The sequence below is a fragment of the Pisolithus orientalis genome (genome assembly GCF_024613125.1).
Source record: "Pisolithus orientalis strain OTSU chromosome Unknown F5J12scaffold_22, whole genome shotgun sequence".
NCBI lineage: Eukaryota > Fungi > Basidiomycota > Agaricomycetes > Boletales > Pisolithaceae > Pisolithus > Pisolithus orientalis.
In genome coordinates, this window is record NW_026260803.1 from 39,153 (window position 1) to 163,348 (window position 124,196).

Sequence of the window (124,196 nt, forward strand, 5' to 3'; positions counted from 1 at the left end):
GCAGAGTGCTTGCTGCAGAGGCATACTCAGTGAGGGGAACAGTCTCCCCCTCAAGGAAGGCCGAGTTGTTGTCTGAAATTCGTGCAATGAAGAGGGAATGTTGGGAGCGCAGCCTAAATGCCATCTGCGAAGAATTGATGGTCACAGTAAAGCCCTTGTTGCGACAGAGATATAAGACAGATAATAGATTATTTCGAAGGTCTGGCACATGCAGGACATTGCTAAATTCCACAGGGCGACGCTTTCTACCTCCCACCACAGGCTCAAACACTACAGACCCAACCCCAGCTGAGTAGATCAACTTATTGTCTGCCAGCTTGATAGGAACGCGTTTTTGGCTGTAATTTCGCAGCCAATGGCGATGGGGTGTCATATGAGCAGTGGCCCCCGAGTCTGCGATCCAAAGGACGTCAGCATCGAGCTGCAGAGGGCAGAGGAGGGAAGAGGGGTCAGGGAAGCGAAGACTTGCATTTCCTGCGAATTCCACAGCTTGGGAAGCGCTCTGATTTTGCAAGGAGGTAGAGGGCGATGAGCCAGAGGCCTGGGGCGAAGGGGACGAAGCAGATGCTTGATTTGCGGTTTTTGGAGTCTTCTTTTCCTTCCTGTTCTTCTGAGAGCGATAGTAGGCTTTAGATTTCGCAATGTTAGGGCATTTGTGGATGCAGTGCCCTGAATATTCGCAGAACGAGCAAACCGAGGAAGCTAGGCACCTGCAATCGCCAGAGGAGGTTAAAAGCGCAGTCTCTGATGTACTGGCATCAGGGCGACGCCTGCGCTGCGATTCTTCAGCCAAGAATGCCTCTTTTAGTTTCTCTTTGTCCAGAGAGTGGAATAGGAGTAAGGAGGACGCAAAATGCGCATATTCTTCGCCTAGAGAGCGAACCATAGCCATGCAGACAAGTTCATTGTCCAAGTCCTTGATGGAGTAGGGGGTAGAGGGATCCCTAGGGCGCAATTCCTGGATTTTGGACATGGAATCTTCGATTCTAGCGATTAGGGAGGTCAGGGACTCATCTGGGGCCTTCCTGATCGAAAAGAAGTCATCCCAGGCATTAAAACGAGCTCCAGGGCGCTGCTGGAGGTGGATGGAGGCCAGGGTGTTCCAGATCTGTACAGGATCATCCTGCACAGCATCTACATGGGTCCTCTGCTCACTAGAAAGCGCCAGGTAGAGTTCTCCAGCTGCCCTGTCCGCTCTAAGGTCCCATTTGGCCTGAGCTTCGACTTTGGAGTCATCAGGGCGCTTTTCCAGACCACTAACAATGGTCCAGAGCCCTTTTGTGCGCAGGAAAGCCTTCATTTCGCCTTTCCAGGTCGAGTAGTTGGAGGCAGTGAGTTTTGCGACAGAGGGCGACGAGTTGGCATGGTCCTCAGCCATGGTGGCGAATTTCGAGTCGAAAGGAGAAGGATGGGGTGGATGGGGTGAGTCTGGAAGCTGGGAGCTCAAAGAGTGAGCTGTAGCGCACGAGTGTGTGGTTCTTTTGGGTCGAGGTTTTGCGCAGAGGTGGATTACGTGGCGACCAACGAGTGCTGAGAATCCTAGAGCGCGGGGCTCATAACCTGTTAAGATATCCACAAACTGAGGCCACTTGTGCCCAGTGTAAGAGACTATTATTCAAGGGAATACTACATAAGACATACCTTGTGCCCAGTGTAAGAGACTGAAGAAAACTTCACTGGGCACACAACAGTAAGTGCGCAAAAATGATAAACAAATGTAAACAATAAACAAAAGCAAACCAAGGACACTTAGAGCGAAGCTAAGTGTCCACTACATGTCTGTAGGGTTAGATAGAAATAACACAGAAGATAAATGCAGTCCTGAGGTGCACAGGCACCTAATATGAACACTCTCTTCATTGCGCGAATTTCGGACAACAACTCTGCACTCCTGGAGGGTGACACTGTTCCCCTCACTCAGTATGCCTCAGCAGCAACTACCCTACCTCTGGACCTTGACCTATGGCACAGGAGACTTGCCCACCACCATCTAGCAGGTGTTAAATCGCTCCTACAGCGAAAACTGGTGACTGGAATGGCCATAGACTCAAAGTCTACACCTGACCCTGTCTGTGAACCTTGCCTGGCTGGCAAGATGCATGCCAATCCCTTCCCTACCTCGTCCTGGCGCGCTTCACGACCTCTAGAACTTGTCCACAGTGATGTACACCATGTGGGCCACCAAACCTTCTCTGGCTACAAATATTGGGTCACTTTCATCGATGATTTCTCTCGCTTTCGCTTTGTTTTGCCTCTAAAAGCGAAGTCTGATGTCTTTGAGGCCTTCAAAACCTTCAAAGCCTTTGCTGAGAACCAGACAGAGCGAAAAATCAAGATTTTGCGCGATGACAAAGGAGGGGAGTATATGAGCAAGGCCTTTGCTGATTTTACCACCCAATGCGGTATCCTGCGCCAGCACACAGTCAGAAATCGACCCCAGCAGAATGGAGTTGCAGAGCGAGCCAACAGACTGCTTTCTGAGCGAATTACAGCCATGTTGGACGAGTCTGGGCTGCTCAAGGCCTTCTGGGGCGAGTGCCTTGCCTCCCTGGTGCATGTGTGGAACAGGTGTCCTACTGAAGCGGTTCAGAATGCAACCCCATATCAGCTATGGCATGGGAGAAAGCCAGATGTCTCCCATCTTCGAGTTTGGGGCTGTACAGCCTATGTGCACATCCAGAAGGACAAGAGGCAACCCCTAGATCCCCACATGGAAAAATGCGTGTTTATTGGTTATCCTGAGGGCTACAAGGGGTGGAAATTCTATAACCCTACCACAAAGCGCACCCTGATCTCTGAGAGGGCTGATTTCGATGAGAGGAACTTCCCTCTATCCACTCGCCCCTCTACACCATCCCTGGACACCCCAGAACCACCCAAGGTGCCCCAAGCCGCCTCACCAGCTCCAAATTGCACCCACTACCACTCCATTCCAGATCTGGACTCTGAAAGCGAGTCTGATGACACACTGGATCAAGGGGGTGATATTGAGCCAATAGGAGCTGATCCAAATCCCATTCAGCCTCAGCTTCCTCCCCCTGAACCTCCTGCACCTCCTCTTCGCACTCCATCGCCTGTACCACCCCCTCGTGTGCCTAGCCCTGTTGGAATAGGTGCCAGACTTCCCAGGAGGCACAGACAGAAGCCTAGAGAGTGGTGGAAGCTCTCTCCTGCGCAATTGGATGATGTGGAGGACATGGAAGACAGTGATGATGAACTGGCTATGTCTGCATCCCTTCCTGATGAGCCACTCACATTTGCAGAGGCAATGCGACGTCCCGATGCTGAAAAATGGCGAGAAGCAGCTCTGGAGGAATTGGCTGCGCACCAAAGCAATGGGACATGGAAACTTGTCCCTAGGCCTCCTGGGAGCAAAATTATTGGCTCCAAGTGGGTATTCAAGGTGAAGCGCAATGCTGATGGATCCATAGAGCGCTACAAGGCTCGATTGGTTGCCAAGGGCTATAATCAGCGCCCTGGTTTCGACTATCTCGAAGTATTTGCTCCTACAGCTCGCCTTGCATCCATCAGAGTTATCCTGGCCATTGCAGCCCTCCAGGACCTTCATCTTCGCTCTGTTGATGTCTCCCATGCATATCTGAATGGGGAGATGGACTGTGAAGTTTATATGGCACAACCAGAGGGATTTGTGGAGGGAGATGCCAGGTCTGAGGTGTGTCTTCTCCAAAAAGCGATTTATGGCAGCAAGCAGGGTGGAAACCGGTGGAACAAGAAGATGCGCTCTGTACTGGAGTCCCTTGGCTTCAGACAGACCTATTCTGATGCCAGCATCTACATCTACTCCCAAGATGATGTCACCATCATTTTACCTGTCTTTGTCGATGATATGACCCTTGCCTCGCGCTCTGCAGAGGCCATTGACTCCTTTGTCTCAAAACTGAGCCAACACTTCAAAATTCGCGATTTGGGGCCTACCACTCAGCTGTTGGGCATTAAAATTGACAGAGACCGCCCCAATCGCTCGATTTCCCTCTCCCAGCGCCAGTACTGCCTCGATGTCTTGGAGCGATTTGGAATGGCTAACTGTAAGCCCATCTCCACTCCAATGGAGCCCAATCTTCGCCTATCTCGCCAGCAATCACCCCAGAGCCCTGAGGAAGCTCAAACCATGCGCAAAGTCCCATATCTTTCTGCTGTGGGTGCCCTGATGTATCTGGCAACCACAACTCGCCCAGATATTGCATATACTGTTGGAGTTCTAGCCAGGTTCAATTCTAACCCTGGCTGGGCTCACTGGCTTGCTGTTAAACACTTATTGCGCTATCTGAAGGGCACTCTGGATTATGCCATCACTTATTCCCCAGATTCTTCGACTGCTGAGCTATTTACCACCTTCTCTGATGCAGATCATGGTGGGTGCAGGGATTCTGGTCGCTCCACAGGTGGTTATGTGGTCAAGATGGGTACTGGAGCTGTTTCCTGGTCATCCAAGCTGCAGGGAGTCGTCGCCTTATCAACCACTGAGGCAGAGTACATGGCAGCTGTCCAAGCTGGCAAGGAGATCAAGTGGATGCGAAACCTACTCCAGGAAATCGGTTTTTCACTCCCTAAGCCTTCTGTTCTCCTCATGGACAACCAATCTGCGATCTCTGTTGCAAAGAACCCTGAACACCATGGAAGGATGAAGCAACTTGATCTCTGCTACTACTGGCTAAGAGATGCGGTGCAGGAGAGTCTTATCTCACCTGTTTTCATTCCTACCACCTCCCAGGCTGCAGATCTCCTCACCAAAGCATTGCCTCGTCCCAAGGTCATTGAATTCTGCAAGATGCTAGGACTTGGTGCATCAGGGGGAAGTACTTGACTTCAGAGTTGCACAATCAGGGGGAAGTGTTCATATGTGGTGCCTGTGCACCTCATTTCGCAGTTTGTCCTTTATTATGTTCTGTTCTCACTCTACAGACTTGCAGTGGGCACTTAGCTTCGCTCTAAGTGTCCTTGGTTTACATTTGTTTATTATTTACATCTGTTTATCATTTTTGCGCACTTACTGCTCTGTGCCCAGTGATATTTTCTTCAGTCTCTTACACTGGGCACAAGGTATGTTTCCTGTAGTATTTACTTAAATATTAGTCTCTTACACTGGGCACAAGGCCTTAAGACTGGGTGATTTTATCAGTGATTTCAGAGAGTAAATTTCGAAGCCACTTGATCTCCTTGCCTGCCTGGACAGCTGCTATGTATTCTGCCTCAGTGGTAGATAGAGCAATGATGTGTTGAAGCTTGGAACACCAGGAGATTGCACCAGTACCCATCTTGACAATGTTCATATTAGGTGCCTGTGCACCTCAGGACTGCATTTATCTTCTGTGTTATTTCTATCTAACCCTACAGACATGTAGTGGACACTTAGCTTCGCTCTAAGTGTCCTTGGTTTGCTTTTGTTTATTGTTTACATTTGTTTATCATTTTTGCGCACTTACTGTTGTGTGCCCAGTGAAGTTTTCTTCAGTCTCTTACACTGGGCACAAGGTATGTCTTATGTAGTATTCCCTTGAATAACAGTCTCTTACACTGGGCACAAGTGGCCTCAGTTTGTGGTTATCTCAACAGACAACATAACCACCTGTAGAGCGACCAGTATCCTTGCAGCCACCATGATCTGCATCAGAAAAGGTGGTGAAGGGCTCAGAGGTTGAAGGATCAGGAGAATAGGTCAGGGAATAGTCCAGAGTACCCTTGATATAGCGCATTAGGTGCTTCACAGCCTGCCAATGAGCCCAGCCAGGATTGGAGTTGAATCTGGCCAGAACTCCAACAGTATAGGCCATGTCTGGGCAGGGAGTGGTGGCAAGGTACATCAGAGCACCTACGGCAGAGAGATAGGTGTTAAGATAGCCACAGACTGAGGCCACTGGTGCCCAGTGTAAGAGACTGTTATTGAGTAAAGTAATACAGGACTGTGCCTGGTGCCCAGTGTAAGAGACTGAAGAAAATTTCACTGGGCACAGAGCAGTAAGTGCGCAAAAATGATAAACAACTGTAAATAATAAATAAAAGCAAACCAAGGACACTTAGAGCGAAGCTAAGTGTCCACTACATGTCAGTAGGGTTAGACAGAGATAAAACAAAGGGCAAATGCAGTCTGAGGTGCACAGGCACCTAATATGAACAATAGGGTACTTGGCGCATTTGCTCGATTTCTGAGGCATCCTGGGGAGACTGGGAGCGAGAGAGGCGAAGATTTGGCTCCATGGGTGTAGATAGTGGCTTGCAGTCAGCCATGCCAAACCTTTCCAGTAAATCCAGGCAGTACTGGCGCTGGGAGAGCGAAATTGAGCGATTGGGGCGATCTCTGTCAATTTTGATGCCCAGGAGTTGGGTAGTAGATCCTAGATCTTGCAGTTTGAAGTGCTGGCTGAGTTGGGAGATGAAGGAGTCTATGGCAGCTTCAGAAGACGAAGCAAGAGTCATATCATCCATAAAAACAGGCAAGATGATGGAGACACCATCCTTGGAGTATGTCTTCACCTTCTGGGCAGTCTGGCACCTATGCCAACAGGACTAGGAGGTCTTGAGGGTGGTGCAGGCGATGGAGTGTGAGGAGGTGGCACATCATGAGCTGGTTGAGCAGGGAGAGGCTGGATAGGCACTGGATCAGCTGCTGGAGGCTGCAGAGGCTCTATCTCCCCCCCATGATGCAGGGAATCTCCAGAGTCGCTTTCTGAGTCAGAATCTGGGTGAGGGTGGTAGTAAGATGGTTTGGAAGCTGGAGGTGCAGGTGGAGGTTGATTGGGTGGGTTTGAAGCGTCCAGAGAAGGTAAGGAAGGGCGCTTGGACAGGGGGAAGTACCTTTCATCAAAGTCAGCCCTTTCTGAGATTATGGTGCACTTGGAGGTGGGATTGTAGAATTTCCAGCCCTTGTACCCTTCTGGATAGCCAATAAAGACACATTTCTCTGTGTGGGACTCCAGAGGGCACCTCTTGTCTTTCTGGACATGTACATAGGCAGTACAGCCCCACACTCGAAGATGGGAGACATCTGGCTTCCTTCCATGCCATAGCTCATATGGGGTCGCATTTTGGAGAGATTCAGTGGGGCACCTGTTCCAGACATGGACCAGGGCAGCTAGGCACTCACCCCAGAATGCCTTGGAGAGCCCAGACTCGTCCAGCATTGCAGTGATGCGCTCAGATAGCACCCTATTTGCTCTCTCTGCAACTCCATTCTGCTGGGGGCGATTCCTGACAGTGTGCTGGCGCAAAATGCCACATTTTGATGTGAAATCTTCAAAGGCCCTGCTCATATACTCCCCTCCTTTGTCATTGCGCAAAATCTTGATTTTTCGCTCAGATTGGTTCTCTGCAAATGCCTTGAACCTCTGGAAGGCATCAAAGACTTCAGATTTGGCCTTGAGAGGCAGGACAAAGCGAAAACGTGAATAGTCATCGATGAAAGTGACCCAATATCGATATCCTGAGAAGGAGAGATGGCCTACATCATGCACATCGCTGTGGACGAGTTCCAGAGGCCTGGTTGCACGCCAAGTGGAGCTAGGAAAGGGATTTGCATGCATCTTGCCAGCCAGACATGGTTCACAGATGGGATCAGGGGAGGATTTTGAGTCTAGGGTCATGCCAGTGACCAAATTTCGCTCTAGAAGGGATTTAACACCAGCCACATGGTGGTGGGCAAGCCTTCTGTGCCAGAGGTCCAGGTCTAGAGGGCAGGTGGTTGCAGCAGAGGCATATTCAGTGATGGGGAGTGTCTCCCCCTCCAGGAAAGCACTATTGTTGTCCGTAATTCTTGCAATGAAGAGGACAGGCCCAGGGGGGCGTCTAAAGGATATCTGTGAAGAATTGATGCTGGCAGAGAAGCCCCTGTTGCGACAGAGATATAAGACAGAGAGCAGGTTGTTGCGCAGGTCAGGGACATGCAGGACATTGGTGATCTCCACAGGGCGACGCTTCTGGCCTCTGACTACAGGCACAAACACCACAGACCCAACTCCAGCAGAGTATACCAATTTGTTGTCTGCCAGTCTCACAGGGACACATTTGGGGGTGTAATTGCGCAGCCAGTGGCGATGAGGGGTCATGTGTGCAGTGGCACCAGTATCTGCATTCCAGTGGACATCTGCATCGAGTTGGAGAGGGTAGAGAGGCGAGGAGGGATCTGTGGAGCGAAAACTTGCATTTCCAGCAAACTCAGCAATTGGGGGCAAGTTTTGGCTGTGTATACATCGCCTATGCATAGATATGGGCTGTTGGAGCGAATTGGAAGGTATGGGGGCTTGACTTGTAGCACTGGGAGGCTCCTGGAGATGCATAGTAGCCAGGGTTGACCAAATGAGGTCTGGGTGATCCTCAACAGGTTCAATGAGGGTTCTGAAGCGACCAGAGATGGCTAGATACAGTGCTCCAGCTGCTTGGTTCGCTCTGAGGTCCCATTGGAGGCACAGATTGCTTTCAGAGACAGGAGGGCGCTTTTCAGTACCACTGACAATGGTCCACAGTCCTTTAGAGCGCAGGAAGGCCTTCATTTCGCTGTTCCAGGCAGCATAGTTGGAGGCAGTGAGCTGGGTAATGGAGAGGGCAGCAGTGGTGATGTCTTCACTCATGTTGGCAAGACACAGATGCAGTGGGTGAGTTCTGGGGCTACTGGCGACAAATATAGGGCTAGAGGGCGAGGGATAGGTCCAGGAAGTATGGGAAGTTGCGCAGAGGTGGATGACGTGGCAAATGACGTGTCCAGAGAGTCCTAAGGCGCGGGGCTCATAACCTGTTAAGATATCCCAATACTCAGCACTCTATGTGCACAGAGTCAGTAACTGAATTGTTGTCTATGTAGTTTTACACACCTATGTGCACAGAGTCAGTAACTAAAGAACAAGATACTCTGTGCACAGTAAAAATGCGAACACTGAACAAACAAAGAACAACTGAAGAAAATAAGTGCACATATCATTAATATGGAAGGTGGGGAACCTGGCAATTAGTCTGAGGTGCACAGGCACTAATAGCAACAAGTTGACAATGATGATGGTAGATAGACCCTTCTGAATGAGCCTCAACTGCCAAGTATATGAATGATGACAGATAGACCCTTTTGTGGAGTCTCAACTGTCAATGATGAATTATGCACTGAGATAAGCTGAACTGACTGACTGGAATGCTTCTGGATTGCTTCAGTTGTAGCTAAGTACATGGGGGTTTACAGTGGCTCACACAATTGTCCCAATGTTTGGATGTTTTTCATTAATCATGGTGTAGTGAGTGAACTATCATCATTGAATCCAAGATGTTGGTGGATGGATCAAAGCAGTTGGTTATGGCTCTCTGATGAGCCATATTACATAATATTTGACTAGGAACTGATGTCAGAATACCCAAATGAAAATGAGAGCTCATTGGGACAATTATGTAACTTTGTGATATACTGGGGATGTAGTCCTTGGGAACACATATGAAACATGGTGAGATGCTCACCAATGCTTATGTAATGTATCACATGGTCTACTGAATGATTTGTCAACAAACAAACAATGCCAAATAGTGATTTTGCACCACTACATGGCCAAATGTAGCTAACAGTTACCTAACATTTGATGAAAATTATATATTTAATTGGAACTTGGCCTTGAAATAGACATTTCCCAGCCAATTCGTGAATGTTAGGCCAAGTATCTGTTTTAGAAAAATTCTCTTGGGCTGTTTTATCCCAAGTTTTTGAATGTCAATTTTAGGTTGCTCAGGGGTCAGTGGTGCTGCAGATTTCTATCACCATGATCCTTATGCTTGTATTCTACATTAATGAAGTAGCACACAGTCAAATTGATATAATACTTAACCTTCTATCAATATTAAAGTAACATCAAGTCTAGATCTACTGTACCTGTAGTACTTGTAAATCAGACATCAACACCAGTATTAATGCAAACTTGTGATTTGCTCAGAGGTAGGGAGTGAATTTTCACAAGGACAACAAATGGCAATCAATTGCTACCCTACAGGCACTCAAGAGTGTACATGATTGTGAACCATGTCTGGCTGGCAAGATGCATGCAAATCCCTTTCCTAGCTCGACTTGGTGTGCAACCAGGCCTCTGGAACTCGTCCACAGCGATGTGCATGATGTAGGCCATCTCTCCTTCTCAGGATATCGATATTGGGTCACTTTCATCGATGACTATTCGCATTTTCACTTTGTCCTGCCTCTCAAGGCCAAATCTGAAGTCTTTGATGCCTTCCAGAGGTTCAAGGCATTTGCAGAGAACCAATCTGAGTGAAAAATCAAGATTTTGCGTGATGACAAAGGAGGGGAGTATTTGAGCAGGGCCTTTGAAGAGTTCACATCAAAATGCGGCATTTTGCGCCAGCACACTGTCAGGAATCGCCCCCAGCAGAATGGAGTTGCAGAGAGAGCAAATAGGGTGCTATCTGAGCGAATCACTGCAATGCTGGACGAGTCTGGGCTTTCCAAGGCCTTCTGGGGTGAGTGCCTAGCTGCCCTGGTCCATGTCTGGAACAGGTGCCCCACTGAATCTCTCCAAAATGCGACCCCATATGAGCTATGGCATGGAAGGAAGCCAGATGTCTCCCATCTTCGAGTGTGGGGCTGTACTGCCTATGTACATGTCCAGAAAGACAAGAGGTGCCCTCTGGAGTCCCACACAGAGAAATGTGTCTTTATTGGCTATCCAGAAGGGTACAAGGGCTGGAAATTCTACAATCCCACCTCCAAGTGCACCATAATCTCAGAAAGGGCTGACTTTGATGAAAGGTACTTCCCCCTGTCCAAGCGCCCTTCCTTACCTTCTCTGGACGCTTCAAACCCACCCAATCAACCTCCACCTGCACCTCCAGCTTCCAAACCATCTTACTACCACCCTCACCCAGATTCTGACTCAGAAAGCGACTCTGGAGATTCCCTGCATCATGGGGGGGAGATAGAGCCTCTGCAGCCTCCAGCAGCTGATCCAGTGCCTATCCAGCCTCTCCCTGCTCAACCAGCTCATGATGTGCCACCTCCTCACACTCCATCGCCTGCACCACCCTCAAGACCTCCTAGTCCTGTTGGCATAGGTGCCAGACTGCCCAGAAGGTGAAGACATACTCCAAGGATGGTGTCTCCATCATCTTGCCTGTTTTTATGGATGATATGACTCTTGCTTCGTCTTCTGAAGCTGCCATAGACTCCTTCATCTCCCAACTCAGCCAGCACTTCAAACTGCAAGATCTAGGATCTACTACCCAACTCCTGGGCATCAAAATTGACAGAGATCGCCCCAATCGCTCAATTTCGCTCTCCCAGCGCCAGTACTGCCTGGATTTACTGGAAAGGTTTGGCATGGCTGACTGCAAGCCACTATCTACACCCATGGAGCCAAATCTTCGCCTCTCTCGCTCCCAGTCTCCCCAGGATGCCTCAGAAATCGAGCAAATGCGCCAAGTACCCTATCTCTCTGCCGTAGGTGCTCTGATGTACCTTGCCACCACTACCTGCCCAGACATTGCCTATACTGTTGGAGTTCTGGCCAGATTCAACTCCAATCCTGGCTGGGCTCATTGGCAGGCTGTAAAGCACCTAATGCGCTATATCAAGGGTACTCTGGACTATTGCTGGTCAGAGGTATGGGTGAGAGTGTGGGCAAGTTGGGAGCAACTGGCGCAGGAAGGGAAGGTTTGGAAGGGCGAGCAGCTAGAGGGAAATACCTCTTGTCAAAATCAGCCCTTTCCAAGATGATGGTGTGCTTGGAGGTGGGATTATAGAGTTTACACCCTTTGTAGCCTTCAGGATATCCAATAAACATGCATTTCTCCACATGAGACTCCAGGGGGCACCTTTTGTCTTTCTGGACATGCACATAGGCAGTGCAGCCCCAGACTCGAAGGTGGGAGAGGTCTGGCTTGTGTCCATGCCATAGCTCATATGGGGTCGCATTTGGGACAGCCTCAGTGGGGCACCTGTTCCATACATGGACCAGGGAGGCAAGGCACTCACCCCAGAAGGCTTTGGGGAGTCCAGACTCATCCAGCATCACAGTAATTTGCTCTGAAAGCACCCTATTAGCTCATTCAGCAACTCCATTCTGCTGAGGGCAATTCCTGACAGTGTGCAGTGCAAGATACTGCACTGGGTGGTGAAGTCAATGAAGGACTTGCTCATATACTCCCCTCCTTTATCATTGCACAAAATCTTGATTTTTCATTCTCTCTGGTTCTCTGCAAAGGCCTTGAAGGTCTTAATGGCTTCGAAGACCTCTGATTTAGCTTTGATAGGCAAAATGAAGTGATAGTGCAAATAATCATCAATGAATGTGACCCAGTATTTGAATCCAGAGAAGGAGGGATGCCCTACAGAGTGTACATCAGTGTGGACAAGTTCTAGGGGTCTGGAGGCACAATTGGAGGAGCTGGGGAAAGGATTGGCATGCATCTTGCCAGCCAGGCATGGTTCACAGTTGGGATCAGGGGTAGATTTCGACTCAATGTGTTCATATTAGGTGCCTGTGCACCTCAGACCGCCTTTTCCCTTTATTTTATCTCTGTCTAACCCTACAGACATGTAGTGGACACTTAGCTTCACTCTAAGTGTCCTTGGTTTGCTTTTATTTATTATTTACAGTTGTTTATCATTTTTGCGCACTTACTGCTCTGTGCCCAGTGAAATTTTCTTCAGTCTCTTACACTGGGCACCAGGTACAGTCCTGTATTACTTTACTCAATAACAGTCTCTTACACTGGGCACCAGTGGCCTCAGTTTGTGGTTATCTTAACACAATGACCATCCCAGTGGCCAGATTTCGGTTTAACAGTGATTTAATGCCTGCCAGATGATGGTGAGTGAGCCTTCTGTGCCAGAGATCAAGATCCAGTGGCAGAGTGGTCGCTGCAGAGGCATATTGAGTGATGGGCATGGTCTCCCCCTCCCGGAAGGCCGAGTTTCGCTCCGAAATTCATGCAACGAAGAGGGTATAGCGAGGCTGCTGCCTAAATGCGATCTGCGAAGAATTGATGCTCATAGTGAAGCCCTTATTGCGACAGAGATATAAAATAGATAGTAGATTATTGCACAGGTCAGGGACATGCAGGACATTTGTAAACTCAACATGACGACACTTCTGACCCCCCACTACAGGATGGAAGACTACTGACCCAACTCCAGCTGAATAGACAATTTTATTGTCTGCTAACTTCACAGGAATGCATTTTTGGCTGTAATTTTGCAGCCAATGGTGATGAGGTGTCATATGAGCAGTGGCACCTGTGTCTGCGATCCAAGAAGTGTCAGCATCAAGCTGGAGAGGGCAGAGAAGCGAGGAGGGGTCAGAGGAATGAAGACTTGCATTTCCTGCAAATTCCACTGCTTGTGAGGCACTCTCCTTCAGCAAGGAGGTAGAAGGCAAGCTGCTTGTAGCTTGGGTCGACTGGGATGGGCTGGAGGCCTGGTTTGTGGTGTTGGGAGGCTTTTTGTTGCGCTGGCACTTTTGGGAGAGGTAGAAGGACTTTGCTTTTGCCAGGTTGTGGCATTTATGGACACAGTGTCCTAGAAATTCACAAAATGAGCATGGGGATGAGGTGGAGCACCTGCAATTGCTCAAAGAGCTGAATAGTGCGGTCTCTGATGTAGGGGTGTCAGGGCATCGTTTTTGCTGCAATTCCTCAGCCAGGAACACTTCTTTGAGTTTTTCTTTGTCCAGGGATTGGAAGAGGAGTAAAGAGGACGCAAAATGGGAGTATTCTTCGCCCAAGGAATGAACCATAGCCATACAGACTAGCTCATCATCCAAGTCCTTGATGGTATAAGCACCAGAGGTGTCTTTGGGGCACAATTCCTGGATTTTAGACATAGAGTCTTCAATCCTAGCAATCCGAGAACTCAGGGACTCATCTGGTTGCTTTCTGATGGAGAAGAAGTCGTCCCAGGCATTGAATCGAGCACCAGGGCACTGTTGGAGGTGAATAGAGGCAAGGGTTGACCAGATTTGGACAGGATCATCCTGAACAGCCTCCACATGGGTCCTCTGTTTGCTAGAAAGTGCCAAATAAAGCTCTCCAGCTGCTCTGTCAGCTCTGAGGTCCCATTTAGAGCAAGCTTCAGTTTTGGACTCATCTGGGCGCTTTTCTGTGCCATTAACAATGGTCCAGAGGCCTTTAGTGCACAGGAAGGCCTTCATTTCACCTTTCCAGGTGGTGTAGTTGGAAGAGGTGAGTTTTGTGACTGAGAGTGATGAGTGGGAGTGTTCTTCAGTCATGGTAGCAAATATAGGGTGAAGGGAGCAATTGGGAGGTGGATGGGGTGAGTCTGGAGGGTGAGAGGGTGAAGAAAATTCGATAAAGGGTGAGAATGTGGTCTGAGGCAGTCGAAATTTTGTGCAGAGGTGGATGATGTGGTGAATGGTGTGTTGGGAAAGTCCTAGAGCATGGGGCTCATAACCTGTTCATATAACCACAGCTTCAGGCCACTGGTGCCCAGTGTAAGAGACTTAAAATTGAGTACAATACTACAGACAACATACCTGGTGCCCAGTGTAAGAGACTGAAGGAAAACTCCACTGGGCACACAGTAGTAAGTACGCAAAAATGATAAACAAAGATAAACAATAAACAGAAACAAACCAAGGACACTTAGAGCAAAGCCAAGTGTCCAATGCTAGTTGTAGGGTTAATAGGAAACATAACAAAGTAAGAAATGCGAACTCTGAGGTGCACAGGCACCTAATGTGAACACTATGAACCCTGGAGAGAATCTATGATGGTAATCCTCTGCAAACTAGGCAAACCAGACTACATGACACCAAAAGCCTACAGACCAATAGTGTTACTAAACACCACAGCAAAGCTACTATTGGCCATAGTAGCTGAACATACCTTGTTCATATTAGAAGAGCACCAGCTCCTCCCGACCACTCATGTTGGTGGTAGACCAGGCCAATCAACTGAAGACTCACTACTACTACTTGAAACCATGATATGACATGCATGGTGCCAGAAACAAGTAGTGTCCATGCTATTCTTAGACATCGAAGGAGCCCTCCCAAATGTGGTCACAGACTGATTGCTACACAACATGAGAAAAAGATGCCTCCCCCTCAAGATAGTACATTACACTGAGTGACTACTAACAGGCAGGAAGACAAAACTTCAGTTTGACAACTATGAATCTGAATGGTTCACCATCAAGAACAGCATTGGTCAAGGTGACCCTCTATCAATGATACTATACATCATATACAGCTCTGACTTAGTAGACACAGCCAAGGGTAAAAAAGAACTGATGCTCACTTTCATTGACAACATGGCACTCATTGCCATTGGCAAAATGTTTGATGAAACCCATGCCACATTACTGGACATGATGGAAAGGGAAGACAGAGGATACAACTGGTCCAGCAAACACAACTCAAGATTTGAAACAAGCAAGTTTGCACTAATGGATTTCATGCTCAATAGAACCAAGCTGAGACCTCCACTGATAATAAGAGGCACTCAAATTGCCCCATCACCAACTCACAAATTTCTAGGTGTCATACTTGATCATGAACTAAGATGGAAAATGCATGCAGCACAAGCTACAGTGGCTCACAAAATTGTCCCAATGTTTGCATGTTGTTCATTAATCATGATATAGAAAGTGAACTATCATAATTGAGTCCAAGGTGTTGGTGGAAGGATCAAAGCAGCTGGTCATGTCTCTCTGATGAGCCATATTACATAATATTTGGATAGAAACTGATGACAGAATACCAAAATGAAAATGAGAGCTCATTGGGACAATTTTGTAACTTTGTCATATACATGGGTTGGAGTCCTCAGGAACACATATAAAACATGGTGAGGTGCTCACCAATGATTACATAATGTATCACATGGTCTACTGAATGATTCATCAACAAACAAACAATGCCAAATGGTGATTTTGCACCACTAAGCCTCTTTGCTGTAACACAAGTCAAGAAATCACCATTCTGGCTCATCATGGACATTCTCTCAGGGCAACCTCAGCAAATGCTGCTGTACACTATAGTATAATAAATAGAATATGCTATCAGCACCATTGATCTCTTCAGAAACCTGGCAGTCATCTCCTGTGCTGTTTCCCACCAATGCCCCATGCAGTCCTGGAACTAATCAGTACTGTGAGAGCTGAGAATGATGTGGAGGTCCAATCTTGCATTCATCCTATCATAAACAAACCAATTGTCCATTAACTAGTGCATTTCTGTGAAGGGGAAACTGGTATGGAGGTCAGGGTGAAGCTAAACCCTCCCTCACTCCAGGTACCATGGGAGGGATATGCTACTGAGCTACCAGGTTGCACTTTCCTGGCCTTCTATCTGGCACTGGATATTTCCTTTAGTCTTATATGATCAAATTACTCCTTCCCAGTGATCCCCAGTTCAGCTCAGAGTACAGTCTGGCCAACCCTCCCATGATACTGGGAGTGCCCAGCAGGGTTGTGCTTCACCTGAGCCTTCAGGCAGGCTTTTCTTCAGCAGTGATGTAGTAATTAGTGGGTGATTGGTTTGTTTATGATAGGATGAATGCAAGATTGGACCTCCACATCATTCTCAGCTCTCACAGTACTGATTAGTTCCAGGACTGCATGGGGCATTGGTGGGAAACAGCACAGGAGATGACTGCCAGGTTTCTGAAGAGATCAATGGTGCTGATAGCATATTCTATTTATTATACTATAGTGTACAGCAGCATTTGCTGAGGTTGCCCTGAGAGAATGTCCATGATGAGCCAGAATGGTGATTTCTTGACTTGTGTTACAGCAAAGAGGCTTAGTGGTGCAAAATCACCATTTGGCATTGTTTGTTTGTTGATGAATCATTCAGTAGACCATGTGATACATTATGTAATCATTGGTGAGCACCTCACCATGTTTTATATGTGTTCCTGAGGACTCCAACCCATGTATATGACAAAGTTACAAAATTGTCCCAATGAGCTCTCATTTTCATTTTGGTATTCTGTCATCAGTTTCTATCCAAATATTATGTAATATGGCTCATCAGAGAGACATGACCAGCTGCTTTGATCCTTCCACCAACACCTTGGACTCAATTATGATAGTTCACTTTCTATATCATGATTAATGAACAACATGCAAACATTGGGACAATTTTGTGAGCCACTGTATGTACTTGTTGATGTGCTGGTTATCTTTCATATGTAAATGGTCAAGCTGACTCTTGGTGTCAGCAACTGGCTCATGAGGGCCAAGGGTGGTTTGTAACTCTAGGTTGAACTCCCTCCAGGAGTCCATCCAGAGAGGCCAGTCATCAGGATCCTCAACACTGAGCAAGTCTAGCTCAAACCATTCTAAGGCCATGCCTTTAAGGTAGGATTGCATGAAGATGACTTTGGCATGGTTGGTCCTGAAAGCCCAAGGCTGGTCTTGGAAGTTTAACTTGCACTGAATGAAGAAGGCATGAAGCTTCTTGGGGTCAGTACCATTGAAGGTATTGGGCTCTAGTCTCTAGTGTGACCTCTGGAAGAGCTGAAAACGCCATCCAGGCCACACATATAATAAGTGCTCCCCTTTCCTCTCCTGTCACATCCAAAACTGTTTTCAGTGTGCTCAATTCTGCATCCCTGAAAGGGGCCACTCTCATCTGGCAAGCATAGCCAACAGGGACCTGCCTTTGCTCTTAAGCACCAAATCTTGACCTTGGAGGACTGGAATAGGGTCATCTGGTCACTTGGACCCAAGATCAATAGCTTTGGGTCAGATAGGAAGGAAATTTGTGTTGAAAATGGTAGGAAAGGATAATGTTCCTGCTTGACTACAGCCATCAGGGATGCAGAATTGAGCACACTGAAAACAGTTTTGGATGTGACAGGAAAGGAAAGGGGAGCACTTATTATATGTGTGGCCTGGATGGCATTTTCAGCTCTTCCAGAGGTCACACTAGAGACTATTCTCCTTCTGCTAGTAGAAGAAAGCTGGTGAGGATGTCCTAGTTTGATGTTTTCCTTGTCTAGCTGGGGCTCTTTGATGACCCTGGCCACAGTACAACTCCCCAGACCAGTTTTATAGGAGGTTTGATCAGCAGCAAGGCCAGGTTCACAAAGAAGATGGTGTTTGCTCTAGAAGAGGCAAAAATGCATTTCATGGTGAAGTAGGGTCAACTGAGTGGGACCCAAGCCTTTTTTATGGCTCAGGATTATGTAGATTACATAATCAGGCAAGGTTGAAGCAAAACATCCCTCAGAAGTTGTCCAAATTCTTATGTTATTTACCAAATAATGACTGACAACATCATGCTCAAAAGTGTCCCAATGGCATGTCATTTTAAATTGGTTGTATCTCAGTGCCATAGCAACCAAATTATATGAACTAGCCCTTGTTGTCAAGGCAACACTTTGTGCTATTTTTGGTCCTGCAGGAGTTTGAACTGATTCCTACTGGCTCTCTCATAAATTGCAAATCCTTCCAAAGTCACCCAACATTGGGACACTTTTTTGAGCCACTGTACTACATGATGTGAAGGGTCACTACAGGAGTGGTATGCAGAACTGGAACAAGCACAACAAGATACAGACCTAAGGGTAGTGGTACTGGAAGAGAAGCTTAGCCTGGACAGCTGTGCATTCAAGATGATCTTTTCAGTTTTGATTCAAACATGTTCTACTGTGATCTACAGGTACATAGGAAAAAGTGTAACTCCCAAGAGGTTTTTTGTGGTTGAGTGTTATCTTCCAAATTGACAGCTATCTTTCATACTTAGTTGACTGTTTGAGTTCAGGCTCATTGAACTTCCTAATGTTGAATATTCATAAGCATTGTATTGTGAAAGGAAAAATGAGAATATAACAAGAGCACTATGGCTCTGTGTGTGACTCTGCATTGCCCATATGTGTCAAGTCTGGGATGTCTGGGTTCAAGGCTGGACCAGAGATTGAAGCAGGTGTGTGAGGCTGATGGGTCAGGACCAGAGTTGAGGCAGAGTTACAGAGGGTGGGCTGGTTGGACTTAGCCACTGATGGTGCAGCACTATTCCCTTGCATTGGTTGCAGTCTGAGTCTGAGGCCAAGACAGGGATTTCAGATGAGACTTAGTTGATTTCAGACTGGAGAGATACAGGCTGAGTAACTACAGGTTTATCTACTAGAGACAAACTATAGTACAGAGACTGGTAATGCCAGTCTTGCAAGGATTGCTAAGACAATTTGTAAGAACAGTACTAGTAAGACATGACTAAGGTGACCAGAGACTGGGGCAGAGACAAGGGCAGACTGGGGATGAAGCTGGGTTGAGCTCAACTGAAATGAAATGCACTGCAAAGCAGTGCTGACCACAGTAGACCAACTGGAGGTAGGTGTTTGGTGAGGCCAAGGCCAAGTCTGGCTGGGGTCAAGACATGGTTATAACAGTATCCCCCTCTTAGAGGTTGAACCCATCAGACCCCTGCAAGAGTGGTAGGCTGAGTCCAAACTTCAGCTGAGTTTGAAAATTTTGATACTTGTGGCCAGCTAAGCCTTTTGTGTCTTTCCTTTTCATTCCATGTACCTACCCTGTAAACCCTTCTGTTTCTGCTACACCATTTAGCTAGCAGGTACTGTACAGGAGAAGGAGCCTTTTTAGCCCACTTGGAATTTGATTGGAAAAATCTCTGCATAACATGACATCTAAAAGACATCTTGTGACAATTTTGATGACTCTTACCCCTCAACCCTCTCCTACTCACCTCCTCTTGCTCTTGTGCTGGTCTAGGTTCCCTCAGGACAACCCTAGGCAGACTCATCAACTTGCCTACAGCCTATTAGTATTTTAGCTGGGAGAGATCCTGCTCCCCACATCTTTTGGAGCCCATCATGAGGGAACCTTAGTTCTGGCTCTAGAGCTTTAACTCCCTCCCCTTCTCTATCCTGGATCTCAATGTTCTTGTCAAACCACTAAGCAAACTTTCCATCTCATTCCCCCAGTCATCAGGCTCTGATGAACAAAACAGACTAGTCCTGTTCCTCTTTGTGCCACAAAATACACCTGTTCCACCCTTATCTACCCTTGTTGAAATGCTGTATTTCCCAGGAGCACTTAAACTGGACAACAGTGTTGCCCTGCCTGTGCAACCCCAAGACCCTCTCCTGATGCAAACCACCTCAGGTGAGCTGCTAGGACCTGATGAGCCACTTGTCACAATAAAGGCACCACAGTCCTCACTCTCCTTGCTTGCCTTGCTTCAGTCATCGTCATGCCCACTCTCACCCAAGGTTGCACATCCCTTACCATCACTAGAGAATCCATTGTCCCATTTCCCACACCTTGTACTGCACCCCCTCCCCCAGTCAGGAACTACCACATATACTACCAACATGCCACTCAGACCACAGATGTCCTTGGGAAGGAAGGAGATGCCCCTCTGTAACACAGCCAAAGCACCATCCTTCTTGGGGGAACCATGTGACCTCCTATATTTCCTGGAGGACATCAAGCAACTATGTGAAGATGTGGGCTACTATGCCAACCAAGATAAAATCTGTTGAACCCTCTGCTACCTGAGTCATACTGACAAAGAGCTCTGGGTGACCTTGAATGCAGTGACAAAAGGAGATTGGGAAGGGTTCATAGAAGAACTCAAAACTTACTATCCCAGCATGGATTATGACAGTCATTGATGCACCATGTTGGAATTGGACAAGATCATCCAAAGGTATGCATTGTGGCCAATGAATACATGAGGGAAGCTGGGAGAGTACTTCAGAGAATTCCAGCACATTGCAACATTCTTAGGGAGGAGGAATCACCTTTCTGAGAGAGAAAGGGACACCAAATTTTTACAGGGTTTCCATATGGACTTTAGGAACATCCTCCTACAGTGGTTGTCACTCCTTCATCCTCAACACTACATGGACAAGCCTTGGGCATTCAAGGAGGTCTATGAGGAAGCCACCTTCCTTCTGAGTAGTGGAATGGCACTAGCATTGCCCATGGCCTTTCAACATCCTGCAGTATTCCACTGTCAAGCCCCTATGATTAATGAAGCACATCCTTGTGAGCCTGCTTGCTTGCTCTATGAGCCTTGTTGCTGACTGGACTGCTTGTTCTGCAGCAAGGATGGGCACCTGACCCCAGACTGCCCCTATGTCCACAAATACATTAAAGTTGGAAAGTGTAAACTGGTGGGAAACCAGGTCTTCCTCCCAGATGGAAAGGATGTACCTTGGGGAACACCAGGAAGGAACTTTAAACAGAAAATCAACATGTGGCACTCGATGCAAGAGGCAGTCCTTGCCTTGATCAACACCTATGGAGAGGTGTCTTCTGCAGGGATGTCAACCTTGCCCTTCACCTGCAATTCCCCTCCCCACATGACCTCTTCCTATGTTCTTTGAACAGTCAATGGATCCCCTCAATCTTGCATCAGGATTGTCCTCTACCTGCTTGATGATGATATAGGAATACACAGATCAAGGACAAGGATGACTGCACTGCCTATGCCTGTGCATATGCTCAGCTAGAGCAGGTGAAATCAAACATCAAAGGCAAGAAGTCTGTCCACTTCAACAGAGTCAACATACCCAAGTGAGCAAGCTCCTTGAGCAAAATACCTACTGCTCCATCTGCTACCCTTAGAGTTATGATGGAAAAATCCACCATGTCAAATGGTAAAGAACCCCAGTATAGGTTTACTAGCAGTTTCAACAATCCCACTGCAATCAAAAGGATTCTGAATGGTATGTTTGACACAAAGCTCAAAGTGTCCTACTGCAACTTGCTAGCACTGAGCCTGGAGCTCTGTAAGCAGGTGAAGGAGCTGGCCACAGCAAAGCAAGTTCCTGCCACCACCATCAAAAACCATTGCACTCAGTTCTGAGCCATCAGAATCGCTCGCATATGAGCAGTACATGGTAATAGAGGAAGAGGGGAAGATGGTCAGGGCTGAGTCAATGCTGCTAAGGGCAGTGGATGGGGTCATGAAGATAAACTGAATGTTGAGTGCATCTTCAACAATGGCTGCCAGGTGATAGCTCTTAGGAAGGAGCTGTGGCAGGCTATCAGTACTCTGCTGCTGCCAGACTGCATGACAGTACTTGAAGCAGCAAACAAGTTGCACACATGTACCTTGGGGATTATGGAAGATGCCAAGCTCATGATCAGACTGTTAGAGGTCTTCCTACAGATACAAGTTGTCAAGAATGTCCCTTTTGACCTACTGCTCAGCTGCCCATTCTATTGCCACTTAAGTTCAGTTACACATGACTTCCTGAATGATGAGCAGTCTGTTGAACTTCATGACCCCAACACCAGTCAAATGGTCCTTGTTCCCACCCACCCTAGAGAACACCTCCATGCTGAACTGAGGTTTGTAGACCCTGTATCATGACCATGTCTAGACCACCCTAGACCAGCTCTACTGAAGTCTCAACCAGTCTCACCCAACCCTTGCCCTGGTCCCAGCCTTAACCCTTCAACCTAGAAACATGTTAGCTCATGAGGCACTGAAAGGCAGTGCCCAATCAAGTTGTCTGCTCAGTTGGTACCAGACCACTGTAATACCCAGCTCAGCCACCAGTCCTGCCCTGGTTCCCAGTAAATCCTTTGTTCATACCTTTGCTTGATAATATTCTTTGTAACATCTTACTTACCAATCTGTTTACCAATCACCACTGTACCAGTGCTATGTTACACTTACTTTACCTTTAGTATTTAAGCTGTAGGAACATCTGTGTAGCCTCAGTCTTAAATCAATCTAGTCTCATCAAACCCAGTCTCCTCTGTCTTCTGCCTCTCAACTGGACTGCAGCCCATGCAAGGGAATAGCACTGCTACATCAGTTGCTAAGTACAATAGTCCAAACCTCTAGTACCCTCATCTTCCCCTCTGACCCCTGACCAGACTCCAGACTGGCCTTGGACTGGTGACAAACTTAACAGTATTTCAGACTCCCACTTGTGTGGGTCATTACTGTTCTATCCAAACCCCAACAACACATCTTTGGCATGCCTACCCAGACTAGAACTCAAGCAGCACAGCTACATGCTACCACCAATCCAGAATCTGCCTCAGCTGTTGGCTTGTGCTGTGCTGCTGCCCTGGTGTCCTTAGGGACAGCCAGAAGGTTGCCTGGTGAAGTCAATAACTTCAGGGGCTTCTCAGCCCACAAGTCTACCACTCCCACTTCTAATTGACCTCCCACACCCACTAATGATCTGGATGATGAACTGGACCCAGATGAACCAGATGACTTCAATCCTGGTGGTGATGACCCTGGTGATGATGGGCTGGGAGATGATGTTAAGATAACCACAGACTGAGGCCACTTGTGCCCAGTGTAAGAGACTAATATTCAAGGGAATACTACATGAGACATACCTTGTGCCCAGTGTAAGAGACTGAAGAAAATTTCACTGGGCACACAACAGTAAGTGCACAAAATGATAAACAAATGTAAACAATAAACAAATGCAAACCAAGGACACTTAGAGCGAAGCTAAGTGTCCACTACATGTCTGTAGGGTTAGATAGAAATAACACAGAGGAGAAATGCAGTCCTGAGGTGCACAGGCACCTAATATGAACAGATGACCCAGATAATGACAAGGAAGATCCCCTCCCAGAAGATGATGTCAAGCCTGGTGTAACCATGCTTGACAACCTTGCTAAAGCCATTGAGCTTCTTGCACACAATGCTCATACCAGCTCTGAATCATCCTCCAGAACCAAATTGCATGAACCAGACACCCTCAATGGGACAGACCCAAAGGAGCTTCATACTTTTCTTATCCAATGTGAACTTAACTTCTGGGACTGGCCCCAGGCCTTTTGAAGTGATCAAGCCAAGGTCACTTTCACACAGTCATTCCTGAAAGGGATGGCTCTTGAGTGGTTTGAACCAGACCTACTTGGGATTGAAGACCCAGAGGACTGGCCCTACTGGATGGACTCATGGAAAGAGTTTGTCATGGAACTTCAAACCACCTGGACCCCACAACCCAAGAAAGCTGGGAAGGCTACAGCTCACACTGCAGCCACCTCTGAGGCAACACTGGCCTCAACCTCAGGCTCTGCCCCTGAGCCAAAAAAATAGGTAGCAGCCCTCAGGACTCTGCACAGACTGAGAGCTGCATTGACTCTGGCTGTGCACTCACAGAGGCTCATCTCAACACATCTGCTCTTTCCAATCCCAATTCATTAACTCCCCATGTTTCTATTGTCAGTCACAGTTTGCCCCAGTTCTGTACTCTAGTGGACTCCAGTTCCACACATAGTTTTATAGATAATGAATTTGTTAATCAACACTCATTTACCCCTTACTCTGTGTCCCCTATCCAACTCCAGCTCTTTGATGGGTCATCAAGTTTTGTTATCACCTGAGCAGTAGATCTCTTGGTTCAATTTGTGACCAGTAATGTCACCCCAGTAACCCTGTTTTTAGCCCCATTGGGTTCTGAATGTAAGATAGTCCTTGGAAATGACTGGCTCACCTGCTACAATCCACCAATTGATTGGGTACTGAGCAGTCTAACATTCTGGACATCTACAGGAGGAATGCCAACCCCATCGACAACCCCTGCCACACTGGTCTTCCCAATCCTGGTCTACCTGACCAACCCAGCCCTGGCCCTGCACCATCTGTACCATCTGTCAACTCACTGGTTCACACCCCCCTGAAGGCTCCCCCTATCACCCTGATCAATGCAGCTGCATATGTACATGCTTGCAAGCTAGAGGGATCCACCCAATTCCAGCTTCATCTACACCCACTGGTCCTGGTCCTGGCCCAGTCTGCCTCTACTGGCCCTCCACTGGACTTGGTGGGCCTACTAAAGAACTACCATGACTTCACTGACATCTTTAGCAAAGCCAAGGCATCTACTCTCCCCCCACACCAGGAGTATGACCTTAAGATTGAACTGGAAGAGAGTACTACACCACCCATTGGAACTATCTACTCACTATCCCTGGTCAAGCTGCAAGCTCTCTGGATGTACATTGACAAAAACCTGACTACCAGTTTCATCCAGCCCACTTCTTCCCCCTATGCTGCACCAGTCCTCTTCATAAAGAAGAAGGACAGTTCACTCCAGTTATGTGTTGACTTCTGGGGCCTTAACAAACTCACCAAGAAGGACTGGTATCCCTTACCACTAATATCTGATCTCCTTGACTCTCCTAGCCACACCAAAATATACACTAAAGTCAACCTAAGGCATGCATACCACCTCATCCAGATTGCACCTGGTGATGAGTGGAAAACAGCCTTCAGAATGCACTATGGATCATATGAGTGGTTGGTGATGCCTTTCAGTCTTACCAATGCCCTGGCTGCCTTCCAACAGTTTTTCAACTCAATCTTTGCAGATATGCTAGATGTCTGCATTGTTGTCTACCTCAATGACATCCTGATCTACTCCAGAGATGAGTCTTCACACAAGCAGTATGTCTGGAAAGTTCTTTGCCAGCTCTGGTTGCATGGCCTATATGCTAAACTGGAGAAGTGCAAGTTCCACTCAGACTCTGCAGAATATCTGGGCTACCACTTGTCCCTGACCAGCCTTACCATATCCTCAGAAAAAGTCAAAGCCATCTGTGACTGGCCTGAGCCCCAGAAGGTAAAAGACATCCAGTCCATCCTGGGCTTTGCCAATCTTTATTGCCAGTTCATTTTTAACTACTTGGACATAGTGGTACCTCTAACCCAGTTGACACACAAAGGTGCTCCCTGGAACTTCTCTGAGGAGTGCCACCAGTCTTTCAACAAACTAAAGCAGGCCTTCACCACTGCCCCAGTCCTCACTTACTTTTCCCTAGATGCTCCTATTACTGTCAAGACTGATGCATCTGACTATGCCATAGTTGGTATTTTGTCCATCACTGGTGGTGATGGCTAAATCTGGCTGGTTGCATTCTACTCTCACACCTTAACAGCCCTGGAGTTAAACTATGACACCCATGATAAGGAATTACTCACAATCTTCAAGGCATTCTGGACATGGCAGCATTACCTGGAAGGATCTGCTATACTGGTTGACATTGTCACCAATCATAAGAACCTGGAGTACTTCTCCACTTCAATGGTACTGACCCAGTGCCAGGCACACTGGTCTGAGTGTCTATCACAGTTCAATATGGTTATCTGGTTCAGACCTGGTAAACTTGGTGCTAAGCCTGATGCCCTAACTAGACAATGGGACATCTACCCCAAAGAGGGGGATAGTGACTATGCCCAGGTCAACTTGAGTACCTGGTCCTGCATGCTGTTGCACTGATGGATGTGGAGAAACTTCACAATGATATCCTCTCAGCTTTACCCTCAGACCTGGTCACCCAAGTCCAGTCCTCAGATACATCAGATTCCTGGTGGTCAGTTGATGACACTGGCTTCCTCTGCCTAGATGGAAGAATCTATGTACCAGACTCTAATGACCTTCATCTTCATGTCTTGAGGTTCAAGCATGATCATCCCTTGTCTGGCCACTTCAGCCAAAATAGAACCTTGGAACTCATCCAGTGTGAATACACTTGGTGTGGCCTAAGGACATTTGCCAAGGACTATGTTTGGTCCTGCACTACCTGTGCCTGGGCCAAGGTACCCTGCCACTGGCCTTACAGCCTACTCAAGCAACTCCCTGTGCCAAAGAAGCCATGGAATTCCATCTCAATGGATTTCATAGAGCAACTCCCAGCCTCAACCAGCTTTACTACCACCCTTGTCATGGTTGACTGGCTTTCAAAGCAAGCCATCTTCATACCTACTCATGACACCATCACAACCCCTGAGCTCACCAAGCTCTTCCTCATGCACATATTCTCCAAGCATGGTGTACCAGCCCATGTAACTTCAGACTGGGGATCAGAGTTCATATCCCACTTCTTCCAGTCTCTTGGTAAGGCTCTAGACATGTGACTACATTTCACCTCCAGGTATCACCCAGAGGGGGATGGTCAGACAGAGTGCACCAGTCAGACCCTTGAACAATATCTCCAGGTCTACTGTAACTATCAACAGGATAACTGGGCTGAGTTACTACCATTAGCTTGCTTACAACAATGCACCCAGTGCTATGACTGGGTTATCACCCTTCTTCACTAATAAGGGTTACCCCCCTAATATCTCAGTCTTCCCTGAGTGCAACCTCACATCCAACCAGGCTCATGATTATGCAGTTGACTTAGACTCTCTGCACCAATACCTTTGTGAATAAATGGCTCTTGCCTGGAAATGTTACCAGGGGCTGGTGGATGCTAAGCACATGCCAGCCCCAGACTTCAAAGTGGGCAATAATGTCTATGTAAAAGCCAAGTACTTCTTGTTGACCTGGCCCTCCAAGAAGCTGAGTGAGAAGAACCTTGGGCCCTATCCCATAATAGCCCAGGCTGGCTCTCACTCATTTACCCTGCACTTACCAGACTCCATGTATGCTGTACACCCAGTCTTCCACATATCCCAACTTGAACTGGCCATCCCAAATACCACCAACCAGACTCAACCTCCACCCCCACCAGTAGATGTTGATGGTGACTTAGAATTTGAGGTAGCAGAAATACTCAATTCAAAGGTTCACTGGAACAGAGAATGTTGGTTGCAGTACCTGGTCCAGTGGACCAGTTATGAGGGAACTGACAAAGAAACTACTTGGGTACTAGCAACAGAGCTGGATAACACCTCAGAACTTGTCCAGGAGTATCATGACCAGTACCTGGACAAACCCAGTCCTTTCAAGAAATAATCAAGAACCAGTCTCAAGTTTCTTTTCTCCTTATCTGTTTCACCTATCTTGTAGTTACTATGTACATTTATTCCAGAAAATTCACAGGTAGGTGGTGTGTGTGAACTGCAAATTTTGAGTCAGCCACCCAGCCACAGTGGCCACCTTCGACAGCAGGGATGGCTGTTTGGAGTGTCTGACTGCTCATGATGGCACCAGCATTGTCAATCATGCAGGATGGTGTCAGGACACAGAAGCAAAACATTTGGCAGTTAGCAGTTAGTGGAAAATGGAATTACATTCTGAACAGGAGCCAAGCAGAGGGTTGCACAACCTTGACATCAATGTTGCTTAGACCCCCTAGCCTTGGCAGACCACAGTCATGGTTCATAGCATAGTATAATATTAGTACAGTATGTGTACTGCCTACTGTACTTATCAAATATGATGACCCAGTGGCTTGAAGCACTCAAATTCCTGTGTGGAGATTGTGATCACTCAGCACTCAGTGTTCAGCACTACTCAGTGTCCAGCATGTCCAATGTTCATTTAGTCATCATTCCTGCCTGGTGTTGGACTTGCAGGGTTGCATGGGCATCATTGATTGACTTGGCACCAGTGATGTCATGTCTACAGTGTTGATTCCACTGCTCAGCACTCAGACCTCTGTTTATGATATTTTCCACTGCTCAGTGCTCAAACCTCCATTTATGATATTTTCATGAGAGCATTGCAGCAGACCCTACAACTCCAAGTCTGTTTTTATGGTGACCATCAACTTGCCACAGTATAGATGGGGCCATCCAGCTGGAAGAAATAGCAGGAAAGTAGACCACTAGTTCACACACAGTGCATATACAATATGCATTCATCAGTTATGCATGTACCTGCATGGTGGTGCAAATTGCCTAAACACATACTTACAAAACACCTCACCCAGGACCCTGCCACCATAATACTGTAATTCCTACTGGGCCATCGTGAGTACATGGGATCCAGGCCTTCATGAGCTTCAATGCATCCCATCAACTGGTTTGCTAATTTCACTGGTTCAAAACTGAAAACAGAGACAGCCTGGATGCAAATGTGTGTACTCATTTTCCATCACAAAGTCACTTTATAGGACTTTACAATTGCTTTCCAGCACTTTGCAGCTTGAACCAGTCTGCAGCCTTGAGGCCTATTGGGCCTGGGGCACTAACATAATTGCTTAGGGCAGGTTAGTGGGGTGCATGGCAGCAGGAGCCCTTGCCTGCCTTCACCCTCCATCTTTGACACTCAGCACTCAATGCTCTTCAATCACTGCTGTTGGTAAGTACATGTCAGCAAGCCTATCCCAAGGTTTCACCTAGTTGACAGATCACTATTGCTTGAAGGTTGATTCAGTTCCATTGGATGGGTCTGGTGAGCAGCCCATTGGCCATTCCCTTCACTGGGCAGTTTGGCACCAGATGTCATGTCTACACAGCCATCCTCGAGCTGATTGTTGGCCCCCTTCAAGATTTTCAGGATCAGAAGGTTCAACTTGGCTTCAAGACTGTCCTTGCATGTACTGATCATTTGGTGAGTCGCATTGTCAACTTCTGCCCTTCCCCTTCCACTCATAAATTTTGAAACACAGATCTTGTGCATTAAGTGTGCCTATTCTCCTGATGCCATCCACCATGATGTTAAACTGGCAAGTAGACTACACTGACCTATTTGTCAGCTGAGTGCTTCCCTATGTCAACTGGTATTCTACATTGTTGCACCCCTTTACCTCCCAACAAGTCTTTCATCACATTCCAAACCCATGCAGGCACTTGAACTGTGGCCAGTGAGTCACATTTTTTTCTCTGCTGTTTGTTGGCCTGGCCATGTTAACTGTAATTAGCTAGATCTTGCTCCTGTGGTGAGGCAATGTGCACTTGGCAAGCTTGCTACTGAGAACTTTGGCATGTGGGGTGATGGAGCAGGCACCCAGTTGCTCACTGTGGGCTTTAATGCCAGGTTAGTGGCCTGCTTCATATAGTCCCTTTTGTCCCTCACAAACCCCACTAGTGTGTGGATGCATTCATTGCTTAATGTGTTTTCATGGTGCCAAGCCAGCACAGGATGATCACATGAAATACAAATGACTTTCCATTGCCTTTCTTCCATCTCTCAGATGCCACTCCACCCATACTTCATTTTTGATGGGCCAGACTGCCCTCATCTCAAGAGGGGAAAAGACATTGTGTGCACATGCTATCTGCCCCTCCTCATGCAGCACTTTCAAGAGCTGCTGACAGCATTTGGTTTCAATTGGCACATGGTGAGTCATTGGTTGTACATGTCACTGGGTGCTAACAAAGCTCACAAGGCTCTGGGAGAGGCAGAGGTGGAACTCACCTGCCTCCAGTCATGCACCCTCATCAATGTTGTGGCAATGCTGTACAACAATGTGCTGCTGTTTGGTATGACTTGCATCATTCACAGATAGGTCAGTTCCAACATGGAGATGTGGTCATTTAGCTTACCACAAATAGTGGCATCCCACCATCTGGCAAGTATGAAGACATGCAACTCTACTCATCAGATGCCTTACAAAATTGCACCAGCCTCAAGTGGGGTGACCTCCTCCTTGTCACACTGATGAGTAGTGTAGATAGTGAGGTAAGTGCCATATCCAGCTCCCTGAAGATGCTGCCCATCCTCATTCAATTCATTAGACAGGTTGCCAGTGGTGCAGCACAGATGTTGCCCACCAATTGGTTAACTATGGCTTTGGAAAGACCCTCTTTGAAGCCACAATCATGCTTCAGTTCATGGAGTTTATGGAGTTCATTGCCAGGTGGCATGACAATGTCTGCGAGGTGCTATGAGTGGATCCTCAACACCTCCTCAGATGTAGGCACCACATGCTTCCCCATATCATTGTGGAGGAATGTATTGAGTTCCCTGACCCCACCATCTTAGTGATGTATCTGTTACCTCTCACCTCATGGTCAGAGGGTTGCCATCCCCCCATTGCCATTATGAGGTCTTGTCAGCCTGATCTCACATCACTAGCAGAGTTCTGTTCACAGTGCCTTTGCTGGTTGCCAGATACCATCCAGTCCTGATTGATGGGTGTTTGCACCAGTGCTACTATGTTCACACTTCTGCAGGTGAGTCTTACAATTGTGCTGAATCCACCTACCCCACCTCATCACTTACTGTCTACAGCTGCCAGGAAATGTTGACAGCAAGTGGCTCCAACATGGCCTTTGGGTCCTGAGCCATTCTGATAAGTCATACAAGCTCTCTGTGCTGAGTTTACCACTTGAAACACCAGTGGACAAAGATCCATTGCCTGCCTATGAGATAGAGATGCTGGCAGTCATGTTAGAATACTCAAGGCCTGATTTGGTGGAGTTGACAGTTAACCCTCTTCATGAAACTGGAGTTATTGACCTGGTAGGTGGTGTGGATGCAACATGTCTTGAAGCTGGAGCCACTGGTCTCATGGATAAGGACTAGCCATTTGCCTAGCATACATTTCTATAGCATTGTATTGGTTTGTGAGTGGTGCAATTATCATGTCTGTGCAAGTCTACTGTACCTTGCTCACTTCCCTGCCTACTGTTGTGCTTGCTCCATGCCACTCCCAGTCTGCCTGCCCAAGCAAATGTGACATATCAGGTTCCATCCTCCAGATCCAATGATGACTGCCTGCCTTCACATTGCTCCTGCTGCCTCGGTTTGCATTGTTGCCCAGATCATTATGAACTCAATCACACTCACTGTGGTCTCCTGGGCAATTCTGTAGGTTTGACTCATTATACATACTGACTTTTACCCAAAGAGAGGCATATTCATCGGCTTCACACATCTGAAAGGCAAAAAGAAAAAGATAATGCAGCTCATTCCCAAGGCTGGGTACTACAAATTTTGGGAAGGATCTGATGGACCAGAGATTAGCATTCAGGTGGGCATTGTTTTCAGTGAGTGTGAGTGCACTGTCTCTAACAATTATGTATGTTTATTGCCCCATCATCTTCCAGCTCTCAGGTTCATTGGAAATCCTGGAAACCCTATAATATCAATGTTTCACCAATGTCTGTCTGTGTCAGGTGGCAGAGTGTAGGAGGAAAGTGTGTACCATTTGGCAGGAGGCCTTCTTCCATGCCACAGCTAGTTGAGAAGGTCTCATTGACATCACTGTCAAAATGGTGGAAACAGGGGATGTCTAATGACATCCACTATGATGGTACAGTGTGCAATTCATTGGGTGACCTCATCCAGCTTACATACAGAGAGGATAGGATGCATGGTGTGTTCATCACATGCCAAAGGATCAACATGTTCAGGCTCAGTGGCAGGGAGTTGGAGCAGTTATCCTGACCCTACCTCCACCACTCCCAAAAACTCCACATTTGTTGAATCCTTCTTCACCATCCCAGATGATGAGGGGAGCATCAAGATGAAGATGGAGTGGGTTTTGGAGACTGATGGTGTGAACTTGAAGGCAGTGATCTGTGTTCTGGGTGTCGACTTTATTCACCTAGGTTGTTATGAACTCAGTCATGCTCACTGAGATCTCCTAGGTAACTGTCCTTACCTTGCTTGCCTTCTGTACCTGACCAACTTTCTGCACTTTGTATGGTGTGCCCAAAGGACACCCTGTCATCTTCCCACTCTCCAGTTTGCTGGAAACCTGGTAATGTGAGTAACCAGTCTTCTCAGTCACATGCATCTCCCTCTCTCCCCACTCCAGCATTTTCCATCTCATCCATTTCACCCTCCCTGCATACTATATCCAGGGACCATCCACAATGCACCTACCTCATTCCCCATGACTGCCAGCTCCACAATGTACACAAATTGAGATGTGCTGCAGGTCAGTGAGATAGAATTTTGAAAGTGTGGTTGAACATGAATAAATGTACTTATCCCTGCTTGTGAATGGCCACCACAGGATCCAAAGGTTTGTGTATCAATGTCTCACAGATGTCCATCTGTGTTGGGCAGCAGAGTGGAGAAGGAAAGCATATACCATTCAGTTTCTACCCATCAGATGTCACCTCACTTTTCCAAGGATGACTTCAGCCCAGAGGTGAGGGGATTCATGGAGAACTCAGACATGCACAGTCTGACCACTGCAGGGGTACTTTTTCCATGCCACAGCTGGTCAAGAAGATCTAATCAATACTGCTGTCAAGATGGCAAGACAAACTATATCCAATGACATCTCATCAACATGCTGGAGGACATCATATCCCCCTCCCTGGCTTTCTCTGCACCCCCCCCCCCCCATGCCTGTTGGCATCAAATATCTGTCAGCAAAAATTGTATCCACATTGTCTTCACTAGAGTACTCCTGGATGGAGGACATACACACCTCTGTCAGCCAAAATCATATCTGCATTGTCTTCACCAGGGTACTCCCCAATGGAGCACATATGCACCTCTGTCAGCCAAAATCATGTCTGCATCATCTTTGCCAAGGTACTCCTCAATGAAGCACATACATACATCTGTCAGCCAAAATCATATCTGCATCATCTTCAAACACTTTCGCCTCATGCAGGATCATCACCAGTTGTGGTCACTCATTTTCCCTCATGCAGATAGCCTGACTCCCACTGCATGCCTGTCAATTTGCACTGTATCATTCAAAGTGCTGCTTGGATCTTCCACATCAACCATTGCAAGTCTAGTGACCTCGAACCAACCTACACTGTTGACACAGTCCACCAACTTCACAGAGAGGTTAGCAGGGAAGTGCAGGAGAATGCTTTACTGACCTTCCACATGCATGTTGTAGGAATAGGTAATAGATGTTACCTAGAATTAGTAATTGTCAGTGATGGGCAAGATTTGTGCTTGACCCAAAAGGGAGGTTCTTGCTGGAGAAAAGAAGTGTAATAAAAAGGTAAAAAATGCGAACTGAAAAGAATACTTAGCTCTGTTTGTCCAATACCTCTTGCCAGTCCTCCTGGCCCTTTGGGTACTCCCCAAAGTAATAATTCTAACTTCAAAAACTCACCAAAATGAAAGACAAAATCACCCTACTACTGAGGGCCTCTGACATGAATTGCTTCCCTGGTAAACTGAACTTGCACAAACACAGCATGCATACTTAGTCAGCAATTTGGCTGCTTGCCACTAAGTCCAGTGGTACAAACACAAAAACAATAGCAAGAAATAAAACACAAGTCCCCCAACCCCTATTTTCTTCTGACCAAGACAAATTCTCCTAGGGAACTCAAACTCGTTCCCTACAATGTACAAGCCACACTCACTACCTGCCACATATTGGAAGAGTTCCACCTCAACTGTGAAGTGTTTGAGTGGGTGTCCTGGGTGAGATTGAGGCAAAGTTCAACCATACTCTCATTAACCCTGGAGGGATGTGTGGTACTCTTGCTGCCCAGTCTATTGGTGAACCAGCTACTCAAATGACTCTTAATGCCTTCCACTACACTGTTGTATTCAGCAAAAATGCTACTCTAGGTGTCCCCCATTTGAAAGAAATCATCAATGTTGCCACCAACATCAAAATGCTTTCAATTTCTAATCTGATATGGCCCAGGACAGGATGTCAGCAAAGAATGTGCAGCAGGCACTTCAGGTAACCATTTTTCATAAGCATTTAGGCTGAATAGTTTCTCCAAACCATCCAAATAGCCTCCCAGACCAAGGTCTGCCCAGGGACATCTGGTCATGTCCCAGGGCTATGCAGATTTTTAGGCCCTGGGACAGATGGGATTTCCCACATAGCCATCCATTCAAATGCAATTATTTGGGATGTCCCAAGACTGCCTTGGGTGACTGGGGTCCCTACTCCTGAAAGTGCAGCTTATATTAGCATTGAAATAGCTGCAGAAATCCTAGCCCCCTTGCTCCTCTGACAGATTTAATCCACAAAGTATCCTTTGACCTATACATCCCCTCCCATCCCACCATGCACAGTAGTATACAATAGTACTTTTCATGTACATCTTTGCAATGTGATTCTGCTGTATTGGGACATCTCACTAGTTGCCAGGGAGATGACCCACCTGGGCCTCCACATTTGCCTTGAAAATTGCAATAATAGATTCAATCAATTTGTGTCTATACCTCATGCAATTTGTACTGTATGAAGGAAGAAGTGAATGGTTTTTGAACACTTGTGTAACAAGCCAATATCTCAAAGTCCCCCACATAGAACATGGGGTTGGTCACCTTTGCAACACCATCTGCAGAGGGCAGAATGTCCCAGATGAGCCTCTGAGGTCATCATGGGGCATTGTGCTGGTCTGCAAAGGTAACTTAGGAGGATGTGCCATCATAGCCCTCTGAGGCTGGGATGGGACATCCCACTGACTTTCACAAGGGGACTTGGGATGTCCCACAGCAGCCTCCAAGGCTGCCTTGGGACATCCCACCCTCCCCTTTTCCAACCAGTGGGATGTCCCACAACAGCCTCTAAGGCTACATTGGGATGTCCCACCCTCCCCTTTGCCAACCAGTGGGATGTCCCACAACAGCCTCCAAGCCTACATTGGGACATCCCACCCTCCCTGCTGCCAACCAGTGGGATGTCCCCCAACAGCCTCTAAGCCTACATTGGGACATCCCACCCTCCCCTTTGCCAACCAGTGGGATGTCCCACAACAGCCTCTAAGGCTATATTGGGACATCCCACCCTCCCCTCTGGCAACCAGAGGGATGTCCCAACACACCCTCTAAGGTGTTGAAGTAGTAATCTGCATTAATCCTACAAGCACCATAGAGAATCCAATGCAAGGTAGCTCCATGGTCAGAGCAGCTGCTTGACACTGAGAGGGTCCTGGCACAATGCCAGCTCTGGTCACATTTTCATCAGGTTATGAGCTGCAGCTGGAACCCATGCATGCTCAGTACAATGGGTCATGCAGCATCCTTGGTAAGTCCAGATCATGTGAGTTACATGGACACAAGGTGGCTGATAGTAAGGCCTCCTGGAAACACAGCAGTAAATCCTGATCCATCACATGACACAAGGTCAAAAGGCAATCAGACCATTTGCATGACCCTAGGGGGTGTGCACTGTTTTTACACTCCAAAAGTGGCTAGATGAAGGGACTACATTGGAGATGGTGCATTCTGTGCATTAACTTCATGGAGATATGTTCCCACAGTGCTAGTCTAAGCCCCCAAGCTACTGACACTAGTACCCAGACCATATGGCTCAGTGGTTGCAGCACATGATCTTATTGGTCACATGTAGGCACAAACCTGTGTCACATGACTGAAGTTACCTCATGTTCGACACTGTGAACCTGGCATGTGACTAAACCACCCCTGAATGCATGCTGTTCCAGAGTGTGGCTGTGCTACAACATCAATCATGTTATTACTCATTCATTCCTCAATGTAATGGTCTGTATTTCGGTATGTGAACCAGTCTACATAGTATCTACATCATGTCCAAAGATCAACCAATCAAAATCTCTGGTGTCTGGGTTATACAAGGATTGAAAAAAGCCAGAAAACATTACACCATGCATCCCTCACTGGGTGCATGCCATATTTAATACCTCAACTGGATTCCCCATGTCTACATCCATCTATCTCCAAAATTTCAGGGCAGTCCATTGGGAATTGAGTGAACAGGAAGCCAATTACACATCCCAGATGCATGGGAAAACCCCAAAAAGCACAAATAAAATAGTGGAGATTGCCAAAACATATCAAAAACATTTCATTGCTTACTCCCCAGTGGGGCCATGACTACCAGAATTGAGGTGTGACATGCTTGGGCATTCCCCATCAGATTGGCACCATGTGCCCTGGAGTAGCATCCCCTCAAAGTGATGGAAATGCGAAATGGTCCAATGGTACACTTTGTAATGCTCATCACAAAGCTATAAATCACTACTAGACTTGGTGTTCAGATGTGCCCATTTGCATTTCTGAGGCTTTGGCCCCACTGGGGAGTAAGCAATGAAATGTTTTTGATATGTTTTGGCAATCTCCACTATTTTATTTGTGCTTTTTGGGGTTTTCCCATGCATCTGGGATGTGTAATTGGCTTCCTGTTCACTCAATTCCCAATGGACTGCCCTGGAAATTTTGGAGATAGATGGATGTAGACATGGGGAATCCAGTTGAGGTATTAAATATGGCATGCACCCAGTGAGGGATGCATGGTGTGATGTTTTCTGGCTTTTTTCAATCCTTGTATAACCCAGACACCAGAGATTTTGATTGGTTGATCTTTGGACATGATGTAGATACTATGTAGACTGGTTCACATACCGAAATACAGACCATTACATTGAGGAATGAATGAGTAATAACATGATTGATGTTGTAGCACAGCCACACTCTGGAACAGCATGCATTCAGGGGTGGTTTAGTCATGTGCCAGGTTCACAGTGTCGAACATGAGGTAACTTCAGTCATGTGACACAGGTTCATGCCTAGCATGTGACCAATAAGATTGTGTGACCTGCATCTCCAGCCACTTGAGGCAACTGATCACATGATCTCTAGTCACGTGACTGAACAACCATCCTGCTCCGTGACTGTTCATCACATGACCAGGCTAGCACCACATTTGGACCACACCAGCGCACATGACCATTACATAACCAGCCACATGATCGCTGCTCATGACCTTGCATCATGTGATCCTTTGTCATGTGACTTGACCACTACCACTCAATGCTACACTTTTCATAGTCAATGGTAGTCAAAAATGCGCACTACCAAAGTGTAGCATAGCCTACACATAGGTAGTAGCTCTCAAGACTCTGCACAGACTGAGAGCTGCATTGACTCCAGCTGTGCATTCATGGAGGCTCATCTCAATGTGTCCACTCTTTCCAATCCAAATTCATTAACTCCCCATGTTTCTATTGTCAGTCACAGTTTGCCCTGGCTTTGTACACTAGTGGACTCCAGTTCCACACATTGCTTCACAGATAAAGAATTTGTTAATCAACACTCTTTTGCCCCTTACCCTGTGTCCCCTATCCAACTCCAGCTCCTTGATGGGTCATCAAGTTTCATTATCACTCAAGCAGTAGATCTTTCAGTTCAATTTGTGACTGGTGATGTCACCCTGGTAACCCTGTTTTTAGCCCCATTGGATTCTAAATGTAAGATAGCCCTTGGACATGACTGGCTCACCTGCTACAATGCAATGATTGATTGGGTATTGAGCAGTCTAACTTTCCAGACATCTACAGGAGGAATGCCAACCCCATCAATACCCCCTGCAACACTGGTCCCAACCAGTCTTCCCAATCCCAGTCTACCTGACCAACCCAACCCTGGCCCTGCACCATCTGTACCATCTGTTGACTCACCAGTTCACACCCCCCTGAAGGCTCCCCCCATTGCCCTGATCAATGCAGCTGTGTATGTATGTGCTTGCAAGCTAGAGGGGTCCACCCAATTCCAGCTTCATCTATGTCCACTGGACCCAGTCCTGGCCTGGTCTGCCTCTACTGGCCCTCCACCAGACTTGGCCAGTGTACCAAAGGACTACCACAACTTTGCTGACATCTTTAGCAAAGCCAAAGCATCTACTCTCCCCCCACACAGGGAGTATGACCTTAAGATCAAACTGGAAGAAGGTACTACACCACCCATTTGAACCATCTACTTGCTATCCCCAGTTGAGCTGCAAGCTCTCCAGGCCTTCATTGACAAAAACCTGACTACCAGTTTCATCCAGCCTACCTCTTCCCCCTATGCTGCACCAGTCCTCTTCATAAAGAAGGATGGCTCACTCCAGTTATGTGTTGACTTCCAGGGCCTTAACAAGCTCACCAAGAAAGACTGGTACCCCCTACCACTAATATCTGATCTACTCAACTCCCCTAGTTGTGCCAAAATCTACACTAAAATCAACTTGAGGCATGTGTACCACCCTGTCCAGATTGCACCTGGTGATGAGTGGAAAACAGCCTTTAGAATGCACTATGGGTCTTATGAGTGGTTGGTGGTGCCTTTTGGTCTTACCAATGCCCTGGCCACCTTCCAGCAGTTTGTCAATTCAATCTTTGCAGATATGCTAGATGTCTGTGTCATCATCTACCTTGATGACATCCTGATCTACTCCAGAGAGGAGTCTTCTCACAAGCAGCACATCCAGGAGGTTCTTTGCCAGCTCCAGTTGCATGGCCTGTATGCCAAACTGGAGAAGTGTGAATTTCACTTGGACTCTGCAGAATATCTGGGCTACCACTTGTCCCCAACTGGCCTTACCATGTCTTCAGAGAAAGTCAAAGCTATCTGTGATTGGCCTGAGCCCCAGAAGGTAAAGGACATTCAGTCCTTCCTGGGCTTCACCAATGTCTATTGCCAGCTCATTTTTAACTACTTGGACATAGTGGTACCTTTAACCTGGTTGACATGCAAAGGTGCTCCCTGGAACTTCTCTGAGGAGTACTGCCAGTCTTTCAACAAACTCAAGCAGGCCTTCACCACTGCCCCAGTCCTCACTCATTTTTCACTGGACACTCCTATTACTGTCAAGACTGATGCATCTGACTATGCCATAGCCAGTATTTTGACCATCACCAGTGGTGATGGTCAAATCTGGCCAGTCACATTCTACTCTTGTACCCTGACAGTCCCAGAGTTAAATTATGACACCCATGATAAGGAACTACTCATGATCTTCAAGGCATTCCAGACATGGTGGCATTACAGTGGCTCACAAAATTGTCCCAATGTTTGCATGTTTTTCATTAATCATGGTGTAGCAAGTGAACTATCATTACTGAGTCCAAAGCATTGGTGGATGGATCAAAGCAGCTGGTCGTGGCTCTCTGATGAGACATATTACATAATATTTGAATAGAAACTGATGATGGAATACCCAAATGAAAATGAGAGCTCATTGGGACAATTATGTAACTTTGTGATATACTGGGGATGTAGTCCTTAGGAACACATACAAAACATGGTGAGATGCTCACCAATGCTTACATAATGTATTAATGGTCTACTGAATGATTTGTCAACAAAAAAACAATGCCAAACAGTGATTTTGCACCACTAAGCCTCCTTGCTGTAACACAAGTCAAGAAATCACTGTTCTGGCTTGTCAGGGAAATTCTCTCAGGGCAACCTCAGCAAATGCTGGTGTACACTATAGTATGACCAATAGAATATGCTATCAGCACCATTGGTTGATTCAGAAACCTGCTGTCAGTCATCTCCTGCACTGTTTCCCCACCAAAGCCCCATGTGTCCTGGAACTAATCAGTACTGTGAGAGCTGAGAATGATATGGAGGTCCAATCTGGCATTCATCCCATCACAAGCAAACCAATCACCCACCAGCTACCATATTACAGCTGAAGAAAAGCCTGCCTGAAAGCTCAGGTGAAGCACAACAATCCTGGGCACTCCCAGTATCATGGGAGGGTTGGCCAGACTGTACTCTGAACTGAAGTGGGGATCACTGGGAAGGAGTTATTTTGTCGTATAATACTAAATGAAATATGCAGTGCCAGATAGAAGACCAGGAATGTGCAACCTGGTAGCTCAGTAGCATGTCCCTCCCATGGTACCTGGAGTGAGAGACAGTTCAGCTGCACCCTGATCTCCATACCAGTTTCCCCTTCACAGAAATGCACTAGTTAATGGGTGATTGGTTTGTTTATGGTAGGATGAATGCCAGATTGGACCTCCACATCATTCTCAGCTCTCACAGTACTGATTAGTTCCAGGACACATGGGGCTTTGGTGGGGAAACAGTGCAGGAGATGACTGACAGCAGGTTTCTGAATCAACCAATGGTGCTGATAGCATATTCTATTGGTCATACTATAGTGTACACCAGCATTTGCTGAGGTTGCCCTGAGAGAATTTCCCTGACAAGCCAGAACAGTGATTTCTTGACTTGTGTTACAGCAAGGAGGCTTAGTGGTGCAAAATCACTGTTTGGCATTGTTTTTTTGTTGACAAATCATTCAGTAGACCATTAATACATTATGTAAGCATTGGTGAGCATCTCACCATGTTTTGTATGTGTTCCTAAGGACTACATCCCCAGTATATCACAAAGTTACATAATTGTCCCAATGAGCTCTCATTTTCATTTGGGTATTCCATCATCAGTTTCTATTCAAATATTATGTAATATGTCTCATCAGAGAGCCACGACCAGCTGCTTTGATCCATCCACCAATGCTTTGGACTCAGTAATGATAGTTCACTTGCTACACCATGATTAATGAAAAACATGCAAACATTGGGTGTCTTCTCCATGACTCTCAGACTCAGTCCTGGTCCAGTCTGGACCCCTAGCCCCTAACTCCAGTCAAGTCTGGTCCTAGTTCAGCCTAGAAAACCTAACTCCAGCCTAGAGAACACAACTCCAGTCCTAGATAACCCAGCTCCAGCCTAAATAACTCAAGTCCAGTGTTTTACCCCTATCTCCGGTCCACTCCAGCCTCCCAGCCTTGCACTGCTCCACCCCAGTCCTCCCAGGTCCATGTCCAGGTCACCTGGACATAACTCCGGTCCATTTTCCTTTGTTTGTACTATATTTAGTCTAGTCCCCTTTGCTGATCTTGCTTACTGTACAACCCTGTGTCCAATCCCAGTTATGCTGGTCACCTGGACTTTGACTATTAGTCTCAGCACAGCCTCTGTGGCTGTCCTCTTGCTAATCATCTTTCTAATAGCTTATCAACAAGTCTGGCTTTATGCTTGTTACCCTGGACTGGCCTCATGTATTTAACCCCTGTACATACTTTGTAGCACCCTCAGTCAGAATATCAATTTAGTATTACCCTCAACTCTGTATTACCCCTCAAGTCTACTCTATAGCTAAGGCCAAGCCTTAAACTATCCCCAGCTTGCATAAGGGTACAGCACATAAGCTGAGACCAAGGGAGGTAGATCCAACGCTGGACCAGCTTCCCCCTGTGCACACTCCAAGACTGGTCGGTTTCCCATGCTACCAGCCTTGTTCCCATGCTCCTGGTCTTAAGTCTGGTCCTCCAGACTTAGCCCCTGACCTCCAGCCTTAACTCCAGTCCAACTGGACTTGGCCCCTGTCTCCTGGCCTTGACTTTGGCCACCTGGACTTGGCCCCTGTCACCTGGTCTTGAAGCCTGGTCACCCAAGGGTAAACCTGTACTAAACATTGGGACAATTTTGTGAGCCACTGTACTTGGAAGGCTCTGCAGTACCAGTTGATGTTGTCACCAATCACAAGAACCTGGAATACTTCTGCACCTCAAGGGTACTGACCCAGCACCAAGTGCACTGGTCTGAGTTTCTGTCACAATTCAATATGGTTATCTGGTTCAGACCCAGTAAGCTCAGTGCTAAGCCTGACACCCTAACTAGATGATGGGATGTCTACCCCAAAGAGGGGGATAGTGACTACACCCAGGTCAACCCACAGAATCTCAGACCAGTCTTCACACAGGAACAACTAGCCACCTCCCCACATGCCACCTACCTTGAATACCTGGTCCAATGTGCTATCCCCTTGCACAGTCTCAGCCCTTGTATTTCAGAGGGGGAGTACAGACAGACAGTCAGAGGTAACTCCAACAGGCAGAAGATGGAGACAGAGGGAGTAGGAACTAAGTCGATATTTGTACTGAGGAATGACAGAGTATGATACATGCTTTTATACTACCATGGAGGTACAGTAACTGGAATCAGGACTGACATACAGAGACCCAGCAATTTTCAAGTAAAACTTCCTAGATGATGAATGAAGGGTAGACAGAGGACATACAAATGGGTAACATAGAACATCCAGAAAAGGAAACAGTCCAGGTGCTGGACCATGTGGTGCATGTGCTGTGGAGTACCTGACTGTGAGCTGTCAGGGAGGAGTCCAAGGGTAGTCACATGACCCCTCAGAGAATGGTCTGTTTGGTCCAGTAGGAGAGCAGTACAAGTCCAACAGCAGTCAGAGTGGAGACAACTCATAAATGTCAGGGGTTGGGTGGAGTTGGTGCAGAGTGAGTGAATGACTGGCAGAAAGGGGTGTGGCATGAGTGAGGACTTAGGATGAACACACGACCATGACAGTGCCCCCCCCTTAGGGCCTGAACCCCTGAAGGCTGCATGTACAAGACAAGATCAACATGAGTCGATCATTTGAAACCATTTTGATGCCTCAAGGATAATGGCTTTAGCCACAGCAGAGCTCCATTGGAGTCTGAAGAACTGCTTAAAAACACATGTTAGGGTACTGAACCTTTGTCCTCTCTCCCCATCATCATGTCCTCCCAGCACCAGAGCAAAACCCCCCAGCCAACCCCCAGTCATGTCCATGACTACTCCCAAGTTGCGGACGATGAACTGGTCATCCTTACTGATGACTCCACCAACACCAAGTGGGAGAAGTCCATGGAGAAGGCACACTGATGAGAGGAGACTGAGCAGAGAGAGAGAGAGTGCGAGGCAGAGCACAAGGCCAAGCACAAGGAGGCCAAAAGGCAGAAGGCAGAGGAGGAGAGGTTGGAGGCAGAGTGGAGGAAGAGAGTGGAGGAGGAAGAGGAGGCCTGAAGGAAGAAGGCAGCAGAGGAGGAGGCAGAAAAGCAGAGGCAGAGGGCCTGGGCCAGACAGGATGAGGCCACACAAAGGTGAGTGGCAGAGTACTATGAGTCAGGCAGAGCTGACTCACAGCTTTACCTTCCTTAGACTATGCAGTGTGGTGTATGATGTCAGCACTGCCCAGAGGGTCCCTGGGACCTCTGTGGTGGTCACCATGACCAGGCAGCCCCCCTGTACTTGCTGTGTAGTGAGTCTGACAGCAGGGCAGTGCAAGCCAGGACAAGACAAGACCAGGGCCTGCATGCCCTGCCAAAACAAGAAAAAGGTGTGTAGTTGGATGAAAGAGGATGAGGTGGCAGGACCCTTGCAGAAGAGGGCAGGGACAGGAAGTTCCTGAGGGGAGAAGAAGAAGAGGTTGCGAGGGAAGGGGAAGGAGAGAGCAACAGAGATGGAGGAAGTGGACAATGAGCAGGAGGTAGGTGGTGTGGATGAGGAGGGGCTAGAGACACCACATGAGGGACCCTCAGGAGCAGGGGCCTCTTCCTGATGGGTGGAGTGGGAGTGGGAGTGGCAGCTGCAGGCTGTGGAGAGGTACATGGAGGTGCATGAGAAGGCTGCAACAGCCTTCAAGAGGATGGCAAGAGCAGTGGAGCAGATGGCAGAGGCCGCAGAGTGGACAGCCAATGAGTGGGGGCTGTACTGCAAGTGGGCAGAATGGGTGGAGATGAGGAGGAGGGAGGACATGTGCAAGGCCAAGATGGCTGAGTTCAAGTGCACAGGAGGAAGATGGAAGAGGCCTCAGTCAGAGGTGCCAGAGGACAGGGTTCTGAACCACATTAGGTTAAATAATAGAGCACACCATCACCTGGTTGGGTTTCTGCTATGACCTGTTGAGCACATTCTTGAGGCATATTGATCCTATAAATGAAATAAGAACTGAAATATGTAGCATCTTAGTATGGATTCCACCACAGGGTCAATAGAAATGTACCCAGGAGATAAGAGGCATTCAAAGGGGGGAGGAGTTAAATAAAGCAATACAGCTATAGTAGAACTGTTGAAGCATGCCCTGGCACCAAGTTGGAGTACCAGCCCATGAAATGGAGTCGCATCATCCAACATTCCTCCAACAACACTAGCATTGCTGATATCTGTGAGACTGTCAAGGGGGAGATAAATGAGAAAAAAAATGGATCACACATCTGTACAGTATATAGAACCTTGCACCTGGTGAATATTTCATGCACAGATGCCAGGAACACAGTCTTCAACACCCCAAGTTGTGCTATGCAAGGTAGCACCTCCATGAAATGGAGTCTTGTCCACATGACTGGTACCACGAGCATGCCAAGTTTACTGAGATAGGCACCAAACCCTTCAAATCCTGGTGGAGGAATGCACCAAATGTTCCTCTCTGTGACACAAATTGATAAAAAGAAAGACAAATAAAGAAGGTACTCACTGAGATGATACCATGAAGGCAGTCATGGATTAAGACATGTGGATCATTTGAAGGGCTTGCAAAAGAAGTGTGACAAGTGCAGTGAGCACATGATCATTACTGCATTAAGTCAGAGCTGACTTAGCATGAGAAATTTGCTGGTGGTGGTGGTGCTGTGGCAACAATGTGATGCTGCCAGTATGCAGTCAGGTTCATGCATGCATGGCAGGCTAATTGGTGCCTAAACCTATTATATAACATATGTTGTAATGCCTCCCATGTTCTATTCAAACCACAGTCCTGGAGGAAATACTGACAAATTAATTGTCATAGGTGTGTACTTAGTAACCAAACATGCACAAGGTTGACACATTTGCACACCTCCCTTCCTCACTCCACTTCTACTCTCTCCTCATTAATTCTATGCCAGGGGAATGCTTGGTGCCCTTGATGGCTCTCGAAGGCCTGGAGCCTTCAAGAGTTGTCTTGGTATGGATTGGCTGTTGGTTGCATGGACAAGACTCCATCTGATGGAGGCACTACATCATATAGCACAACTCAGGGCATTGAAGACTGCCAGCTTTCCTTGGCTACCCTGGAGTCCATCTTTTACTTCCTAAAGGAGACTCAGCTGTTCATGTTACCTGCTGGTGAGTTCAAGGCTTGTGTCTCCCCTGGACATTAATCAAGTTTCTCTTTGCTTTTTCAAACTTCCTGATCAATGCTACATTCTCTCTGTCAACTGTTAAGGCTGACATTTCTTGGCTGCCCCCATCTCTGCCATCTCTTGAAACAAGACTCTGTTCACTTTGCCTGTTGGTGAGTTTGAGGTTTGCATCTCCCTTCCTTGGCTGATCTCCAATTATCTTTGTACAGGGACACTGATTGGGATTCTCTTGCTCACTTTCTTACTATCCTGGTTAACACAGTGTTCTCTCCATCATCTATTAAGGCTGATGGTTTTCTGTGGCTACCCCCTGGCTCTGCCTTCTCCTTCTGAGACAAGACTCCATTCACTTTGCCCACTGGTGAGTTTGAGGCTTGCATCTCCCTCTTCCTTTGCTGATCTCCAATCGTCTTTGTATAGGGACACTAATCAGGATTCTCTTGCTCGCTTTCTTACTTTCCTGGTTAACACAGCATTCTCTCCATTATCTATTAAGACTGATGGTTAGTTGTAGCTACCCCCAGTTCCATCTTCTCCTTCCAATACTAGAGTCTCTTTCAATTTGCCCTCTGGTGAGTTCAAGGCTTGCATCTCCCTTCCTTCACTGATCTCCAACCATCTTTGTGTGGAGATGCTAATCAGGTTTCTCATGTTCACTTTCTTACTTTCATGGTCAACAGTACATTCTCTTTGACATCTATTATGCCAGGGGAATGTTTGGTGCATCCCCTACCAAGTGCCAGGGGCTTGGTGCCCTTGGCAGCTCTCAAAGGCTTGGAGCCTTCGAAAGTCATCTTGGCATGGATATACCCTAAACTCTACCTTTTCATTTCCTGAGGATATTCTGTTCATTTTACAAGCTGGTGAGTTCAAGGCTCACTTGTTTCCTCAGTTCCTGATCCCCAATTACTCCTGTGTAGGGATGCTAATTAAGTCTTCCCACCCTTCCCAGTGTTGTCTCTGCTTCCATCATGGTGAGCCACAAAGGAGTAAGTGTTTAGCCTTTGCATCTATTCCATTAGTTATATTCTTTACCTGGGGCATACAATGATCCATTTAATGAGAGTGCAGTTACAACATTCCTACAGACCATGCATGCAGGATTCACCAAGGCAGATCCTATGTGTTATTCCATGGCTGCTAACAATTGGGGAAGAAGAACCTTCTGTTGGAGATCTGCCTATTGACTTACAATATTGTCTGTGTTTCTCTCCCTCTCCCTTCCATTCCTTGTCTCACTATGTGCCAGCCACCCTCACTCAATAATGGGCAAAGCATAAGTGCCATCAACCTAAGTGTGTGATTTTCCAACCACTGTCTGATAGCTAACATTCAGGGATTATGCAGTTATGCAGGCACTTTAATCACAATTGTTTTGCATCTTGAACTGAGTGCAGTTGATGCTGAAACCCTTGCTGACATCTTACTTTTGAGATCCTAGCATGAAGGTGGGCAATTTTCCAAGACTTTTTTTCCTTGACAGTAATCATCTCCCATAGCACCATCATTTCCATCAAGTTCAGCTCCCTCAATGTTGTCATCCTGTCAGGAGGGTACTGCTGTGGTCCCTTTCCTCCCCTTTTCCCCCATTGGCATGGAGGTCCCCACTCCCCCCATATCAATACATCTAACATCTGCTGACACCCCTGACTCCACCACTGTTCTCATCTGCAGACATCTGGACATGGAACCAAGGGATCTGTCCCTGGCAGATGAGTGTTGACATACTTTGACCAGAGTATTTTTCACAGTGACCATGTAAACATACCTGCTTTGTATAAAGTTTTGCTTTTTATATTTTATTTTTATTTTGGCTCAAGTGTAACCAATAACTGACTACTAATGGATTTTCCACCTGGTGCAGGTAAGTGGAGATATCGCAAATACAAAGGTTTCAAGATCAGGATCTTTTTATCATGTATGTGTTATTACTGACCTGCATCCATTCTCACCTTGACCATTTGGTGTGGTTGTCCACAAGAGTTGAGGGCTTGGTGCCCTTGGAGGTTTGGAGCCTTTGAAGGTTCTCATCAATTGCATCTATGAGACCCTCAGGAACAGAGTCATGGCATCATTTGAGCCTTTCCATTCACCATCATTGCACACATATCATATTACTAAGTGGTATGTATTCCCTTTGTCTTGGTTATTGCATCTTCCTTACTGTTCTCTTGCTGTTCCAGCATTTACTGATGTTTCATTGTTGATCACATGCATAAAACCCACACAAACAGAGCTCATCTTCTGAGGCTCTCTGTTTACCACCATTGCACATGTATCCCATTACCAAGTGGTATGTATTCCCTCCATTTTGGGCATTCAGGGCTTTGAGTCTCTGCTTATTAGTGATGTATTTCCTCCATTTTCATTATTACATGTTCTATTCAGCTCCTTCCCCTGTCTCAGCATTCACCATGGTTCATTCTTGGGGGTTTTGGCCCTTCAAGGGTTTGCTGTGCAGGTTCATTTTTGATTGCATGCATGAGGCCCATGTGAACAGAGTCTGAATTGTTCAAGTCTCTGCTCACTACTGTTGCATGCATGTGTTACTATGAAGTGGTACATACTCTCTGTATTGGTTGTTGCATATTCCTTATGGTTTGTTCCACCTGGTATTTATCACAATATGGCATGACACTGACCTTCTTTTCTGATATTTTCCTTTTGTTCCACTCACTACTCATGTAATAACTGCAAGTGTCATTATTCCATTGCAACAAGCCACCATTTTACCAAATAACTCCATGGGTTATTTTATGTCAGTAAGGCATGGCTTTACTTAAATACCTCATCTTACTGCTTTTCCCCTCCTCCTCCATCATTATTGACATGCCTCATGTGCTGAAAAGTGTTGACCAAGTCACAGACGACTCTACAGATTTGCACACCCAGGTTCTTCAAAACTGAAAAATCCCCACCACCAAGATGGCCCCTCCACCAGAGGTATGCTATCTTGTCACTGTCAATCCCATCTGACCCCCTGCCTTCACAGATCAAAAAAGACAAGCCCAGGCCCCAGCATGCAGTGCAACCACCTGAAGGATGGGAAGGACATATGTTTGGTCTCTGTGACAGGAGGAGATCACTCATGCCTAGTGTCTCTGTGTCCTCCCAAAATTCTACTGCCCTGATCTTGCAGGAAGACCAGGTTGAGGGCACTCTGATGGACAAGGATGCTGGTGATGCTGAGGCTGAGGAGGTTGAGGTCAACATTCTGGCTGACAAGGGCAGTCAATGTCTTGATGATGGGGCTAGTCAACTTCCAGATGATAAAGGTTTGTTTTTTTTTGAGTATTTTTCTCATTCTCTCACAGTTCTGTAGATGTTGCATTGTTATATTCTTGACTCCAGGGTTTGGTGCCTCCCCCCCTTCTCTCATATGACTGTGGGTTTGGTGCCCAATGGTCTAAAGCTAGGCACTTTGGATCCTCATGAGAGCTGCCAAGTATCCTGTGTCATTTTCACTTTTTTTTCTAGACACTTTGTTATCATTTGATGTGTTTCATGTTGTACTGCAATCCATTCTCTTCTGATATTGACATGTTCATAATAGATGATGACAGTTCTGAATCTTCGCTTCCTCCATCTTTTCCACCAGCTGAAGACTCCAGTTCTGATGCCAAGGATGAGTTTCCCCCACATTGTCCTGGTCACCATGTGGAACACAAACCTAAAAGCAAGGGCAAAAGTAGGACTATGGATGTTGACAACAGTGATACAGTGAGTCAGGATGATTGTGAACATGCCCAGAATGTGAGATTCAAGAAGACTGGGAACTTGTCCCATGCCACTCTTGATGGGATACATGACTTCACAACTGAAGTCAAGGCAAAAGCAGAAGAACTTGGATGTCAACATGGCAAGTCTCCTTGTGACATCCTTGTCACTGCTGGGATCAGTGTCAAACCATCTCACATGAAGCTCAATGAGGCCAATCTCTTCTGCTTGTGGTATTGGGCCACCCAACTGAAACCTGATGGCAGTATGCATGCCCTTGTCACAGAATTTCTTTTATAACATTCTTCCCAGCCAACCAAAACACAGTCAACAATATCATTATGGTGGAGTACAACCAACTCATGAAAGATATCCCCAAAGTTGACACCACAGCAAGAAAGGAGAAGTTGAAGGCCATTTATGAGTGGAGTGAGAGCTCCTCAGCAGTGCCTGCTAACAAATCAGTCAAGTCCATTGCAGTCAGAGTCCACAATGCGAAGACACAGTTCTCCAGATTGGTGAGTGGTTGTAGGTGGGTGGGTGGGTGGCAGATCTTACTGTTGAGCAGGCTGAGGTGCAGTCAACTCCTGAAGATATTGAAATTGCTGGAGGTGTGATGTATGTTGGACAAGACCCTGCAGAATGCCAGACCTCTGGCATATTTGGTGGTTCCAATATCATAAAGTACATCAATGAGCATGCCATTGATGTTCAGGGACTTATGGACAAGCACACTGCAATATTTAAGTAAGTGATGTTACACATATCTTACTTGGACTCATTGCAATTAGGTGTCTCAGGGATGGTAATGGTACTGAGGCTGGATTATTAGGGACAAGTGCTTCTGCCAGTTCAGCTGCAGCATTGGAGTTGCATTGTTGAATGAAGGAGATACCAAGAGATCACAACTGCCAGGTATTTGGATCTATGATGAAGGAAAGGTGATAATGGTGCTCAAAGATCTTTGCAGTAGGTATTTCTGGTATTCCATATATTCTCTTCTAATTGTCTTTCCATAAGTGATGCATGGGGTTGAAGTTGGTGATCCCCAGAAAATCATTTGACAGTGGCTTCTTGAGTTCATTAGGAGGAACTCTCTCATCATAATCAACTGGCCACTTGGGGTGCATATCACTGGTATTGTATTCTGGAAACATCCCTTGATGAATATGTCCAACAACAACTGCAAGAATCTGCTAGTCCACCATCAAACATCCCTTCTGCAATCCCATTGCCAAGTTCCCCAGACAATGATGTCCTCAGTTCAAAGATGAGGCCATCAGAATACCTATGACAGCATTGTCCTCTATGCTTTGGTGGCCAGAGCTGGCAGAGCAATAATAGTGAACATGGGTATGTCACTTGGTGGATATAGTTTTGTCAACTGCTAAAATTTCCTTTGTTCCAGCTTTTCTGATGTTGATGCAATTGTTTGCATTGATGCTTGTTTTACTCAGAAGCACAGAAGTGGGCATCCAGATGATCCAGTAAACCCTACAGCTACAGTCTTTCTTTCACAAGAAGATATTTGTGCTATGGAGCATGAGGTTAATGAGTTGTCAAAGTCAAAGTCTTCAACCCAAAGGAGGAGTGGACAGGCTTTGAAAAAGAATTATCTTGGTGATGGGGAGGATGAGTTTGAAGAGGGAATGAGGATAACAATGTCAGTGCTGAAGGGTTGTAATGAGTCCTTTACTGCAGCTGATGAGAGGCACCAGAAAGTGAGTCTTAATCATTTATTCTGACTCCATTGGTCTGATGGCAGTGCAGGCAAGTACCCAGTTCTTTTCAGATACTGGTGTCATGGCCCTACTCTGTCATCATGATCATGTCATTTACCTTGCAAATATGACTTCAGCTGGGGAGAGGCAACATTATGCACTTGCCCTCATCAAATCTTTTTTTGGCCATCTCCCAGATAATTTTCATATTGGGCTGTTATATGACATAGTTTGTCAACTGGAACAGAGCTGCAGGAAGTGGGGTTTTCTCAAGTCATTTCTGCCACATATTTCTTTTGCCATCTCAGTATTTCATGCCTTTGGTCATCAATGAGCATGTCAGCTTATCTATCACCCCTGAAAATGTGAAGGATTTGGACTATCTGATGGAGAGGGATGTGAGTGTTTTTGGAGTTCAATCAAAGGGCTGATACCATCTCTTCATGTTTCTGGGGTATGTGTGCAGTATGCCACATCTGTTTCAAGCTAACATATTATTCAGTATCATCAATGCCTCTTTGCTATTGACTTCCAGGTGTGCCACCTGGACATGAAGAGTCTCACTGGTTTGGGCCAGTGGCTTTTGTGTCACTGGAATAATTGCCAAGAAAAGAAGGCTGCTGCAAACAGAGGCCTAGGGAGATGTGGAGTTGATATCTCAACTCTTCAAGCTGAATGGGTTGCTCAAGTCTCTGCACAGACAAAGCCAGCTCCTTGTAAGCTGCTGATATAAATAATGACTCCTGCTCACCATCAAATTAGGTCACAGCTCTAAAGCTGCTGAGAATATGATATTGCAAATCATGGCAACTCAGAAATCATTGGCAAATTATGAGGCCAAGCTAGAAGTGCTGGAGAAAGATCTTCTCCATGGGGTTGCTGACATGACAAGCTTGAATATCCAAATTGCAGAGTGTCATCAAAAGGTTAAGTGTTTTAAAGAAGCTTTGCAGAACCAGAGGGCAACCCAAGGCATAAATGGGCATTCAAATCTTGCTAGTATCCAAAAGAGTGCTTATCTTCAAGTTAGTGGCAGTGTATTTTCTACATAGTTTCATCTAATTGAGACCATGTTCCATAGCTTCACATGCATGCATTAGCAATCAAGAAACGTATCAGAGATCATCTGTGCCAATGAAAGTTTGAGTTGGAAAGACTGGAACGCTCATATCAGCAGACTCTCAGTGGTAAGAGGTCATCATTCATGAATACCCTTGTATTTGACTTGCCTTGAAGAACAAAGACTTCAAAACCACACAGAAGCATCTGTGAAGCAATGAGAACCAGGAATAGCCAAGCTTGCCAGTAGCTACAATAATCTGTGTCTGCAAATTGTAGGCCTCATACACAAGGGAAAAGCTCCTCAGGGGTCAATAACCCCACTCCTGATCCCAAGGGACTCTTTGTTCAAACTGGATGTGGATGATGATATTTGGCAGGATATTGGCCTTGGGGATGATTCAGATGAGTTACTACCCCCATGGTTAGCTGATGAAAAAGTGCACTCAGGGATCAGATCACTCCTTGAGCTGAGGTATTGTGAAGAAGAGGAAAGGCACCTGTTGCAGGAAAGAAGAGCTTTGACAGAGTGGTTTTCTGAAGAGTGGGGTCATGTGCAGAAAACCAGACAGAGTGCTGGTAAGAGACATGTGTCATTGCATTACCATAACTAACACACATTGCAGATGTTGATCTTGCATATGAACTTGACTGCAGAGCATTGAGACTAGCAGGTCTGTGCATCTTGTGGAAGAGGCAACTTAGAGGCTATCCTGGAACACCTAATGAGAACTGGGGTCCAAGTGATGAAGAACTGCACAGCATGGTGCAGGGTGGTCATGTTATATATATTGATAGTGATAATGAGGAGAGGTTTGATGGATTGGAGTCAGAGGGTGAAGAGGATGAAGATGAAGTGATGGATGATAAGTTGCTATGTGTTGCTGAAGAATTTGCCCTAGCAGATGAATATCACCAACAAAGTGATATGCCATTGGAAGAATTCTGTTTGGGAGAAGAATGGGAGAATGACCTACTGGATATGGATCCACCATCATCTCCAAGTAAAAGAGTTCAATACAGATAAGGGTGATAGAGACATATTATAATCTATTTGGTGTGTTTAAATATAATTTTTTTTGAGCATCATGTTTGCAAGACATATGCATGGGTAAAATGTAGAATATCCCACTGGTTGGCGGAGGGGTAGGTGGGATGTCCCAATGTAGGCTTAGAGGCTGTTGTGGGACATCCCACTGCTTGACAGAGAGGGGGTGGGATGTCCCAATGTAGCCTTAGGGGCTGTTGTGGGACATCCCACTGGTTGGCAAAGGGGAGGGTGGGATGTCCCAATTTAGCCTTAGAGGCTGTTGTGGGACATCCCACTGCTTGCCTAAGGGGAGGGTGAGACATCCCAATGTAGCCTTAAAGGCTGCTGTGGGACATCCCACTGCTTGCCAGAGGGGGGGAGGGATGTCCCAATGTAGCTTTAGAGGCTGTTGTGGGACATCCCACTGCTTGCCAGAGGGGGGGAGGGATGTCCCAATGTAGCTTTAGAGGCTGTTGTGGGACATCCCACTGCTTGCCAGAGGGGGGGGAGGGATGTCCCAAAGTAGTCTTATGAGGAAAATGTGACCAGTCCTAAGATTGAACCAGTGACCTCCCAGGTGTTTACCAGGTGCTGCAACCACTGAGCCATATGGTCTGGGTACTAGTGTCAGTAGCTTGGGGGCTTAGACTAGCACTGTGGGAACATATCTCCTTGAAGTTAATGCACAGATGCACCATCTCCAATGTGGTCCCTTCATCTGGCCACTTTTGGAGTGCAAAAACAGTGCACACCCCCTAGGGTCATGCAAATGGTCTGATTGCCTTTTGACCTTGTGTCATGTGATGGATCAGGATTTACTGCTATGTTTCCAGGAGGCCTACTATCAGTCACATTGTGTCCATGTAACTCACATGATCTGGACTTACTAAGGATGCTGCATGACCCATTGTACTGAGCATGCATGGGTTCCAGCTGCAGCTCATAACCTGATGAAAATGTGACCAGAGCTAGCATCGAGCCAGGGCCCTCTCAGTGTCAAGCAGCTGCTCTGACCATGGAGCTACCTTGCATTGGATTCTCTATGGTGCTTGTAGGATTAGTGCAGATTACTACTTCAACACCTTAGAGGCTGCTTTGGGACATCCCTCTGGTTGCCAGAGGGGGGGGGTGGGATGTCCCAATGTAGGCTTAGAGGCTGTTGTGGGACATCCCACTGCTTGCCAAAGGGGAGGGTGGGACATCCCAACATAGCCTTAGAGGCTGTTGTGGGACATCCCTCTGCCAAGCAGAGGGAACAGTGGGATGTCCCAATCTAGCCTTAGAGGCTGTTGTGGGACATCCCACTGGTTGGCAAAGGGGAGGGTTGGATGTCCCAAAGTAGCCTCATAGGCTGCTGTGGGACATCCCAAGTCCCCTTATGAAAGTCAGTGGGATGTGCCATCCCAGCCTCAGGGGGCTATGATGGCACATCCTCCTAAGTTACCTTTGCATACCAGCACAATGCCCCATGACAACCTCAGAGGCTCATCTGGGACATTCTGCCCTCTGCAGATGGTGTTGCAAAGGTGACCAACACCATGTTCTGTGTGGGGGACTTTGAGATATTGGCTTGTCACACAAGTGCTCAAAAACTGTTTACTTCTTCCTTCATACAGTACAAATTGCTTAAGGTATAGACACAAATTGATTGAATTTATTATTGCAATTTTCAAGGCAAATGTGGAGGGCCAGGTGGGTCATCTCCCTGGCAACTAGTGAGATGTCCCAATACAGCAGAATCACATTGCAAAGATGTACATGAAAAGTACTATTGTATACTACTATGCATGGTGGGATGGGAGGGGATGTATAGGTCAAAGGATACTTTGTGGATTAAATCTGTCAGAGGAGCAAGGGGGCTAGGATTTCTGCAGCTATTTCAATGCTAATATATGCTGCACTTTCAGGAGTAGGGACCCCAGTCACCCAAGGCAGTCTTGGGACATCCCAAATAATTGCATTTGAATGGATGGCTATGTGGGAAATCCCATCTGTCCCAGGGCCTAAAAATCTGCATAGCCCTGGGACATGACCAGATGTCCCTGGGCAGACCTTGGTCTGGGAGGCTATTAGGCTGGATGGTTTGGAGAAACTATTCAGCCTAAATGCTTATGAAAAATGGTTACCTGAAGTGGGTGCTTACTGGACTGTTGAACCTCCTCTTTGCATTCCCAGTAGTGCAAATCAATTTCCTGGGCTAAGTGGTGAAAGCTTGTGCAGGGTCCTAGGTTTGCCAACCCAGCAGACCTCATCTTTGATATGGTCAGGGAGACTGGTGTAGAAGAAGTGGTGCAGAGTGCCATCACCATATCCCTGGACTTGTGAGGCAAGCCAGTTGAACTTGACCATGTACTTGTTGACCCAGTGATTGTCTTTCATCTGAAGGTGGTCTAGCTGGCTTTCAGCATTGGCCACCAGGTTGTGAAGTCCAAAGGTGGTTTGAAGTTCTATGATGAACTCATTCCAAGAGTCCATCCAATAAGGCCAGTCCTCTGGGTCTTCAGTTCCAAGTAGGTCTGGTTCAAACCACTCAAGAGCCATCCCTTTCAGGAATGACTGCATGAAAGTGACCTTGGCTTGATCACTTTGAAAGGCCTGGGGCCAGTCCTGGAAGTTGAGTTCACATTGGATAAGAAAAGCACACAGCTTCTTTGGGTCTGTCCCATCAAAGGTGTCCAGTTCATGCAACTTGGTTCTAGAAGAGGATTCAGAGCTGGTGCAAGCATTGCATGCAAGATGCTCAATGGCTTTAGTGAGGTTGTCAAGCATGGTTACACCAGGCTCAACATCATCTTCAGGGAGGGGTTCTTCATCATCATTGTCTGGTTCATCTCCCAGCCTGTTGTCACCAGGACCATCATCACTGGGGTCATCACCACTGGGATTGAAGTCATCTGGTTTGTCTGGGTCCAGTTCATCATCCAGATCATTAGTGGGTGCAGGAGGTTGATTAGAAGTGGGAGTGGTAGACTTGTGGGCTGAGAAGCCCCTGAAGTTGTTGACTTCACTGGGCAACCTTCTGGCTGTCCCTAAGGACACTAGGGCAGCAGCACAGTGTAAGTCAATAGCTGAGGTGGAATCTGGATTGGTGGTAGCACATGCCTGTGCTGCTTGAGTTCTGGTCTGGGTAAGCATGCTGAGGGTGTGATACTGAGGTTTGGACAGAAGGGTAGTGACCCACACAAGTGTGAGTCTGAAATACTGTTAAGTCCAGTTCATCACTGGTCCAAAGTTGGTCCAGAGTCCAGTTGGGGGTCAGAGGATAATATGAGATACCAAGGGGTTTGGACTGTTGGACTTAGTGACTGATGGTGCAGTACTATTCCCTTGCATGGGCCATAGTCCAGTCAAGAGACAGGAGACAGAGAACAGAGGGGACCAGGTAATGATGAGACTAAGTTGATTTCAGACTGCAGCTAAACAGATTATCCTATGGCTTAAATACTAGAGGTAAACTAAGTGTAACATAGCACTGGAGACCAGTCTATGCTGGTACAGCAATGATTGGCAAACTGATTGGTAAGTAATGTTACAAAGAATATTATCAAGCAAGACTATGAACAAAGGATATACTGGGAGCCATGGCAGGACTTGTGGCTGGGCCAGGTATTACACCAGCCTAGTACCAACTGAGCAGACAACTTGATTGGGCACTGCCTTGCAGCGCCTCATGAGCTAACATGTTTCTGGGTTGAAGAGTTGAGGCTGGGACCAGGGCAAGGGTTGGTTGAGACTGGTTGAGACTGGGGTAGAGCCAGTCTAGGGTGGTCTAGACATGGTCATGACAGTCTCCTCTGTTCTCTGTCTTCTGCCTCTCAACTGGACTGTGGCCCATGCAAGGGAATAGTGCTGCACCTTCAGTCACTAAGTCCAATAGTCCAACACCTCTTGTACCTTCATCTCCCCTCTGACCCCTGACCAGACTCTGGACTGGCTTTGGACCAGTGATGAACTGGACTTAACAGTGCTTCTCCTTACCATTTGTCCTCACTGTCCTAACCTGCTACTTCATGATGCTGTGATCTATCTTCAACTTGATGACCTCATTCCTGCTCTCAGAGATTTCTTTTCCAGTCAAACTTATATTGCTTGTGGTGGTCATCACTTCTCTACCTCTGACTGCTCCCTGCCTTTTCAGGCTGTGAATGTCTGGGAGAAGTTCTGAATTCAATGCCAGTCCACTCAAGATGTGCAAGCTGTTGCACCCACTCAAACAGTCCAGGCAGTGCCTCCAAGTGAAAGGCAGTGATAGATCCTCTGTTTTCTTCATATGTGTTTCTATCCATGATGCTATCCTATGCACAATCAATACCAGACTGTTGTTGATAAGATCTGAGGACTTTATCAGACTTGTCAACTGCATCACTATGATAAGGTGTGCATAATAGATAAACCCTTTTCAGAGACATTGGCTGACACAAGATTATGCTGAGGCCAATATCTCCCTAATGGAGCTATACATGGTTCTTGGCCAGTAGAATCCAGCCAAAGCTGGTTGCTTGGCAACAAAATGGTGTTTTCTGGTTTCGTTGGCTACTGGTTCACTGATGATGGCTGAACCCAGAGGGACTTAAATCCACGTGAGTAAACGTGCACATGGAGTGATAAGCCCAAAGTAGACAGACCTCCTTGGCATCCTTGGATGCAGGTACCAAATGTTGCACGTCTGCTCGCTAGTTACGATTAAACTAAGGTGGCATACAAGTCTAGCTGCTCCTAACGTCGATTTTTAATCGTGTCTGGTGGACGTGGGCAATGAGCGAGGGCAGAAAGGACGACAGTAGTGAAGAGATATAAGCTGGAGCCAAACGGCTTGTCCACCGGGGGCTGGGACCCCTCGCCCTTGGTGTTTGAAGACACTCAACGCCGGGTATTAGGCGCAAGTTGAACACGCAGTCATGTGGCCATGACGTGGGTTTGTGTCATGCACGTGACAGTCACCTTGTATGCATCCCCGTTGGATGTACGGTACCTCAAATTGCCAACGATAACCTGAGGACAACGGAGATTAGGTATGGCTTCTGAAAGCGTGACTCGGTGGATCGATTGAAATTCTGGAGTGATCTAGCTGCAAAAATGCGACCATCTACTTCTGGGAAATTACTAAGCATAGCCTGTTGTCGAGGTATCTTTTCGGGGTACGTGGGTCCTATTCCCTACGACACTGTGAAGGAGAGTTATATGTCAAAAGGGCGTGAAAGAAGGATGGGGGGACGCCAATGGTAGAGAGGGACGCGAGTATGGCGACGACTAGGCACCGTTCCTTCAATTGCGACACAAAAGTCACAACAGATATTCGTACAATGACATACCAGCAAATATGACAGAAGTAGCCCTTGGCGTCGCGTGGCTTCCTGACAGGCCCCACGCAAGTAATCCAAGGATGGCTGGGCGACACTGTGAAGAGCGGAAGTGAATAGACCTAGCCAGAGCGAAGTTCTCCCCAGTCTAGATACTATCGATATCAGCCCAGGAATGCCGGGAGACAGGTGAGACCAAGCCCTCCCACTTTTGTGCCCAATAGCGTATTAGTCCTCGAAGAGGAAGCCGTAAATTCAGCGGATGGAAAGGAATAGGATCGAATCCTGTAGAATATCTTAGTGTCCATGTAGTCATCCAGCATGATGTAACAAATACTACTCACTGGAGAGGTAACCGATCCATATCTCGATGAGAGCGTTCAGGGCCAGTGCGTTGCTAGGGAGGCTGCCTTATCAAGATGGTCTGAGCCGATCGGAGGACAAGTGTTTGGATGTGCACGGTGCTTTTTGGACTGCGAAACCTGACATGACGCCCACCTGGGCACCAGCTGACCCAGAAGACAGCGGCAGGGGCAAATGATAGGTAGCAGGACAGATCGTAACGAGTACGAAGGACATCTCAACTTGGAAGTTGCATCATGCGTGTACATCCTCTGGTCAAATCAACAATACTACGAGGACATTGAGGTAGTTGTGCGATCGTTCGGAGGATCCAACCAGAGTCTCTTGGTAATTCGACCGAATACAGATCGTCAGGACTTGAGGGCAGCTGGCTAGATTCTGGGGGAGTTGAGTGCCGTTCGGTAGGCCTGCAAGACCACCCTTGAAGCTCTTGAAGAAGGATTGGAAGATATAGCAAGTCTCGGAAGAACCAAGCTTCCATGGCTGCTGAAACGCAGTAGGAAGACCACAGAACGTCGCAGTAATTCCCACCATTTGCGTGAGAAAGGGATTCTGAAAGAGTCGCTCTGTGTAAGTACCGTGCTTTACGTTCTTGGTGCACAGCATGCGTCTTATGTGTGGCAGTGTACATTTCGGCTTGTCGATGGGCGCTCTTCTTATCGATCCTACTTGACTATCTCCATCCCCCCACAACCATACACTTACTGCTTTCCAGAAAACTTCAAGTACCCTGTCTTTGCATTATTCATGGCTCTTGGGTGTTGTAGCGGATTATGGACTAAATTTACGGCCACTGCGTTCTCGGGCACGGAGCAACTACACAACAGTGGTTGCAGCGAGCTCCCACTCCCACTGTGGATACCTATCCAAGTACGTCCTATGCTTTGCACGATGGTTGCGTTCTTGTGTCGACTGAAGTTATTACTGTCGACATTCTCCTGCATGCAATACGGATGTCGGCATTGTTGCGCCGATCGATGACATTTGTCAACCTATCACATATGCAGATGTTGCCCCCCAAGGTGGTGTGGATATTCTTGTTACTGCAATTTCACGTGTCCTGCTGAAGCTGCTTGCTCAGATTCTTTGCCAAATGGTAGAGGCACCCCTACTCCTGTGTTCGCTGATGGTCAAACTACGCGTTCACATTCTCTTTCTGGAAGTGCTGGAGAAATACTTGCGGGCAGGTGTTGTACTTGTGACGATTGAGAGAAGTCTAACATCCGTAACCAGAGTTATCCTCTTCCCAACTTGCCTATCGACTGGAGGATCCTGCTGAAGCCAATCAACCTGGTACGCCCTCCAGTAATGCATGCATTTGCATTCTTGTATTGATGGCAGCTACTGTCCAGACACTCCTCCAGGCAATGAAGATATTCGCCCACAATCTCCATCTGGCTGTTGCATCACGGACAGTTCCTTTTCAGATGATACTCAAGGTGATTGCATACACTCTCCTATCCACTTTGAGATGTGTCTACTGAAACTATGTGCCTAGGTTCTTTACTGGGCTGTACAGATCCCCCCCAAGGTGATGTGAGTATTCCTGTTCCTGCAAGCACGGGGGAAATATCTTCGAGTGCAGTATTTTACTTGTGAACGGGTGGGACAAGTGTAACATTAATAACCAGAGTCACCCCCTTCACGGCCTCTCATCCTGCCTGAACCCTGTAAAAGCTAAGGAGCATGTCGATCGTATTCATCGATTTCGCATTCTTGTCATGGGCAGAGCAAATGCAGGTAAAACGACAATCCTGCAGAGGGTCTGTAACACTACAGATCAACCAGAAATTTTTAATGGAGAAGGACAGAAGGTATGCAATATGCATTATACAAACTTCAGATTATCAATAAGTTGGGTTGTATTCAGGTTGATCCTACTGTGGTGCAGGGTTCGTCAAAGGTGAGGCCTGTGTGGGCAGTCATACAGCAAACTGTTGAATGTATCCAGCGTGGCTACCACAACATTGAGGATGAGCTGGTCTTTCAGAACAATCCATGCTATGTATTCCATGATTCAAGGGGATTTGAGGCTGGAAGTGAAGAGCAGTTCGACATGATGAGGAAATTTGTGATGGATCAGTGCGAGTACACCGAAACTAGACAAGAGAATACATGCCATTTGGTGAGGACATCATGAGTGATGTGACTTGCATACTGACATGATTCTGGTGATTGACTTAGGTTTTGCATTGCATTGACTGACATCCACAGGATGGTTACAGCTGCTGAGAAAAAGTTTTTCCAGGAGTGTGATACAGGGTGTGGTATGCATATATCTTCATATACTTCATGTTTGATGTATAATTTTTTGGATTTCCATAGTTCCTGTGATTGTGCTGCTAACAAAGGCAGATAGCTTGGAGTTAGAGGCGATTGAACAGCTTGAGGACCAAGGGTTGACTGTAGATGCCACAAGCATAGCAGCACTGGAAAAAAAGATTCTGGATGACAATATTGCAAAGCTCAAGAATTGGTTGAATGAGTTCAAATTTGCACCTCATGACTACTTGGCACTTAGTGGTAAATACCAAACACATTCTATGTACATAGAATAGCTAACCAACTGAGAAATCTCCACAGGGATGCATGAAGAAGGTGGAGAGTGCACATCCCTACTGACATGCACAGCAAATGCTTTGACAGGGGAAGGGTTACAGGAGCTCCTTGTATCAACACAGCAGACCAACCTTGGACTGTGTATTGAATTTGCTATATTGAAGTAAGTAGTGAAGCTTACTAGCTTGTCATTGAGAGAGTAATGAGAGTGACTAGAACATTAAAGGTGTACATGAAGAGGAGGAAGATAGATCCTAGAAAATTGGAATTTAAGCTGTCAAAATGGTTTCCATATGTGAGGAAAATTCATTTTGACTAACCATAATACTAATTGATGATTAGAAAGTGTGTGAAATGCAGTATATTGTTGTGTTGAATTCATGCTCAATGTTGTTGTGGCCTTACTGTCCTTCTTCACTGCTGCTCTGTTGGACATGGGTTCATAGAAAGTGAGTGGAATGATGGCAGGTGGTAGTGGATGCTTGCTAACCATGTTCACTGCCACCTGTTGGACTTGGGTCCATAGGAAGTGAGTGAAGTTCATGGCAAATGGCAGTGGATGTGTGCTGACCACCTTGACTGTCACTCTGTTGGACTTGTGTTCATAGTTGGTGAGCAGGGTCATGGCAGGTGGTGGTGGATGAATGCTGATTATGCCATCTACCACTCTGTTGGACTTGGGTCCATAGAAAGTGAGTAGAGTCATGGCAGGTGGTGGTAGATGCATCCTCACCACTTCACTGTCACTCTGTTGGACTTGGGTTCATAGGAAGTGAGTAGAGTCATGGCAGGTGGTGGTGGGTGCATGCTGACCATCTTCACTGCCACTATGTTGGACTTGGGTTCACAGTGGGTGAGTGGAGTCATGGCAGATGGTGGTGGATGCATGCTGACCATCTTCACTGCCATGCTGTTGGACTTGGGTTCATAGGAAGTGAGTGGAATCATGGCAGGTTGTGGTGGATGCATGCTGACTATGTTCACTGCCACTCTGTTGGACTTGGGTTCATAGAAAGTGAGTGAAGTTCATGGCAGGTGGTTGTGGATGCATGCTGACCATCTTCACTGCCACACTGTTGGACTTGGGGACATAGTTGGTGAGTGGAGTCATGGCAGGTTGTGGTGGATGCATGCTGACCCTGTTCACTGCCACTTGGTTGGACTTGGATTCATAGAGAGTGAGTGAAGTCATTGCAGGTTGTGGTGGATGCATGCTGACTATCTTGACTGCTACTTCATTGGACCTGGGTTCATAGAAAGTGAGTGGAGTCATGGCAGGTTGTGGTGGATGCATACTGACCATCTTCACTGCCACTCTGTTGGTCTTGGGTCCATAGGGAGTGAGCAGAGGCATGGCAGATGGTGGTGGATGCATGCTGACCACTTGACTGCCACTCTGTTGGACATGGGTTCATAGCCTGTGAGTGGAGTCACAGCAGGTTGTGGTAGATGCATGCTGACCATGTTCACTGCCACTCTGTTGGACTTGGGGACATAGTTGGTGAGTGGAGTCATGGCAGGTTGTGGTGGATGCATGCTGACCATATTCACTGCCACTCTGTTGGACATGGGTTCATAGGAAGTGAGTGGAATCACAGCAGGTGGTGGTGGATGCGTGTTGATCATGTTCACTGCCACTTTGCTGGACTTGGGTTCATAGGAAGTGAGTGGAGTCATGGCAGATAGTGGTGAATGCATACTGACCATGTTCACTGCCACTCTGTTGGACTCGGGTTCATAGTTGGTGAGCAGGGTCATGGCAGGTGGTGGTGGATGAATGCTGATTATGCCATCTACCACTCTGTTGGACTTGGGTCCATAGAAAGTGAGTAGAGTCATGGCAGGTGGTGGTAGATGCATCCTCACCACTTCACTGTCACTCTGTTGGACTTGGGTTCATAGGAAGTGAGTAGAGTCATGGCAGGTGGTGGTGGGTGCATGCTGACCATGTTCACTGCCACTCTGTTGGACTTGGGGACATAGTTGGTGAGTGGAGTCATGGCAGGTTGTGGTGGATGCATGCTGACCATATTCACTGCCACTCTGTTGGACATGGGTTCATAGGAAGTGAGTGGAATCACAGCAGGTGGTGGTGGATGCGTGTTGATCATGTTCACTGCCACTTTGCTGGACTTGGGTTCATAGGAAGTGAGTGGAGTCATGGCAGATAGTGGTGAATGCATACTGACCATGTTCACTGCCACTCTGTTGGACTCGGGTTCATAGAAAGTGAGTGAAGTCATGGCAGGTGGTGGTGGATGTGTGCTGACCATGCTCACTGCCACTCTGTTGGTCTTGGGTCAATAGGGAGTGGGTGGAGTCATGGCAAGTGGCAGTGGATGCATGCTGACCATGTTCACCACCATTCTGTTGTTCTTGTGTTCATAGTTTGTGAGTGAAGTCACAGCAGGTTGTGGTGGATGGTTGCTGACCATGTTCACTGCCACTCTGTTGGACTTGGGGACATAGTTGGTGAGTGGAGTCATGGCAGGTTGTGGTGGATGCATGCTGACCATCTTCACATGCCACTCTGTTGGTCTTTGGGTTCATAGTTTGTGAGTGGAGTCATGGCAGGTCTGTGGTGGATGAGTGCTGACCATTTTGACTGCCACTCTGTTGGACTTGGGTTCATAGGAAGTGAGTGGAGTCATGACAGATAGTGGTGGATGCATACTGACCATGTTCACTACCACTCTGTTGGCCTTGGGTTCATAGGAAGTAAGTGGAGTCATGGCAGGTGGTTGTGGATGCATGCTGACCATGTTCACTGCCACTCTGTTGGACATGAGTTTATAGCCTGTGAGTGGAGTCACAGCAGGTAGTGGTGGATGCATGCTGACCCTGTTCAATGCCACTCTGTTGGTCTTGGGTTCATAGTTTGTGAGTGCAGTCATGGAAAGAGGTGGTACATGCATGCTGACCATGTTCACTGTCACTCTGTTGGACTTGGGTCCATAGGAAGTGAGTGGAGTCATGGCAGGTGTAGGTGAATACATGCTGACCATGTTCACTGCCACTCTGTTGGACCTTGGTTCATAGTTGGTGAATGGAGTCATGACAGGTTGTAGTGGATGCATGCTGACCTTGTTCACTGCCACTCTGTTGGAGTTGGCTTCATAGCCTGTGAGTGGAGTCATGGCAGGTGGCAGCAGATGCATGCTGACCATGCACTGCCACTATGTTGGACTTGGGTTCATAGATTGTGAGTGGTATCATGGCAGGTGGCAGTGGATGCATGCTGACCATGTTCACTGCCACTCTGTTGGCCTTGTGTTCATAGGAAGTGAGTGGAGACATGGGAGATGCTGGTGGATGCATGCTGATTATGTTCACTGCCACTTTGTTGGACTTGGGTTCATAGCCTGTGAGTGGATTGATGACAAGTGATGGTGGATGCATGGTGATCATGTTCACTGACACTTGGTTGGACTTGGGTACATAGCCTGTGAGTGGCACTGTGGATGTTCATGGTGTATTGAAACTGATCAAGCTTGCTTGGTTTGTAGTCAGTGAGTGTATCCAGGACCAATGCCATTGGGTGCATGCTTACTATTTCCTATGTCACTCTGTTGCAATCATAGGAAGTAAGTTTCAATTGCTCTCAGTGTTCAATTACTAGATTCTACACATTGCATAGGTGGTGAGGTTAATTAATGCAAGCAGTTTGGGTTTCTTGTTTAACCTGATCTTCTAGGATGTAGGTTCTCCTTCTATGCATAGCATTTTGATGCCTTTGTCCACACCTATATTTTCCAGCATGTTAGTACTCATGATTATTCCACATCCTTGACAGGTGCTGATACATTTCATGTAGGATGTAGTTGTCTTCATCTAAATTTGTTATACAATCAAGACTGATTAGATTGAAAGTTGGTTTGTGGCTCCATCACTTTACCTCACATTTACTTTCATGGTTGTTGTGTAGGTTGTAAGTTTCAGTTCCTTATTCTTCTTCCACCATATATGTATAGAGAAGTTAATGTGCACTGTCATAGCCTTCCATTCATCATCATGATGCAATGCCTCGAATGCCTTTCTTGGCCACCACACCACAATCTTCAATGAAACACATTGTAGAGCATGCAATTGGTAAATGACATTTTCATGTGGTGTCCTAGATTTACCTCATTGCTTCAGGTACCTTACTTGTGTTTGAATATTTATACTTCTTGCTGCAGGCAGACACAGGCAGGACTTTGGAGCAGGATTTCACATTTGCTCTCCAAGAATATCAAACATCAGATGTCAAACCTAATGTTCACCAACTCATAGAAGCAGCCTTTATGGAGCATGGTGAAGACATTGGAATTTTATGCCCCATCCTTGTGGATATTGCAAAGGAGAACCAAATGTGTATGACACTATTTCCTCCACACTCATTAATACCTTACTATGGATCTTGTGCAGCAAAGAGGGGGAAGATGGTGGTTGACAATTTGGTCATTCAAGTAGTAGACTGAGAGAGTAGGTTACCCAGTTTCTCATGTTTGCACCTTTTTGAAGGTATTGTTTCCAGCATGCTGATTATTTGAAGTTCTCATGTTGGTGGCAATATTTTACAAAACAAAGCATCCATACTAAGGGAGGAACAGCTGGATTTAACTTTCCAAGTTGTACACATACCCCCAGATGTTGTGCATGTGATTGATCCTAGTGTCCACTTTGTCATGAAATTGTTACAAAATGATGTAGTATACTTTTGTCAAGTATGGGTTACCCTCAGGTGACTGGGCTGCAAGGCAGCAAAAAACTGAGGAAATGCAGGAGTGTATCATACTGCTTATATACCTCTAAGTGGCAGAATACATCCTCTAAAGTATTCAGCAAAGCATCACTAAATAGGAGAATAAATGATCATATCACTGCATTTCAGCAATAGGATCAATGAGGAGTGAAGGGGGATTGGAACAGAAGGGAAAAGATCATAAATGCACAGCATGTGCAGTAAGTATTTGCAAAGGATGGTCATAAATGAGTCAAAAGGTAAACATACAAGCAATTTGGAGATGGCACAGCCATCAGGCTGTGGAATGTGGTGTCAGATGATGTATATCTATATCCCATGTGACTTCCCAAATGATTGCAACAGTAGTGATGATGATGATGATGATGATGATGATGATGATGATTGTCAAGCCCAGACCTACTCTGACCAACTCTGATGCTTCACAGCATCTGGGGAGAGGTGCAGTGTCACACACCAAAGGTGTTGTGGACATGGTTGCAGCTGACTCTGCCTAACTCATCAATGAGTTGTGCACAGTGCCATGGATGGAGATGAAGACTACAGTCCTCATGTGTAGAAGGACTGCTGGGTGTTAGCAGTCATCCTTCACACAAGAACAAGTCATCAGTGCTAGAGAGAAAAGAGGAAGTGAGTTAAGTGCCCATTAAAAGTTTTAGCACCCTTGTATGGTATAAGGAAAGTCCAAGTAGCTGTATAATACAAGCTAGATGGCTTAGGTAACAACAAATAAATGAAGGGAACAAATTGCTCATCCCAAGGGATTCTGGACTGTCAAAACTAGAAGGTGGGGCTCAGTGATTCAGTAGTGGTTGTGTTTCATGGTATATGTGGTGTGTTCTGTGGTGTAGTACTGGCTGTTATGCTAAGACCAAAGTCAAGGCACAAGGGGAGCTCAGCCACAGACTTATGGTTTCTACTGAGCAATGGCTGCAGTAACCTCTGTAAATGACAGAGGATTTAGGCAATGCTGGTAAGAGTGGTCCTGGTTAGGGACACTGAGGGCAAAGTTCTGAGAATGCTGTGTATGATTGAGCAGCTCAAGTCTGGGTTTCCAAGACTTGAGCTGGCAGTCTAAATGCTACAAGAGAATGGACCATGAGGTGTCTACATGTAACAAGGTAACTACACCATTGGTTGAACAATGATGACACATGTCCTAAGCATGTTATGAGTCATTAACACTAGTGGTGGGAATAGAGGGCTGTCAGATCAGAGAGAAGATGGCCAGAAAAGGAAAGTAAGTCCAATGGAAGGAAACATGAAGTAAACATAAGGTGAAATGTAACATTACCCCCTCTTTAAGCATTGAAGTCCCTGACTTCAACTACTCTCCATAAGGCTCTCTAGTCATGTTACTGATGGTGGAGTTGTTAAAGTCAAAATCATTATCATACAAATCATTATCCTTGCTCCTGACAAGGGTATGATCATCTACCAATGCAGTGTCACACACCAAAGGTGTTGTGGACACAGCTACAGCTGACTCTGCCTAACTCATTGACAAGTTGCACACAATGCCCATGCTATGAATGCAGATGAAGACTAAAGGCCTCATGTGTGGAAATGCTGCTGGATGTTAGCAGTCATCCTTCACACAAGAACAAGTCATCAGTGCTGAAGAGAAAAGAGGAAGCAAGTTAAGTGTGCAGTTTTTAGCACCTGTGTATGGCATTCTGGTTTTCATCATATCTCCACCATTTCCAAAGATATTGACTGCATTCTCATGCTCACTTAAAGTGCTCAGCCATGCTATCCTGACTTCTAAATTTGGAGAGGATCCTCACACCCCACACATTTCTACAGCACTCCATCCATCAGATGCTCATTCTGCTAAGTCCACCAGAAATCACCACCTCTTCATTGATCATCTTGCTTGTCTCATTTGCCAGAGACAGTGGCTATGTATATCTGCCAGATGTTCCCACCAGCTTCTGTCCTGAAGCCCCCTGGTTCATTATGTCATCATCAGCCCCATCCCATCCCATGCAGCCTGGTCTGTGTGTTCTCCTTGTCAGTATGACTTCCAGAAGGACATTCTTTGGTTGCCTCAGGTCTGTCACTCAGTTAGAAAGGTCTTATGTAGTCATTTCAGTCTCCCCACTTGCTCCCTGCACTGTCTTTATTCCAATCTTGTCCATCATTCTCCCCACATTGTGACAGCTGCAGCATAATCTACTGTTCTCCAGCCTCCCTGATCACATCCATGATGAGTATGACATGCATCTTGCCTTCTTACTGCAAGATTCAGCAGAGGATGTCCCCCCTTCTTCTCCTCCTCCATCAGAGCCCCATTCATGACACTTTTGTTAACTTTACTGAGAGGATGAAAGGGTGGGAGACACAATTGCTTATGCTCCCAGTGCCCTACAGACCCCCAGCACCCTAGCCCTTTGATGCCTGACTCATGCCCTTCAATTCTGGAATTAATACTTCCCTATCTGGAAACACCATCCATCTGTCATGCCATCTTTGGATCTAGAGATGTCTCCACCAAGATCTGACTTGCATCACCACCCCCTAATGTGATATCAGTGTGTTTACTCAGATTCTGACATTATTTGACTCATTCTGTGATATTTTGACTATCCTTGACTCATTTATTGCCAATACTTACCAATCCTCTTTGCTTGCTTACTTTTCCTTTCTCACTTACTCATCATGATTACTCAGTCCTTACTCATTACTTACCAAGCATTTGTGCCTTGTTTGTCATAAGGCTGTGCTCCCTCCACATCATATAAACCCCCATGTACTTAGCTACAACCCCAAGTGAATCAGAGGTCACTCAAGCAGTCAGTTCAGTTCATCTCAGGCATAACTTGTCATCAACAGTTGAGGCTCATTCAGAAGAGTCTATCTGTCACCAATCATCATCCTTGGTAGTTGGGGCTCCATCAAGGGTCTATCTACCTTCATTCATTATCTGAAGAATTTGTGCTTAGTCAGCACACCTGCTTAGTCATTTATCCCCTCCTGCATAACTTGTCATCAACTTGTGCTAGGAGCATGTTTTGTCAAGATCCATTACTCCAGGGTAATTTTGGCTGAACACCTTCACTCTGTTCAGCATCCCCCATCCAGTCATCACTCACTTGTCTGCTTCTGCATAACTCATGGATGACTTGTGCCAGGAGCACTCCACTTGAAGTCCCCACCCCACATTAGATTTCTTCTGCCCTCCAGGTTCTGTGGAGGTACACCACCACTCATTCTATATTTGTCTTTTGTGTTGGTTTTGGTTGGTTTGTACCACCTTTCCACACTTTGACTCACAGCAGGAAAGTGTCTCAGGGGTCACCAGGTCTTTCCCTTGGATGTGTTCAAGTTGCAGATCAAAGTCTGCAAGATCAAGGAGCCAGAAAGCCTGGCAACAGTTTAGGTTTTGGGGTGCTTTGAAATAGGTCAAATTCTTGTGGTTGGTGAAGACCTTGACTGGAAATGGGGATCCATGGAGATAGTGTCTCCAGGTCTTCAATCCTTGGATAACCACTAAGAGTTCTCTATCATAGATATCATAGTTCCTTTCTGCAGGGTTAAATGACTGAGAGATGAAGGTGCAGGGTTGCCACTGGCCATTTGAGTCCTCTTGGAGGAGAACACCTCCAGTTGCATACTTAGATGCATCAGTAGTAATTGGAAATGGGCAAGAGGTATCAGGCATTCAGAGGGTTGGTTGGGCAATGTCTGAGTAGTAAGGTATGTACAGATCTTCAGTAGAAGTTTGTGAATGCTAAGAAGGATTGTACATCCTTTACTTTCCTTGGGACAGGCCATTCAGTGATACCCTGGACCTTGACAGGGTCCATGGTGACAGTATTTTCTTTGATGATCATCCCAAGGTACTCCACCTCAGTAAGGTCAAAATGACACTTTTTGAGTTTGAGAGGTAGTGACAACTCTCTCATTTGTTCAAGGACATGGCAGATTCTTCATTTGTGTTCCTTGGCATCAGTGGAGAAGATGAGAAGGTCATCCATGTAGACAACCAGCCATCCTTCAGTGATCATGTCTCTAAAAGAGTTGTTCATGAATCACTGGAATGTAGCAGGGGAGTTGCACAGGCTGAAGAACATGATGGTGGGTTCAAAGAGTCCTTTGTGTGTGATAAATGTGGCTTTCCACTGGTCTCCTTCCTTGATACAGACATTATTATAGCCCAATCATATGTACATCCATTTTAGTAAAGATAGACACCCCTTGAGTTTGTCAATGAGATCTGAGATTAGGGGAAGGGGGTATGCATCCTTCACTGTATTCTTGTTCAAATATTGGTAGTCCTGACATGGACAGAGGGAGCTGTCTTTCTTTCTGACAAAGAAGAATGGGGTGGTTTGAGGAGACTTCAAGGGGCAGATTTTCCCTTCTCAAAGGTTTTCTTTGATAAACTTTTCCACAGAATCTCTTTCAGGAGGGGAGAGTGGATATGCTTTGGCCACCTTGGGGGAGAAGTCCTCAACAAAGTTTATGGCATGGTCATAGGGTCAAGATGGAGGCAGCACTCCATCTGCAGGTTTCTCAAAAACTGAGGTGAACTCTTTATAATCCTCAGGGAGGACAGCCTTTGGTTTCTTCTTCACTTCTTCTTGTGCCAATTCAGTGGCAGTAGTGATTTTCCTGAGAAGGTTATTCCTGGGGTTGACCTTCTTTGCATCCTTGACAAGTTTTCCAAGTGCCATTATAAAGTGGGCATGTATTGTTTCATCTCCAGGCTCTTCATAATCCATAAACTTGTTAATCCCTTTTTTCTTGACAGGGGACACAAGGTTTACAATGGGTTCTTCAATGGCAACAAAGGAGACATTGCAAGACAGTTCCTTTGATCAATCAGTTCTTTCATTGATGGAGAGGGCTCCCATTCTCCAATCAATGACAGGGTTGTTTTCTTGTAGTCAAGGGAGGCTGAGAATCATGTTTTCCAAGCCACAGTTTATGACATGGAAGAAGGATCGATGGACAAGTCCTTTGACCTTGAAGTAGAGGGTGGTGGAAAACAGAATCTTTCCCTTGGAGTTTTGGGATCCATCTGCATTTTTTGCAAGGATGGGTTCAGTGAGTTGTTGAGTGGGGATTTGGTGCTTTCACACAAAACACCAGTCAATACAAGATATTTCTGCACTGGAGTCAACCAGTGTGGTGGTGTTGACAACTTTTCCAGTTCTTTCTGATGTGTAAAGGGTGACAGGAATTTGCATAGTATGATCTGGGGTAGAAGATACTAGTACAGGAGCAACAGAAATGGAACTGTCCTTTTTACTGGGAACATCTGGTGTCAATGCAGAGTTCCCTTCTAAAAATCCTTTCCTAATGCCCTAGCAATGTTTACTAAGGCAACAGAGGGTCCAGTGACTTCTTCTTCATTGTCACTTTCCTCAGCTTCCACAATCTTTCAGATTTTCTTGACCTGCTTCTGGGGGGTCTTCCCTTTGTCTGGACATTCATGTGAGAGATGTCCTTTATTTCCACAACCAAAACATCTTCCTTCTTTGATGTGTCAGTCCCTTTCTTCCCTGGAGAGTCTCACTCCATCCATATCCATGGCATTTGGATCTTTTTCTTTGGAGAGGTTGTTCTTTGGGTAGAGTTTCCTCTTTTCTTTCTTTCCAGAAAGCTCATTTACCTTTCTCCATTTGGCATTGAACTTCTGTGCATATTCATACCACCCATTGATTTTAGTGGGAGTGGTTTCCATCACATGGATTTAGTTCACAATGAACAGTTTGAGTCCTGGGGAGAAGAACTCCATCAAGGCAATGTCTTCCATGATGGTAGAGTCAGCAGCAGCAGTTCAGAAGTCAGTGATGTATTAGGCATGCTCAAAGTTGGGCAGTGTTTGCACCATGTGATGCACCAGATGCACCACACCACACTGCAACCTCCCTTTCTGGCTAAATATGGTAACTTATATAAGTGTGTGTATTGAAAAATATCATTTTTTTTCACTGTGAAATCAAAAACTCTTTATCATGGCTCACTGGACTCTCCATAAGCACTATCTTGCCATGCATCTGGTCTATATGATCCTCTGGTCTCTCATGCAACCTGACATGTCAGCTGAAGAGATGGCACAGGTCTTCCACCTTGATATTGGTATCATTCTTGCCATTTATCAAACTCCTTACCTCCAGGGTTGATCATCTGTCCCAAAGGCTGATACACTACAACTTGCATGGAAATATGCACAAAATGAGGCTGATCACCAGCACTTCATCAATATGCTTCACATTTCCCCCACTGTTTTTGATGTCTTGCTTGATATCATTCATGACCATCCTGTCTTCTACAACTCAAGCAATGGACAAACTCCTGTTCAAAAGCAACTTGCAGTCACCCTCTATCATATGGGGCACTATGGATATGGTGCTTCTTTGGAGGATATTGCACAGGTGGCAGGTATATCAGAGGGCTCAGTAGAGTTGTTTACAGAACAATGCTTTGAGGCAATTGAGTCTCCATGATATATTTGTCTGCTTTCCCACAGCAGAACAAAAGGAAGCTGAGAAGGTTTGGATTGATAGTCAAATTGGATTTAGAGGGACTTGGCAGGAGGGGTGGGTAATATATGATGGCACCATTGTGGTCTTATACACAAAGCCTGGCCTGAATGGAGATGCCTATTTTACTTGCAAATCCAACTATGGTCTCAACCTGCAGGTATGTGTATAGCCTTCATCACTATGGATGCTGATAATCTATTAGGTTGGCAATTTACCCTCCAACCTCAGGATTGTGGACTATGCCCATGGCCTGACAGGTTCAGCTCATGATGCATCTGCATTTGAACATACTGCTGCCACAGATCTTGGTTGTAAGACATCCTGGACTGGCAAATAGACATGTTGTAGTGGGGGACCAAAACCTGAGGTCAACCAGTCTTAAGTTCACTGGTTTTCAAGGTCAGACACCAAAATTTCATTCTCAGCATTGTCCTCATTGGAGCCTCATGGGCTTGGCTCCATTGGAAGAGGGGGATACTGTCATGACCATGTCTAGACTACCCTAGACTGGTCCTACACTGGTCTTGACTGGTCTTGTCCCACCCCTACCCTGGTTCTGGCCTTGACACTTCAACCCAGGAATGTGTTGGCTCATGAGGCACTGCAAAGCAGTGCCCAATCAAGTTGTTCACTCAGTGAGACAAGACCAGTATAATACCCAGCCCATCACTAGTCTTGCCCCAGTTCCTGGTAAACCTTTGTTCATACTTTGCTTGATAGTATTCTTTGTAACATTGTACTTGCCAATCTGTTTACCAATCACCACTGTACTGGTGCTATGTTACACTTAGTTTACCTTTAGTATTTAAGCCATAGGAACAATTGTTTAGCCTCAGTCTGAAATCAAACTAATCTTGTCTAACCCAGTCTCCCTCTGTCTCCTGTTTTCTGCCTGTCAACCAGACTATGGCCCATGCAAGGGAATAGTGCTGCTCCTCAGTCACTAAGTCCAATTAGTCCAAACCCTTTAGTATCTCATCCCTGCTCTGACCCCTGACCAGACTCCAGACCAGCTTTGGACCAGCGACAAACCAGACTTAACACATGAGAGATCTACTCTCCTTTGCTACCACATCCAAAACCAATGCAGATCACATCTGATGGTACCTTAAACATTGCCTTGACATAATCTGCAGCCCCTTCTTCCCTGCCACTGAAATACTTACCAACATGCTCTCCACATGTGATGTTGTTGTATCAGGTTGACAGCACTTCACATGGTCCTCCCAGCCAAAGCATGCAACTGTCAGACCTCAACATTTATGTCACACATTACAGCCAAGCACAACTATACAACCTTCTCCACAAGTATCACTATCACATTGTCTGGCAGAACCACACCTGCTGTGATGACTACTCCCCCTCCACCATCCTCACCATTACCACCTTTGGTAATGGGCACAACCTCATTGATATTGTCATCTCAAGAACATCCTCCACACTCTCCCCCATCTTTCAATTCCACTCAACAGCTGTTATGAGCTTCTTCAGCACTAACTCCCTATTCTGCACCTACCCCAGCCTCATCCTTTGACACCATGCAATGATCAATGCCAGCAGCCTCCAAGAGTGCACCTTCTCCCCCAGCCAAATCCAGGCTCTCCTCAAATATAAACAGCATGGTTTTTGCTTCATTTCCTGTGAAGAAACCAACCACCCATTGTTTGCCTGCAGAAGCCAAGTATATTCCCTGAATGACCACAGATGGCTATCACTAGACTTTGCAACTGTCCCCTGGTGACCATCCCTGCCTTTTGCTACTTTCTACTTGGGCACCATTGACACCATCTGGACACTGGGGGGACATGTCTGCAGTTCCTCCTTGTTATGCATCCCTTCCATCTTGTACATCATTGACAACTGCTTGTATGCCATTCTCTGCCTGAACATAAACCATTTCTGACACCTTTTGTCAAAGTCACACAATACCCCTGATTTCCTCTTAGGGTGGAGTAGGAGCAGGTTGGGCTGCAGAGTACAGGGGTCAAATTCCAAAGCAAATCCAACCACTGGGTGGTGAGATATGAAATGAACAAGGAGTGGAGGAGTATGGAGGGAAGTTTCAGAGACAGGGGTTGGAGTTGGAGGTCAGAGGTCAGATGGGGAGGGCATTAGGTTCATCTAGTGTGCTGCTCCCTGGTGCAAGCTCAGCCCTCATATTTCAGAGGCAGACTTCAGAGGAGTGGAGACAAAACTCCAGAGGGAACTTAGAGGGAGTTAGAAGTGGGGACTTTATTGTCAATATTTGTACTGATTACCCAGTCAATCAACAGATTGTAGCAGGTGAGCCAGTTGTGTCCCAAGACCATTGAACAGGTGGAATCCAATGGAGTTACATAACAGGAAACAGATGTGACATTGCCAGAGGCAAATTGGACAGAGAAATCTACTACTTGGGAAATGGTGGTCTTACTAGTGCCATCAAATGGGCAGAGAGTAGTAGGTGGAGAGGCATTTTTTGTTGGGATTTTATATTTTTTAACTAAGGTAGGGTCAATGAAACAGTGTGAAGAGCCTGAGTTGACCAGAGCAGGGAAAGTATCTACAGAGAGATCAGGAAGAGAAATGATCAGAAGAAAAGAATTAGGGTCAGAAAGAGCAGATGCATTGAGGTGGACTTCTGCACAGATGGGATCAACACTTCCTCCAGGATGTACAGGCACCCTGGAGGAGTGGATTAATTTTTTGACTTTGGCCTCTCCACAGATGGAGCAGTCAGAGTGGTGGCCTTGGCAGCATGGGAAATCAACTTTGGGCAATCCTTGGTGGAGTGGCCAGGCTCACCACAGAAGAGGCATAGCCCACAAGTAAGGCAGCAGAGCTGCTCAGCTGCTGGCTGTGAGCTTGCCATCTTTTCTGAGGAGATGGTTGATGTCAGACTTTGGTGCTTCAGCCTTTTTAGAGTCAGACTTAGGGGCAAAGGATGATGCAGAGGGTTTTGGCTTGGAGTCAGAGGTGCAGACTGGAGTCCTGTCAGCAGGCAGAGGCTTGGCAGAGTGGGAGACTTCTGACTTGTGCTCCCAGTAACATGCATCTACTGTCTGGGAAAACTTGTGGAGTGCATGAAGAGTGGTGGGCTTGCCAACATGGGACATTTCATCCTTGATGCAGTCAGGGAGACCAGAGTAGAAGTGGTGGCAGAGCACACCTTCACCATAGTCTTTTACCTGAGAAGCCCAGCAGTTGAACTCCACTAAGTACTTTGCAATGCATGAAGAGTCCTTCATGGTCAGGTTTTCCAGATGCTGGACTGCATTGGCAGCAACATTGTGAGGGCTGAAATTGGTAGTGAGCTCACAGAGGAACTTGTGGTGGTCATCCAGATTGAGGAGATCTGGTTTGAACCAGGCTAATGCCATGCTCTTAAGGTAGGACTGTGCATATGTGACCTTGGCTTGGTTGGAGCAGAATGCCCAAGGCTGATCCTGGAAGTTGAGCTCACATTGGACCAAGAACTCACAGAGTTTTTTAGGGTCTGCTTACATAAGCTGTTAGATCACACACATACACTAGTAAAATTTACTTAGCACAAGAAATTCACAGTGGCAGTGAAGCAGCCTTGCCAACCATGGCTGGCACATGCACATGACTTCTGAGGCCAGAAACCCTGTGATGTCACAGCTGTCAGGTCCCCCTCAGCCACTGTCAGCCACCTCAGCCCCATTGCCCCCCTTGCCAGCATTGTCAGCATGGCTGGGCATGCTGTATGTGGTTGCATCCCATTGGCAATAGCCCAATAAAACTTGATTGGGCTCTGTTGCCCACAGTAGAATTGTTGTAGCATTTATGGACTCACTGATCACTGGCATTACCTGATGTGACACTGTTTCAGGTCAAGCCAAGTATGTTGAGGGCAAGGTTAGGGCCTTTGCAACCAAGTTGCTCATGTTGCTGAGTTGTTGGCAGACTTCTTTCATGGTCAAGTGCAGCAAGGTCACATCTGCTGTTAGCAATGCATGGGCCATGTTGAGTGCCTTGGTGGAGGCTGGCCTGGTGAGTGCAGCTTCGCCTGCAAATGAACCATTGGCCTCATGTGAGACTGGTCACAGTGCATCACTGTGGTCATTTTTGTAACAGTGTAATTCATCAAGCAAGTGGCACATTAGCATATCACACTGTATTGGTGGTGTGGAACAAAAGAGAAGCGAGTATGACAGATGCTGATCAACTACTGCACACCAAGACAGGAAAGAGGGCAACTCACATGCTTGCCTTCTGCCCACCCTCCCCACCACCAGACCCATGTGAGGGTCCATTGCTGCCCCAGTGGGGCAAACATGAATCTGTATTGTGCCCTGCCCCAACAGTAACAATGTGTTGAGAATGTACCAGGAATCCCAGACTCCACTACTGCTTTGTTAATCCACTTCTGCACCATGTCATGGGAAAGTGGCTCACCTGGCTGCAGCACACCATTTACACCAATAGTGGGAAACAGGATGTCCTTGTCAGCCATCAGCCAGTCGAGATGGACAAGCTTGACCCACCTTATCCAGAACACAAGGCACAGGAAGGCATCACATGCCTTGTCCATATTGGGGCATGAATAAATCTTATAGTGATTACCTTTGGTAGGAAGAAGATCAGATATGCATCACCACACTACAATGAAGATAGTTGGATGCACTTCACAAGTCAGCTTCCCTCATCCCCTTGTCCAGCTCTTTCTGCCATCCCTTTTGGTTTCTCAAGTGGATCTCAAAGTAAGTGTTAAGCTCATTTATAGTGAGTGTGTGTTCCTCACCTCACAGGTATTTCATGAACATGGCATTGATGACAGTCCCATCAAGTTGGACATCTCCATGCTCCAATTTCACCAGTTCATAGTTCCTGTTGCAGATTGCTGTCAAAACCATTGTTAACATCAGAATTCTAGCACTTGCCTTGTCCAGAGTATGAATGCAACAACACCACAGGCCAAGTATTTGAGGTGCTGTGTGATTGTTAGCTTTGCCTTGTTACTCAAGCACTTGCTCATCAGCAGCCCTTGCAAGCCTGTCATTGCAAGATGAATATATTGCAATGGGACATTGAGGGGACATAGAGATTCTGACCAGGTGAGGATCCAATCCATGTATTCCTTTTTAATGGCTCCTGAGTGTGTTTGCTCAGCCCCTTCAGAGTTAACCTTGTGCCTGATAGATGCAATGACAATGTTGACTTCTGCCAAAAGGACTGGGTTACCTTGCCACTGGTGTCATGCATCATTGTGATGCCATCACCTGCAGAATGTTGTGCCCTCACTGTTGGGAGGAACAATGCATCAAAGGTATTAGTCAACAAGTACAGGGGTAAAATGAGTGGTCACAGCACACATGTCTCATCCCACAACATCTTGAACACTGCCTGAATTCCATTGACATGTGCCTAACTTGCTTCCTCTTTTCTCTTTAGCACTGACAACTTGTTGTGTGAAGGATGACTGCTCATGTCCAGCAGTCTTTCTATGCATGAGGGCTTTAGCCTTCATCTGCATGGCATGGGCATGGTGCACAACTTGTTGATGAGTTAGGCAGAGTCAGCTGTAACCATGTCCACAACACATTTGGTGCTGCATTTCCATTGGTTGGTCATCTGCAAGTGTTCCTCAGAACAACTTGCCAACGAGGCAGGCAATAGTCTGCTTGCCTTTTCCTTCATATCTTTCTCTGAGTTTCTTCCATGTCTCAGCAGCAGTTTTCACATATAGTACTCTGCTAAGGGGTTTGTCCTTGAGTGTGAGTGTGATTTGTGCACATACTTCCTGGTCCTTGAGGAGCCATTCCTCATACTCATCAGGATAAGTTTTCTGGTCTGGAGGTTTTACCTCCATGTCTGTACCAGCAACAATGGTCCAGAGGCCACAAACTATTAAGATTTTTCACTTTCAGAATTTCCACATTTGATAGTTTGAACCATCATCTGCAAGGGGAGCTATGTCATAGAGTTGACTCAAGCCTTGTGAGACTCTCATAGAAGTAGAGGCTGATGTATTCACACTTGTGGATGGGCCTAGAGCCTGTGACATTGACACTGAAGGTCCAGATGACATGTCTTATTGTATACTGTGGTACCACTTGGTTCAAGTTTGCTACTGTAAGGTTAGAGCTGCTTGGGCCTCATAACCTCTTGAAGGTAGGCCAAGATGAGGGACCTAGGAAGGAGACTACAGTAGTAAGTCAGTAAGGTAGCTATTAATTAATAAAGGAGAACAGTTACCTCAGGCTTCAGTTAGGAGAAGTCTGAGGTACACCTGAAGGAAAAACAAACATCCTAAGTGCGAAGATTTATTATGTAAGCTTGTATGATGTAAGCAAAAGTCAGGTAAAGGGGACAACACCCCAACAGTTCAAAACTACTACCACTCTAAGTTTGTGTTAAGTATGGGTTTACCCTCAGGTGACTGGGCTTCAAGACTGGGTGACAGGGGCTAAGTCCAGTTGACCAAGGTCAAGGCCAGGAGACAGGGGCTAAGTCTTGTTGGACTGGAGTTAAGGCCAGAGGTCAGGGGCTAAGTCTGGAAGACCAGACTTAAGGCTGGGAGTGTGGGAACAAGGCCAGTAGCATGGGAAAGTGACCAGTCTTGGAGTGTGCACAGGGGGAAGCTGGTCCAGGGTTGGATCTACCTTCCTTAGTCTCAGCTTATGTGCTGTACCCTTATGCAAGCTGGGGAGAGGTCTGGGACAGGGGCCAGGGATAGCTTGAGGCTCAGCCTTAACTATAGAGTAGGACTGAGAGTAGTATGGAATTGAGGGTAATACTATAGTGAGGGACAAAAGCATTGCAATGTTTGTGATGTGTGACTTGTTGCTGATGTTGCTCAGGATATTCTGCACAGATAATCATGATACCTATACCATTGGAAAGGGGTGACTCTAAGCTTTCCAGAGCACTAAGGGTTCAGTTCAAACAAAGATATACATGCTGAGATACACCCTATTCTTTCTGAAAAGTGCATTGCAATGGTTTTGTCCCTGACTGGTGAAATAGTGAAAAGTGACCTTTTGATGGGATTAAGGGCATGAAGGATGGGAAAATATGATTACATAATAGGCCACATGATCTTCCAGATGATTTGTCAGCATGTAAACAATGACAAACATTGGACTTGTACCATTAACCCTGCTTCTTTTACCACAACTCATGAAATCTGGGACTAATCAGTACTTGGAAGGCTGAGAATGATTTGGAGGTAAATCTGGCACTGCAGAACATGATGGACAAACTATCCCCCTCTCAACAAATTTGTTTACATGCTGACAAATCATCTGGAAGATCATGTGGCCTATTATGTAATCATATTTTCCCATCCTTCATCCCTTAATCCCATCAAAAGGTCACTTTTCACTATTTCACCAGTCAGGGATAAAACCATTGCAATGCACTTTTCAGAAAGAATAGGGTGTATCTTAGCATGTATTTCTTTGTTTGAACTGAACCCTTAGTGCTCTGGAAAGCTTAGAGTCACCCCTTTCCAATGGTATAGGTATCATGATTATCTGTGCAGAATATCCTGAGTGACATCAGCAACAAGTCACACATCACAAACATTGCAATGCTTTTGTCCCTCACTGTAAGTTGATATTCTGACTGAGGTGCTATGAAGTATGCACAGGGGTTAAATACATGAGGCCAGTCTGGAGTAAAAAGCATGAAGCTGGACTTGTGAATAAGCTATTAGCAAGATGATTAGCAAGAGTGTGGACAGCCATAGAGGCTGTACTGAGGCTAATAGTCAAAGTCTGGGTGACCAGCATGACCAGAGTTGGACACAGGATTTGTACAGTAAGCAGAGTCAGACAAAAGGACTAGACTAAATATAGTACAAGCACAGGAAAACAGACCAGAGTTATGTCTGGGTGACCCAGACATGGACCTGGGAAGACCAGGGTGGAGCAGAACAAGGCTGGGAGGCTGGGGTGGACCAGAGATAGGGGTAAAACACCAGACTTGAGTCACTTGGGCCAGAGTTGGGTTATCCAGGACCAGAGTTAGGTTTTCTAGGCCAGACTAGGACCAGAGTTGACTGGAGTTAGGGGCTAGGGGTCCAGACTGGACTGGGATTGAGTCCGAGAGTCATGGATATGACAGTTTGCACTGATGAGGAAAAGATTTTGAAGGGAGCACTGTGGGGCAAGATGTCCTCACAGAAGGCTTTGTTCATCATGGTGGGCCAAGGACAAATGGGCAGAAATGGAAGGTCACTGTGGTGACACCAGGGTCTATTGCATGGGTGGCCACAGTGGTAAGTAAATTGCTTGCATCAATACAGCACCACACATCACTGATTCAACCCCCATCATTATAGTGTATGTTTCTACTTTCACCTGACAAAAAGTTCCCAGGGAATGGCTGTGGACAAATCTCAAAAATTGACTACTATCAAGTGTTCCATGCATACAAACATGTGCTTATCACCAAGTGGACAGGTTGTCACATCCAGAATGTTGTCACAGAAATGAATCACTTCATGTTTGGGAATCCCAATGGGGCTACCAAGTCCATAACCAGTGTGATGGAGGACCTGTCTGTAGAGATCAATGCTGCCATGGCAGCAATGGATGCCACTGTGTTGTCAGATGATGATACAGATGAGGTAGCTGCCACTGATTCCAACATTCATGAAAGTAGCTCTGGTCTGTCCACCCCAGATTCAGTCTCAATCACCAATGTGAATGTTCAAATCAATGTGACATCCACACCCACTCCTGGCATGGGCAATATGTATATGGTCAGATGAGACCAAAACCAACAGGATTGGGTCAGATGGACAAGAGTATGTGTGGAAAAAGAAGGGTGAAGGGCTTATTTCCAGAGAGGTTAAAGGTACAGTCAAGTTTGGAGGAGGTTCACTCATGGTTTGGGGATGTATAGGGTGGAATGGTGTTGGGGTCTTGAGTGAGGTTGAGGGAAGGACAGATGCTAAATAGTATGTGGCCATTTTGCAGGAAGGGTTGCTTTAAAGCATGGAGGAATCTGGAATTCCAGAAGATGACATTATCTTTCAACAAGATGATGACCCCAAGCATACCTCTAGAAGAGCCCAGAAATGGTTTGAAGAGCAGGATATCAAGCTTCTAGACTGGCCTGCACAATCTCCAGACCTCAACCCAATTGAACACACTTGGAATTACCTCAAAAGATCTCTCTCAGGTTATGAGAGTGCTCCTACAGGAGTTCATCAATTATGGGAAAGGGTGGTAGTGGAGCAGGGGAAGATTTCTGTGGAAGAGTGTCAAAAATGGATAGAAAGCTAGGCTCCTACACAGCTATTCCACTGTGAGTGTGAGGGAAATCTCCAAGGGCAACAGCCAAAATTCAAGGCCAGCATAACTTTAATTCCCTCACACTCACAGCAATGGCTGCCTGAAAACATTTGTAAACAGCATCAGCCACAGTGGCATGCAGTGTGGAGTCCCAAAAAATATACACAAAACCCAAACTAGGGTTACATATTTGTGGTTAGGAATACTCCATATTCATAGGTATACATGTCACTTGTGACCAGTCTCCACTAGTGTACACACATGCTGTTGTTGCCAGATCCTAATCAGTCAGCCCTTCCTACTTTATCTAATATTGCAACATGTACACCAGAGGTCTTTGGCATACAACCATGTCAATGGCAGCTTCAAGTGGTAGAGGCAATAATGAAAGGAGGATGCAATGTCCTCTGTATCGCTGGCACTGGAATGGGGAAGACCCTGACCTTCTGGATGCCTCTTCTATTTTTGCCAGCTGGTATTCAGATCATCATCACTCCTCTGAACCTACTAGGGAAACAAAATGTAATGTCCCTGGTCAAGGCTGGCATACAGGCAATTTCAATTAGCTCTGAAATGGCCACACCTGCAAATTTTCAGGTAAGACACCTGTGCATACATGCCTTGATTCTTACCCAGCAGCAACCAGGCTATCAGCACCTTCCAGTATAGGGTGGGCATCATCAGTCCCAAGCAACTCATGCAGCCAGAGGGGGGTTTTGAGAAGTTGTTGAAGAATCCCCTATTTGTGTTGTGGATCATCAGTATTGTGATTGATGAAGTGCACTGCCTTACTGAGTGGGGGGAATTTTTCCCAGAATACCAAGAGCTTGGATGACTATGCTACATGCTACCATGTAGTGTACTTCTACTAGTTACATCTGCAACAATCACAAGGGCTGCACTCCATGATCTTATGCACCTTCTCCATACATGCAGTATCCTGGCAGGATGGTCACCATGCACCAGTCAAGTGACCAGCCTAACATCAAGATCAGTGTAAAAAAGATAAAATATGCACTGAACTCTTATGCTGACCTGATGTTCCTAATCCCACCGGGATTCAAAGTGAATGATCCTTCACCTCCAAAATTCCTTATCTTCTTCAACAATATATCAGACTTGATCAGTGCAGCATGCATCTTGTGGCATCAGTTTCCTTGTGAACTAAGGGAGAAAATCTGCTGGTTTAATGCTGACATGTCAACAGCCTACAAGGAAGAAGAGCTTGGAAAGCTCATAAAGTGGTGAGATGTGGGGCCTTTGTACAACTACATCATTTGGAATGGTATGTATGACTTGAAAGTACCTTGATAGGGGGTAAACCAATCCTCACAGGGTATGAATGTGCCAGATATCCTGCTGGTGATCCAATAAAGAGCAACCTGTGGAATAGCAGCACTCTGGCAGTGCTTTGGTCAAGCAGCTTGAGACAAGGGACTTACTGGAATGGCCCTACTTTTTGCAGAGAAAGAGTATTTTAATGATGAGAGGGTGGCTAAGGCAGCTAGGAAAGTGAAGCATGAAGAAACACACAAACAGACAGCAAAAGATGCTAACTTACCCAAGGCATCATGTCCCTTGAAATGGGTGGCACTGTCTTCACACAATGGAGAAGCTCAGGAGAGTTCCAGTGGAATGGTGCAGTATGGCAGTGGGTTGGTGACAGTCAATGATGGTTTATCTGACAATGACTCAGAGGGTGAAGACAATAGAGGAACAATTTCAGATGGGCCAGGAACCACTTCAGGTAACCATTTTTCATAAGCATTTAGGCTGAATAGTTTCTCCAAACCATCCAGCCTAATAGCCTCCCAGACCAAGGTCTGCCCAGGGACATCTGGTCATGTCCCAGGGCTATGCAGATTTTTAGGCCCTGGGACAGATGGGATTTCCCACATAGCCATCCATTCAAATGCAATTATTTGGGATGTCCCAAGACTGCCTTGGGTGACTGGGGTCCCTACTCCTGAAAGTGCAGCATATATTAGCATTGAAATAGCTGCAGAAATCCTAGCCCCCTTGCTCCTCTGACAGATTTAATCCACAAAGTATCCTTTGACCTATACATCCCCTCCCATCCCACCATGCATAGTAGTATACAATAGTACTTTTCATGTACATCTTTGCAATGTGATTCTGCTGTATTGGGACATCTCACTAGTTGCCAGGGAGATGACCCACCTGGGCCTCCACATTTGCCTTGAAAATTGCAATAATAGATTCAATCAATTTGTGTCTATACCTCATGCAATTTGTACTGTATGAAGGAAGAAGTGAATGGTTTTTGAACACTTGTGTAACAAGCCAATATCTCAAAGTCCCCCACATAGAACATGGGGTTGGTCACCTTTGCAACACCATCTGCAGAGGGCAGAATGTCCCAGATGAGCCTCTGAGGTCATCATGGGGCATTGTGCTGGTCTGCAAAGGTAACTTAGGAGGATGTGCCATCATAGCCCTCTGAGGCTGGGATGGGACATCCCACTGACTTTCACAAGGGGACTTGGGATGTCCCACAGCAGCCTCCAAGGCTGCCTTGGGACATCCCACCCTCCCCTTTGCCAACCAGTGGGATGTCCCACAACACCCTCCAAGCCTACATTGGGACATCCCACCCTCCCCACTGCCAACCAGTGGGATGTCCCCCAACAGCCTCTAAGCCTACATTGGGACATCCCACCCTCCCCTTTGCCAACCAGTGGGATGTCCCACAACAGTCCTCTAAGGCTATATTGGGACATCCCACCCTCCCCTCTGGCAACCAGAGGGATGTCCCAACACAGCCTCTAAGGTGTTGAAGTAGTAATCTGCACTAATCCTACAAGCACCATAGAGAATCCAATGCAAGGTAGCTCCATGGTCAGAGCAGCTGCTTGACACTGAGAGGGTCCTGGCACAATGCCAGCTCTGGTCACATTCACATTTTCATCAGGTTATGAGCTGCAGCTGGAACTCATGCATGCTCAGTACAATGGGTCATGCAGCATCCTTGGTAAGTCCAGATCATGTGAGTTACATGGACACAAGGTGGCTGATAGTAAGGCCTCCTGGAAACACAGCAGTAAATCCTGATCCATCACATGACACAAGGTCAAAAGGAAATCAGACCATTTGCATGACCCTAGGGGGTGTGCACTGTTTTTACACTCCAAAGGTGGCCAGATGAAGGGACCACATTGGAGATGGTGCATCTGTGCATTAACTTCAAGGAGACATGTTCCCACAGTGCTAGTCTAAGGCCCCAAACTACTGACACTAGTACCCAGACCATATGGCTCAGTGGTTGCAGCACCTGGTAAACACCTGGGAGGTCACTGGTTCAATCTTAGGACTGGTCACATTTTCCTCATAAGACTACTTTGGGACATCCCTCCCCCCCTCTGGCAAGCAGTGGGATGTCCCACAACAGCCTCTGAGCAAGTGGGGAATGGTGCATTGCTCTTCACATAGTCTTGTTCCCATGTCACTGGTTTGCCCCCATGTTACTGATATTAGTGCCTGGACAATATATATTTGCTCAACTGTTAGAGCACTGGTTATCACCTAAGAGGTTGCCTCAATCCCAGCTCTGGTCACATTTCCATCATAAGGCTACATTGGGACATCCCACTTCCCCCTCTGGCAGCTGGGGGTAGTGTTGCTGTGGCTCAGGGAGCTGTCCTCAGCCAAGGGCCATATCACATCTATATTATTGAGTATTAAAATAATTATTGTGGATTTGGTATGTGGCAACACAAGGCTACATTTTGGTAATAGTTGTCATAGTGACTAAGCTGCTTGTTGTTGAGCAGGTCACCCTTTGGAGCTGAGCCACAGCAACACTAGCTGAGGCTATGTCCCAGAACACCCTCTTGGGTTATATTGACATTCCACCCCACTCTCTAGCAGCCAGTGGGATATCCCACAACAGCCTCTTAGGCTATGTTGGGACATCCCACTGTCCCCCTTCTGAGACTGGTGTGGGGCATCCCACCCTCTCCTTTGTCACCCAGTGGGATGTCCCACAATACCCTCTAAAGCTGGCATTGGGACATCCCTCCCTCCCATCTGGCAAGTAGTGGGATGTCCCACAATAGCCTCTAAGGCTACATTGGAACATCCCTCCCCCCCTCTGGCAAGCAGTGGGATGTCCCATGACAGCCTCTAAGGCTACATTGGGACATCCCTCCCCCCCTCTGGCAAGCAGTGGGATGTCCCACAACAGCCTCTAAGGCTACATTGGGACATTCCTTCCCCCCCTCTGGCAACCAGGGGGATGTCCCACAATAGCCTCTAAGGCTACATTGGGATATCCCTCTCCCCCTCTGGCAACCAGTGGGATGTCCCACAACAGCCTTTCAGGCTATGTTGGGACATCCCATCCCCCCTTCCGGAAACCAGTGGGATGTCCCACAGCAGCCTCTCAGGCTATGTTGGGACATCCCATCTCCCCCTCTGGACACCAGTGAGATGTTATACAAATGCCACAGAGGCAAATGTTGGACATCCTACCCTGTATCTCTGACATCCACATTGCCCTCTGCCCACAATTGGGATATATATTGTCACATTGTAACAGGCTCAATCAATGGCACCAATCAGTTCAAGTCAGATCACCATGATTTTTGGAGATTCAGAATCAGGGAAATAAGACACAGGTCTGCCTTGCAGATGTCCACTTCACATATAACCAAGATTGTGAGCCCATTATTGCATAACTCTTCACACAAGATTCATATCCTTTGAGCCCTGTGTAATTTCTAGAGAACAGTACCAAAAAATATGTGCAGAGATGAAAAGTCAGTGACCAGATGAGCAGTGAGCAGTGAATAACTGCATTTGAGTGGGTGTAGCCATATGCATGAGTAGTTGCTGACATCATCAGGTTCACTCAATGCTGTGCTCCAAATGTCCTATACATATCATTGCTTGAAATAGTCATGGCACCCAAAGAATGCTATTCAAATTGTATCCAGCAATCATACTCTGCAGGTCTCAAGTGTTGTATTATTTCTCAATCTCATGTCCTTCTACTATGATTTTATTTGAAGCAAGTCTTGAGATGTGAGGCAAGGGGACACAGGTAGGGGGTAGCACATGATTGGTAAGCAGCCACCAAGTGTAGATAAGACAATACTAGGTGTAGAACTTCAGATCACAACAACACACTGCATAATTGCATAAAGTTTTGGTACTGTTCTCTAGATGATACACAGGGCTCCAAGGATATGAATCTTGTGTGAAGAAATATGCAATAATAGGCTTCCAATCCTACTCATACGTGTGGTGGACATCTGGAAGCAGAGGGCTCTCTACTGCCCAAAAAGCATTGAAAGCCTGCTGGACAATTGATGTATAGAAGACCACTATTGGTTTGCTAAGGTGTACAGATGCCTAGATCACTTGCAATTTTGATTGTATATGTGAAATCAGCCTATGCTTTTTCAGACTTATATAGTGCTAGAACTGGTCTAATTTTTACACCAGGACCTACATCTAATCTCCCTGATTCTGAATCTGCAAAAATTGCGGTGATCCGACTTGAATTGATTGAGATATCAAAGTTATAACATTTAGCTACTACATGTGTGTGATTTTGTTTATTTGGCCTTGCTCTCAGTTTTGAAAATAGCTGTAACATGAGGAACAACAAGGCACAAACACAGTAGCTAGGACTGCGGGAATTGTATATACAGATTGAGGCATCATGTACAGTGCCTAACAGCAATGGACATGTGATGGACATTGGTACCATATGTGATTTGACTCTGGACTGCCCCTAATGAAGAGTTGATAAGTGGCCAGTACTGAAATGTAACAGTAACAGCTGGGGCAACTGACACAAAACTATGGGATGCAGTAGAGGACTCCCAGGCAATCAGGGAGAAAGAGGGAAGATGCCAATTGGATCACCCTATCCTGAGGTATATGCTAAACCACCTCAAAACCCTTCAAACACAAAAGCAGGAATATCTCAACAATGAGCAAGCAGAATTGGGTGAACAAGGGCACCCTGGAAATGGGTCAGTGAGAGGGATTTGTGGCTCAAAAAGCGAGAAAAGCAGTGTGGATATGCATGAGGTATGATGAGAAGACCTCAAGGGGTGGGCCTTGCCACAAAAATGCGAAAATCTCCATAACTACTGCACCAATCACAATGATCTAGACATCTCCATGGAGTTGTAATCTAGTAGTGCGAGTCTGCAAAAAAGTGAGAGACATGTCAGAGAAACCACCAAGATACAGCCCCAAGATGATAGGGGTAACTCTGGGCAAGCAAACAAGCAGGTGACAACCTCAGGACAACAGCTGGGGTGATTGACACAGGCCTCAGGAAGGCAGTTGGGCACTCATAGATAAACACAGAAAAAAAGGAGCCACCATGATCAGACCATTGGATCCTGAGCTACATTCGAAACTGTCTCACCGCCCTCCAAACATGAAAATGGTGATATCTCAATAGCAGCTCCATGGAATTAGACAAAAGAGGCCCCCCCAGAGAGGTCTTGGCAAGGGGAACGAGTGGTGTGAAAAGCGATAGGAAAGGTGCAGGACTGAGTGGAGAGCCACAGACTTGTCCCCCGAATCTGATGGTAACATCATTGCTGACACCAGTGACATCGATATACAAGTGGCACATGACAAATATGTTGTAGGGGAAGCAAAAACTACACTAGTAGTAATCTTCACATATATACTCCTCAGCAAAGTCATCCTCATATTGTGCAGCATTACCCCTGTTAACCCAATGAGGTTCACCTGACTGGGTTGGAGGGTAGTATCATCAGTATATGGACTGTTGTAGTAAGGATGGTTGGTTCAAGATGGAATGTGATGGAATGCTTGGTGAGACAGAGGAAATTGATTGTGGTGGCCAGAAGGTAATGCCTAGAGAGAATGCAAGTCGATGGTGAAACCTCTGCAAAATCAAATTACTCACATGATATGGGATATTAGATGGGCCAGGATCATGATAGTTCATATGGTCACCCCAAGAATCCTACATAATGTTTCCTTAGTCTTGTTACTGAAGGTCAGAGACCTGGATACCCACTTGTTGTCTGGGAAAAGACTGCTGGGCTAGGCCAGCCTCTCACATGTGAGGACAGCTTGGAAGATTATCCCAATGTAGATCCTATACAATGCTTCATTAGTCTTGTTATCAGACCATAGGAACCAAACCCTACCCTGTATTGTGGAGGTCACTTCCAAGAGGGAAAAGGGAGTTGTTGCTGCAGTCATGGTTGTGGCTGTTGAAGGACCTCCATGCCTTGCTGCTGGCAATCCATTTCCTTGAGGGACTTCTGCCACTCTGGATCATCTGAGATCTGCTGCAAAACAGTACCATTGGTAACTTTGATGAGTGCAATCTCACCCTTCAAAGGGTCAGCATCCAAAATATCAATGGCCTCTACACAGAACTTCAGCATCCAACTGGATGAATAAAATAGGGAATACCTTTGTTCCAGCACTTGATCTCAATTTCCAGCACATCATCCAGACTATCTTGTTCTTCCTCATCATTGGTTTGCCCATCATACAAAAGACCCAGTTTTCTCTGAAGGTAAGGTACTACAAGTTGATGAAGAGGGCCAGCCTTGAGTTTCTTGTACTCAAAACCAGGGCCCAGTGGAGATACACCATGGGGCCAGTTGACAATAGTGAGGTGGCTCTTCTGCAAAAACTTGAGAAGCTAGTGCCAGGAAACTTTCTGGGGATCACCGACTTCAATGCCACATGTGACTGAGCAAAGGATCAAGATAAATGCATGCACAGCACAAGAATAGCTTACCATGCAGATCTCTCAATGTGGCCAACATCTTCTCCTTCATCATGCTTCCAAATACTCTGTGGTTGTGGTCTCTCAGGGTCTCCTTTGTACAGCAATGTAGTTCCAGTGCAGAACACACATCTCCAATGGAACCTGGTGCCAGCCACCCTGGCATCTGCACCTGTTGCCATTCCTGAGACACCTACAACAATCCAATGAGATCAAATGAAACATGCAAGAAATAAACTTATTTGAAAATTGCAGTATACTTATCCATGAGTGACTGGACATCAATGCCATTTTCATTGATGAAGTTTCCTATCATCTTGGAGCCTCTGAATATGCCAGAAGTTTGATGTCCTGCAGGGTCCTGTCCAACATACATTACCACTCCAACTATCTCAATATCCTTGAGATTGGACCATGCCTCTGCCTGTGGAATGATCAGAATTGATGGCTGCACAGTTGCAACCACATACCAATCCAGAAAATTGTGTCTTTGCATTGTCCACTCTAGCTGCAATAGATTTGACAGATTGGTTAGTCAGTACAGTGGAGGAGCTCTCACTCCACTCATAGACAGCTTTTAACTTTCCCTCCTTGCCACAAAGTCATCCTTGGGGATGCCTATCATGAGGGTGTTGTACTCCTTCATAATCAAATTGTTGATTGAATTTCAATTGGCTGGTCAGGACATTAGAACAGTAGATGTGAGAGGGAGGAAAGCCATACCACCATCTGGTTTGGGCTGCATGGCCCAATACCATGAGTGGAAGAGGTTGGCCTCATTAATTTTGGTATGAGAAGCCTTAACACTAAATCCTGCAGTGACAAGTATGTCACATGTAGACTGCCCATGCCATCAGCCAAGTTCTTCTGCCATCGTCTTGATATCCTTCACAAAAGCATGTATTTCGTCTAATGCTGCTGTGGACAGATTCCCTGGCTTCTTGAGGTTCAGGAGTTGGGTGTGATGGTCACTGTGGTTTGCAGCATCAATGTCCTCAGCATCTATAGCCCGACCTTTGCCCTTCTTCTGAAGTCTAGTATAGATCAGGCCACCTTCTTGGTGAGGATGGACAACATCCCCTACAGGATGGGCAGAGTCATCAGACTTGTATGTGGGTGGCAAGGATGGGGGAAGCAGGGACTGGGCACAAGATATGGTCTGAGCATTGCAAGCATGTGCATCATCATCATCTAGGAGTCAACATGTCAACACAAGGCAGATGCATATATAGATGGTAACAGAACAGGATCACAAGCAATTCTTTATCTATATAACAACCAAGGGAATGATGGGTGGCAGGAAATGGTCACAAGTATCCAAAGCACCAAGCTTTGAAACACAAGTGGGAATTATCTGAAAAAAATGTGAGAGAACAAGGGATACGAAACAGAAAAACCTACCACAGGAGTCACTCGAGCTCTCTGTCTCCTTGTTGTCATTCTCATTCTCATTGTAATCAGAACCCTTGTCATTGTCATCACTACCAGGCAGCTGGTCATCCTCTTTCTTGCTACCAGATGGCAGGTCATCCTCATTCTCACTACCAGATGGCTGATCATCCTCATTCTCGTTACTGGAAGGCTGGTCATCCTTGTTTTCATTGTTGTCAGGATTCTCCTCCACCTCCTCCATTGCAGAGTCCTCATCACAGATTTGGTTGTCCAGGCACAGGGAAGGGGAAGGGAGTGTTGGGGTGTTTGTGATGGAAGGACAAGGTGTCAAGGAGTGTCTTCTATCTCTCAGGCCAAACATGTGCTCTTCCCAGCCTTCTTAGGAGGCTGGACTGCATGCCATGGTTTCGGTTTGCCACTCATATCCTTCAGAGTAGATTGCTGTGAGTGGAAAACAATGTTAGAGTAATGGATGAGAAAAATACTACAAGACATACCTCTGAGTGTTGCACTCCATTGTTAGAGACAACAGCACCACCTTTTTTTACTTGTTTGGAAACTGGGGCATTTTGTGAGGACAGAATCCTTCAGTTGTGGAGAATGCGAGTGTTCAAGTCAGCAATGGAGTCCCTCAAAGGCTCCAGGATATCAGCAGAGTGGGGCATGGTTGTATGGGGGTGTTGAGAAATGGGGTGAGGCAAGGTGAGTATTTAAGGTCAGAGCACGTCAAGCCAAGATGAACCACATGGGAAAAAAAATCCATCTAGAACATGTTGTCTCAGCATGCAAAGTTCTGGATATAGCATCAGCAAGGACATATGAAACCACAAAAAGAGGACATGACTGTAAGGGGGACAAAGGAAAAGCATGCAGGAAAGAAGTGGTTGTAATGCATAGCGAGGATGACACACCTATTAAAATGGAAACATATGGGTGGAATTCCAATTGAAATCCAGAACAGTGGTATTCCATCTGCATGACCCAGAAAGTGGGTTTCCTCAGGACTGAAAAACCACAAAAGTTCATCAGTATCCAGCAATAGAGAAAGGAATGGGCTTACTAGATGGAAAATGAATCATTCAAGCCCCTAAGGGTGGTCACTGACAAGAGCAGGGTCGATGCAGTCCAATAGATGCAGTCCCTTTCACATGATCAATAGCCAAATAGAGCATATAATGTAGACTGAACGTTGGAGGTATGACAACCTTTGGGTGAAGTTGTTGCTGAAATGAATCTCCAGTACTGAGCAACAAGGGTTATTGTCATCTGTGCAATTGATCACCAGATCAACACCAAGACCACCCTTGAAGGTTCCAAGCCTTCAGGGGCTGTCAAGGGCACCAAGCCCATGACATTTAGCAGAGAGACACTCCAAGCATTCTGCTGCTGAGTGGTAGAGCTTGAATGGTAGAAATTTATGAAGGATGGAAAGTGCCGAGTTGTGACTTGCCCCACAGTCAGGCTGCCATACACAATACATGGCCTCAGGACTTATACTTTGTAGAAATTAATTGGAGACTGCCATGAGAAATACTTGCCAACAGATAATACAACAGCTGTTAGTCTTTACATGGATATGGTAAAAAAAATTCCAGTGGGAGTATGTGCACAGTCATCTGCCAGATATGGAACCCTTGCTTCACAATCTGGGTGGCCATGGACAAGAATAGTGGAGGGATCAGTTGAGTTAGGTGGCATTAGATGTATTGATACTGGCAGTGCAGGAAATTCTGTGTAAATGGGGATCAAGGGGGATAAGGTGGCAGGTGTACACTCTTCACAGGACAACAATCCTGAAACCCCCAGACTCAACAGGCATAATGCCACCATGGGGTATGTGGGTTGCGAGCCAGATGACCCTATGAAGGCTGCAATATGATCAGTCCAGAAATGTCACTTAAGAACATACTCACCTTCAGCACAAGATCTTAGTAACAAAGTGCTTGCTAGTGTTTCAGCATCTGCTGCATTCAATTTGAGGTTTCCAATCAGAGTAATTAGAGTGCCTGTGCCAAAATGCATTAGTCATCAGGAGTTAGTCAGAAAAACACATACCAAGGTTGCTAGAGCTTATATCCAATCCAGTACTGGGCAAAGGTATTTCAGACATGGTGGGTCAGGGAATGGGAAGGAAAGGCTGGAGAGTGAATGTGCAGAGAATTGTAAGTATGACAGCGGATCTCCAGCAGAAGGCTACCTTGTTCCCTTTCCCCATTTGTTGGAAGCCATTGCAGGAAAACTGGAAGTTCGACCATGATGAATTGTGCACTTAGATGTGACATAACTCTTCATAATACCCTGGAGGAAGTAGCAGAAATCAATGGATAAGATACACTGAAAAGCTAACCATGTACTCATGTTAGAACTTCGCATGGTTGATCATGAGGCAACCTGGAGAAAATTTGTAGTAGAAAGGAGAACTTGAGATCGACAATCAGAATCACTGCCCTTGAAGGTAATATCACACCAAGTCTCCAATACCATAGAGAAACATGCCACATATTTGATTGACAGGGATAGATATGAACAGATGTGTTGCTAACTCAAATCTTTGGGACTAAAGGGCCTTCAAGGCTGTCAAGGGCACCAAGCCCCTGACATATGGTAGAGGAATGCACCGAGTGTTCCCCCAATACCATGTGGACAGTGTACAGAAGATGAGAGTGTCACTAAGTACTAGCTGTGGGTGGTGTGAATGTTTGTTTCAGCTGTGATAATGTAACAATTGTGCAATTGTGAAATGACATGTTAAAATTCTGTCATTCATTGAAACTTTAGTCACATCGAATAAAAGTGGCCAAATCTATTAACAAAGTAGTAATGGTGCACTAGTACTTGTAACTAGGACTTGCTATAAGTAGCTTATCAACATGTCATTACTGTAATGCATGAACATGTCTCCCATGAATATTACAATAGGCAGTCTGGAACATTGAGGAATGAAATACAGAACACAAAACTTATATCTAATCACCCGATTATTTGACAATTTAGAGCCTAGACTCAATGTCTTCCTTGAGCATGCTGTAAGTCAGGTGTTGCATTCATTTGTGGTGCAGGTCATGTGCACAGCAGTACCCATAATATTTCTGACTACTACTAGTAAGTGCTACCTACTACTTCAAGTTGCTGATGCCCCTCTGTATAAACCAATTCAGTGCAAGGTAAGTTTCCCTCTATCTTTTCCATCTTACTTTTCCAGATGGCCCAGTTTCTCTTTCCACAAATTTGGAGCATTTGTCTGTCAGATCTCGGGGGTTTGGTGCCCACAAGTTCTTAATAGGCTTGGGGCCTATCAAGAGTTATCCTCATGGTTTCTGGGGTGTTTCTTCATCGAGATTCAGGCATTAACATAGTCTATATGTGTGCAGAGTCAATACACCAATCATCGTCACCTCTTTGTCAAGAAGATGTTTTTTGAAAGTAAGTTTTTATTCTCTTTCATTCATACTTTTCTTTCAAACATCTGGTCAACTTATGCTGTACTCAGAGTCAAACATTCAGAGCATTTGTCTGCCAAGTGCTCTGAGGTTTGGTGCCTCATGAGTTCTCAATGGGCTTGGGGCCTATCAAGGGCAACATTCTCATTTCATTTCAGTTACACTGGCCTTAACACTGCATGATTCATTTTTTTCTCCCCTTGTTATCATCTCCATCAATTTAAGTACTGACTGGCTTCTTTTGTTCCAGGATGAATGTAGCTAGAATTCACCCTTATGAATTATCATTGTGCAACTGCCCTGGTGACAGTGCATTCTTGCTGTCCCTAACTCAGCTCAAATTGATTATCATTATTTTCAGGGAGATGGGGTGCATTCAATGCACATGTCCTAGCGAAGTGTGATGACCACTGGATCACATTGCCAAATGCTGACTATGTTCCCCAACCCTTCATCTTCGATGGAGAAACAATCATGCCCCTGCATGATGGACAGTTTGGCCATATAGACTGTTTTCAATGGCCACAGTTATTCACAGAACACTACACATGGAGTCCATGTTTCCCCCAGAAAGTGGCCTATGGAGATGACCCAATGTGGAAGTGGCTGTGGTGGAACATTACCCAGTCAGCAGAGGATTTTGTGCTGGAAAGAGTGTCTGCCTTCAAAGTTGGCAGGATTCATGCCGACAAGTGGAAGTCAATGGAGACCATTTATAATCAACTAGATGAATGTTTGCAAGATTGGCTAAAGAAGCACCCCCACTACAAAGGTCCTCTGAGACCCGATTCATGGCTGGGGTCATGTCAGCAATGTCTCCTGCATCTGAAGGTATGATTTTTTTCTGGTTCAGATTTTGTTAATTAAAATTTTCTCTAGCAACTCCCATTTATGTTTTGAGACACAGTCATATTGGTCGCTTTTTGTCAATGCCTCCTCCTAGATGTCTTTGGCATGCTAGAATATCTGGACACAGACCTTGACCCTGCTATGGACACTTTTGTCAATTCATTTGACCACTGGATCAGGGCATTCATGACAGACCCTGACATTTGCCAGTGCCTTTTTGAAATATGCATGCCTGTCTAAATGGTCTGGAAACCTGATTGTGTACCCCCAGACATGCAAGTGTTGAAGACTGTTGAGATTACATGCCCTCATGACATAGTCACAGATCCTGAGGTTTTTGAGGTCAGGCAGATGCTGAAATGGCACAGCACCTGGTACCACCCTGGTGAATTGCACCACAGGCACACTCAACAAGGCCCAGTGATTGGGCTTGAGCAATTTGTGGCTCCCTGGCCAGAACCACCATGCACCAGCAGTGGTGTGGCCTCGACTCCCACAAGAATGGTTCCCATGGCTTCCAATGCTGCAAGTTCCAGCAGTGCAAGTTCAAGTATGGGAGCTGTTAGGACAGGCAGGGCTTGACAATGTAATCAGCCATGTATGTATCCTATTCATTTTGTCTCAGTGTGTTTAACATTTTGCTCAGATCCCCCTGTGGGCTTGAGAGGAGCCAAGCCGTTGGTTGTTCTGAATCCCAAACTGTGGGAAGACCTCAGCAATCCAGCTATTCCCCCTGCTATGTCCACATGGCACACTGCCCTGAAGGATGTGAATAAGGATGCAAAAAGGGTTAGTCCCAATGCACCCAAGGTAGCTTACTTCCTTCCCAGCCTGAGTCTGTTTGTGAGGGGCAAGTCCTCCAATCACCAGCAGAGGTACCTGAGGAATTGGCCAGTCTCTCAAGCAGGTTGGATCACTCATCTTTCTGCCTTGGATGTATCTCCTGTTATCCCTCAGTCCTGGCAGGATTTCCTGAACACAATTCCCAAGCAGATTTCATCCACATTTCTGGTGACTGACTACATGAATCTGCTGCCCTCTTCAGTCCCAAGCTTGTCAGCCTCCAACACAACATACCTAGCCATGTACAATTCTGGGATATCTCAATTTCCCTTGCAGACCTTGCTACCATCGATCAGATGATGAAAAGCAAGATTTTATGGGATTTATATGAACACAACTTCTGGTTCAAGTTGGTCACTCTTGACCATGTGATGATGCCTAGCTTGTGGTCCAATCGGGATTCAGAGTGGCTTGATCACGTCCAGCAGGTATGTACAATTTTACCTCACCAGGAATGCACTGTTTCTGAACTCTATGCAGATTTTCCCTGGTGATTCAGAACTCACCATGTGTGCTGAGCCTTTCCCTCAGCAAAATCAAGGCCTCAGCTCGTCTGACTTTCAATCGAAATGGGAGTATGTAGAGAAGCTCTGGGCATTACTTGCTGTATGGCCAGGATGCCCCTCAGACTTGGTGGAGCCAATTATGCCATTAGCATCATTGTTGGATGTCTGGGCAATGGAAAAGAAGTTGGCTATATTTTATGTACAGTCATTCTTTGATACTTTTGGTTGTTTTCCCCTTCTTCCCCACCTTATTCCAACTGCACCACATGGTTATGGTTCAAATAGTCAGTAACCTCCTTCATCATTCCCCAATACCATTTTTACTCTGTATGTTTCCCAAACAATATTCATAGCACACTGCAATTGCAATCTCATTTTGTTTGTCACACACTTGCTGTCTCTTTCCCCATTGCCCTCGCTAGTTGTGTGCAAAGGTCAGTTCACTTTTCTACACTGGAGGCTAACTATTGGAGACATGCTGGTGGCATCTTGGGGTTGCCTTCCAGCAACCAGGATTCAGTGTCCTTGTCACAGTCCTGTAACTTGGTGTTGCAGGATCGTCATCTACCACTAACTCGCCTAGACAGTTTATGCATCTGACTGAATTTCATAGATGTCTTTTCATCGACTGAAACAGCTTACTAGGTGTGGTCCCCCTGTATGAGTTACTGCCCCAACAAACCAGATTCCTGACTTGCTCTGTGTGGATGATCTCGTGGTCCTTGTTGACCATCAGACTGCTGAACCTTTGTGCCATGTTCCTGGAACTGCAGGGCTATACCTTCCTGTTGAGCACTTGCTCACCTTACCTGGCCATCGCACTTTCACACAACACCCCAGTGATTCCTCTGACCCACACATCCAATGCTGCTCTGCTTCGAGCACTGCTTGCCCATTAGAGCCTTCTGTGGGTAGTGAATGTGACCTCTCCCATGATGCCACTTTTGACTGCTTAACTGATGGGCTACATATTAGCCAAGACCTGCTCTTGTCACCATCTAGGAATGCCCAAAAAAAAATGAAGCAGTGGCAGTGGTGGTCACATGCTGTCATCCCTTCCCTCCTTCAGCCATACCTTGCATATCGATGACAATCCAACCACTTCCAGAATCCTGTTGACTACGAACTGCTGACATGTGGTTGTCACCAGACTTGAAAACTGAGAGCCATTTGCATTGATTTCAATGGTGAGATTTCTGTGTTCTTTGTCATTTTCCTCTGCTTAGATGCATTCATGGCAGCTCTGCAATCAGTTGATCTGGCTGTCTGTCCTTGTGCACCTGCAGCCCTCCAACTCCTTTGGATGGGCTACTTCCCCTGTGCCCCACTGGGGCTGACACTTGCTGTTAGCCTACAGCTTCTTGGCTTTGTCTGACAATTCTTCATGTGCATACCTCCAAACACTTCAGCATGGTGTGAGTCCCTTGAGGCATACCTTGCAGCTATGGGTTATGAGGTGGACACAAAGATATGGAATTGTCATCTTTTGTATCATTACCCCATTTTTTCCACTTTGTAAAACATACATTACTGCCATAGTGACTGTAGTACAGATGACTCTGCTATGTAGGTAGTATATCTTAAACTGATGCATGACTATTTCATGGTTATAAGTGCATGCATGTGTGACATGTTCTGTTTCTTGGGACTGCTGTAGTGTTATATTGATAGGGTAGGATGTCTGCTGGTATTGTTTGTGGTGATGTTGCTATATTATTAATGCATACTTTGGTTGTTCTTCTCAGTCATGGATCATTGCTGATGATACTTGCAGGAGGGTACATGCCGGAGGTTCAGTAATGCATATCACTGGTATTGTATTCTGGAAACATCCCTTGATGAATATGTCCAACAACAACTGCAAGAATCTGCTAGTCCACCATCAAACATCCCCTCTGCAATCCCATTGCCAAGTTCCCCAGACAATGATGTCCTCAGTTCAAAGATGAGGCCATCAGAATACCTATGACAGCATTGTCCTCTATGCTTTGGTGGCCAGAGCTGGCAGAGCAATAATAGTGAACATGGGTGTGTCACTTGGTGGATATAGTTTTGTCAACTGCTAAAATTTCCTTTGTTCTAGCTCTTCTGATGTTGATGCAATTGTTTGCATTGATGCTTGTTTTACTCAGAAGTGCAGAAGTGGGCATCCAGATGATCCAGTAAACCCTACAGCTACAGTCTTTCTTTCACAAGAAGATATTTGTGCCATGGAGCATGAGGTTAATGAGTTGTGAAAGTCAAAATCTTCAACCCAAAGGAGGAGTGGACAGGCTTTGAAAAAGAATTATCTTGGTGATGGGGAGGATGAGTTTGAAGAGGGAATGAGGATAACAATGTCAGTGCTGAAGCGTTGTAATGAGTCCTTTACTGCAGCTGATGAGAGGCGCCAGAAAGTGAGTCTTAATCATTTATTCTGACTCCATTGGTCTGATGGCAGTGTAGGCAAGTACCCAGTTCTTTTCAGATACTGGTGTCATGGCCCTACTCTGTCAGTCATGATTGTGTCATTTACCTTGCAAATATGACTTCAGCTGGGGAGAGGCAACATTATGCACTTGCCCTCATCAAATCTCTTTTTGGCCATCTTCCAGATAATTTTCATATTGGGCTGTTATATGACATAGGTTGTCAACTGGAACAGAACTGCAGGAAGTGGGGTTTTCTCAAGTCATTTCTGCCATGTATTTCTTTTGCCATCTCAGTATTTCATGCCTTTGGTCATCAATGGGCATGTCAGCTTATCTATCACCCCCAAAAATGTGAAGGATTTGGGCTATCTGATGGAGAGGGATGTGAGCATTTTTGGAGTTCAATCAAAGGGCTGATACCATCTCTTTGTGTTTCTGGGGTATGTGTGCAGTATGCCACATCTGTTTCAAGCTAACATATTATTCAGCATCATCAACATGTCTTTGTTATTGACTTCCAGGTGTGCCACCTGGACATGAAGAGTCTCACTGGTTTGGGCCAGTGGCTTTTTCATTGCTGGAATTATTGCTGAGAAAAGAAGGCTGCTGCAAACAGAGGCCTAAGGAGATGTGGAGTTGATATCCCAACTCTTCAAGCTGAATGGGTTGCTCAAGTCTCTGCACAGAAAAAGCCAGCTCCTTGTAAGCTGCTGATATAAATAATGACTCCTGCTCACCATCAAATTAGGTCACAGCTCTAAAGCTGCTGAGAATATGATATTGCAAATCATGGCAACTCAGAAATCATTGGCAAATTATGAGGCCAAGCTAGAAGTGCTGGAGAAAGATCTTCTCCATGGGGTTGCTGACATGACAAGCTTGAATATCCAAATTGCAGAGTGTCATCAAAAGGTTAAGTGTTTTAAAGAAGCTTTGCAGAAGCAGAGGGCAACCCTAGGCATAAATGGGCATTCAAATCTTGCTAGTATCCAAAAGAGTGCTTATCTTCAAGTTAGTGGCAGTGTATTTTCTACATGGTTTCATCTAATTGAGACCATGTTCCATGGCTTCACATGCATGCATTAGCAATCAAGAAACATATCAGAGATCATCTGCACCAATGAAAGTTTGAGTTGGAAAGACTGGAACACTCATATTGGCAGACTCTCAGTGGTAAGAGGTCATCATTCATGAATACCCTTGTATTTGACTTGCCTTGAAGAACAGACTTCAAAACCACACAGAAGGATCTGTGAAGCAACAAGAACCAGGAATAGCCAAGCTTGCCAGTAGCTACAATAATCTGTGTCTGCAAATTGTAGGCCTCATACACAAGGGAAAAGCTCCTCAGGGGTCAATAACCCCACTCCTGATCCCAAGGGACTCTTTGTTCAAACTGGATGTGGATGATGATATTTGGCAGGATATTGGCCTTGGGGATGATTCAGATGAGTTACTACCCCCATGGTTAGCTGATGAAAAAGTGTGCTCAGGGATCAGATCACTCCATGAGCTGAGGTGTTGTGAAGAAGAGGAAAGGCACCTGTTGCAGGAAAGAAGAGCTTTGACAGAGTGGTTTTCTGAAGAGTGGGGTCATGTGCAGAAAACCAGACAGAGTGCTGGTAAGAGACATGTGTAATTGCATTACTACAACTAACACACATTGCAGATGTTGATCTTGCATATGAACTTGACTGCAGAGCATTGAGACTAGCAGGTCCACACATCTTGTAGAAGAGACAACTTAGAGGCTATCCTGGAACACCTAATGAGAACTGGGGTGCAAGTGATGAAGAACTGCACAGCATGGTGCAGGGTGGTCATGTTATATATATTGATAGTGATAATGAGGAGAGGTTTGATGGATTGGAGTCAGAGGGTGAAGAGGATGAAGATGAAGTGATAGATGATAAGTTGCTATGTGTTGCTGAAGAATTTGCCCTAGCAGATGAATATCACCAACAAAGTGATATGCCATTGGAAGAATTCTGTTGGGGAGAAGAATGGGAGAATGACCTACTGGATATGGATCCACCATCATCTCCAAGTAAAAGAGTTCAATACAGATAAGGGTGATAGAGACATATTATAATCTATTTGGTGTGTTTAAATATAATTTTTTTTGAGCATCATGTTTGCAAGACATATGCATGGGTAAAATGTAGAATATCCCACTGGTTGGCAGAGGGGTAGGTGGGATGTCCCAATGTAGGCTTAGAGGCTGTTGTGGGACATCCCACTGCTTGACAGAGAGGGGGTGGGATGTCCCAATGTAGCCTTAGGGGCTGTTGTGGGACATCCCACTGGTTGCAAAGGGGAGGGTTTTATCTAGAACTGAAATAGCTCAGGCTTGATGTTCTTGATGGTGGGACATTCCACTGCTTGCCAGAAAGGGGGAGGGATGTCCCAATGTAGCCTTAGAGGCTGTTGTGGGACATCCCACTGCTTGGAAAAGGGGAGGGTGGGATGTCCCAATTTAGCCTTAGAGGCTGTCATGGGACATCCCACTGCTTGCCTAAGGGGAGGGTGGGACATCCCAATGCAGCTTTAGAGGGTATTGTGGGACATCCCACTGGGTGACAAAGGAGAGGGTGGGATGCCCCACACCAGTCTCAGAAGGAGGACAGTGGGATGTCCCAACATAGCCTAAGAGGCTGTTGTGGGATATCCCACTGGCTGCTAGAGAGTGGGGTGGAATGTCAATATAACCCAAGAGGGTGTTCTGGGACATAGCCTCAGCTAGTGTTGCTGTGGCTCAGCTCCAAAGGGTGACCTGCTCAACAACAAGCAGCTTAGTCACTATGACAACTATTACCAAAATGTAGCCTTGTGTTGCCACATACCAAATCCACAATAATTATTTTAATACTCAATAATATAGATGTGATATGGCCCTTGGCTGAGGACAGCTCCCTGAGCCACAGCAACACTACCCCCAGCTGCCAGAGGGGGAAGTGGGATGTCCCAATGTAGCCTTATGATGGAAATGTGACCAGAGCTGGGATTGAGGCAACCTCTTAGGTGATAACCAGTGCTCTAACAGTTGAGCAAATATATATTGTCCAGGCACTAATATCAGTAACATGGGGGCAAACCAGTGACATGGGAACAAGACTATGTGAAGAGCAATGCACCATTCCCCACTTGCTCAGAGGCTGTTGTGGGACATCCCACTGCTTGCCAGAGGGGGGGAGGGATGTCCCAAAGTAGTCTTATGAGGAAAATGTGACCAGTCCTAAGATTGAACCAGTGACCTCCCAGGTGTTTACCAGGTGCTGCAACCACTGAGCCATATGGTCTGGGTACTAGTGTCAGTAGTTTGGGGGCTTAGACTAGCACTGTGGGAACATGTCTCCTTGAAGTTAATGCACAGATGCACCATCTCCAATGTGGTCCCTTCATCTGGCCACCTTTGGAGTGTAAAAACAGTGCACACCCCCTAGGGTCATGCAAATGGTCTGATTTCCTTTTGACCTTGTGTCATGTGATGGATCAGGATTTACTGCTGTGTTTCCAGGAGGCCTTACTATCAGCCACCTTGTGTCCATGTAACTCACATGATCTGGACTTACCAAGGATGCTGCATGACCCATTGTACTGAGCATGCATGGGTTCCAGCTGCAGCTCATAACCTGATGAAAATGTGAATGTGACCAGAGCTGGCATTGTGCCAGGACCCTCTCAGTGTCAAGCAGCTGCTCTGACCATGGAGCTACCTTGCATTGGATTCTCTATGGTGCTTGTAGGATTAGTGCAGATTACTACTTCAACACCTTAGAGGCTGTGTTGGGACATCCCTCTGGTTGCCAGAGGGGAGGGTGGGATGTCCCAATATAGCCTTAGAGGCTGTTGTGGGACATCCCACTGGTTGGCAAAGGGGAGGGTGGGATGTCCCAATGTAGGCTTAGAGGCTGTTGGGGGACATCCCACTGGTTGGCAGTGGGGAGGGTGGGATGTCCCAATGTAGGCTTGGAGGGTGTTGTGGGACATCCCACTGGTTGGCAAAGGGGAGGGTGGGACATCCCAACATAGCCTTAGAGACTATTGTGGGACATCCCAATGCTTGGCAGAGGGAACAGTGGGATGTCCCAATGTAGCCTTAGAGGCTGTTGTGGGACATCCCACTGGTTGGCAAAGGGGAGGGTGGGATGTCCCAAGGCAGCCTTGGAGGCTGCTGTGGGACATCCCAAGTCCCCTTGTGAAAGTCAGTGGGATGTCCCATCCCAGCCTCAGAGGGCTATGATGGCACATCCTCCTAAGTTACCTTTGCAGACCAGCACAATGCCCCATGATGACCTCAGAGGCTCATCTGGGACATTCTGCCCTCTGCAGATGGTGTTGCAAAGGTGACCAACCCCATGTTCTATGTGGGGGACTTTGAGATATTGGCTTGTTACACAAGTGTTCAAAAACCATTCACTTCTTCCTTCATACAGTACAAATTGCATGAGGTATAGACACAAATTGATTGAATCTATTATTGCAATTTTCAAGGCAAATGTGGAGGCCCAGGTGGGTCATCTCCCTGGCAACTAGTGAGATGTCCCAATACAGCAGAATCACATTGCAAAGATGTACATGAAAAGTACTATTGTATACTACTATGCATGGTGGGATGGGAGGGGATGTATAGGTCAAAGGATACTTTGTGGATTAAATCTGTCAGAGGAGCAAGGGGGCTAGGATTTCTGCAGCTATTTCAATGCTAATATATGCTGCACTTTCAGGAGTAGGGACCCCAGTCACCCAAGGCAGTCTTGGGACATCCCAAATAATTGCATTTGAATGGATGGCTATGTGGGAAATCCCATCTGTCCCAGGGCCTAAAAATCTGCATAGCCCTGGGACATGACCAGATGTCCCTGGGCAGACCTTGGTCTGGGAGGCTATTAGGCTGGATGGTTTGGAGAAACTATTCAGCCTAAATGCTTATGAAAAATGGTTACCTGAAGTGCAGGAACTGAAGGGATGGAAGCATTGCTTGAATTGCTGGCAAGAGGAGAGGAACCTGTAGGTCAGTCTGGCAAGTGGCAGGGGCAAAACCTGGACCTGGGTGTTGACCTACTTATCAATGTGGCTGATGAGCCATTGGGTGTAGGGTGTTGAAGGAAGGTTTTTGATGTGTGCTTCAATAATGCTGCTGCAGGTGGGAAATTCTCCTCCACTTCTGAGCTGCATCTCAATGCATCCCCCCTAGAATCTGATCACCATGAGTGCAACAGTGCTGACACACAAGGCTGTACTCACTGCAACATCATGGAGCCTGCAATTTGCTGCGATGTTCACAATCCCACAGACTTTTTGTCATATGAACCTCACATTCCAAAGACACCTTGTGCAACCCAGTGCTCTTGTCTTCCAAAGTATGTGAAGGACAAGTGTGACTAAAATTAGAAAGTGCTCTCCTTGACTGGTGCAATGAGAAGACATCTGCTGTTTATGGGTGGGCATGCCTTAATGATGACAGCCCTGAAATCATGAGTGATGCTACCCTTGATTGCATTGTCAGTTGCATGCATCATCACAAGATCCAGACCTGTCAGGACCTCAGAAGGGAAACTGGGTGGATAGACAGTGATCTGTATGGCAATGAGGTCCCTGTGCTCATTAAAAGTCATTCTGCTCCATGCCCCTCCATCTTCATCTCTACACCACTCAGGCAAGGAACAACCACCAGCATCCCTGCTTCTACAACCTCCCTATTACCCCAATTCTGACTGACTGTGATGTCATTCTCCTCCAGTGCCAGAATAAGTGCAGTGCTTGTGGCCAAGAAGGACACAATGGTAAGTACAATGTTTTTGGAGGTAACTCTCAAGGCTCATCTATGCTAGTTCATAACCATATCTGTCCAAACCATCCATCCCACATCATCACTGGTAATAAAGAGAATGTAAGTCAAATAAATAGGATTCAATGCAATTCAGTGTGCTTAGACATCATCACAGCTCACTGCTCAACCAACTACAGTAGTTCCACCATAATGTTGTCTAATGTGCTACCTTCAAATTCTTCAAATATGTCTCCTGTGTCTCCTTCATTTTCCACCAATACTTCTCCCCACATCACTTTTTCCATCATTTCTTGTCCTTTGTCATATAGGTCTTCCACTTGATGGCAAGTTTTCCTGCCAAGACAAACTACATGCAGTGAATTTAATACTAGTTGTTCTTGGATCTTTGTGAAGGTTTTTCTCATGTCTGGTGCTGCATGGCTGGTTGTTAGGTGTGTATGACTGAAATTTTGTTGTACTAATCCCTGGAGATTTTGATAGACCTGAATGAGTGGTGATTCAAGGATTATGCATTCAACTGAATGTTTTGAGCCCTTCCCTCCATTCTTCACCTGCAAAACCCAACAGTAAGTCATACTTCATAACATGAGAAAATGCATACTTACCTTCATGAACAGGTTGTTCAGCTCAACACACCAATCAACAGCCCTCCATTTCATTGGCCTGCTGGTTGGGTTTACAAGAATGTGGTAGTGGATCACATGCCTTAGGCCTGAGGGATAAATGAAGTGCACATTGCACAGAAAGGTTGTCATCTGCATTGCATACTTATGCTTTCTGACTGCCTTTAGGATTGGGATCCAGCTTATGATGGAAGCCTTGACCCAACTGATGTCATCCCTGTACATTGCATATGATAGTTCCTCATACAGCAAAAAATACTTATTCAAAAGCAGTCCATTTTCAAATTGTGAGTCACATTCCATGTCTTGTTTCCTACACATACAACAGAACTGAGCAGTTGCAACATATGTGTGAATGATCTCTTTAGCCAGCACTTTGAGGTCCTCTAGTGTTGGCTTTGAGCAAGCAAAGTCTTTGAGGTTGTCAAATCCATTTTTTTGGCTAGCAAGTACATGCCAACAATCTAGACACTGACATATACCAGCATGGCTGACAAGCTGATGTATATGATGAAAGCCAGGCTTTGTTGTATATGTTTCCTTTGGATGTAGTTGTGCAACATCATGCATGAGGCTCATCTCATCATCACAGGCCACCAATGGGTAGATGAAGCAGCACCACAATGCATCAGCACAGGCCATCTTCAAATGGAAGAGTCCAGGTATGAAAATGACATGCTGAAGACAATTTCAGGATGTAGATTTGATTGACTGGCACAACTGGGCCATTTGGAGCCATTCTCTGGTGCCAAGGTCACCATGCACAAGAATGACATACTCTGATATGTCTAGTGAGTCTACAGTACCATTCTCTTCTGATGGCACATCAGTGGGTTGGATAGTTGTTAGAAGTGGTCTGTACCTGCAGTGGACCAGGTTACCAAAAAAATACTACAATACTGTGCAGTTGTTATAGTACCAATGCATAGTGGTCTGTACCACAACATAGCAAATTTGTCAGCCACTGCAATGCCAGTGAGATGGCTGGCCTTCTCAATCACAGATATTGCGGTTAGATGTACTTGATAACACTCAGGGAATCCAAACTTAGTATCATATCAATATTTTCAAGAGCATTGAACAAAAAGACGTGTAAATCAAAATGTATGGACATGCAAATCAAAGCATATGGATGTGTAAATCAAAGCATTTGATGATATTGGTGAAGTTCAGACAGCCCTCCCTCAAAGGCCTGTGAGGATGATCCAGCCTGTCAAGTACAGGTTTACCCTCAGGTGACTGGGCTTCAAGACTGGGTGACAGGGGCTAAGTCTGAGTGACCAAAGTCAAGGCCAGGAGACAGGGGCCAAGTCCAGTTGGACCAGAGTTAAGGCCAGAGGTCAGGGGCTAAGTCCAGAGGACCAGACTTAAGGCTGGGAGTGTGGGAAACTGGCTGGTCTTAGAGTGCACACAGGGGGAAGCTGGTCTGGGGTTGGATCTACCTCCCTTGGTCTCAGCTTATGTGCTGTACCCTTATGCAAGCTGGGGAGAGGTCTGGGACAGGGGCTGGGGATAGCTTAAGGCTTGGCCTTAGCTATAGAGCAGACTTGAGGGTAGTACAGAGTTTGAGGGTAATACTAAGTTGATATTCTGACTGGAGTGCTATGAAGTATGTACAGGGATTAAATACATGAGGCCAGTCTGGGGTAACAAGCATAGAGCTGGACTTGTTAATAAGCTATTAGTGAGAAGATTAGCAAGGAGTGGACAGCCATGGAGGCTGTGCCAAGACTAATAGTTAAAGTCTGGGTGACTGGCATGACTGGAGTTGGACACAGGTTTGTACAGTAAGCAAAGATCAGCAAAGGGGACTAGACTAAAATAGTACAAACAAAGGAAAACAGACTGGAGTTATGTCTGGGTGACCCAGACATGGACTGTTAAGTCTGGGTCTTCACTGGTCCAAGGCCAGTCCAGAGTCCAGTCAGGGGTTAGAGGGTAATACAAGATATCAAGGGGTTTGGACTATTGGACTTAGCAACTGAGGGCGCAGTGCTATTCCCTTGCATGGGCTGTAGTCCAGTTGAGAGACAGAAGACAGAGGACGAGAGAGGCCGGGTTAAGATGAGAACTAGTTTGATTTCAGACTGAGGCTAAACAGAATATCCTACAGCCTAAATACTAGAAGTAACCTAAGTGTAACATAGCACCAGAGACTGGTCTGCACCGGTACAGCAATGATTGGTAAGTAGTGTTACAAAGAATCTTATCAAGCAAGGACTATGAACAAGGGATTACCAGGAACTGGAGCAGGGCATGTGGCTGGGCTGGGTGTTACACTGGCCCGGTACCAACTGAGGGAACAACTCGACCAGGCACTGCCTTGCAGTGCCTTGTGAGCTAACACGTTTCTGGGTCGAAGGGTTAAGGCCAGGACTGGTGTCACACACCAAAGGTGTTTGGTGAGGTGGACATGGATGTAGCTGATGAATGGAGGTGAAGACCATAGCCCTCATGTGAAGAAGGACAGCCAGCAATGTCGGCAGTCATCCCTTGCACAAGAACAAGTTGTCAATAGCAAAGAAAAAGGAGGAGGCAGGTTAAGCGCCAATAAAGTTCTTAAGTGCCCGTGTATGGCATTCCGGTTTTCGATGTATCTCCACCAATTCTGCAGACACCGAAACCATTTTCACACTCACTTGTAGTGCTCAGCCATGCGATCCTACCTTCCAAGATTGGAAAGGATTTGCGCACTCCACACGTTTCTACAGCGCTCCCTCCAAAAGACGCTCATTTCGCTAATTCTTCTGATATGGCTGCCTCCACATCAGTCATTTCGCTTGTCCCCTTTGCTAGGGACCATGGCTACATATATCTACCAGGAGTTCCTACCAGCTTCCATCCTGAAGTGTCCTGGTACATCCCACCCTCATCTGCCCCCTCTCAGCCCATCCAGCTTGGACAGCATGTTCTTTTTGTCAGTATGACCTCCAGGAGGACATTCTTTGGTCACCTCAGGTCTGTCATTCGCTTGGAAAGGTCTTATGTGGTCATTTCAGTCTCTCCAGTCCAAGAAGCATATGGATCCTTCCTCCCTGCCCCCTGCAATGGCTTCATACCAGTCTTGTCCATCATTCTTCCAAAATTGCGACAGCTACAGTATAATCTACTGTTCTCCACTCTCCCTGATCGCATCCATGATGAGTATGATGCACATCTTGCCTCCTTGTTGCAAGATACAGCAGAAGACGCTCCCCCTTCATCCTCTCTTCCAACAGAGCCTTGTTCATGAAGTTTTTATTTGCTTCACTGAGAGGATGGTTTGGGGGGGAAAGTTGCGATCCCCTATGCTCCTGTCACCCCACAGACCCCCAAAGCTTGACCCCTGTTGACATCTGACTCACCCTGTCCGCTTTTGGATGTACTATATCGGCATCAGATCAGCGCTGCCTCTCTGTCATCCCACTTTGGCCTAGAAGCGATCTCTTCAAGATGTGACATGCACAGCCTCCCCCTAATGTGATTCCAGTGTGCTTTCTTGGTTCCTGACATTGCTTGACTCATACTTTGACATTCTGACTGTCTTTGACTCACCTATTGCCAATACTTACCAATCTTTTGACTTTGCTTACTGATTCTTTGCCTTTTGGCTTACTTATCCTTACCAATGCTTACCAATGCTTTCCAAGATGATTACCCATCGCTTACATTCCTTACTCATCAGTTACCAATTGCTTACCAGGTGTTTGCACCTTGTTTTCCATAGGCAACACCCCTGTACTGTATATAAGTCACTGTACTTAGGTAGCAAAAAAAGAAGACATCAGAGAGCCCCTCTTGCTCGCAATTTATCATCTCTCAGTAAATCATTCATCAGCTTCGATAGTTGAGACTTTATTAAGGGTCTAGCTATCATCTACTTCACTTATCATCATCTATCATCCATATACTTCGCTCCAAGCCCTCCCTGAGCTCAGTACAGCTTAGGACATCGAATTAAGTCACCATCCATCCTTCTGTAGGCTGACAGCAGTCTACCCTATCGCTTTCTATCACATTCTTGCTCCCTCTTCATCAGGAGCACCCCCAACCCTCAGCACTCATCTTTGAGTGTTGTAGCTCACAAAAAACCCTCCCAAAGAACAGGTTCTACCATCTAGGTACCGCATAGGCACACCACCACTCGCTTTCATTGTCTTTTGTGTTGGTTTTGGTTGGTTTTCACCACTAAACCTCACTTTGACTCACACTGGGGCAAGGGTTGGACAGGACTGGTCGAGACTGGGGTAGAGCCAGTCTGGGGTGGTCTGGGCACAGTCATGACATGGACCTGGGAGGACCAGGGTGGAGCAGTGCAAGGCTGGGAGGCTGGAATGGACTGGAGATAGGGGTAAAACACCAGACTTGAGTTATTCAGGCCAGAGTTGGGTTTTCTAGGCCAGACCAGGACCAGACTTGACCAGAGACAGGGGCTAGGGGTCCAGACTGGACTGGGATTGAGTCTGAGAGTCATGGATATGACACAGCCCACAGATATTCCCCAGCCCAAGGATCACCTTCTGGATCGATGTGACCATATGTGAATGCAGTAGATGTCAGGTGGAAGGGAGCCACCCCCAAGTGGGATGGAGCCCCATATGTCAGCATTGGAGATGACACAACCTCATAGACCACTACCTCATCTGCATGGGGTATGAATATGTGTGGAATCTTCTTTGGAGATGTGACAGTTTGGTTTGAAGAGATTAATTTCCTGGCAGTGGTCATTATTTTCCATAGTCAAAACACCAAGCAAGGCAACTTACATTCCCTGTGTATTCAACCACACAAGGTGGGCAGTGACAGCAGGCCCAATGGCAGTGTTCTGCAATGCTTCAATAAAACCCTCATAGTACACATTGAATACAGGGCAGTAGTCCAATCCAGTGAACTGGATTGTGCTACCAGAATTGTGTGTTCATCCCATTGTGACACAGTCAAGAGAACAGGTAAACTGCTTATGAATTAGTCTGGAGGTATCCACAGAAATAATTATTGGCTTACTGCCATGGCAGAGAGTGCATACATGTGTGTTGGCATGGTCTTGTAGCTGCTGGCAAATGTTTTAACTGGGAGACTGATTGCATATACCAGAAGTTTGTATGGAATCTCTCAAAAACAGAGTTCCCAAACCATCTTATGATGAGGCCCTAGAGATATGTCAGTTAGATGCAATTGGTTGTAAAATCACACACATTATTGTCATGCTCATGCATAAAGAAGTTGGCAATATCAGTCTGGTCCTTGAGTTTTTCCAACAGTGAAGTTTTCTATAGGGTATATGCTGGAGGGTCTGCAAGAAGTTGAATATCATCAGTTCTGAAGAATGCCACCACATAGGTTTTGCCAAATTCTATGGCTTTGGACCATACAAGACCAAGCACCTTCAGAATCTGACAGGCAGATTAGTGAATGTTATCAAAAAATGCACAAAACTTACCAGCATTTCAATATCCTTTGTCATTGCTACATCTATGTGGTAGTTTAAGGGCTTGAGGGCTCACAAAGCTTCAGGAAGGCTTACCACCCTGCAATGCCACATTTGCATGCAACAAACACTCGCACACAGTACTCTTCCAAATTGTGCAGGTGTTTTGGCCATGGGGCCAACTGACATTCAAAATCATTTTGTTAGCTAACACCTGGCATGTGTACTTCAACACTTCCTGAGTGTCTTCTCTATACCACACAAGGCACACTGCATCGATGTTTTTCTTGTGGGTACCACATGGTGGCTGATGCCTGGGTGCACTCCTGCCATCTTCATCATATGTAGATACCTGGCTCAAAGTGTGGATAGAAGTTGCTCTTGATGATGGGGTTCTTGAAAATGTTCTGAGTGATGACATTCATCATGATGATATGGAGTAGATGGATGAATCTGCAAAGGTGTGAAGTCAGTCTTGTGATGGGGCTCTAGAAGCCCCACAACACCTTTGGTGGGTCGCCAGGACATCTGTTTCTTGCCCTGTGACCTGGTAATGAGTCATCATAAAGGGTGTATCAATTTAGAGTTGATTGGATTGTTACCTGGATCATTGCAGCAGCTGCTTGAAGTCTGTTTGTGGCAGTCATTGCTGGTGGCTGGGGTAAGGTGATTTGTGGCATGAATGCTACCAGATCTTCAGATACTGGGGGTGGATCAATCATACTCATATCAGCCTGATATGTGTGAACATGGTGGGGGGGGGAATGGTATCATGGAAGGTTGGTGGGATGAACTGATAAGGCTCATTGCCTGTGGGGGTTGTCAGTTAGTGTCAAATCAAGCTTGATTGAGTCTTACCAAGGTAATTATAAAGAGTGAAGGATCCATACCCATCAGGTTCAATATTGGTTGTGTTGGTGTCCAATTGAGATGGAGCAGGGCCATGGTATTTGATCAGATGGAATGGTGGCAGATGCTCCACAGGACTGGTCACTGATGATGCTTGATTGTGACTACAGCCATGACCACAACCATGACCACCTGCATTACTACCACACCCTCTTGACTCAGAAGGAGGATTTGAGCCTGTAGAATGAAGGTGGGGCAGGCCTTCAGGATTGAACTCACATAAAACAGTGCACACCCACAAGGGGGCATCTCTGGGGGATCATAGCTAGAAAGAACCAGTAGGGTAGTATATATAGTAAGCCCTGGGGATGCATGTTTGCAGGCATGCTTCATGATGGACCCTACACCTAATCAGCTGGGCAAAAAATGAAAACAGTGCCATAGTAGGTTAAACTTACTGAAGCTCCATGGACAGAAAACCATATAGGATGCCAACTTTGGGGTGAGGTGCAGAAGTTGCAATATGTGGTGTGCCTCAAAATTGCTGTGTTCATGCCAACATGCCAATGCTTAGTACAGACATAAGATGGACATTGTGTGGCTACAGCACAACACAGCACATAGACATATAGAACAAACAACAAGTATACTACACTGTACAATGGGCATAAAGAATTCAAGCATTATTGAAATTGGAAGGGATGGGGGAGGTGTCATGGTCATGTGTTCATCCTAAGTCCTCACTCACTCCACACCCCTTTCCACTGGTCATTCACTCACTAATGCACCAACTCTGCCCAACTTCTGTCAGTTGTGAGCTGTCTCCACTCCAGCTGCTGTCAGAATTGCACTGCTCCCCTACCAGACTGAATGGACTGTTCTCTGAGGAGTCATGTGACTACCTTTGGACTCCTCCCTGACAGCTCGCAGTCAGGTACTCTGCAGCATGCGCACCACATGGTCCAGTGCCTGGACTGTTTCCTTTTCTGGATGTTCTATGTTACCTGTTCATATGCCCTCCATCTACCCTTCATTCATAGGAAGTTTTACTTGAAAATTGCTGGGTCTCCATATGTCAGTTCCAATTCCAGTTACTGTACCTCCATGGTAGTATAAAAGCATGTATCATACTCTGTCATTCCTCAGTATGAATATTGACTTAGTTCCTACTCCCTCTGTCTCCATCTTCTGCCTGTCAGAGTTACCTCCAACTGTCCATCTGTACTCCCCCTCTGAGATATGAGGGCTGAGATTGTGCAAGGGGGTAGCACATGAGCTGAACCTGATGCCCTCACTTTGCTCTGCCCTTACCTTGGTGGATTTCATTCCTGCCAACACTCCACCAGTCAGAGTTCTACTCTTTCTGTCGGACTTGCTCCTGAACCTCTCCCTGGACCTCAACAAGCATCAGAGTTGGTCAGAGTAGGCCCAGACTTGACAGGAGGCAGAACCTTCACATTCTGACCCAGAAAAGTCACTATCCCCAGTGTTACTGTCATCTACCAGTAAAAGTTTGATACCAGGGTTAAATAATCCTAAGCTTCCTTTGCAGCTAAGGATATGCTTGACCTCCCCAACCTGATGGTCAGCAACTTTCAGAAAGGTCTTTGCCTCCCCAAAGTCATCCATAGTGATTGTTCACATCAATTCAATCTCTCAAAGGTGGAGGTGCTGATACTTGACACCTGCAGCAAATGCATCTTGGCTGGCCCAAGCAAGCTGCAGCATCCAATGAGAGCAAAGGTCCTCAGCCTCTGGAGATATGTTGGCTGTAGTCTGTATCTTATTGTCAATATCAAGTCTAGCCATTTACAAGATTTCCTGACTGTTGTGACCAGTTTCTTGGTCTTTTTGCATGGAGAACCACTACTTTTATCAGATGGCAAGGCCAGCTGAAAGTGGGTGTGCTTGAGACTTTTGGGTGATAACACAATGCGATCCAAAACCTCTTCCTCCCTTGACTTAGTTGGTGGAGGGCTTGTCATATTTGTCTTTGATGAAGGGGGGGTTGACAGAAGGGCAAATTGACTGGATTGTGGTGTGCTGATTGAGCGATTTTCTGATGACTGTGTGGACATATTGGCACCAGTAAGTACTAGTGCACTTAGCAGTAGAAGGTGGTTTGAGGGAGCACAACTCCTAACCCTAATCCTATGTCACTACTCATGGGTTGGGGACATGTGTAAACCACTGACCGCAGATCCCCATCTCTATAATGATCCTTGTCACTTATTCCCCTGGTAAGTTTGCCCATTATCCATTTTTAAAATTTCATGACCCATGTAAAAAGAGGCAGAACAGTAACCTGGGACTTCAGTATCAGAATGGCTGCCACAGATCCCTTCTCAATCACTCTTCCTGCCCTAGCTAATACTGGCTTCACTTGCCCTAACTGTGCTACACCATTTACCACAGGGATGCCATGATGCAGCATCTTTCTGGGCCAGGGCCATGTGGACAGTGGCTTGTTCAAATCCTACCCAGCATGGAGCCTGTAGGGTTGCCCTTTGGAGATGACTACCTCAATGATGTCAATGCTGCTAATGATGGTGTGTAGCATTCAACAATCTTTATGCAGTCAACATTTAAATTCTCTAGTTGACACGAATAGGAACTTTGACAACCCATTTGACAATAGTGATGATGATAGCAAGAACAGCAACGACACAAATGTTCACCATTCCCTTGAAGATGACACCCACTACAAATCTCCTGAAACTCTCCCCCCTTTGGCATCAGCTCTGCATGTATGAATGTATCATCCAAATCAGGCTGAGAGCCTCAAAGGAGGCTTGAATCATCTTCAGCACATGGACCAAGATGAATTCACACATATACATGACTCTGAAAACATTTATTATCCATTTGCATCAAAGGGTGAGTGGGAACTTGCCAACTGGCTGGCAAGTGGTGCCTTGTCACAGAAGGAGATTGATGCTTACTTACATCTACAATGTGTGAGTGTGCTTATCTGGCACATGTGTGAATACTCACTGTTAAATAGACAAAAGACTTCCCCATTTCATTCAACACTGCCAAGGATCTCTGTGCATGTATTGAATCTTTGCCTGAAGTCCCATGTTGGTGTTTTCAAGAAATTAAAGTAGGGTCATATCAAATGAAAGATCCACTCGTCCTTTATTGGCATGATGGCCTCGAGGTGGTTGAACACCTCTTTTGCAATCTGGTATTCACCAATTGTATGGACATGAGTCCATATCAAGAATTTGAGGAAATGCTGAATGGCACAGAGCATGTATATGGCAAATTCATGAGTGCTGATTGGGCTTGGGAGATACAGGTCAGTAACATGTTGATCAAGTACATCTGTGATGCCAAGACTTCCTGTGATAGGACTCATTACCCACTGGTCATTCCTTCCTTGGTGTAATTGGTGCTTCAGACAAGACTCCTTTGATGATCAGTACTGGCAATAAAGAAATGCACCCACTTTTGCTCTTCATAGCTAATATTCGTGCTGGCATGCAGATGAAGGCCATATCACATTCATTTGCACTAGCTGCATACCTCCCAATTCCAAAGTTCTATAATGTTTCACCTGCTGTACAGGCTGTTCTATCCTCCCACATGTATCACTTTGCTGTTTCAATTGTAATGAAGAACTTAAAGTTAGCCCATTGTGATGGTGTGGTCTTATCTGATCCCAATGGTGATCTTCGCATAATCCATACACCACTTGTTTCTTGGATCGCAGATTACCCCAAGCAGCTCCTTGTGGCCTGTGTTTCTTCAAAGAACTCTCTAATCTCCATTGCTACAGCAGACCACTGTGGTGACCCCACCCCTCATCCCCCCCATGTTTGCCAGAATACCCTTGCAGCTATCTGTGAAGCATGCATCACTTGTGATCCATGCAATATTGCTGCATTCCACAAGGTATGTTTGGAAAAGCATCTCAACAGTGTTGTGGAACCATTCTGGGTGGATTGGGGGGATGCATGTCCATCGGTCTTTCTCACACCTGATGCGCTCCATCAATGGCACAAGTTTTACTTTGACCATTGCTTGCACTGGGTTATCAATATTATTGGAGGTACAGAACTCAATCATTGCCTTGCTCTCCTTCAGCCAAGAATTGGGACACATAATTGGCCAAATGGAATTTCCATCCTCAAGTGGTGCACAGGCAGGGAACATTGTGATCTCGAAAAGGTACTGCCCATTTTCACCACAGGGGCATTGCCAGACAATGTTCTTTGCACCATTCAGGCAATTGCTGAGTTTATTTTTCTTGTGCAGAATGTCTATCACTTCAATGAGATCCTACATTTGCTCACAGAAGCACTGCAGGAGTTCCATCACTATAAACAAAGTGTCATTTCTGTTGGAGGTTGCCAAGGACAAAATGGACCACTTCAACACTTCCAGATCCCAAAGCTGGAGTTGGCTCAACATGTCATATGGAGCACATGTGCTATGGGTGCTCCTTACCAATGGAGCAGCGACATCATGGAAAGGTGTCATATTACCCATGTCAAGGCTCCCTATTGCCTCTCCAATCACCATGATTTCCATAAAAAAATGTTGTCATTTTCTCAATTGACAAGAAAACAATGGTTTTTCCAGCTCTTCACCATGCTCAAGATGGCAAGTGCACCTCTTATCAATGAGATGCTGTACAAGGCTACACAGATGCAGATTCACTACCTGGAATCAACTTGGATTTCTAATGTATTGCCAAATGAACAGTACATGGGCTCTGTAGCACCCAGGAAATCTACCTTCGACAGTGGCCAGTCTCGTATTTCTTCTGACAACTCCACTGCATTTCTCCTTACCACCAAGCCCCACTTTCCTAGCATCCCCATTGATGATGCAGCTCCCCTTTTGATACATGACCTGCAACCTGCATTGGGAGACTTCTTTTTGGGCTGGTCATACACAAGCCACCATGGCCACTGTCTCTCTTCACCCAATTCTCCCCTCCCTTTCTTGCACTCTCACACCTGGGACAAGGTTCACATTCAGCAGCATTCAGCACAGGACCCCCTCTCCCTGTCACCACCTCAAACAATTCTGTCAAGTTCATGGTGTCCAGGTTGAGGCCAGATCAGAGACCAAAGAGGGCATGAGGCTGAGGGGTTGGAGTCAGGAGGGAAGACAAAGGTACAGGGGGGTGGACTGGTTGGACTTAGCAACTGAGGCTACAGTGCTATTCCCTTGCATGGGTCTCAGTCTGAGTCTGAGGCTGAGGTGAGATTATCAGAGTAACTTAGTTGATTTCAGACTGAAGAGTACAGGTCAGGTATCTACAAGTTTATATACCAGAGACAACTATAGTATGGAGACTGGTAATGCCAGTCTCACAAGGATTGCTAAGATGATTGGTAAGACAAGTATTAGTAATGTATGACTAAGGTAACAGAGACTGGGACAGGGCAGACCAGGGACAAGGCTGGGCAGAACTTAACTGAAGTGACATGCACTGTAAAGCAGTGTTCACTGCACTAGGACATCTGGGGTAAGGGAATGGCAAGGCCAAGGCCAGACTGAATGAGTGTGAGACCAAGTCTGACCAGGGTCGAGGCACAATCATGACACAATTCAGGCTGTCCCCCCAAGTGCCAATATGCCATGGGGTTGGGCAAACACTGTCCTGATATGCCACAAGAGTGGTGATGTTATTTCAGCCAGTCATGTGGATGAACATATGCTTTATATTCCTTATCACTTTTTACTCTCACCAACAGCACCATTCTAGGTTATCTTGTTGCCCAAGTTCAAGCAATTTTACAACCTATCACTGTTTGCCCATCCCCACCCCTCCTTTATGTCGAGTTCTTTGACTTCTCCAGTTCCCATTCTGCAGTGGTAGATGGTATATGTGTTGCTGTGCCTGCTCCCAAGATCAAAATGTTTGTCACTCAGTGGCACTTCCAAAGCAATGGCCAGCAGTTAGGAGATATCATTTACTTGGATGATGTTCATCAGGCTGTCCAACTCATCCCCAAGTTCAGTGCACAGGCACCACCCAGGTTAACCTGTGACAACTGCCTGGAGGTTGGACAAGAGTTCTATGTCAATAGCTTTGCAGATAAAGAGGTTTTCTATGCCATTCTTAGTTACCAGTAGTTGCTGCACATGATTACCAATGGCATTCTGATTAATCTTACAATGCACTTGAGTCATATCCTTGTGAACAGATAATCAGGACTTGATCATCATGATTGCCACTGCTTCCCAGTCAGATAACCAATAGTCCATGTACATGATTACACCCACATCTTTAGAATGGTAATTTGCTACCACATGCTACAAGCTACTACAACTCACTACAAACTGCTACAACTCGCTACAAACTGCTACAACTTCGCTACAAACTGCTAGTTCAGCAGTGAGTTGCTACAAGCAGTTACCTCAGCTGACCGTTTCACTGATGCACTGCAGGGTCTTCCACTCCACCTTGCTTGAGCAAATCCACAATGGCTTGAATGTTACCACTGACTGTCAAGTTATTGACATCCATGGCTTGGGCTGCAAAGATTGGCATCTTCACAGTAGGTATTTTTTCCATAGATTCTGGAGTTTGAATCACTGATTTAAATTGATGGAAGTATTTGGGCCCATGGGTACATAGGTCATGCAAGAACCTCCACAAATTGAACTGGTCATGGTATGACAAGTTCATATTTGATCCTGGCTGAACTGATTGTAGTTGTCCCAGCAACTCCCACCATGCACACTTTGGGGGAGTGTGTAGTCCATTGGCTTGTGGACTTAATGCTGGCATGTTCCACAGATGTTTTGAACACTTCAAGTCATTGAGTGTAACACCATGGACAAATGGGAACAGCAACCCAGAGGTAAGATGCTTGAGTGAGTCACTTGATGTCTCTGCAGTCAGAATATAATGTTTCAGGTTGATGTCAAAGTTATCATATACATATGATGTGAGGAGGGACTGTCCAAGTTGTTGCAATGAATTCTGTGACTCCTGTGATAGAGATTGGATTGCCATATTTATTGTGTCAGTGGAGACCAAAATTCCAAGGTGAGCAAGGGTGTCAATGACCTTGTATGGTGTTGTAGAATATATACTACAGGACTATTAGCAGAGTGTAAAGACAGGATGTGGAAAGTACTCACCTCAGTTGGGTTAAGCAGCCAACTGAGGTGTGACTATGCTACTCAAGTGCAAAAATGAACATGATTATGTAATATGGCTAAATGTGTACCATAATACTAAGTAAGATGTAGGTGAAGGCATAATATGGAAGGCAGAATATACAACACTCCCCCTCAAACATCACAGAGCCCAAGCTCATAAGCAAAGTGCTTGGCTTTGATGTTTGGCAGAGCCTTGGTGAGGGTATCTGCAACCATACTGCCAGTAGGACAGTAAATGAGGCGAAGCAAGCCATTATCAATAGCATAGCATATAACATGATAATGAATGTCTATGTGTTTTGTACAGGCATAGTAATTTCCATGGTGAGTGAGCATGATTGTGGACTGATTGTTGCAATGGATTATGGTTGGGAGCAAGAGTGGGCAGAAAAGTTCTTGGATAAGGCAACAAAGCCAGATGGCTTCTTTTGCTGCATGGGTAGTGGCAACATACTCAGCTTCTGTAGTAGATAAAGCAATAAGTTCTTGTTTCTTCAAGGCCCAGGGAATCACTCCACCATTAAGCAGGAAGGTGTAGCCAGAAATGGTGTGCCAGTGCTCCTGTGAGGCACTGTCTGCATCCATATAGCCCTCAAGGCCATACCTATCACCTCTGAACATCAACATGAGCCCTTTCATGCCTAAAAGGTATCTAAATATCCTTTTTATGCCCTCCCAGTGTGCTAATCCCAGATTATTGCAGAATTGCAACAACATCACAATAGAAAAAGCCATGTCAGGGTGTGTGGCAACTGCTAGGTGCATCAGTGAGCCAATGGCCTCATGATATGGCACATTTTTCATGTGTGCAGCCTTAGTATGCATTTTCAGGCACTGGGTAGTTGAGAATTGGACTGAGGGGTCCCATAGGCATTGCAACAGGCCATAGATCTACAAAATTATATTTTAAGATCATAGAATCAATGTAGGACTCCTGTGAGAGTGAGAGCATGCATGCTGAGCAATTATGCATGACTTTTATTCTGAGTAGGGACAAGATGGGGCCTAAATCTGTTAATTTGAAGTCTGCAGCCACTCTGGATTTGAACCTTTTGATTAGGCTAGGATCATTGCCAGTAATGGTGCAGTCATTGACATGTGATGTGAGGAGCAGGATGTCCTGTGTGCATGAAGAAAACACCCCAGTCAGCCTCAGCTGTTAAGTATGGGTTTACCCTTGGATGACTGGGCTTCAAGACTGGGTGACAGGGGCTAAGTCTGGGTGACCATGAGTCAAGGCCAGGAGACAGGGGCCAAGTCTGGTTGGACCAGAGTTAAGGCTGGAGGTCAGGGGTTAAGTCCAGAGGACCAGACTTAAGACCAGGAGCATGGGAAACCAACTGGTCTTGGAGTGCACACAGGGGGAAGCTGGTCCAGGGTTGGATCTACCTCCCTTGGTCTCAACTTATGTGCTGTACCCTTATGCAAGCTGGGGAGAGGTCCAGGACAGGGGCTGTGGATAGCTTAAGGCTTGGCCTTAGCTATAGAGTAGGCTTGAGGGTAATACTAAGTTGATATTCTGACTGAGGTGCTATGAAGTATGTACAGAGGTTAAATACATGAGGCCAGTCCAGGGTAATGAACATAGAGCTGGACTTGTTGATAAGCTATTAGAAAGATGATTAGCAAGGGAGGATAGCCACAGAGGCTGTGCTGAGAAAGTCCAGGTGACTGGCATAACTGGAGTTGGACACAGGATTTGTACAGTAATCAAAAGGTCAGATGAAAGGACTAGACTAAATATAGCACAAGCATCGCAAAACAGACCAGAGTTATGTCTGGGTGACCTGGACATGGACCTGGGAGGACTGGGGTGGAGCAGCACAAGGTTGGGAGGCTGGAGTGGACCGGAGATAGGGGTAAAACACTGGACTTGAGTTATTTAGGCCAGAGTTGGGTTTCTTAGGGCCAGAGTTAGGTTTTCTAGACTGGACTAGGACCAGACTTGACCGGAGATAGGGGCTAGGGGTCCAGAGTGGACCAGGGTTGAGTCCGAGAGTCATGGACATGACATCAGCATGACACATACCAAGTGTAGTGAGTGCAGTGCACAGTTGCTCATACCACTTCAATGCTCCTTGCTTTGATCCATAAAGTGCTACATGCAGTCAGGTGACAGGATTTTTATATTTGCTGTTAACTGAGAGTCTGGGTGGCAGCTGCATATAGATTACTTCATTGTCATCCAACTTCCTATTTAGGAAAGAGCTCTGGAAATCAAAAACATCAAACATCCCAGTCATTCTGTACTGCAATAGCAAGGATGGTGCAGATAGATGCCATGTGTACAATGGGTGCATAGGTTTCATAATAGTTGATGCCATGGACCTGTGAGTAGCCTTTTGCTACAAGTCACACCTTGTATTTTTCAATTTCTCCCTGCATGTTGCACTTGATGCAAAATACCCATTTACAGCTGACCACATTGACACCTTGTGGTCTCTCAACAATGCAATGAGGTAAGTTCTTTATTAATTGCTTCCTCCCACTTTGACCAATCAGGTCTCACATGAGTGTTTTTGATCATGATGGGATCTGTCCCTTCTAGCTCTGCAGTCCCAGCAACCAAGGCAAAAACTTCTTCATTGTCTTTGTCCATCACCCCCATCATGCCCAGGTTTTCTGTCTCTCTATTCTCCTCTTGTTGTGAGCCTGGTTGTATTCCTTGAGGTAGTGGTAGTGTACAAGGTAGTGGGATTCATCCATTGTATGTACCCTTGCCCTCATGCAGACACTGTACATATGCTGACTCAACACATGTGTGATTAGAGCAATGGATGGGTGCTGCAGGTTTGAACCTTGGTCCAAGGTGGTCAATTCATGTACTTGGTGTTGTAGGTGCTCTTTCTGTGGTTCATATGGCATGCTGATTGCTTTTACCAGCTACAGGCAAGGTGGATGATGCTCCCTTGTCATCTGTGATGTATTTCTCCCCCTCAAGCTGCATGCTGATAGGAATGGTGACCTCTTGCAAGCTGAATTGGACATTTCATTCAACACCCACACATTGTGAGTCCTCGAAATAAATTCTGTGCACATTTGTGTCCTTATTGAAGCCCACCCAGTGACCATCTTTTGCCCACATGTCTAGTTTCGAACCATCTGCTGTGTGGACTTTAACATGGCAGCCCCAGATCAGTCGATTAGATAGATCTGGTTTCTTTTTATACAGCATTACATAGGGTGTTGTTTTGTCAAGTGTGTGGGTGGAGGTTCAATTCTTTAACCAATTCACATGCATTATAGCTTCTCCCCATAGTGACTTTGAGAGGCCACTTGCATTTAGCATGGTATGGCATGTACACATTTGACAAGTGTGTGGTTCAGCCTTTCAGTGACACCATTATGGTTATGCTGTGGTGTATCATGCACTGTGAGCTTCCTCTCTGTTCCTTTTAGCCCAAGATGATGTGAAAACTCTTTGCTTAGGAACTCCCCACCCTGGTCCAAGCAAAGCCTTTAACCTTTGTGTTGAACTGCATCAGCAGCTAGGCTTCATACTTCTGGTAGGACTCAAAGGTTTTGTCCTTTGACTTCAGGAGGTACAGGCTTGTAAAGCAAGTATGGTCATCAGTGTATGACACAAAATACTGACTCCTTGCATTTGTTTGGACAGGGGATGGTCCCCATAAGTCTGTATGGATTTCATTGCCAACCTTCCCTCAGCATGGTGTGAGTCAAAGTGTGGAAAGGTGGCAAAAACCAACCAAAACCAACACCAAAGACAAATATGAGCAAGTGGTGGTTTACCTCCATGGAACCTGGATGGCAGAAAAATCTAAGTGGGGGGGGGATTTCAATGGCAGGTGCTCCTAGCACAAGTCATCAACAAGTTACACAGGAACAGACAAATGGATGATGACCAGATAGGGGATGCTGAACAGAGTGAAGGTGTTCAGCCAAAAGTATTCTGGAGTAATGGACTTTGATAAAATGTGCTCCTGGTGCAAGTCAATGATGAGTTACACAGGAGTGGGAGGATGACTAAGCAAGACTGCTGACTAAGTGGGGATAAAGCTTCAGATAAAGGCAGACAGACCCCTTCATGGAGCCTCAACTACCAAGTATGAATGAAGACAGATAGACTCTTCCAAATGAGCCTCAACTGCTGACAATGAGTTATGCTGAGCTGAACTGAACTGACTGCTGAGTGAATGGCTTCTGGATTGCTTGTTGGGTTGTAGCTAAGTACATGGGGGTATATACTGTGGGGGGAGTGCAGCCTATGACAAACAAGGCACAAATGCTTGGTAAGTAATGAGTAAGGACTGAGTAATCATGATGAGTAAGTGAGAAATGAAAAGTAAGTAAGCAAAGAGGATTGGTAAGTATTGGCAATAAACAAGTCAAGGATAGTCAAAAATATCACAGAATGAGTCAAATAACATCAGAAACTGAGTAAGCACACTGATATCACATTAGGGGGTGGCAATGCAAGTCAGATCTTGGTGGAGACATCTCTAGATCCAAAGATGGCATGACAGATGGATGGTGTTTCCAGATAGGGAAGTATTAATTCCAGAATTGAAGGGCATGAGTCAGGTGTCAAAGGGGCTAGGGAAATGGGGGTCTATGGGGCAATGGGAGCATAAGTGATCACATCCCCCACCCTTTCATCCTCTCAGCAAAGTTAACAAAAGCTTCATGAATGGGACTCTGATAGAGGAGGAGGAGAAGGGGGGATTTCTTCTGCTGGACCTTGCAGTAAGAAGGCAAGATGCATGTCATACTCATCATGAATGCAATCAGGGAGGCTGGAGAACAGTAGATTATGCTGCAGCTGTCACAATGTGGGGAGAATGATGGATGAGATTGGAATAAAGACATTGCAGGGAGCAGGGAGGAATGATCCATATGCTTCTTCAAGAGGGGAGACTGAAACAACCACATAAGACCTTTCTAACTGAGTGACAGACCTAATGCAACCAAAGAACATCCTTCTGGAAGTCATACTGACAAGGAGAACATGCTGACCAAGCTGCATGGGATGAGATGGGGCTGACAACAATGGAATGAACCAGGGGGCTTCAGGACAGAAGCTGGTGGGAATGCCTGGCAGATATACATAGCCACTGTCTCTGGCAAAGGAGACAAGCAAGATGATTGACAAAGAGGCAGCCATTTCTGATGGACTTAGCAAAATGAGCATCTGATGGATGGAGTGCTGTAGAAATGCATAGGTGCAAGGATCCTCTCCAAATTTGGAAGGCAGAATTGCATGGCTGAGCACTTTAAGCAAGTGTGAGAATGGAGTCAATATCTTTGGAAATGGTGCAGATATGACAAAAACCAGAATGCTGTACATGGGCACTGAAAACCTTTAATGTGTGCTTAACTCACTTCCTCTTTTCTCTTTAGCACTGATAACTCATTCTTGTGCAAAGGATGACTGCTCACATCCAGCAGTCTTTCTATGCATGAGGGCTTTAGTCTTCATCTGCATGCATGGGCATTGTGCACAACTCATCAATGAGTTAGGCAGAGTCAGCTGTAACCATGTCCACAACACCTTTGGTGTGTGACAGGAGGGGGTCTCAGATATTTTCTATGGGTTTTTGAGTTGCCTTGGCATACTCACATGGGTCACAAGATTCAATTGTTGCATGGGAAGGGTCTAGGCTTATTCTGGTTACAATGCCATCTTTTAGCATTTGTTTAATAGTATCCAGTGATATATGGCCAAGCTGCACATGAATATCTTCCATGGTAAGGGTTACTCTCAAGTTTGCCAAGCCCATGTAAACCATCTGCATGGCTTTGGTTGTAT

At 46.1% G+C, this 124,196-nt stretch overlaps 22 protein-coding genes and 3 pseudogenes across 25 annotated transcripts; 15 read left to right on the top strand and 10 right to left on the bottom strand.

The window, feature by feature from the left end:
* Window positions 1–20,664: 20,664 nt before the first annotated feature.
* F5J12DRAFT_709378 (uncharacterized protein) lies at window positions 20,665–20,880 on the top strand (the record flags this gene model as incomplete). Its single annotated transcript, XM_051740615.1, has 1 exon — window positions 20,665–20,880. A coding segment is annotated over one exon (216 nt), but the record flags the coding sequence as incomplete, so codon positions are not given.
* Window positions 20,881–28,862: 7,982 nt separating this feature from the next.
* On the top strand, window positions 28,863–32,458 carry F5J12DRAFT_783947 (uncharacterized protein; the record flags this gene model as incomplete). Its single annotated transcript, XM_051742955.1, has 20 exons — window positions 28,863–28,941; window positions 29,017–29,034; window positions 29,099–29,193; window positions 29,339–29,446; window positions 29,504–29,619; window positions 29,642–29,669; window positions 29,777–29,923; window positions 29,972–30,065; window positions 30,088–30,091; window positions 30,138–30,264; window positions 30,321–30,442; window positions 30,734–30,758; window positions 30,817–31,047; window positions 31,079–31,151; window positions 31,349–31,395; window positions 31,436–31,558; window positions 31,704–31,724; window positions 31,813–31,903; window positions 31,941–32,084; window positions 32,394–32,458. The coding sequence occupies 20 exons, from the start codon at window positions 28,863–28,865 to the stop codon at window positions 32,456–32,458; spliced, it is 1,758 nt and encodes a 585-aa protein (XP_051598395.1).
* Window positions 32,459–44,880: 12,422 nt separating this feature from the next.
* Window positions 44,881–46,008, top strand: F5J12DRAFT_783948 (uncharacterized protein; the record flags this gene model as incomplete). Its single annotated transcript, XM_051742956.1, has 6 exons — window positions 44,881–45,015; window positions 45,047–45,176; window positions 45,324–45,345; window positions 45,614–45,696; window positions 45,743–45,765; window positions 45,874–46,008. 6 exons carry the CDS (start codon window positions 44,881–44,883, stop codon window positions 46,006–46,008), a joined length of 528 nt encoding a protein of 175 aa, XP_051598396.1.
* A 2,110-nt stretch (window positions 46,009–48,118) lies between these two features.
* F5J12DRAFT_783949 (uncharacterized protein) lies at window positions 48,119–52,717 on the top strand (the record flags this gene model as incomplete). The annotated part of the gene is made up of 17 exons (XM_051742957.1): window positions 48,119–48,136; window positions 48,186–48,468; window positions 48,747–48,913; window positions 48,944–49,175; window positions 49,223–49,428; window positions 49,479–49,657; window positions 49,743–49,851; window positions 50,235–50,263; window positions 50,319–50,631; window positions 50,681–50,860; window positions 50,940–51,029; window positions 51,134–51,166; window positions 51,188–51,347; window positions 51,394–51,656; window positions 51,713–51,743; window positions 51,970–52,269; window positions 52,317–52,717. The coding sequence occupies 17 exons, from the start codon at window positions 48,119–48,121 to the stop codon at window positions 52,715–52,717; spliced, it is 2,994 nt and encodes a 997-aa protein (XP_051598397.1).
* Window positions 52,718–53,262: 545 nt separating this feature from the next.
* Window positions 53,263–53,335, bottom strand: F5J12DRAFT_t141 (annotated as a pseudogene). The gene has a single exon. The product of its transcript is annotated as a tRNA-OTHER (tRNA).
* A 6,705-nt stretch (window positions 53,336–60,040) lies between these two features.
* F5J12DRAFT_841422 (uncharacterized protein) lies at window positions 60,041–60,633 on the top strand (the record flags this gene model as incomplete). The annotated part of the gene is made up of 4 exons (XM_051746131.1): window positions 60,041–60,197; window positions 60,254–60,465; window positions 60,494–60,508; window positions 60,568–60,633. Coding segments are annotated over exons 1-4 (386 nt in total), but the record flags the coding sequence as incomplete, so codon positions are not given.
* Window positions 60,634–61,343: 710 nt separating this feature from the next.
* Window positions 61,344–64,079, bottom strand: F5J12DRAFT_948548 (uncharacterized protein; the record flags this gene model as incomplete). Its single annotated transcript, XM_051749772.1, has 12 exons — window positions 61,344–61,367; window positions 61,433–61,447; window positions 61,514–61,690; window positions 61,756–61,941; window positions 62,000–62,338; window positions 62,404–62,589; window positions 62,647–62,823; window positions 62,889–63,074; window positions 63,132–63,236; window positions 63,294–63,472; window positions 63,540–63,555; window positions 63,621–64,079. 12 exons carry the CDS (start codon window positions 64,077–64,079, stop codon window positions 61,344–61,346), a joined length of 2,049 nt encoding a protein of 682 aa, XP_051598399.1.
* Window positions 64,080–73,432: 9,353 nt separating this feature from the next.
* F5J12DRAFT_683135 (uncharacterized protein) lies at window positions 73,433–73,708 on the top strand (the record flags this gene model as incomplete). Its single annotated transcript, XM_051740276.1, has 1 exon — window positions 73,433–73,708. A coding segment is annotated over one exon (276 nt), but the record flags the coding sequence as incomplete, so codon positions are not given.
* Window positions 73,709–76,381: 2,673 nt separating this feature from the next.
* Window positions 76,382–76,627, bottom strand: F5J12DRAFT_690198 (uncharacterized protein; the record flags this gene model as incomplete). The annotated part of the gene is made up of 1 exon (XM_051740369.1): window positions 76,382–76,627. A coding segment is annotated over one exon (246 nt), but the record flags the coding sequence as incomplete, so codon positions are not given.
* A 3,702-nt stretch (window positions 76,628–80,329) lies between these two features.
* On the top strand, window positions 80,330–80,902 carry F5J12DRAFT_723181 (uncharacterized protein; the record flags this gene model as incomplete). Its single annotated transcript, XM_051741436.1, has 2 exons — window positions 80,330–80,407; window positions 80,471–80,902. Coding segments are annotated over 2 exons (510 nt in total), but the record flags the coding sequence as incomplete, so codon positions are not given.
* Window positions 80,903–81,689: 787 nt separating this feature from the next.
* F5J12DRAFT_723343 (P-loop containing nucleoside triphosphate hydrolase protein) lies at window positions 81,690–82,263 on the top strand (the record flags this gene model as incomplete). Its single annotated transcript, XM_051741446.1, has 2 exons — window positions 81,690–82,025; window positions 82,075–82,263. The coding sequence occupies 2 exons, from the start codon at window positions 81,690–81,692 to the stop codon at window positions 82,261–82,263; spliced, it is 525 nt and encodes a 174-aa protein (XP_051598403.1).
* A 122-nt stretch (window positions 82,264–82,385) lies between these two features.
* On the top strand, window positions 82,386–82,676 carry F5J12DRAFT_894271 (uncharacterized protein; the record flags this gene model as incomplete). The annotated part of the gene is made up of 2 exons (XM_051747727.1): window positions 82,386–82,587; window positions 82,636–82,676. 2 exons carry the CDS (start codon window positions 82,386–82,388, stop codon window positions 82,674–82,676), a joined length of 243 nt encoding a protein of 80 aa, XP_051598404.1.
* A 198-nt stretch (window positions 82,677–82,874) lies between these two features.
* F5J12DRAFT_783952 (uncharacterized protein) lies at window positions 82,875–83,459 on the top strand (the record flags this gene model as incomplete). The annotated part of the gene is made up of 2 exons (XM_051742958.1): window positions 82,875–83,175; window positions 83,236–83,459. The coding sequence occupies 2 exons, from the start codon at window positions 82,875–82,877 to the stop codon at window positions 83,457–83,459; spliced, it is 525 nt and encodes a 174-aa protein (XP_051598405.1).
* Window positions 83,460–84,693: 1,234 nt separating this feature from the next.
* F5J12DRAFT_t139 lies at window positions 84,694–84,766 on the top strand (annotated as a pseudogene). The gene has a single exon. The product of its transcript is annotated as a tRNA-OTHER (tRNA).
* Window positions 84,767–88,645: 3,879 nt separating this feature from the next.
* Window positions 88,646–89,833, bottom strand: F5J12DRAFT_783954 (uncharacterized protein; the record flags this gene model as incomplete). The annotated part of the gene is made up of 8 exons (XM_051742959.1): window positions 88,646–88,818; window positions 88,866–89,100; window positions 89,134–89,150; window positions 89,200–89,281; window positions 89,318–89,380; window positions 89,468–89,611; window positions 89,658–89,695; window positions 89,770–89,833. 8 exons carry the CDS (start codon window positions 89,831–89,833, stop codon window positions 88,646–88,648), a joined length of 816 nt encoding a protein of 271 aa, XP_051598406.1.
* Window positions 89,834–90,040: 207 nt separating this feature from the next.
* F5J12DRAFT_783955 (uncharacterized protein) lies at window positions 90,041–90,940 on the bottom strand (the record flags this gene model as incomplete). The annotated part of the gene is made up of 2 exons (XM_051742960.1): window positions 90,041–90,378; window positions 90,589–90,940. 2 exons carry the CDS (start codon window positions 90,938–90,940, stop codon window positions 90,041–90,043), a joined length of 690 nt encoding a protein of 229 aa, XP_051598407.1.
* A 2,509-nt stretch (window positions 90,941–93,449) lies between these two features.
* Window positions 93,450–97,116, top strand: F5J12DRAFT_783956 (uncharacterized protein; the record flags this gene model as incomplete). The annotated part of the gene is made up of 13 exons (XM_051742961.1): window positions 93,450–93,460; window positions 93,581–93,605; window positions 93,639–93,681; window positions 93,706–93,743; window positions 93,951–94,002; window positions 94,381–94,717; window positions 94,762–94,850; window positions 95,140–95,418; window positions 95,515–95,743; window positions 95,914–96,139; window positions 96,192–96,501; window positions 96,571–96,651; window positions 96,863–97,116. The coding sequence occupies 13 exons, from the start codon at window positions 93,450–93,452 to the stop codon at window positions 97,114–97,116; spliced, it is 1,974 nt and encodes a 657-aa protein (XP_051598408.1).
* A 1,625-nt stretch (window positions 97,117–98,741) lies between these two features.
* On the top strand, window positions 98,742–99,104 carry F5J12DRAFT_723158 (uncharacterized protein; the record flags this gene model as incomplete). Its single annotated transcript, XM_051741434.1, has 1 exon — window positions 98,742–99,104. One exon carries the CDS (start codon window positions 98,742–98,744, stop codon window positions 99,102–99,104), a length of 363 nt encoding a protein of 120 aa, XP_051598409.1.
* Window positions 99,105–101,854: 2,750 nt separating this feature from the next.
* On the bottom strand, window positions 101,855–101,927 carry F5J12DRAFT_t140 (annotated as a pseudogene). Its single transcript has one exon. The product of its transcript is annotated as a tRNA-OTHER (tRNA).
* Window positions 101,928–103,734: 1,807 nt separating this feature from the next.
* On the top strand, window positions 103,735–104,339 carry F5J12DRAFT_684742 (uncharacterized protein; the record flags this gene model as incomplete). Its single annotated transcript, XM_051740293.1, has 2 exons — window positions 103,735–103,774; window positions 104,023–104,339. Coding segments are annotated over 2 exons (357 nt in total), but the record flags the coding sequence as incomplete, so codon positions are not given.
* Window positions 104,340–104,715: 376 nt separating this feature from the next.
* F5J12DRAFT_688843 (uncharacterized protein) lies at window positions 104,716–105,108 on the bottom strand (the record flags this gene model as incomplete). The annotated part of the gene is made up of 2 exons (XM_051740356.1): window positions 104,716–104,973; window positions 105,028–105,108. Coding segments are annotated over 2 exons (339 nt in total), but the record flags the coding sequence as incomplete, so codon positions are not given.
* A 21-nt stretch (window positions 105,109–105,129) lies between these two features.
* F5J12DRAFT_682056 (uncharacterized protein) lies at window positions 105,130–105,417 on the bottom strand (the record flags this gene model as incomplete). The annotated part of the gene is made up of 1 exon (XM_051740265.1): window positions 105,130–105,417. A coding segment is annotated over one exon (288 nt), but the record flags the coding sequence as incomplete, so codon positions are not given.
* A 4,077-nt stretch (window positions 105,418–109,494) lies between these two features.
* On the bottom strand, window positions 109,495–111,610 carry F5J12DRAFT_783959 (uncharacterized protein; the record flags this gene model as incomplete). Its single annotated transcript, XM_051742962.1, is given in 14 exon segments — window positions 109,495–109,738; window positions 109,791–109,925; window positions 110,029–110,174; window positions 110,220–110,294; window positions 110,358–110,417; window positions 110,465–110,496; window positions 110,549–110,552; window positions 110,640–110,785; window positions 110,805–110,905; window positions 110,959–110,999; window positions 111,055–111,155; window positions 111,311–111,445; window positions 111,511–111,538; window positions 111,581–111,610. 14 exon segments carry the CDS (start codon window positions 111,608–111,610, stop codon window positions 109,495–109,497), a joined length of 1,278 nt encoding a protein of 425 aa, XP_051598413.1.
* Window positions 111,611–114,054: 2,444 nt separating this feature from the next.
* F5J12DRAFT_723281 (uncharacterized protein) lies at window positions 114,055–117,394 on the top strand (the record flags this gene model as incomplete). Its single annotated transcript, XM_051741441.1, has 5 exons — window positions 114,055–114,258; window positions 114,306–114,602; window positions 114,656–116,352; window positions 116,558–116,649; window positions 117,042–117,394. The coding sequence occupies 5 exons, from the start codon at window positions 114,055–114,057 to the stop codon at window positions 117,392–117,394; spliced, it is 2,643 nt and encodes an 880-aa protein (XP_051598414.1).
* Window positions 117,395–117,692: 298 nt separating this feature from the next.
* On the bottom strand, window positions 117,693–118,352 carry F5J12DRAFT_723243 (uncharacterized protein; the record flags this gene model as incomplete). The annotated part of the gene is made up of 1 exon (XM_051741439.1): window positions 117,693–118,352. A coding segment is annotated over one exon (660 nt), but the record flags the coding sequence as incomplete, so codon positions are not given.
* Between the last annotated feature and the right edge of the window lie 5,844 nt (window positions 118,353–124,196).